Here is a 144,179-nt window from a genome sequence, read left to right as displayed (position 1 = left end):
TATGCATATTGCAGCAGCTAGGCGGGACAAAGATGGTAACTGGCGCTAGTATGCAGTGATATTGATGCATATTGGTTCTCCCATGAAGGGAGGTGATGAACCCACTGTGTGGGGGCTCATGGGGATGTGCGGGGGGATTACACCTGTGGTATTTCACGCGCTCTCCTTGGAAGGGACATTGCGGGGTCGTGATGGTCCCGTGTGGGTGTATACCCTGGCACGGTGTAGTAAGTCGGGCCGTGGAGGCTCAGTGCCCTGTCGGTGGAGTAAGGTTCGGGGGGCATCTTTGGGCGAGATCTAGTGTCATCCCACAGAGTGTTGGGTTAGCGCATTCTAAGAAGGAACTGTGAGTGAGTTGGTCACAACCTAGGTGTTAGATCCAGTACTTCTCACTGTGGACGTTTGGCATTGGAACATGTGGCAGGGCAGGGACATTCCAGGCCCAGCAAGGGCGCTGTTAGTGAGATGGCACTGGGAGAGTGTGATGTGTCAGGTATTGACAGGGGGGAGGCCTTATCTACTGAAGCTGTTCCACGGAATATTATCATTCAAACCCTCCATGTGGGTTGACAATCTGTAGATCTCGCGTTGTTCTTTGGACAGTAGGTGCTTCTCGTTGTCTGTAGGGTGGACAGGGGTCTGCTCGATGACTGTCCATCTAAGGTCATTGGTGGTATGTCCATGCCTTAAGAAGTGCTCTGTGAGTTTGCTGATAGTCTTCTTGCACCGAACCGTACTTCTGTTTTCAGTGATTCTGGTGCGTACTTTTCTCGTGGTCATCCCCACGTATCGGAGCTGGCATGGGCACTCAATCAAGTACTCTAGGTTGGTAGAATTGCAGTTCGTGTGCTTGCGTTGGTGCCATGTTTTACCCGTTTCCAGACTGAGGGTTTTGGTATGTTATGTTAAAATAGCTTATATAGCGCTCAGCTGCCCCAGCAAAGGGGCGTCCCGGTGCTTTGTAGCAGATAGATAACTGACTCCGATGAGATTCAGCAGGGCATAATTCCAGAAAAGCTTAGTTTAGGGGGAAGAGATGGGTTTTGATTGCCTTTCAGAAGTCCAACAGGCCTTCCAGTTCTCGTATGTGGGCTGGTAATGAGTTCCACAATTTTGTTGCTAAGTAGCGGAAGGAGCGTCCTCCTGCTCGGCAGCGCTTAATCCGGGGTACCCTGACCAGATGTTGACCTGCAGAGCGTAATATGCGAGTTGGAACATACGGGGTCAAAAGGTTGCAGAGCATTTTAGGAGTAGCAAGTTTTAAGATTTTGAAAGACAGGCATAGAGTCTTAAACTGAATTCGCTGAGCCATAGGGAGCCAATGAAGCCTCCAGATGGTATCAGAGATGGAGCAGAATCGGGGAAGGCCTACTAAGGCTCTAGCAGCCGCATTTTGGGTGCGCTGCATCCGAGAGATCTCTGCTCAATTGGCTCCCAGCAGCAGGGAATAGGCGTAGTCCAATCGGGAAAGAACCGTGGACTGGACTATCAGCTGCCTTGTAGATGAGTCAAAGACCTTTAAAATGGGTCTTAGACCTCGTAGAATGCCAAAGCATGTAGCAGCGACTCTTTTTTGGTCTGCAAGCAAACATTAAGGGAGGAATCCAGCCAGACCCCCAAGTTTTTGACTTCTGTTTTGGGTTCTGGGGCTTTACCCAGAGCATTGGGCCACCAGTGATCACCCCATAGGTCTAAGTTTTTTCCAACCAGTAGAATCCTCTGTCTTATTTGCATTTAGTTGCAGGCAGTTAGATGTCATCCAGTCTGCCACGGCAGTCAGGCCGCTTTTAAACCTGGAGACATTTGGGGCCGAGCCTTCCGTTAGGGCAACCACTAGCTGCGTGTCATCAGCGTATAAGACGATGGCAAGGTCCCATTGTTTGGCGACAGCAGCTAGCGGCTGAACATAAAGATTAAATAATATGGGGCTCAATGCCGAGCCTTGGGGGACACCCTGCTAAATAGGATGTGCCTGAGATAGGAAAGGAGGGGTGGATACACAAAATGACCTCTCGGTCAGAAAAGATCTGAACCAGGCAAGGGCCATATCAGTGATCCCTGCCTCCTCAAGCCGGTGGAGCAGAATCTTGGAAACAGTGTCAAAGGCGGCACTAAGATCTAACAGGATCAGTGCCGCCGTTTGACCATGGTCAAGGATAGATCACAGGGGTTCCATCCTGGCCAAGAGAGCGATCTCGGTACTATGACCAGCGCGGAAACCATGTTGTGTTTCATCTATGAATGTTATTGGAGCTCAGAACGTTGGTAAGTATAGTATTAACATGTGATTCTGCCACCTTCGCTATCCAGGGAAGAAGAGAGATAGGCCTGAAATTTTCAGGCTTCATAGGGTCTAAATTAGGTTTTTTAAGGATGGGAGAGACCCACGCCTGTTTCCATTTCACCGGAACAATGGCGGATGAGAAAGAGGCATTAATCAGCTGGTGTAGCGGGCCATACAGGACAGAGAGGATTCTCTGAACTGGGCAGCTTTGAGTGGATCAGCCGGAGAGCCGGACTTAATTTTCACAGTCAATGTGCTAAATTCTTCCCAGGAAATCTCAGGAATAGCCGTCAGATTAGAGGCTAAGTCTGGTTTAATGAAAGGAGATGGACCGGGCATAGTCATGGAAGAAAAAGATTGATAAATAGCCCGTATTTTCTCCACGAAGAAGGAGGCCAATTCTTCACATTGGGATTCTGACGTGGGAATAGGCGCTGGAGATTTTTTGGCACTGAGATCTTTGAGAATTTTGAAGATTACTTTAGCGGGGTTGGAGCTCAATTTAATCTCAGAAGCCTAGTTCTCCGCTCGAGCCCTGCATACAGCTCTATGATATGTTTTAGGTACGGCTAGAAAGTAAGCTTTTTTTTCGGGAGCATAGTCTTTCCTCCACTTGCGCTCATACCTTTTGCATGTCTTCAGGGAAGTCAAGGTGTCAATATACCAGGGGTTAGAATCCTGTGTGCGACCCTTAATCCAGGTTTCCGGTGTAAGAGTGTCAAGTGCCCGGGTGATCCAGGCACAGAATTAATCATATCCTGTCTCGACATTTATTAAAAGGGCCTAAATGGTCTGCTCCTAGGAGTGCGTGGAAATCTTCAAGTCGAAACTTGCGCCTCGGTCTTTTAAATACCGAACGTTGAGTATTGTTGTGTCAAGATGCAGGTGTGGGAATGGTCATTTCAACTAGGAGATGGTCGGACCAGGCCATAGGAGTAGGGGTAATCACAGTGGCCATCTCAATGTTTGTAAATATGGGGTCTAACAGATGACCTCCTTTATGTGTAGGGCTTTTAACTATTTGATGGAGCAGAAATGCGGCTAAATCGGCAAGCATAGTGCGAATAGTCTGATCCTGGTCCAGACCAAAGTGGAGGTTAAGATCGCCAAAAATGCAAAAATTAGCCGATTCCACGGTAAATGCTCCAACTGCCTCTAAGAGAGCATTGTAAAAACCAGAGGCAGGTCCGGGAGGCCTAAATATTAATAGACCGGAAGCACATTCACCTCGCTCCATATTAACTTTATCAAAAAGACAGGAGTAGCTAGACCTGGTGATCACAGCGATACCACCTCCCCTAGTCGGTCTATTCACCAAAGAAATCGAGTATTCAGAGGGTAGCGCCAGATTCGGTGTGGCCGTCATATCATCACTCAGCCAAGACTCAGTCAGAAAGAAAATATCAGGAGTTTCATCAATGATACCGTCATATATTTCCGCATGGTGTTTAGCTAATGACCTTACATGTAACTGTAGTATTTTAAGCCGATGTTGAGGGAGTATGGCAGGAGAAACAGATAAAGGCATAGGTTTAGAAAGTACAAAAGTGCTACACGGACAGCATAACGGGCCACACAGGGGATGAAGTGGGGAAATGCTACAATGGTGAGATGGAGGTCGCAGATTTAATAAAACCTCTCTGGAGTAAAGATAGCTACCTGGCAGATTTTGGCCAGCGTTTCTGGCGAGAGGCGACCTACTGGCACGGACGGGCGCAGACGGGCTTGCCATAGGCGCGCCACCAGCGCGCCGCCGGCGCTCCCGCGCCATATTGGATATGAATAGTTGCCAGGGGGCGTGTAGCAACTAGAGCGCCGACCAAAATGGCGTGCTCCCGGAAGTGAGTGATTCCGGTCTTTGCTCTTGTCTATGCCCTCCACATCAATCAGCCACAGGGCTGCGGTGCACCGGGGCGCAAGAGTGTATAATAAGTCAGGTTGGTGTTCAGGGTTATTCACGCTATTTTTAAAACAATGACGAAATAAAATTGATCTTCCCTCCAACAACTGAACCTGAAGCCAAAATGCAGGAAATAGCCTTAACGATGTTTCCCCGTGTCAGCAGGATCGGACAACTTCACAAACAGTATGCCCGCGCCCTCTCTAAGGTTTAAATAGGAAAATGCGACATGCAGCAACTAGAGCACCGAAAAAAATGGCGCGCTCCCGGAAGTGAGTGGTTCCGGTCTTTGCTCTTGTCTATGCCCTCCACATCAATCAGCCACAGGGCTGCGGTGGACCGGGCGCAAGAGTGTATAATAAGTCAGGTAGGTGTTCAGGGTTATTCACGCTATTTTTAAAACAATGACGAAATAAAATAGATCTTCCCTCCACCCACTGAACCTGAAGTCAAAATGCAGGAAATAGCCTTAATGATGTTTCCCCATGTCAGCAGGATCGGAGAACTGCACAAACAGTATGCCCGCGCCCTCTCTAAGCTTTAAATAGGAAAATGCGGCGTGCAGCAACTAGAGCGCCGACCAAAATGGCGCGCTCCCAGAAATGAGTGGTTCCGGTCTTTCCTCTTGTCTATGCCCTCCACATCAATCAGCCACAGGGCTGCGGTGGACCGGGGCGCAAGAGTGTATAATAAGTCAGGTTGGTGTTCAGGGTTATAAACGCTATTTTTAAAACAATGACGAAATAAAATAAATCTTCCCTCCACCCACTGAACCTGAAGCCAAAATGCAGGAAATTGCCTTAACGATGTGTCCCTGTGTCACCAGGATCGAAGAACTGTGTCGTGAGATGGCAAATGCTGCAACCGCCACAGGGGTAGTGACCTGTGACTTTGGGGAGGTTCCATACTAAATGTAGTGTAGGGTTGGTGGTGGTTTCCGTGGTTCTAGGCGTTGTAGAGATGAGTTGATCCCGTAGGCTGTTCGATTTTTTGTAGGCAAAGAGGGGCAGGTCCCAGTCTCGTTTTTCTGTGTGGACGATTCTCCAATTTTTCTTGATGATTTTAGCCACTGAATTGGAGATAGGGTTGTGCATAGTGACACAGGTCACAGGTAGCCTCCTCTTTGGAGATGTGGTTGTTGTCTGCTGCTGTGGTCACCAGGTTGGTGATTGCTAGCTTGAGTTGATTAGAAGGGTCGCCATTGAGGCGTCTATAATTGCGGTTGTCATCGAGGACTCTCTGGCACTCCGCTCAGTAAGCCTCGGTGTCTTGTATCTCAATCCCACCGCCTTTGTCGGTGGGTTTAATGGTAATGTTGTCGTTGTCTCGGAGGGTTTTCAGTGCTGCCTGTTCTTCTTTTGATAGGTTATTATAAGTCTCTGATTGATTGGTTTTCTCTACTTCATTGTAGACGGCCTGCTCGAAGGCAATGATCTCTACAGGTATACTGGAAGGTGGAGGTGATAGAGCGCGCAGTTCACCCGGGTCACTGGATTTCCTGATTCTCACACGCACTGGGCCCTGGCGTGCACATTCAAACCAATGACTCGCGTTTGGCGTGAACCGGGTGAGATTATACACGCTACTATGAGTAATTCGGGGCTGACTTCTCACCACTGCTAATCATGTACCCGACTTACCACGGGCACATTACTCCAGATAGATCAGGAGCTAGCAGGGAATAGGCGACAGGGGTCCTGAAAGAAAAATACACTTTATAACCCAAAGTACATTGTCCACATTATAATCCGCAAATGACCACAGACACCTGATGGGGTTAAGAAAGTTTATCTAATGATTCAAAAAATATATGTCAGGATAAGCAAGATACAAAATAGTACATCAAGCATTAGGATCACAACCAAAATATAACTATGAATTAAAGCAAGGACCATTGAGACTAAGGGGACATTGAAAGATATGAGTATTTAGGAAACGTGCAATTCAACATGTGCCTGAACAGAACAAGGGACCTGAAGTGTATACTTGAACTAAACTACTTATACTATTCTTTCTACATCCACTGCAAACATGCTAAAGGGGGGAAAAATCGGGGACACACTAATAAAATACGACAGTTTGTTACTTTCCTAAAGGTGGGGAGACAAGTGGAACAATTCTAATAAACAATTGCATATAATTTGTATTTCAAGGAGATAGGGCAATATCATAGGTAAAAGTGCTTTATTTAAGAAAGTGAGAGAAAGATTGGAAGACGCAAACCCACAGGTTGATAATTACCTAATTTAGAGTGAAGACTAACCCTGGCCACGGGTCAGTTGGGAAGGACGGGGACAAGGACCCTTAGAAAAGGAATGCCAGAATGCGAGCAGGTACAGCTCACGGACAGTCAGGACAGGATACCCCTCAGGATTAGGTTCAGGACTGGGCTCACCAAGGCACGACCAACACCCACAGCTTCGGAAGCAACGCCTGCGTTACTCCTTTCTGCAAGTAATCTGCCAGTAACCCCGATTGGGTTTTCGAATTTCCCAGCAAAGTGCTCCGCCAGCACTAAAGACTATTTCCACCCCTAGGAGTTTGTGGAAAGTATGGACAGAGTGCTCCGCAGCACTCAAGATTGGATCACCTATAGAGTTCGTAGGGTCAGTGACAGGTCTGCTACTCGGACAAGTCGGACAATTTTCCTAAGCTAAACTAGGGCAGTTATACTGTTTGGGGACCCTTAGACCACCCACCAATGTTGCAAGTGACAATTTCGCACGTTATGATTGGTCAGAAGAGGTGACTTGGACATTGTCGCCTCCTAGAATTCAGAGTTCACATCATACATATTTAATTTTGCTTATCCGCCCCTTGGGTTCACGTTCCCATCCATAGGAATACAGTAGAAATTGCGAGAGTACAAGGTATAGCAACAATGTCTCTGCGTTTCAAGGTGATTTTCATCGTCTTGTGCTGGGTTCTCAGGCGCATTGGGCTTCAGGAGCCAGCTGGCTTATTTCAGCTTCTGCGCAGTAGAGTTTCTCCCAGGTCACATGGCAATACTCAGAGGTGCCTCATCATGGCGCCGGTTATGTATTTTCCAACCCCCAGAGACGCGATACATGAAAAGTAAGCGAGAACAAATTAGAATCACATATAAAATGATCACACTGTATACCATGCTAAAATTAAACACACCCCTTACTTTATAACTTCTATAGTATTAAAGTTTAGTGCGAAAAGACAGATAGGCTAAAGCAGCAGTGGCAAGCGTAGAGCGTGATGAGAGACAAGCGGCCATGTTTGCAACAGTGCGCATGAGCACAGATTCCCTCCAGAATGCGAGGGCGTCACATCAAATGGGTATGACCGACGCATGCGCAGACTGAATTTCAGCGAAGCAGCCATTTCTTCTAGTGCAAGCTTTGTTAGTATGAAAAGACACACAGGCAAGCCTCTTGGGGACACCCACGTGTTGGGAGAAATGCAAAAATAAATGACGAACAGTTGGATTAATATGATTATACATTAAACGAGGTTCATGAGTGTGAGCAAGTCGCTTTACGTGCGAATCCTTGCTCCATCAATCCCCTCTTTTTTTTTTTTTTTTTAATTTTTTGAAAACCTTTATTGATACCAGACCACACAGCTATTCAGCCTGACATCCCGGAGGCAAGGCAGCAGGAATAAAGGAGAAAAATAGTGTCAAACAGTTGAGACATAATCATCAAAGGTTACTTTTATAATATAAATACAACAACAGGCGCCCGCGGGCGCGAAAGTGGCAGTGTATAAAATGTGACGCTGGGTGTCAGGGATGGGTAGGGAATAAGGCAGGAAAACACTTATTAAAAGCAAATTGCAGAATGGGAAAGAGGCGGGAGGGGGAAGGTATCAGGAGAATAAATTACATTAGAGCTCAGTTGGCGTCACAGGTCAGGGAGAAGCGGTATCATGTTGATCAATTGGCTCAGGCGGTAAACACACATCCCCCCTATATTCGTTCCATGCTCCCCAAATTTTCGTCCAAGTCCGAGGTTTCCCCCTGGCCACATAGACTGTCTTTTCCCTAAACATGCACCAGTCCATGTTGGCCTTCCACTGTACCAATAGGGGGGCTTCGGCCGCACCCCATCTCTGGGCTATGTCCCTCTTCGCCACCATGTTCCCAAGGGTGACCCACCTAGTCTGTGCAACGTTGTGGTCGGACGGCTCCCATATATTCAAGAGGCATCGACGGGCCTCCGCCTGGTAAGCCACGCCAGTAACCTCCTCCATAACGCGGTGGACCCTTCTCCAGTAGGAGGCGATCACCGGGCAGTCCCAGAGGATATGTAGGAAAGTGGCAGAAGCTCCACAGCCCCTGCGGCAGAGACCGTCAGGTGAGAAACCCATACGCATCAATCGGGGCCCTGTCACATACACCCGGTGCAAGATCTTAAACTGTACGAGGCGAAGACGGGAAGAAATGGCAACCTCCTTAGGAGAGGAAACCGCACCCTGCCAATCCTCGTCGTCCAATTCAAGGCCATCTGCTACCCACTGGTCTCTCAAGCTAAGGAGGAGGTCCGTGCGTGTATTGATCAACTTCTTATACGAGAGTGAAATTGCACTGTCTGGCATATGCCCATCCAGGATCCTATCTTCCAGTGGGGAACTTTCGGGAATGACGCCGTCCGGCGGAGAGGCCGAAAGCAGCGCATGTCGCAGCTGCGCATAGCGGAAGAACTCTGTCGCGCCCAGCTGGTACTCAGCTTGTAACTGGGGGAAGGTCTTAATCAAACCCTTGGAGAGCATGTCATCAACCCTGCTGATGCCAATGAGGTCCCACCTATCAAATCCCTTGGTGTGCCATAGTCTACCCAGGATGTCGGAATCAAAGAGGGGAGTGAACCTCGTGAGTCTGCCCTGCCATCCTTGTGCCTTAGTGACCGCTTTCCAGGTGCGGACTGCCATGCGGGTGGGGCCCGTTAACTTACGGTCAAAAGACTTGGAATATAGGGCCCGGTAGTAATTACCGTCGCCCATCAGCCACCTATCCATGGCATATCCGGGGCTCACCACTGGGCCGTAAAACCCATGGTTTAGGGCAGCTAGCTGCGAAGACCAGTAATAACGGCGCACGTCGGGGAGGGCGATGCCCCCATCGTACCAGGGGAGCGTGAGTTTGTGGAGGGCGACGCGAGGGCGACCCTCCCAGAGGAGGTTACGGAGAAGGCCTTCGAGCTCACGAAAGTAGCGGGCTGGGACAGGGTCTTGTGCGTTTTGAAGTGCGTACAGGAATCTGGGCAGGGCCATCATCTTGAAAAGAGCGGCAAGGCCAAGAAGGGAGAGTGGCAAGTGGCGCCAGCTGTCGACGTCACGTCGCAACCTCTGAAGAGGAGGGAGCAGGTTGTTGTCATACCTGAGCTTGGCATTACCAGAGATGTAAATGCCCAGGTATTTGAAACCGCGTGAAGCAATCTGAATACCGCAGCCTCTAGGGAGACGCGGAGTATCCCCCTTGAGGACATATAGAGAGGACTTGGCCCAGTTGATAACCAGGCCAGAGTACCGCCCAAAAAGTTTGATGACATCACAGGCCACGATAAGGGATCTGCCAGGTGAAGACAGGTACAGCAGTATATCGTCAGCGTACAAGGAGACCCGGTCCTCAAAACCAGGGGCCCATGTAATGCCTCTCAAGTCAGGATGTGAACGCAACAATGCTGCAAGGGGTTCGAGGGCCAAGGCAAACAATAGGGGGGACAGGGGGCAACCCTGTCTGGTACCGCGCCGTAGGGGGAATGGCGCCGAAAGGCGGCCATTGACTGTGACATTGGCCATCGGGTCCGCATACAGGAGTTTCACCCAGCCCACAAAGACAGGTCCAAACCCGAGTTTGGTCAGAACTGCCCACAGGTAAGGCCATTCGAGCGAGTCGAAGGCCATAGTGGCATCCAAGGACGCCAACACAGCCGGCTCTTCAAGAGTGTGGGCCCGGGCCATGACCCCATGGAGGCGGCACAAGTTAAGGGCAGTGTTACGGTGGGGAATGAATCCAGATTGATCGGGGTGCACAAGATCGCCAATGACTCCAATCAAACGATTAGCCAGCAGTTTGGCAAGGACCTTGGGCTCCACGTTAAGGAGGGAAATAGGACGGTAAGAACGACAAACGTCTCGTGGTTTACCCTCCTTGTGAATGACCACGATGGTGGCCAGTCGTTGGTCTAGGGGGAGAGAGCCTCTCTCAAAGGACTCCAAGAACATCCTACGGAGATGCGGGGAGACTGCGTCCGAGCGGATTTTATACAATTCCACCGGTATACCGTTAGGCCCGGAGGCCTTTCCGGTATTAAGTGAGCGGATCGCAAGGTCGACCTCGTCCGCAGTGATGTCCCTATCCAGGTCCTCTCTTTCCTCCTCGGAAAGGCTGGGCAGGTCGATATCAGAGAGGAAGGCCGACGAGTCCGCCTCCGAAAAGTCAGAGGCAGACTCATAGACCCCCCGAAAGTAGTCTGCGAAAGAATCAACAATGGCGCTAGGATCCGTAAGGATCGCACCGTCGTCACCAATAAGCTCTGGCACCACACGGCTGGCCATCTCCCTTCTGTCAAGCCAAGCCAACAACTTCCCGGCCTTATTGCCCACATCATAGATGCGACCTTGCTGTTCCTTGGCCAGGACAAGAGCGGCATTAGTGGCCAGGGCGTGGTACTCCGCTTGTTTCAGCGAGAGAGTGTGGATAACCGAGGGGTCCGGATCGGACCCCAATTGGGCCTCGAGGCGTAACACTTCCTGCTCAATAGTCAGCATGTCTGAGTCTCTGGTACGACGGGTATCAGCGATAATTGCCTGGGCCTCGCCACGGAGCACCGTCTTAAAGGCTTCCCACAGTGTAACGGCCGACTCCACCGAGCCCACATTCTCGGAGAAGTAAAGATCAATAGATTTGGCCAGGAGGGAGCGGGTCTTGAAATCACGGAAATACCATGGATTGACCGCTGCCGGGCGTTCCGACAGAGTCACTCCAATGTCAAAGGAGACCCATAGCGGGGAGTGGTCGGAAATGCCCCGCGCAAGAAAGCGGGCCTCGGAAACGGCAAGTGCGTCCGAAGCCAACGTAAGGACATAGTCAATACGCGAGAGACTCCCATGCGCGCCCGATAGGAAAGAAAATTGGCGGAGCGTGGGGTGCAAAAGCCGCCACCCGTCCACCAGCCCAGTAGACTCAAGGAAGGACGGCAGCCACATCTGTGGTCCACGTAGGTCGCGGGCGGTTGACGATCAAGCAGACCAGAGCAAACTGAATTAAAGTCACCCTCCACTATCAAACGACCAGCCGGCATAGACAAGATGGCACCACCAAGGTCCTGAAAAGTACTAGACTGGAGCCCTGGGGGGACGTACACAGACAACAACGTAAGGGAACGCCCTTCCCATCTCCCAGCCACGGCGGCGTACCGCCCCCTGTCGTCAATCAAGGTGGTCTCTATCTCTAGGGGAAGGGACGCGCGCACAAGAATTCCCACCCCCCTGGAGCCGGAAGAGAACCCCGAATGCGCCACCATTTTATAACCCTTGCGATTCAGGGCTTTACAAGCGTTGCCCACCAAGTGTGTCTCCTGAAGAAGTACAATATCTGGCATATGCCGTTTAATCAGTTGTATCACCACCCCTCTCTTGATTCGATCACCCAACCCGTTAACATTCCAACTAAGAATTTTTAACACCCTACCCCTCATCCCTCCACTGCCCGCCCCACCCATCACCCAAAGACACTCGCATCAAAAAAAGTCCAGGATCGCCATTGTCCAATTGCCACATAAGAGAAAGAAAAAGAAAAACTACACAGAACATAACTGTACCCAACAAACCCCCCACCCTGCACCCCTGCATTAGACTAAAAAGCCCCCCCAACCAGCAGTGTGCCTGTCGCCCCATTAACTACTCTACAGAAGACCCAGAGGAGTGAGGAATCCCCGTGAAATCGTCCCGCCACCCACCATGAAAATAAAGGAGAGAATAATCGCACCAAAAACACCAGTCCGGCGGTCATTCGAGGCAGGGGTAGCCCCGGCTCCCAGTTCATTCTTGCCGCTCCGCTCCGCCCGAGGCGCCTCCAACATCATCTTCATGCTCATCACGCTCTGGCGATACAGTGTCCAGCCACTCGCTAACATTCTCAGGATAGTCAAAAAAGTAGGCACGTCCCTTGAGTTCCACACGGAGCTTCGCTGGGAACTGCATAGAGTACTTGAGACCCATGTCTCTGAGGCGTCTCTTCACTCCCGCGTAGCTCAGCCGTTGACGTTGTACCAGCCTGGTGAAATCCGGGTAGAAATGCACCTCCGCATTCTGGTAGTGTAGTGGCCCGTGCGATCTGGATGCCTGGAGGATCGCATCTCGGTCTCTGAAATTGAGAAGGCGCGCCACAATCGGTCGCGGCGTCGCCCCCGTTTTAGGTGGTCCCCCTGGCACACGGTGGGCACGTTCCACTGAGAAAAAATTGCTCAGTCCAGAGGGCGCCAGATGAGTCTTGACCAATTCCTCCACAAACAGGTCCGCTGCGCCATTCTCGGACCCTTCCGGCACCCCTACTATACGGACGTTCTGCCGCCTGGCTCGCCCCTCAAAGTCCTCCAGCCGCTTTGAGAAAAGATCGGCAGTCGATCGCAGGTTACGGACCTCAGTTTGTAATTCGGAGACATCCGAGGTCAGACTGGTGGTCTTGATGTCAAGCGTTTTCACTCGCTCGTTTGTCTTGCCCAAGTCGGTCCTGATGAGGGAAATATCAATAGCCATGGAGTCCACTTTATGAGACAGAGTCTCGTGCTGCTGCTGTACATCGGCACGGAGGCTGGTGATGGCACCCATGATGTCCATGAGGGTAGGATCCGAGCCGTCCGGCGGGCTAGTCACTGGGGTCCCTTTGGAGATGGCCCCCGATGTAGGTGGCGACTTGAGGTTCACATACCGCTCCATGCGGTTGTTTTGTGTTTGCGATTTGCCCCGACCACCTTTATTCGATGCCCTGTCCGGATCGCCTCTGCCTGCCATGATGGGTTCTTGAGAACAAAGGAAAGGCGGCAGCAGGTCAGGGTCCACAGCCGAGAGGCAGACGGATCAAAAAGTCTCGATCAGGTCGACGAGGGCCAGGCAAGTGCGCAGTGTCTTCACCAAGGAGATGGCAGGCGGGCCCCGTGTAGTCCGATCAGGCGAAGTGACGAAGTGGCGAAGTCCGGATGGACAATGGCACCGTCACGGAGCGGAGTTCAGCTCGACGTAACTTTGCTCAGGAGTCACCGATTTGGAAGCCGATTGCAGTCCCCGCCTCAGTAGGCCGTCAGCATTACAGTTCCACTAACGTGGGACAGGATTTCAGGCAGGATAGTTGCGGTGGATCGGACGGTCCACGGAGCTCCGAGCTTACGCGGCCATCTTGGTCGCCCGCGAAGCTCCTCCCCTCATCAATCCCCTCTTTGATGATATTTACTATCATCACTACAAAGGAAACAGATGCCAACTCTCATTCTTCCATATCATTCATTTCAATTTCGACGAACGTATTATTTATTTTTCTTTCAGCTTCTCTATGAGAGTGGTGATTCTTCACCTTTTTGTAAATTTCATTCCTTAATTCTTCTAATTCTAATTGATCAATGTTTCTCTTCACTCCTCTCTTATTTACAGTTTTTCTTTTGCACTTTTGACATTTACAGCAGATGAAAATTATCAACACAATCACACCTATTCCAAATATTGGCATCAGTATTTTCCACAGGATGTTTCTACCTAGGTTAGAAAACCAACTACCTATGGAGGAGAGACCTCCAGTCAGTCTCGTCCAGGCACTGTCAACCTCTAATGGTTTGAGCTCTTTTTCCAAATTAGTAATGTTCTTCACATATTGTTTTAATTCGATACTTTTGTCCGGAATGTAGGTGCAACAATGTTGCGCCTTCAGCATTCTACAGACTCCGCCCTCTTTTGCCAATAAGGTGTCAAGAGCAAGGCGATTTTGCAAAACCATTGATCTGATCGCAACCATCTCAGTATTGACCAGCAGGAATCCAGCAGCAGTGTCAGTAGATAACCGATCCACCACTGTAGACAATTTGCAGATTCTATGAGTGTTCAGAACTACCCCCATTCCAGGCATCAGTGCACTAAAGATATCACCTATAATTTCACCTACACTTTCACGTTTACTACGCACTAAGCCATTAGTTTCTTCATCATTGCTTCCAGCAGCATTATTCACATGGTATATCTTCGGGAAAACAATGCCAAAGTAGCAGCTTCCATACCAGTGATCCGGCAATTTGAAATAAGCCTTGTTCCCACATATATAATATATTCCGGGAAACACAGGTTCTGACCCGTTTTTAAAACCCCAACCTCCAATTACCTTATAATTATGTTCACACTCGCTGGAACCAATGAATACATTGTTATAATATTCTGTCTTTTCCCTATGCAGACAAAGTTTTCCTTTCCGTTCAAAATCCAGCAACAAAGCAGGATTAGCTTCGCCTTGTGAGGTGTTATCCATGTGCTCAGCCCACCTAGGGACTCTATCCTTTTCATCGCTTGCTTTCTTCTGAAACTTTTCTCTTCTTCTATCTGGCATTTTTATGAACATCTTTTCCTGTTCTTGCAGAGAACAGGTCAGATTAGCTTGTCTTGCTTCGTCTAAATCTATGTTACCTATAGTCAGGAAGTATTCTCCCATATAACGAGTTACGTCACTTTTAATATGTACAAGGTTCAGGTGTCCCCTAATAGGAAGCTCAGAAAAGACTACGTCAGCATTTGAATAGTAGTACTGTAAAGTGCTTCTATAAAACAAGCTAGCTAATATACTACAAGAAATTCCATAGGTTAGGGGTAAGTGGTGATATGTCACACCTTCAGCTACAGAGGTAGGTAGCTTCATGCAGACATAACAGTCTTCTATTTCCATAGCTTCTACATAATGCACTAACAAGTTAGCAAAAACATTTAAATGCGTTCTGTTTCTCATCTTGTGAAAGTGCAGTTCACCCTCATCTGATGTTTCTAAATTCTGTCGTGCTTGTCTTTGCCTATCTAGAGTGTCATGTCGTCCTAAGCTCCGTGGAGTTTCTGCAGTCCGTGCAACGTCTGTGTCTAGTATTTCAGGTTCAGTAGGGGACAGGTTAGGATTTTTACTTATCATAAAAGGTAAAAAAACGGTTAATCCTATCCACATTACTATTAGCATTGCTATACTACACAAGCATATCTTACAGCAAGTTTTAAAACACCCACATCTGGATCTCCCAGCTACGCTTGAATCAGACATTTTAGCTTACAGGTGGCTTTTGCAACCCCTCTTCTTCTCTTTATGCTAGGCTTCGCTCTGTTTTGTCTCAAGGAGGGTCTTCGTCCGAACTCTGATCAGTGACGGACTCCTCGTCACTTTTCCCACTGTGATGGGGCTCATCAATTTCTTCCAGCACCAGGTATGTCCATTCGGGGCTCCGATACAGTTTGTTCTGTTTCTTCAATCTGTCACTTTTTCTCAGAAACTTGCCTCGGGCTGGTTTTCGTTCACTTTCAGCCCTTTCACGGTCTTTCAGGTTCTCTTCGACTGTTTTTATTCGGAGTCTTAGCCTTTTGACGTACCTGGGTGTACTTTTGTTTCTGCGACTCTTAGTAGTTGAGGACACTTGACCTTCCTCGTGCACTCTCTTATTTTTCTTCTGGTGCTTGACAGAGTCTATTTCCCTCCCTGTCTGACTAGTTCCAGGTCTTTCATCTATTTCTTCTGCCTGGTCCTCTAGCTGGTCCTGTTCAGGTTCGCTTTGTAGGTTTTCTTTGCTGTTAGGTGAACTGGAGTCTGATTCCTGAACACGTTCATCTATTTCTATCTGCTCTGGTTCATGCACTTCGTTCTCTTCACTGTCTTCCGCATGAACCTCAGCCCTTACCACTATCTGTCCCTTTCCAGACTCCGGAGTTTCAGGTGGAGAGTTGACGTCTTGATCTGTCCCTACTTGGCCTATTTCCTGATCAGGTGTGATGTGTGTCTGGTTGACCTGACCTTCTTCTTCTAGTTCTGTCTCACCTGGACTATCCCACTCACTGTCTAGGTAGGAATATTTCCTGGTTCGTATTGGATCATGAACCTGGTCATCGGCGGGGTACCACTCAACGTCTCGACTTGTGCTCGGCAGTTCGATGTCAGCGAGATCCGGACTCTCCTCGGGAGTCTCCTCAGCGGTGCTGCCTTCAGCTTCAGTCGCGTTTTCTCCGGTTACCCGCTTTGTGTGGCTGGCATGGATCCACTTCGGCACACCAGCGCACTTTACAGCAGTAGTGGTGACAAGAATCACTTGTCTCGGCTTTCCCCACTTTGGTCCAAGGCAACTCTTCCGGGTGTGTTTCTTTAACACCACCCAATCGCCTGGTCGTAGCTTATGTGCTGGAGTCTTGGGCCAGTCGTCTTCTGTCTCTCCAATCTGGTGGGAGATAGAACGCACTTGGTCACCCAGCTGTTTGCAGTATTCTAGCACCAAATCATCAGTAATGCTTAGCAGTTTGTGTCCAGGTACCCATGCTTGTCGCATCACTCTCCCCATTAGTACTTCATGGGGGCTCAGACCTGTTTTTCGATTTGGAATACTTCTCAGACTCATCAGCACAAGGGGCAAAGCGTCTGTCCATTTCATTTTGGTGGAATCACACATCTTCGCCAGCCTGGACTTTAGCGTGCCATTTATCTGTTCAACCACCCCAGATGCCTCGGGATGGTAGACACAGTGCAGTCTTTGCTTCATTTTAAAAGCCTTACAGAGCTCTTCTAGGACGTCGTTGGCAAAATGCCCACCTTGGTCCGTTTCAATCGTCTCAGGGATCCCAAACCTAGGTATCAACTCCCTGAGCAATAGCTTTGCTGTAGTTAGGGCATCATTTTTCTTCGCTGGGTAAGCCTCCACCCACCGGGAAAACAGACAAACTATGACCAGGATATATCTATACCCCTTACATTTGGGCATTGTTATGAAGTCTGCCTGCATTCTAACAAAGGGACCTACTGCCTTGCCAATGGTACTCTGCTCTACTACAGTCCTCTTTCCTGCATTGAATTGCTGACACACTAGGCACCTCTGGCAAAGCCTTTCCGCCTGGTTCCTGAACTTTGAATTATAGAACACCTTGTCAAACACACGACACATGGCATCCCTTCCCATATGTGTGGGTTCATGTATCATTCGGACCATGGGATCTATCAGACTGTCGGGTAGCACGGGCATTCCACTTTTATCTACCACCACACCGTCATTCCTCATTCTGCAGTCATTTTCGCTCCATCTAGCCTTTTCTTCCCTGCCTGTTGACTGTTGTAAGTCTCTCAATTCATCCCACGTTGGCACATTATCAAACAACATCAGTTGGCAGCTGTGTCCACCCCACAACCCAATTTGGATGGACATTTTGTGTCGGGCGCAAAATTGGGCAATTTGGTCAGCGTATCTATTTCCGGCTGTCACATCATCATTTCCTGATCTGTGAGCCGCACACTTGACCACAGCCAATTCTTTGGGCAATTGAATAGCTTCCAATAATTCTTGTACCACCTTTCCGTTTCTGATAGGGGTACCTGAGGAAGTCATGAATTCTCTTTGTAACCACAGTTGGCCGAAGTCATGAACAACCCCGTGACAGTACTGACTGTCGGTGTAAACAGTTATTCTTTTGTTCTTTCCCTTCCTACAGGCTCTGGTCAGGGCTATGAGCTCAGCTACTTGGGCTGATTTCACTTCGCATAGGTAAGATGCTTCTATGGTGTTTGTCAACGTGACAACAGCATAGGCAGCACACAGACCCCCACTCTCATGTCTCAAACATGAGCCGTCCACGAACATTGTATGATCCCCATCAAGTAATGCGACTTCTCTGATGTCAGGACGGGGCTTTGTGCTGAACTCTGTTAGATCAATGCAATTATGTTCCATTTCACTTTCGTCGTCTACTTCGAGGGGAACAGGTAACAGTGTGGCTGGGTTTAGGACATTGCACCGGGAAATGGTTACATTCTCAGCACCAATCAAAATTCTCTCATACCTAGTCAGCCGACTAGGTGTGAGATACTGGGTTTTGGTTCTTGTTAGTAGAATCACAACAGAGTGTGGAACATACACAGTGACAGGATGTCCCATTACAATATTTTCACTCTGTTCCAGGCTGACACAAGTAGCAGCTACTGCTTTCAGGCATCCGGGCAGTCCAGCAGCCACCGGATCTAAAGTGGCTGAGAAATATGCTACAGGACGCCTGACCAGCCCATGCTCCTGGGTCAGGACCGAGAGTGCACAATTTTCTCTGGTGTCACAGAATAGTTCGAACCGCTTGGAATAGTCTGGCATACCTAATGCAGGTGCGGTGCATAGACAATTTCGCAAGGTTACCCATGCGGACATGCTTTCGCTGTCCCAACCGACTGGGTCTTCCACTCCTTTCTTGGTCATCTTTATCAAAGGTTTGGCTAGATTAGCGAAGCCCACAATCCACTGTCTGCAGTACCCCACAACTCCTAGAAACATCCTCACCTCTTTCTGAGTTTGGGGTAGGTCCATTGCTTTAATTATCTTGATCCTCTCTGTGGTGACTTTTCGGATCCCTTTTTCTATCTGGTGCCCCAGATATTTCACTGAGTTTTTACAGAACTGCAATTTGTCTGGGGATACTTTATGTCCTCCCTTTCCTAGTTGATTCAGCAAGGCGATGGTGTCGGTGACACAGTCATTTTGAGTTTTGGATGCCACTAGAAGGTCATCTATGTACTGCACCAAAACGGATTCTAGGGTCTCAAGACATTTCTTTAATATCTGGTTGAAAATCGAAGGACTTTCAGTGTACCCCTGGGGGACACGATTCCAGACATAGATATGGCTGTCAAATTCAAAACTGAAAAGGAACTTGCTTTCTGGATGCAATGGGATGGAAAAGAATGCATGGCACAGGTCAATGACAGTGAACCATTCTGCATTCCAAGGAATCTGATACAAGATTACTGCAGGGTTGGGCACAATGGGACAGCAAGGTACAACAATTTGGTTTACCTTGCGCAGGTCCTGCACTACTCGGTACTTCCCACTAGGCTTTTTAATCCCAATGATGGGTGAATTGCAGGGACTGCTCATGACTTCTTCTATGATTTCTGCTTCGAGCAATCGGGTAATTTCAGTTGCGACTCCTGCCTTTACTTCTGCACTCATTTTGTACTGTCTGGTTTTGGGATATACTGCATTTGTCTTTATGGCTATTTTAACTGGGTCCACATTTGCCATTAAGCCCACATCCTTTCCGGAGAAATCCCACACTTCTGGAACTACTCTTAACTGCAGTTCTTCAGGCAAGTCTTCAATTGACAATGTTTTGATGTCAGTATCGGGTCTTACTAACATTAGTTTGTACAAACCATCTTCATCGGGGGTCTGAACCTCGACGCCCTTTGATGAGCAAAAGATGGTGCAGTTCATTTTGCACAACAAATCGCGACCTAACAGGTTCACGGGACTGGAATCACAGACCACAAATCTGTGCATTTCTTTAAAGTTTCCTATGGAGATTTCCATAGGCTCGGTTACTGGAGTACTTATTATCTGATTTGAGACACCCACTACTTGGATAGCTTCTCCCGAGAGGGTAGGTTAGGAACATCCACTGTTCTCACAGTGGACCGGGTAGCACCAGTGTCCAACAGAAAGGTGATGTCTTTTCCCTCAACCTTCCCTTCAATGTATGGTCCAGTCAGGTCTACCGGTAAGGAGGCGCCAAGCACGCACTCCTTGTCCTCCCCCCTCAGGCCCCGTCAATCTTGTTCATCACAGAGGAAAGAATCACTCAACAGGTACTGTGGAATTGCTGCATTGCTTCCATTCTCTCCCTCCCATATTTCTGCCCTTTCATTCTGCTGGCCCTGGTTCTTATAATTCTGTCTAGGAGCGCGAGGTACTGGAGGTAGCTTTACCTGTTGCTGGTTCCTTTTCGTCCCCTCTTTCTGCACCTGTGGATTTAAACCATTTTAGGGGCATTACCGGCCTGCAGGTGTGGACACTCGTCTCTCCAATGCCCTAACTGGCCACACCCGTGGCAGGGGAACTTCTTCATAGCCTCTTCCCGACTTAATTTTGCCCGGGGCTTCCCTGCTCCCCCAGCAGTGGCATTCTGAGCATTATTACTAGAATTCAATTTACTTAACTGTTTTTCTTGCTGTTCAGCCAACTTTACTTGTGCCCACATCACCTTTTCCTTGAGGGCCTTCTTTTTATTTTCGATTTCATCTTTGCAGTATTTTGCATACTTCAGGACATCATCTATGGGTTTTCCCTGCCAACTTATTTTATTGTCTCGAATCCATTGAGATATTTCAGGCCTCAATCCTAGCACGAATCTGTAACTGAAATGGGTCATGTCTTTCATGTCCACATTATCGATACCACTGTAAGTTTTGAATACTTGCAGTAACCTTTCATAAAAGGAATGGACAGTTTCATCACGTTCTTGGGTGGTTCTATCTATTCTGGTCCAATCTGTCTCCTTTGCGGGTACCTTTTTCTTGAGGTATTGTATGACTTGCTCATACTTCCTCATTACTTCAGGTGCGGGAGCTCCTGTTTTCTCGTCTCTCGCATATTCCTCACTAGGCCAATCAATTTCAATTTTGCAGTCGGTCCACAGATCTACAGGGACCACAATGTCGAAAAACCCATCTAGGTCTTTCAGAAGACATTTCTGAACTTTTATAAAGCGCTCAACCTGCCGGTACCAGTCAACAGGTTTTTCCCGTAATTTCGGAAAGTCATTTGTAAATGACACAATATCCTGTCGGGACCAAGGGACATGGACATATTTTCCTCCCGGGACCTCTCTCATAGGACACAATTTTTCTGTTGGAGTTACTTCCTTTAACACGAATTCTGACGCCTGAGACTTAGCCCTGCTGTCTTCCTTTTTCTTTGCCCACCGGGTTCTCCATTTTCCCACTTCTCCACATTTCTGCAATAGTTTCAGTAATTCCTTGAATTGGATCTGTTTTCCTACCACATTCAAGCTCTCTAAGTCTTTATCCGAAAAATCAACTCTGTAGGGTTTCTGAAGGATTTTGGAGCGACTGACATCAATTCCCATTTCTGTGGCTGTGTCCATTATCCTTTCATGGAGCAACCTAGCATTTCGGGTAAGATTTTTGCTGATAAACAGTAACTCTTCTTCACTGTATGAGTTTAGGCGCTCTAAACCTACGTTTCCAGCCATCATTTCTTCTATTTCTATCCTTAGTTTATAGATCTCTAATGGTCTGGATTGGGGAGTGGTCTCTTTCTCCAACTCTTTGGTCCATCTGTCTAATTCTTCTGGTGATACTACTGTGGCACTCCTAACCCCAGATGCACCTTCAATCAACACCTCTTTTGGCTTACTCTGACTTCTTGCCCCCGACATGCTAGTCCTAGGTTCCCCAATGGGCAAATCCATCAGAACCACTGACTCACATTCACTTTCTTGATCGTCATCTATGAATACTTCCTTTCTCGGGGTGGAATGCTGGGAGTAGGCATTATCGGGGAGATAACAGGAGGACGAGGACTAGCCAGGTTATCCCTATAAAGAGGAATAGCGGGTCCAATGGTTACTGGGATAGTCAGGGAGTCTGGATGGGGATGTATCTGGGCTATGGTCCGGACTAAATCATCTCGCTGCCTGGCCAGGGCTTCCTTTTCTTGTTCTCGTAAAACCTTTTCTGCGGAATTATCATGCAATACTTGGGGTACCAAGGAAGGGTAAATACTTGGGGCAGTTGTAGTAACCAATCGTGGTGGTCCCTCTCCAAACGGCTGATAATTCGGGAATGTGGATTTTGGTCTGCAAAACCCATTTCCTTCACTGTTTTTACTGTCTGTACCTGTTCCATCTGTCTCGCTATCCCTTCGACATCTGGGATATTTGGCAAACGGGTTTGGTGAACTCAAAGGCTCTGACTCGGCTACATAGGGAGGGGGGTTTTTCATCAATAAATCTTCTAGGTGCTCATCCTCGGAGTCCCCTACGGGCATTATGTGATGGATTTTCTCTTTACTTTTTCCTTTTGCTTGTTCTAATACCCCCATCATTGGAAATAATCCCTCTGTCATCATGCTTTGTCTCCACTGCTTCATTTTCTGCTCTTTAGTTTCTCTATGGACCCTCGGATACCATTTACTCACTCCCTTGTCCATCCGGGGTCTATCCCTCTCCAAAGCCTCAATCTCCCACTCCTCTAAGGCTTCGTACTGGGTCAATCTGGGTCTGGGATGCAATTCATTCATGCGGGTCCTTAAGTTAAGCAGGATCCTACCATTAAAGGTACCATCAATAGGAAAGGCTAGAACTCCGTCATCTGCAGTATACTTTGCCCAATTTTCTAGCCACACGCAGGTATGATATCCCTTTTTAAACATCATGAAGGAAGCAGGAGTATTCGGTGGAGGAATGATCACACCCTCTCTTGTTCTTATGGGCTTATCGGTCTTAAAGAAATTCTTTACCTTGTCGGCAAATGACATTTTTCTCTTTATTCCATACATCATGTGCGGTCTACCTCGTATAATCTGTTCCTTATAGAAGCCTGAGTTCTGTGGATTAGGTAAGAACTCAGGATACCACATATGCCTTTCCAGGCTCGCTTCTAGCTCGGCCTGATTAATTTTGTTTACTCTGGTACTCCCAATGCTAGCGCGACTCTTATTTTTGTAGCAACCAATCAACACGGTGGGTACAAAAAATCCTTATCCAATGGGTGCACGGCCTTTTGCGAGAGCAAGTCCCACGCTCCGGCACTCACCCCTCCCTTACAAATTCGGCTTTTCTACACACCCGCTGTCCTGACCAATACCAGCGCGGCACGGAGTGACGTCAGAGCAGCCTTCCGCCCGACTCCCTCCTTTACAAGGTAACGGAAACTTTTACCTTTTCCTAAAGTGCGGGTGCAAAACTTAGTTACTAACACACAACGTCTGCCACTATGTTTGAGTGTTCTAAATAGGTAGAAAAATTTTCTCTCACTGCAAGTAAACCACTTCTGTCTACTTTTCATTCACTCTGGATAGACTTCTTTGCCTGACCCTTCACACTAGTAATATAGAACCCGTTATTCTTCTGACTCATCCACCTTAGTCGGGGATATGTACTGAGCCAGGATTTCACCAGCAAACTATCTTACTTACCAGACAAGCCTCGGAGACCCTATTACTCCTCCCACATGTGACCCTTTCTAGGTGATATCACAAGGGAAGTTTTATACAAAGGACTGCGTGGCTATCAATTATACAGATACGAAAATATCCTAATTAGTGCTTCCAGGTATTTATTCACCCTACACTAATGACTCCAAACCAGTGACTTTTCCAGCTGATCGGTTTCTACTCACCGTCAGCTATATACTTCCCCGGGGATTCGGACTACACTGAACGCTTACAAACAGTTCTTGGTTAATACAACATGTAACATTTATAGCAGCAATGCAAAAATCATATACATGTACATATAAATCCTTAAAACTTTTCAAAATTTGAACCAATACAATAGAATCTAGCAGCACATTTTTATTCTCACGGTTTGTTTATTAACTATCCTGTCTACCTAATTTTAACTAGTCCTAACCATTTCCTCTGCTACCAGAAATTTACTGATAGAGCGCGCAGTTCACCCGGGTCACTGGATTTCCTGATTCTCACACGCACTGGGCCCTGGCGTGCACATTCAAACCAATGACTCGCGTTTGGCGTGAACCGGGTGAGATTATACACGCTACTATGAGTAATTCGGGGCTGACTTCTCACCACTGCTAATCATGTACCCGACTTACCACGGGCACATTACTCCAGATAGATCAGGAGCTAGCAGGGAATAGGCGACAGGGGTCCTGAAAGAAAAATACACTTTATAACCCAAAGTACATTGTCCACATTATAATCCGCAAATGACCACAGACACCTGATGGGGTTAAGAAAGTTTATCTAATGATTCAAAAAATATATGTCAGGATAAGCAAGATACAAAATAGTACATCAAGCATTAGGATCACAACCAAAATATAACTATGAATTAAAGCAAGGACCATTGAGACTAAGGGGACATTGAAAGATATGAGTATTTAGGAAACGTGCAATTCAACATGTGCCTGAACAGAACAAGGGACCTGAAGTGTATACTTGAACTAAACTACTTATACTATTCTTTCTACATCCACTGCAAACATGCTAAAGGGGGGAAAAATCGGGGACACACTAATAAAATACGACAGTTCGTTACTTTCCTAAAGGTGGGGAGACAAGTGGAACAATTCTAATAAACAATTGCATATAATTTGTATTTCAAGGAGATAGGGCAATATCATAGGTAAAAGTGCTTTATTTAAGAAAGTGAGAGAAAGATTGGAAGACGCAAACCCACAGGTTGATAATTACCTAATTTAGAGTGAAGACTAACCCTGGCCACGGGTCAGTTGGGAAGGACGGGGACAAGGACCCTAAGAAAAGGAATGCCAGAATGCGAGCAGGTACAGCTCACGGACAGTCAGGACAGGATACCCCTAAGGATTAGGTTCAGGACTGGGCTCACCAAGGCACGACCAACACCCACAGCTTCGGAAGCAACGCCTGCGTTACTCCTTTCTGCAAGTAATCTGCCAGTAACCCCGATTGGGTTTTCGAATTTCCCAGCAAAGTGCTCCGCCAGCACTAAAGACTATTTCCACCCCTAGGAGTTTGTGGAAAGTATGGACAGAGTGCTCCGCAGCACTCAAGATTGGATCACCTATAGAGTTCGTAGGGTCAGTGACAGGTCTGCTACTCGGACAAGTCGGACAATTTTCCTAAGCTAAACTAGGGCAGTTATGCTGTTTGGGGACCCTTAGACCACCCACCAATGTTGCAAGTGACAATTTCGCATGTTATGATTGGTCAGAAGAGGTGACTTGGACATTGTCGCCTCCTAGAATTCAGAGTTCACATCATACATATTTAATTTTGCTTATCCGCCCCTTGGGTTCACGTTCCCATCCATAGGAATACAGTAGAAATTGCGAGAGTACAAGGTATAGCAACAATGTCTCTGCGTTTCAAGGTGATTTTCATCGTCTTGTGCTGGGTTCTCAGGCGCATTGGGCTTCAGGAGCCAGCTGGCTTATTTCAGCTTCTGCGCAGTAGAGTTTCTCCCAGGTCACATGGCAATACTCAGAGGTGCCTCATCATGGCGCCGGTTATGTATTTTCCAACCCCCAGAGACGCGATACATGAAAAGTAAGCGAGAACAAATTAGAATCACATATAAAATGATCACACTGTATACCATGCTAAAATTAAACACACCCCTTACTTTATAACTTCTATAGTATTAAAGTTTAGTGCGAAAAGACAGATAGGCTAAAGCAGCAGTGGCAAGCGTAGAGCGTGATGAGAGACAAGCGGCCATGTTTGCAACAGTGCGCATGAGCACAGATTCCCTCCAGAATGCGAGTGCGTCACATCACATGGGTATGACCGACGCATGCGCAGACTGAATTTCAGCGAAGCAGCCATTTCTTCTAGTGCAAGCTTTGTTAGTATGAAAAGACACACAGGCAAGCCTCTTGGGGACACCCACGTGTTGGGAGAAATGCAAAAATAATTAATATGATTATACATTAAACGAGGTTCATGAGTGTGAGCAAGTCGCTTTACGTGCGAATCCTTGCTCCATCAGAGGCATGAATGTAGATTTGGGTCGTAGACCAGTCTCATTGGATTCCATTGTATCATTATTGGTGTCTTGTCTTTCAAAAAAGGCGCGGAGCTTCAACTTCCGGAAGAATTCGGCTAGTTCGGTATGCAGGAGGAATTTGTCAACTCTCTTGGTAGGGACAAATATTTTGGTACGTCAGTATGTGCGAGTGAGGAAACCAGGCCTAGTGGAAAAGGGGGCACCTCGTTGGAATGTGCAGTGAAACTTAAAGATGGGAGAGTGCGGAATTTATGCCATGTGAGTGAGTGCAAGGAGGTTAGCTCACCTCCTCCGCTGCCCTCCGCACCTTCCTCAGGTTCGCCTCTGCCCCCGCTCCTCACCGGCCCAGCTGCCCCGGTCACCTCCGTGCTTCCCGCCACCGCTGACCCGTAACTCCGCCTCCCCTCCTCTCCCATTGGTCCTCCCGCCTCCCCGCTGACCCTCCCTCCCGGCTCCTACTTATGACGCCCCCTCAGCACCCGCGCAGCGGACCTGCGCAGCGGGAGCGCCGATTGAGCGCCGAAGGTAAGCCCGTCTGCGCCCGTCCGCGCCTGGACCGCGCCCAGTGCCAGGACCCCTGGCCCCCGCCGTCACCAGCCCACCCCCGAACCTACGACGCCACCGAACTCAACGCCCTCAACGCCGGACGACTCCCGGGCTGTTACCGAGCCAACCCGAGACACACCCACGGACCCTTCTGCTGCAACGCCTGCAAGTTCACCTGCATCCGGACCTGCACCACTCCAGCAGTGCTCAAGACCTTGACGAGCAACAGCAGCAACCACCTGAAGTGCATCCTGCTCAACACCCGCTCCGTCCACAGACACGCCGTCGAGCTCTGGAACCTGCTCGACACAACGTCACCAGACGTCGCCTTCCTCATGGAAACCTGGATGAACGCCTCTTCAGAGCCCGACATAGCCATCGCCATCCCAGACGGCTACAAGATCATCCGGAGGGACCGCATCAACCACACCGGAGGAGGCATCGCCATCGTCCACAGGAACACCATCCACATCACGACCAACACCGACGACACCCTCGCAACCGCCGAGCACCTGCACTTTCAGGTCCACATCAACCCCAAGACCACCCTCAGAGGCACCCTCATCTACAGAACCCCGGGACAACGCACACAATTCAGCGAAGACATCGCCAACTTCATCAGCCCGCACGCCCTCTGCTCCGCTGACTACATCCTCCTCGGGGACCTCAACTTCCACATGGAGAACAATGACGACCGCAACACCACCACCCTGCTGGACAACCTCGCCAACCTGGGACTCAAGCAACGTGTGAACACCCCCACCCACTACGCCGGAAACACACTCGACCCCGTCTTCTCATCCAGCAAGGACATCGCCTTCAGCCACGCCACGGGACTCCACTGGACGGACCACAGCTGCGTCCACTTCAGCTTCGCAAGGACCACGATCCACCACCACCAGCAACAGGCTGCACGCAGAAGCTGGAACAAGATCACAGCCGACCAGCTCGCGTCCTCCCTGAGCAGGAACCCTCCCACCAGCACAATGAACCCTAGCCAGGCGGCCACCAACCTCACGAAGTGGATCAGCGACTGCGCAGACGAGCTCGCCCCCCTGAGGACCCCGTCCAGCAGACCCGGTAGCAAGAAAGCCCCATGGTTCACCGACGAACTCAAGAGCTCCAAGAAGAACTGCCGAGCCCTCGAGAGAACCTGGCGCAGAGACCCAACACCGGACAACATGACTGCCCTCAAGCTCGCCACCCGAAAACAACACCAACTCATCCGCGCCACCAAGAAAACTGCATTTTTAGGAACGGCTGGACAACAACGCACACAACAGCAAAGAACTCTTCAACATCGTCAAAGAGCTCTCCAACCCCAACGCCGGAAACAACGACATCACTCCTTCGCAAGACCTCTGCAACTCCCTCGCCTCCTACTTCCACAACAAGATCGCGGACATACACAACAGCTTCAGCACTCAACCGACAAACACCACGACCGAACCACCGCCCCCCATCACCACCCTCTGCGCCTGGACTCCGATCGGCACCGAAGACACCGTCCGCACGATGAACTCCATCCACTCCGGATCTCCGACCGACCCCTGCCCTCACCACGTCTTCAACAAGGCCGACGCTGTCATCGCACCCCACCTGCGGGACATCATCAACACCTCCTTCGACACCTCTACCTTCCCGGAGAGTTGGAAGCACGCCGAACTCAGCGCTCTACTCAAGAAGCCATCGGCTGACCCCACCGACCTCAAAAACTACTGCCCCATCTCGCTGCTCCCGTTTCCTGCAAAAGTCATCGAGAAGACCGTCAACAAGCCGCTGGCCGCCTTCCTCGAGACGAACAGATCCCTCGAACCCTCGCAGTCTGGCTTCCGGGCCAACCACAGCACCGAGACCGCCCTGATCGCAGTCACCGATGACATCCGAGCGCTGCTCGACAACGGAGAAACAGCGGCCCTCATCCTCCTCGACCTCTCCGCGGCCTTCGACACTGTCTGCCATCGTACCCTAGTACAACGCCTCAGCAATGTCGGAGTCCAGGAGAAGGCACTGGAGTGGATCATCTCCTTCCTCGCCGGAAGGACACAGAGAGTCCGCCTCCCTCCGTTCAGATCTGAAGCCACCGAAGTCATCTGCGGCGTCCCTCAAGGCTCCTCGCTCAGTCCAACCCTCTTCAACATTTACATGAGCCCCCTCGCAGACATCGCACGCCAGCACAACCTCAACATCATCTCCTACGCCGACGACACCCAGCTGATCCTCTCCCTTACCAACGACCCCGCCACCGCCAGAGCCAACCTTCACGAAGGGATGAAAGAGGTAGCCGAATGGATGAAGAACAGCCGCCTGAAACTGAACTCAGATAAGACGGAAGTCCTCATCCTGGGATCCTCACCCGCCACCTGGGATGACTCCTGGTGGCCCCCCGCCCTAGGCAGCGCACCCAAACCAACAGACCACGCACGCAATCTGGGCTTCATCCTGGACTCCTCCTTCTCCATGACCAGACAAGTCAACGCTGTCTCCTCGTCGTGCTTCAACATCCTGCGCATGCTACGTAAGATATTCCGGTGGATCCCCACCGAGACCAGGAAGACGGTCACCCAGGCCCTCGTCACCAGCCGTCTGGACTACGGCAACACCCTCTACACCGGAACCACCGCCAAACTCCAGAAGAGACTCCAGCGGATCCAGAACGCCTCAGCACGACTCATCCTGGACATCCCCCGTTGCAGCCACATCTCCGGACACCTGACAGACCTGCACTGGCTCCCGGTCAACAAGAGAATCACCTTCCGTCTCCTCACCCATGCACACAAAGCCCTACACAGCCAAGGCCCAGGATACCTCAACAGCCGCCTCAACTTCTACGCTCCCAAACGCCAGCTTCGATCGACCAGCCACGCCCTCGCCGCAGTCCCCCGCATCCGTAGAGCCACCACAGGGGGACGGTCCTTCTCCTACCTCGCCGCCAAGACATGGAACTCCCTCCCCACCCACCTCCGCCTGACCCAGGACCACCTCGCCTTCAGGAAGCAACTCAAGACCTGGTTGTTCGAGCAGTAGCAGATCCCCCTCCCCCAGCGCCTTGAGACCCTCTGGGTAAGTAGTGCGCTATATAAATGCGATGATTGATTGATTGATTGATTGGTCTGCTTCCTATGGTTACCCCCACTTTTTGCTGTGTTTCGCTGGTTTATCTACTTTAGTCTGGCTGTGGCCCTGCTAATCAGGACCACAGCCTAGCTGTTCCCTCCATAAATTGGTTACATGTACTTTAGGTACACTCCAGATTGGTTACTGGGTTACCCTTATGAGTCCCTAGCATATTGTACCTTAGGTGCCAAGGTCATAGGTACCCCAGAGGCCTACCAGGGGCTGAAGCATGTGTTATGCCACCCCTGGGAAGACTTCAATAATGGCACCACAGGTCAGCACGTGCTGCCTGGGTAAGGTGGTGTAAGCACCCCTTACTTAGATATAGTATACCTATATCAATATTACCTACTGGCGGTCGCCAGTAGGTAGTTATAGTTAGGATCTACTTTCCATAGAAAATCCGCAACATTCTATTGGGAATAACTTTGGCGACGGTGGATGAATCTTTGCGAATTTCTCAAAGTTCCTGGCCCGCTCCGCTCCGCTTCTTCCCTGAAAATGTGGGGGGGATTCGTCAAGCGGGGGCCAAGATAAAAGGGGGGTCCCAAAACGTGTTTTCTCCATGTTAATTTCCATAGGGCGGTCGAACTCACTTTTAGCCCGAACGGCTGAATGGATTTCCACCAAACTTGGCAAAATTGTAGGGACTGGTAGCCTGATGTGCCTTTGCTATGTCTCAAGATATGTGCTCCAGTGGATTTTGAGTAATTTAGGTTCAAAAAAATATATAGATCTATAAGCGTGCCCCGGTAGGCGCACCGGGCGTGCTACGCGACTTGCGCACGGAAAGCTGATTGGCTCTCGGTGTCTGTAAACATTCCAAACAGTCCGGAGCGGCCGCCATCTTGTGTCTCGGTAAAATTGAGACACAAGAGGTGGCAAAAACAAAGGGGGAAATGACCATAAGGGGGCTGAGTAGACCCCCCCTGACCCCCTAGGTTTGACGTGGGGGCCATAAAAGGGCCCCGCGGGGCAAAAGAATTTTTTTTTCTCGATTTGCACGGGGGGAGTGCCCGGTATGCGCACTGGGGAGCGTACCGGGGAGCGTACCATAAGGGGAAAAGAATGACAGAGTTTTCAAAAAATTTAGCATTTTTTTTATAAATTGGAGGTAGTTCTGAAAAGAACTGTTTTTTTTTTCTTTTTGTTGTTTTATATTTTTTTATTGTCTTTGGAACATTTTTTTACTTTTTTTGGCTTTTCTGAACACTTTTATATTTTTTTGTATTTTTTACGGGGAGAAACAAAAAACAGGGAATTGTAAATGGCTCAACTGGAGCAAAAAAAAATCAGGAACATTTAGGGTTTTCTTGGACACTTATGGTTATCACCAGCAACCATGATAAGTTCGATACTTTGCTCACCTTAGCATAGTGTCTTGTTACAATATTTGCACAAGATTTTGTTATCGGCAAACTTAGGTTGAATAGTAGCCAATGTGTCTCTTGCCCCCGGACCCGAAGGAGTGGGTTGTTTTGATGTTGAGCGTCTAGACGTTGATGGGGGTAGCTTACTGCAGAGGTCCCTTAACTCTGCATTAGAATAATTGTTTGGATGCAATCATTGTATGATTCCCGAAGGAATACTTTTTGTTAGGGTTCCCCCTGGACAACTCAGCATCACAAATTAAACAAGTCACCTTTGCAGCGTTGACTTTTTTAAAACCCCTTGGGATTTTGTAGAACTCCCAAATAAAGTGTTCTTTTGGTTGGTAGGGCTGTTTATTTTCAGGCAGGAATTCCCTTCTCTGTTCCTCCTCTTCATCATTCTCCTCATCCTCTTGACCACCAATGTAATCTTCTGGTGGTCTTTTAGATGGTGATGGTGGTGGTGGTGGTGGTGGGGCAGATCCTCCAGCTGCTGCTGCTAATGTAGCCATTTCAAACTAGTAAAGAGTAGAGATAGAACTACAAAAAGGTCTTCCTCATTCAAAAGACAAAGTCAGAATAAGGAAAAAAGGTGGGGGCTTTCATCATTTGGAAAACAAAACTGTTCTGGACCAATGAAAAGTGTTATTTTCAAGTCACATGACACTGGTTTTCATCATTTGGAAACCAAAACTGATCGGCACCAATGAAAAGTGTTATTTTCAGATCACAGGACCTGACGCGCTTACGCTACGTGCCCCGGGGCACGCGGCGTAAGCGCGTTGAGAAGTTGCGCGATCGTATGCGATTGCGTGCTTCCTGGTGCGCTTACGCAGTTCGTCATATGACGCATCACGCGACTGCGCGAAACGTCACAATGTTGTTTTCGTTTGCGGCAATAGCGCTAATGGGACGTTCCCCGGGGCGCGCCCTGGGGCGCGCTGCAAAATTGCGCTGACCAGGGCGCTCCCCGGTATTCTCCCCGGGAGCGCTCCGGGGCAACAAAAAAAAAGTAAAAATATAAAAAATATTATTACATAATTATACAATATAAAATTCGTTATGAAAAAGATTACTTTTCATACCTATAGAAATTTGCTATTAAAAAGCCATTGAAATTCACTGAAAAAAACATAGGTTTCACACCAGTTATAGTTAGGAATTAGCATTTAAAAAACCTATTAAATTCACTGAAAAAACCATAGGTTTCACACCAGTTATAGTTATCTGGAAATTTTACATGCATAAAACAATTGAAATTCCCACGTTATAGTTAGTTGGACTCACTATAACTTGCGCGTGCAATGCACTGCTGATGACGTCACATATTGCATCACTCATGACATGGTCAGTGACATTACTCATGACATCACTGATGACACCATCCTTGTGACAGAGTGACAGACCTCCTTTCACTGTAATGTAACTCTTGAAACACATATTCAAAAATAGAAACTTAAATTTACAAAAAAATAGACATACCGATATCAGTTACAACAACCAATTTAGTAATTCCACCATCTATATACACATCCACTCATTCACCAACAGTTCTATATAATCACTCATACGTATACTCACTCATCATATGTAGTGATACACCTATACATCCTGTTACACACCGACAGTAATCCATAAGTTACTCACACACATACTCACACATGCAACTAAACTATTTAACATCCATTTATTTGCATATAGAGCTGTACACACACTACCTCCTTACTTCTATGGAAATTTACACATATTTATTCTCTTAACCCTTTCGCTGCTGATGACGAGCTCAGCTCGTCATCACCCACGGGTGTCGTGTGCTGATGACGAGCTGAGCTCGTCATAAATGCAGCAAAATAGGAATTTGCAGCACAGCGCAAAAATCCCCGCAGCAGCCATGTGGTTAAACAATCACTTATAGAAACATATACTTATTTAAACAGGAACTCTTACAATCTCTTACTCTCACATATACTCACCTATATGCATCAATATTCACATATTCTAGATTAAAAAATATGTAGTTACTGATAAAGACACTAGTGAGACAGTCATCCACTCACTAACATACACATATACACACTATTCACCATACAGTCCTGCACATATGCAGTCTTTAAAATACATACAAACAGAGAATCAGTCACTCATGCATCAATGTTGTAAGTAATGCCCACACTAAACAATACAGACTCTCATACTGATACTAAAAAAACATCTAATAACCCATATACATACACATGTAGTTACTCACCAACCCATGCAGCCACTTATAGACAAAGTGAAACACTAATACATATATTTAAATATTTAAACATTACTCACTAATATTTATTTTTCAGAAAGACACACATTCACTGGATGGTGTCATCAGTGATGTCATCAGTGATGTCACTGACCATGTCATGAGTAATGTAATATGTGATGTCATCAGCAGTGCATTGCACGCGCAAGTTATAGTGAGTCCAACTAACTATAACGTGGAAATTTCAATGGTTTTATGCGAGTAAAATTTCCAGATAACTATAACTGGTGTCAAACCTATGGTTTTTTTAGTGAATTTAATAGGTTTTTTAAATGCTAATTCCTAACTATAACTGGTGTGAAACCTATGTTTTTTTCAGTGAATATATATATATATATATATATATATATATATATATATATATATATATATATATATATATATATATATATATATATATATATATATATATATATATATATATATATATATATATATATATTCACTGAAAAAACCATAGGTTTCACACCAGTTATAGTTAGCTGGAAATTTTACTGACATAAAACCAATGAAATTCCACGTTATAGTTAGTTGGACTCACTATAACTTGCGCGTGTAATGCACTGCTGATGACATTACATATTACATCACTCATGACATGGTCAGTGACATCACTTATGACACCATCCAGTGAATGTGTGTCTTTCTAAAAAATAAATATGTTTTATATATGTATATGTAAAGGTCGAGGGAAGAATAAATGTTTAAATTATTGTCTTAATGAATGTTTTTTTCAAAAAGAAATGATTGGATAACTGGCTTATTAAGTGTACCTTAGTGAATACATATATTAGCGAGTAATGTTTAAATATTTAAATATATGTATCAGTGTTTCACTTTGTGAATAACTGGCTGCATGGGTTGATGAGTACCTACATGTGTAGGTATTTGGGTTCTTAGATGTTTTTTTAGTATCAGTATGAGTGTTTCTATGGTTTCATGGGGGTATTACTAATCACATAGATGCATGAATGACTAACTCTCTCTTTGTATGTGTTTAGAAGACACCATATGTGCAGGACTGTATGGGTGGTTGAGTGTGTATAGTTTTATATGCAAATAAATGGATGTTCAATAGTTTATTTGCATGTGTGAGTATGTGTGTGAGTAACTTTTGGATGATTGTCGGTGTGTAACAGAATGTATAGGTGTATCACTACATATGATGAGTGAGTATATGTATGAGTGACTATATAGAACTGTTGGTTAATGAGAGAATGTGTATATAGATGGTGGATTTACTGAATTGGTTGTTGTAACTGGTATGGGTATGTCCATTTTTTGGAAAATGTTAATTTCTATTATCCAATATGTGTTTTAAGGGTTACATTACACTTAAAGGAGGTATGTCATCAGTGATGTCATAAGTGATGTCACTGACCATGTCATGAGTGATGTAATATGTAATGTCATCAGCAGTGCATTACACGCGCAAGTTATAGTGAGTCCAACTAACTATAACGTGGAATTTCATTGGTTTTATGTCAGTAAAATTTCCAGCTAACTATAACTGGTGTCAAACCTATGGTTTTTTCAGTGAATTTCATAGGTTTTTCAAATGCTACTTCCTAACTATAACGTGTGTAAAACCTATGGTTTTTTCAGTGAATTTCATAGTTTTTTTGAATGCTAGTTCCTAAGTATGTAATCACGTTCGTAACTACATAGTGTCACCGCCTACACGTCCTGAGAAGCGCATGTAAAGTCACGTGACTTGAAAACAAAACTTCCAATTGGTTATTAGTAGTTTCTGTTCTGGAATATACACGAAGCACTCCACCCACTTTCCTCACAATCTTTTCTACTCTCAAGAGACAACAACGTCGAGCATCTTCCGGAAGTCTTTGCTGAAATGGCTTCCCTACCAGATTCATCTTCCGAATCTGAAGGAAATGAGCGACCACCGTTAAGAAGAAAAAAGGAATCTTTCATTTGGTAATTTTTCACTTATCCTGAAGATCAAAAGAAAGTGAATGCGCCAAAAGTAACCTGCATGATATGCAATTCGGAGCTCTCAAGGGGAAATCCAAATAAAAAATATTCCTTTTCTGCACACACCATGCAGCGGCATGTTAAACAAAGGCATCCTGAGCATTATGCAAAAGCATCGACAAGAGCCCTGGCCACGCTATTACCATCAGAGGTGGCCAGCACATCTTCTGGTGTACGACCTGTATCTCCATTGAGTGCTGAAATGGACTTGAGACCATATCTTGCGAAGGTGCATATGAAATGCAACAAGTGTGGAGAAATTCTTTTTTATGGAGAGCAGAGCCTCGTTCTTATTAAACTCAAAATTGACAGTCACAAATGCCCCAAGAAAAGATAAATTTCTTCACTTCATTTTCAAACTATTACATACTGAAAAATGTAGTAGCAACTTTAAGAAATCGAAAGCATTATAACACTTCTTTCCCCCCCCCCAAAAAAAAAAGTTCTTTTCAGAACTAACTCTTTCCACCAAAACATGCTCGAAGAGCATATTATAAGATGTTTTTTCGCCGCTTTATTTTAGTGCGAGACCGGGTGCGCGCACCCTTCTATCGCGTACAGGACCTGACACTCCCATGTGAAGTCATGTGACTTCTAAACAACACTTCTAATTGGTTCTTGGTAGTTTCTATTCTGCAATTTACACGCAGCACTCCACCCACTACCATCACTTTCTTTTCTACTCTCAAGAGACAACAACGTCGAACATCTTCCCGAAGACTTCAATACAATGGCTACCGTTCCGCATTCATCTTCCGAATCTGATGAAAATGAGCGACCACCTTTCACAAGAAAAACGGAGGCCACGCTATTACCATCAGAAGTAATCAACACATCTTCCGGTGGACGACCTGTATCTCCATCGAGTGCTGAGATGGACTTGAGACCATATCTAGTGAACGTGCACATGAAATGCATGAACTGTGGAGAACTTCTTGTATACGGAGAGCAAAGCTTTACTCTAATTAAACAAATAATTGAGAGTCATAAATGCTCCAAGAAAAGTTAAATTTCTTCACTTTATTTGGATAGTATGACATACTGAAAAATGTCGTCGCAACTTTAAGAAATAAAAAGCATCATAACACTTGTTTCCAAAAAAAAAAAAAAGTTCTTTTCAGAACTAACTCTTTGTACCAAAACAAGCTTGAAGAGCATATTAGCTGATATTTTCTTGCCGCTTTCTTATAGTGCGCGACCGGGTGCGCGCACCCACCTATCGCGTCGAGACACGCATGTGCAGTCATGTGACTTTAAAACAACACTTCCAATTGGTTCTTACTAGTTTCTATTCTGCAATTTACACGGAACACTCCACCCACTTCCCTAGAAAACCAGTTTATCGTAAATCTTTTAAAGCCTCCTCTTATGAAATATTCGACATCAATCACATAGCAGAGTACTAAATAGCACTATATACACTCCGTCCCTTAATTATAAGAGACTTATTGCTATGTAAAATCAACTTTTGTTTTCCAAGATAATGTAAAATGCTGAGCCTATTACATAATTTTATTACACATATATGTTACTAGTCTCCTTCGAGTACTAACACCGTAGAAAATACCACCAATAGCGGTGATATTTTTTACACCGAGAACGGGCGATTTCTATCGCTTACAGCCCTTACAATTACAAAGTTTTATTTCCTAAGTCTCTGATCTCCAACTGTGCAACGTAGTGTGTCGCAATAAGGTCCATAAACAAAAACTACAGAGCCAGCATTATAAACATACACAAAACAACAAAACGACAAGAGCCACCATGCTAATATATATCCTTAATATAATAAACCTCTGAGAATAAATACATATTTCCGTGGCAGCCCATAACACAAATGTGGCGTCCTCTGACTCTGCTCCATTACCAAACACCGTAACTCCCCGCCCCCCTCACTTTTCACTAAACTCCGCACTCCACCCCAGCCAAACCCCCTATTACAAACCCCCAACCTACCCTCCCTGCCCAAACCCACCATGAACCTCAAACCGCCCCTAGAAAACTTATAAGACACAGGATTACTAAAACTCAAAGAATACGCAACAGGCACATAATGTAAATTGTACATAAAGACACATATTTTTTCCAAAATACTATTTAAAAACATGTTCTATTTTTAATAAATCTATCATGCATCTGACCCTCTACAACTGCTTTCAAAACGTGAACTATAAACCTCTACTTTTCATTTTCAAACCATACACTTTCTTCTGACCCTCTAGAACTGCTTTCAAAACATGAACTATAAACCTCTACTTTTCATTTTCAAACCATACACTTTCAATTACATTATTTTTTTTCCACAATTCATGTAATGTTACAAACCTTTTCTAAAATACACCAGTCCGTATCATTTATAAGGATTTATTTTCAGTCTTCATCAGTGACAATTTCTTCACATACAATAGAAATCACTATAACTTTTTAAATGACAATGCTAACGCGGTAAAAATAACCCTTCATTTACTTTCCTTTAAGAATGCACACTATGTACCCCACGCATGCATTTCTTAATCTTTGTATTTGGCAGCGAATACCGACCTTGAATCGGAAGACATGAACAAGAGCGCCATTGTCACATTTAAAACTGAACGTTGCATCTGCTCACACACATATCTTTCACTAAGCTAACATTCACAGAAAACAGCATTGATGTAAAAAAAATTGACCTTGCTTTACAACTCCCTCAAATCACTCCCTTATTTTTTAACGCATCCTCCAGTTAAAAAAAAACTACTTTTTTAATAACCACTAAGCAATATATAAGTGACTAGACTCCTAGAAAATTTATCAAGTCATTCTGCTCCTCACCACTGCATAGCCGGCGACCTAATTCTGTGGAGTTGCTATACAACCGGCAGTGCTGCGCCGTTTCCTGTACCATCTTGGGAAATTGAAAATGGATGTCCCTCCTGCCTTCGCAAACGAGCCGGGTCACTTAGAACTATTTCGCCAGAGGATGCTTGACTACTACGGCATCTTACCACTCTCGACTTTGAATACTTCATATCGATTATCATTTCGATATTCGCATTTCACCTGTGTGCAGCCTGTATTTCATTGCCTGAGCTGTGATTTCACGTGGGCCCTGGATTTATGCCTCTGCAATTTGGTACCTCCTGAACCGAATTACAATCACCTCATGAATCCGTTACTTGATCATGAACAGCTTTGTTACAACGGAGGGTTTATGGCCTTTGCAGCGATACAAGGAGTTCTGGGTCATTGGAATATATTCGCAGCGGCGCAAGATTTCCTAACAGAGAGCTACATCGAAAACCCACCGAGCTGCCCTATGATGGTAAAAGACACTCCAATAATGACAGATCATGAATGCTCCTTTCATCTTCTCAATTGGATGGCTGACATGTTTTCAGATGATAACAATGATTTCATGTTAGAGGCACTTTCTGCATACTTTGCCTACACAATGGACGCTTAACTCTTTCCTAACAGCGAGCTACATCGAAAACCCACCGAGCTGCCCTCTGATGGTAAAAGAGGCTCCGATTATAACAGATCATGAGTACTTCTTTACTCTTTTCCATTGGATAGCTGACATACTTTCAAATGATAAAACTGATTTCCTGTTACAAGCAGAAGCTACCTATTTTGCCTAAACAATGCTTCAATAACTCTCAAACAAGCCATTGACGTCCTCATTTCCTTTTGGTTTTCTATATTCTTCACGTTCTTTTCCATATTTTCTTTTGAAGAACAGACCTATTTGCTTTACTAACAGTGGACATTATGATTTTGTGTTGTTTGACAGCTGATTCATAAAGTAATGATGTATAACCACTTGTATTTTCATATATCGTTCCTAAACTTAAAGGCCAGAAACCTTCTTCCATTTATTAAAATATAGTATACTTCCTTATAAGAGTGTACAATGTTTTTTTCCAACTATATTCATTTTTCTTCAACTATAGCGTTTGTATTCCATGTACTACTGACAATACCAATTACTGTGTTTTTTGCAATTTCTGTACTCATATTACATAAGGATTTGCCTTTAAAACAGTACATTTCTAAATAAACATTTCAAATATTCACGGTTTCTCTTTTAATCCATAATCTCAACTGAAATGATTTCATATTGAAAAACTATTCATGGGTTCCACATAACCTTAACTGTAGTCACTGAGGACCTTATTTATGAAGACCTTCCGCAGCCAGTGCCTCATTTTTTAAAATGGGAAAAAGTAACGCACCGGTGGCGCAAGGCCTTCATAAATAAAGTCCTGAATGTTTTCTTTTCTCGACCTCACTTACTGATACTAGAACCTGCAAGCCAATTATGGCCCGTGAACTCTTTCTTAGTAGGTCGCGCACCGTAAAGACAGTTATACCACTGTTAACATTTTTTTTTACTGTTACTAAGCACCGACACAGTTCCGCTTCACTCAGAGTTAATCACTGCTCCCACGCTTCTACAGGCCAGACGCTATGTCGTATTTCTCCTTATCACCCTTTCATCTCCACAATAACAAACAGTTGTCCGCCAGCCACCAGAGAACAGACTCAGATGCAGAGGCACCAAAGAGTGAACCCATCACCAACTGCCATCTCCGGCTGTTTCCATGGTTACACCTCATTCTGCACCTTGCTGAAGGCACAGGTAAAAAGTTCATCTCTCAACGTTCTACAGCTAACTAAGAAGACTATTTTCCCTCCAGAAACACCTGCCAATCCACAACTCTGTTACATGTCTTGTTTTTTCACACCCAATAGTACTTTTCGTTTAACATAAACATTGACCTGTTCACTCTCCACTTGTTACAATCAACCAATAATTTTTATTTTTTTAACCACACCCAGCCTCTTCCTTTTTCTTTATTTAAAATTTCAACTTCTAACTACCATTCCACTTCCAGAACCGATCGGAGACGACTACAAATCCCTTGAAAATGAAGGTCTGGCTAATAGGACACAGTTATATTCACTGGAGTGAAAAATATGCAGTAAGCAGACGAATTTGCAACCTCAGCTTACCAAATGTACACATAACATGGATTTCCAAAAGAGGATTGAAATGTCACCAATTAATTCCATTGGTGAAAACTTTTATGCATCTCCCAGAACCAGACCTTATAATTGTGCACTGTGGTGGGAACGATCTAGGCACAATCACTGGGGTAGGTCTGGAAATGCTACTAAAAGACACCTTTCGACAATTGATGACACTTTTTCCTCGATCTGCCTTGGTATATTCCAATATATGCCAAAGACAGAAATGGAATTGGTCCAATCACCATTGTGCACAATTTGAGAAAGCAAGGAGACATGTAAATAAATCTGTTTCTGCGTTCCTCAGAGATTATAGCATGGGTTCTATTTACCACAACAACTTGCGATACCACATGCAAGACGTCTATAGGAGAGACGGTGTTCATTTCACGAATGAGGGAAACAGAATCTTCCTCTGCAACATCAGGCTCTGCATCGGTACTTACTTATAAATGCATATGGCTGAGATACCCGCCACCCCCTCTCAACACAATCCCCAAAGGATGGGAAACCGGAAACAGTTCTGAAGTTTTTGGATGAGGGAGGGAGTGACCCTCCCAGCCGTATTTATTAAAATATGAAACAAAATTAAAACATTAAATCAACAGTTTCATATTAATGTACAATTTCATTACCACATTGCGATGTTTGGCTAACCTTAACAGATTCTCTAATACAAAGGTTCTCCTAGCCGAACTAACATCCTACAAAACATTTACTTGAAATTTTGAAATTGTACATCCTAACGTTTAAGGGCCAACGGCAAGGTCGTAACCGGTGTCAAGATCCCTAACCCAGAAATATCGCCCTCACTTGTGAGGAGCGGCCCAGAGGCGTACCTCAAGTGCAATTACCAATTTCCCTTGACTTGACGGGGGCACCAATAAAACTCGACGCCACTTAGAGGTCGTACGAGGACTCGTGTGAGGTATCTAGAAGGTAGCGTAGACCCCCCCCCAAACCCCACACAACTTACCACATCTGCCGTCGCAGACGTCCTGGCCCCGGAAAATTCCCCAGGAGGGGGCTGTAACCCCTCCTACCCAGGAAGGGGCCTTAACCGCCTTCCTTTTCTTTCGGCGACCCCTCCTTAGAAGGGACCGCCTCCCCGTTGAGGGGCCAATGGCCACCTCCCCCGAGCGCTCCCATCCGTGTTGGGTGACGCCCACTCATAGGGATCTTCCAATTAGTGCTCACCGATCATGACCTTACCGCCCGACCAAAATAAATACGACAATGCTAACTAAATGACTAAACTACAAACACAGTGGCAACTACAACTTTAATAAAAGCATGCTTACCGATGAACACTAAAGCAGAATATCTTTATTCGCGAAACATAACACAAATCGCCATTCTTTATTACATACTCAAAATCATCACGATAATACCACAACCTGTAAACGAAAATCAGAGTTATTCATCAACTTTATGCAAAACCACTTGCTGTCCTCAGGGGCTGGTGGGTGGGTCAAAATTGGCTCTTCGTTCCGTCTCGAGCTCACGTGCAGCGAGGAGGTGCAGCTTTAGAGCACAGGAAGAAGAGGATGCCTTCTGGTCTTGCTTCTCCTTTTATCCGTCTTCAGGGCGGGCGTAAACCCGCCCCTGCCTGCCCCAAGGGCGTGGCCAGCCGCGTCAGTGTCTAGGCCAGCCCACTCTAGGGCGGGAAAAAGCGCGCCCCGGCTACGCCGCTTCGGGCATACCAGCCGAGACTCGCTTCCCGCCCAAGATGGCTTCCCGGGGGGATCGTGGTACTCCGCCATACGTTCGGGGGGACCGAGTGGTCGCCCCTTTCCATATGGCTGAGATACCCGCCACCCCCTCTCAACACAATCCCCAAAGGATGGGAAACCGGAAACAGTTCTGAAGTTTTTGGATGAGGGAGGGAGTGACCCTCCCGGCCGTATTTATTAAAATATGAAACAAAATTAAAACATTAAATCAACAGTTTCATATTAATGTACAATTTCATTACCACATTGCGATGTTTGGCTAACCTTAACAGATTCTCTAATACAAAGGTTCTCCTAGCCGAACTAACATCCTACAAAACATTTACTTGAAATTTTGAAATTGTACATCCTAACGTTTAAGGGCCAACGGCAAGGTCGTAACCGGTGTCAAGATCCCTAACCCAGAAATATCGCCCTCACTTGTGAGGAGCGGCCCAGAGGCGTACCTCAAGTGCAATTACCAATTTCCCTTGACTTGACGGGGGCCCCAATAAAACTCGACGCCACTTAGAGGTCGTACGAGGACTCGTGTGAGGTATCTAGAAGGTAGCGTAGACCCCCCCCCAAACCCCACACAACTTACCACATCTGCCGTCGCAGACGTCCTGGCCCCGGGAAATTCCCCAGGAGGGGGCTGTAACCCCTCCTACCCAGGAAGGGGCCTTAACCGCCTTCCTTTTCTTTCGGCGACCCCTCCTTAGAAGGGACCGCCTCCCCGTTGAGGGGCCAATGGCCACCTCCCCCGAGCGCTCCCATCCGTGTTGGGTGACGCCCACTCATAGGGATCTTCCAATTAGTGCTCACCGATCATGACCTTACCGCCACAGGCCGGATAGTTGACCGGCTATCCGGACCCCCCACAAAACTCCTACCTAAAGGTCATGTTATAACATCTTCAGCCATGCTAAGAAGTCTCCTATGAGTAACTCATTCCCCACCCGAGACAAATGCACACCATCCCCCAAATACATACTGTCATCATTAATACACCCATGCGAAATATAATGCAGTGTCTTGGAACGGAACAACCTACTCACTTTGTTATTAAGCTTTCTAACAGAATGATTCAAAGCAGGAACAGAAATAGCCCCCCGCCATACCTTTCGTGGGATCATATGGGACCACGCAATTGTGCACCCTGGAACTCTCCTCGCTAACCAACTTACAGTGGAAAGCATCGCCTCAAGGAGAAGTCGTCTACCAGTGGTGACCAAATCATTGCCCCCAAGATGTACTATGACTACAGACGGCGGTGACCTCGTCCGCCCTAACAAACCCTCGAAAAATGATTGAAACTGGTCAATACAGAGACCGCCTCTTCCGTAGAAGGACACACTGTACCCGTATTCCCCAGCCACGTGAATCATGTCACCTGCCTTGAATACGTCCGCGGCACGCCTCACGTATGAGTGGCCCACGACCCACACCTCCTTTTTCACAGCCGGTGATGTCTGACCGCTGACCCGGTGTTGGGCCGACTGCATAGTCCGCCCCGCCTCGTAGGCTTGCGCAACTGAAAACCAAACAAAAACAAGAAGCGTGAGTACATCGTTACAGCTTCACAACATGTGCAACCGCACATACCTTTTATAACAATTGGAGGACCAACGCCCCACCCGTTTAACTTGTTCCACATTCAGACCCCTGGCTGTAGCCTCTGTAGCAGCCCCTATCCGAAAGGAATGGGTCCCAAACTCGCCCGGGTTCGAGCCCGCAGCGGCAATCGACATCGCAAGCACCCGCTGAAACTGAAACTTTGTCAGTGGGGTGGCGTCAGCGTGTCTCAACAAGGTCCCCCCCCATGATGCCACCCTTCGTGCTAAGTAATCTTCTAAACACTTTACCGGGCACATGGAGGACCCGGGAATCCTGCGTATGATTATGCAGTCACCCATCCCACATTGATCGGTCTTGGACCTGACAAATGAGACAGTCATTGTCTCCCCTCTGATCTGAACGTGCTCCTGGCACAAACCTCCTGTCACATCCTGCTTGTTCCTCGCCACTAATTCGCTTACCCGCATCGCCCCATGAAATGCCAGCGTAAAAGCGGCTCGGAATAACACTGTCTCAAACTGAGATGAACATGTAGCAGGGAGTGTGGTTAACAACTGGGCCAACCTATCCAAAACTATCGGGCGCCTCTCATCTACTCTGCGACCCTCCAGGCGTTGCCACCCACGTAGCGCTTTCTGTACGACGAAAGACGCTGTCGGGTCCTGGATCCCATGAGCCCTAGCAACAAAGGAAATGGCAGCCCGATGCCTCTGAGCCGTGGCCACCGATTTCCCAGCCAGATGTAAAGACATCAGAAAATTCACCACCCATTCCTCCTGGCCCCAGAGCCCCTCTCTATCAGTCCCCAAAAAGGCTAAATAGGACCGGAACGCCCCTTCATATGCCTTCCTCGTCCTGGGTGCTAAACTCTCTCCCACGAGGTTACGAAGTTCGGGGCACCGAGAGACCAGAGAGCTTCGGGAAAGGGTGCCGGCTCCGGGTCCGCTGTGGGAAGAAAACCCCAGAAAGCCTGCATACGAAAACGAGACAGTGCATCAGCCGCCTGGTTCATTACCCCCGGGACATGTCTTGCTTTGAATAGCACATTCAATTGCATACACAGTAACACAATTTCCTTGAGCAGTCTCAAAATCAATTTGCATCGTGCTGCTTGGCTATTGATACACTCGACCACGGTCATATTGTCAGACCAAAATACCACAGAGTGATCTTTGAACCCTTCGGGCCAAGTTCTCAGGGCCACCAAAATGGGGAAAAGCTCCAGGAAAGCGATGTTACTTGTCAGTCCATTGTCATGCCACCATGCCGGCCACTTTTGTGCAGGCCATCTTGTGCCGAAGATGGCACCAAAACCTATGCTCCCTGCCGAATCTGTCCACAGCCCCAGCTCCTCAGAGGACATGGCCGGTTTGTTCCAGACGACTCGACCATTGAAATCCGCCAGAAATGCGAACCAAATGCGCATGTCCTGGCGGACCTCAGCCGAGAGCCTTGTGCGATGATGGCCGTCTTTCAGGCCGACCATGGCTTGAGCGATCGAACGGGAAAAGGGGCGGGCCATTGGTATAACCCTCAGGGCAAAATTCAACTGACCAACTAACTGCTGTAATTGATACAGCTTAACCTTAGATCCACATATACACATTTGCAGGGATGCCCTGAACTTTGCCACTTTGTCAGCTGGTAAACGAAAACAACCTTCTCCGGAGTCTAACTCGATCCCCAGAAACTCGAGGCAAGTAGAAGGACCCACAGTCTTACCTGGTGCCAATGGCACGCCAAACTGATTCATTAAGACACAAAATTCGGCCAAGGCCTGACCACATTCCGGATCCCCGGCTGCCCCCAGGAACAAAAAATCATCGAGGTAATGCATCACATGTTGGAAACCCGTCTTCTTTGTGAAGACCCATTGTAGAAAACTACTGAATTTTTCGAAATAGGCACAAGATATAGAGCACCCCATCGGCATACACCTATCCATGTAATAATGACCCTGAAACATGAAACCCAGGAGACGCTGATCGTCTGGATGTACCGGGAGCAACCGGAACGCTGACTCGATATCCGATTTTGCCATCAGCGCCCCGGGCCCCAGGCGATTCAAAATGGCTACGGCCTCATCGAAGGATGCGTACCGCACCGAACACACTTCCGGGTCTATCGCTTCGTTTACGGAAAGACCACGTGGGGCTGATAAATTATGTATCAGCCGGAACTCACCCGGGTCCTTCTTGGGGACCACTCCTAAAGGAGAACAAACAAAGTTATGAACCGGGGGCACACTAAACGGGCCGGCGACTCGACCTCGAGTAACCTCCTTCCGGATCTTATCCTGTACCACGGTCGTATGCTGCAGGACCGAAAGCTGATTTTTACATTTCTCCACACCCTGAAAGTCCCCCACTGGGATGCGGAAACCATAAGAAAACCCGTTCCGCAACACCCCAGCAGAAGTACGATCCGGGTATTCACTGAGCCAGGGAATCATAGCCAAGGTATCAATCGGGGTAGGTAAAGGCGCCCCTCGGACTATGTTAGACCTGTTTGGCGCCTCCTCTACCCCCGTTATCACCCGTTTTGGCTCTGCACGTGGACTCAGGATGGGATGATTGCCCACACCCACTACATTCGTGTCTAAATTTGCACGATCCCTGGGGCCTAGTACATTTACCCCTGTTGAAGTTCCAACAAACCCCCCTTTTTCCTGTATTGCCGGCAGGCCTCGAGTAATTGTCGGTACCCGCACCTGATCGAAAGGGCGCCCCCGCATACTGGCGGGAGGATTCGCCAACGTTACTCCCTACTAGTGGCACTTTCAACATACCAGTATCCTTCATTTTTGACCATGACACAGAATCATAACAATCCCAAGTTAAGTTTTTATCATGTTCTTTAGCCTTTCTAAAAAGATTATCATAGCAGAACCAATGATTACCCTCGTGTGATATCGAGTACCCCATGATTCGTGACTGATAAGTCGGCAATTCGGGTAGCAGATCGGGCCTCCGTTCCCCCAAGATCGACGTAAAAACCCCCCACGCTTTGCCCCAATTGCCAATGTTTTCATTTACCTTAAAGGCGGCCATTTTTGCGCGCCACACACTCGGATGCATGAGGTCCTTCTGGCCCTTAACATGCTCCATCTCATAGTGATCAGTAAGCAACGAGAAGATGTTTACATACTCCCCTGCCCATATCTTCTCTTTAATAGCCAAAGGAACATGCTGACCCAACTTCTCCCTACGAGAGGGTGCTGACTCGTCCCTCGCAATCGGCAATGGCCGCTTACCTGAACCGGACGCTGCCTCTGCGGTCGAACTCGTCCCCTGTGGCTTGTCTACTGCTGCAGCCGGCGTGGACGCCTTCGCTGCTTCCCGTTTCTCACGCAGTTGCTTCATCAGCACCTGCGCGTCGACAGCCGTGGCGCCCTCGCTACCTTCACCCAACCACGCTGCTAGTTGTGCTGCCAGCTCGGGCGGCATATCTTCCCTGGACACGGGGGTGACCACAACGGGAATCGGATTCCCTTCCTCCGGCACGGGAGTGGGTGCCTCGAGCGGGGCACTGGGACCCGGGATGTCTCCCCCAGCTGCTCCCCTCCTGGGCCTCTTGTTTTTCCCTCCCGGGGCTGCTCCCGCCAAAGGACGTTTTGGCCCCCCTTCCTCGTCTTTATCCATTCGCCTCTTTAGGTCGGTCACCTCCTTCATGAGAACGCGCAGCATCTGGTCAGTAGTCATGCGCTTTCCCGCCTTCTTCGGCATTCTCCAACAGAGTATCTGAAAAACAAACAAGAACGATTACAACGCTCAAAATTGGCTCTTCGTTCCGTCTCGAGCTCACGTGCAGCGAGGAGGTGCAGCTTTAGAGCACAGGAAGAAGAGGATGCCTTCTGGTCTTGCTTCTCCTTTTATCCGTCTTCAGGGCGGGCGTAAACCCGCCCCTGCCTGCCCCAAGGGCGTGGCCAGCCGCGTCAGTGTCTAGGCCAGCCCACTCTAGGGCGGGAAAAAGCGCGCCCCGGCTACGCCGCTTCGGGCATACCAGCCGAGACTCGCTTCCCGCTTAAGATGGCTTCCCGGGGGGATCGTGGTACTCCGCCATACGTTCGGGGGGACCGAGTGGTCGCCCCTTTCCAGAAAACACTCAATTAACACAAGGGCTCTTTTCAGAGCCACCTTATATCTAAGCACTCAAACTTCTGATTTACCTCCACTTTCACACTCTTGTAAATAGGTGTGCGCGACCGGGTGCGCGCACCCCGTATTTTTTTTCGGGGGAAAATTATATCTTTTCGCGTTTAAGGGCCTTACTGCACACCCTGAGAAAACCTACGCAGGAAGACAATCTCTACCTTCTCCCCTTTCCATGTTTCAACGCTTTGAAATGAACAATATATTTACTCGCAGTGACAAAATGGCGGACAAAACTTCCTGATTTCCTTCGATTCGAACGTTAACAGACGTCACGCAGCCAAAAAAAATTCCGCTCACGCGCAGCCGCTTGGGTGCACGCACGTGTGCACGCCTATAGATATATAATTGACTTTAACTTTAATTTTCTCAACAACTACTGAACGGATTTACACCATTCCAAAAAAAGCGTAATCTGCGAACAAGACTCTACAGTTTTGGCAAATTTCTGATAAATTCATTCACCCGTTCGAACTGTAGCCGAGTCTAAAGGTCCTATGGAAAATAACATTGAGAAAACACGTTTTGGGACCCCCCTTATATCTCAGCCCCCACTTGACCAATCCCCCCCCAAACTTTCAGGGAAGGAGTGCAGCGAACCTAGCCATCTTCTTTGAGAAATTCGCAAAGACTCATCCACCAGGGCCAAAGTTATTCCAAATAGAATGTTGAGGATTTCCTATGGAAAACAATACTAACTATAACTACCTACTGGCGACCGCCAGTAGGTAATATATATATATATATTCACTGAAAAAAACATAGGTTTCAGGCCTTATATAGTTAGGAAATAGCATATAAAAAACCTTTGAAATTCACTGAAAAAACCATAGGTTTCAGGCCTTATATAGTTAGGAATTAGCATTTAAAAAACCATTGAAATTGCTCCTATATAGTTAGTTGATCTAACTATATTTTGCGCACCCGCAATCCACTGCTGATGATGTCACATATTACATCATTCATGACATGGTCAGTGACATCACTGATGACATAATTCATGTGACAATATGATGTACCTCCTTACACTCTAATATAACCTTTGATACACCCAGTGTTATACATATATATATATATATCCTGTACTCCGTATACCCACAAGCTCGCGCAGCTCACACAGCCAGCAAGTAGACTCCGGACACGGACCTCGAGGTACTTCACAGTTTTTATTTGGCAGAAAGAGTCACAGACGTTTCGGCTCAGCAGAGCCTTGATCACATGATATATATACACACATTTTAACCTATAAGTCACTCCTATGGCAGGCCTCGAAAATCCTGAAGGCAGAGTGCTTGGTTTTATGTGAGAGGGTGCCCCAGCATGAGCTGAGCCCCTCTGCAGCTTTCGGAAACCCTTCCTTATAGCTGTTCTATGATACAGCCATGGACGGCAGTCAGAGATGTGCATTCTATGGGACAGTCATTGACGCCAATTATTTGTAATATAACTAGTGAGGCCTGGGTGAATCATTTTACAACTATTTACTGTGCCCCACCGGAATCTGAATTGACTCCTATCTCTGGCGACCCTAAACCACTAGATATTGACATTGCAGAGGTAACGGAGGCTATAGACCAAAGTCTTGGCAATAAAGCGCCTGGTCCCGACGGGCTGCCGATAGACTTGATTAAGTGGATCCCGGCATTCTGGCCCACCTTACTTTTGAACATTTTTAATAACCTGATTTAGTAAGGATTCCTGATACATGGGCCAGAAGCATAATTGTACCAATTTCGAAAAAAGGCGACAGATCACTACCGTGTAATTATTGCCCAATCTCCCTAATAGACAACACCCTTAAAATATTAGGTCGAGTTCTTTAGTAGAATTCCACCCTTCTATAGGGAGAAGACATGTACACACTGGTATACCCGGTAAATGTTTAAAAGAGCCTAGGCATCACAAAATGGATCCTGCTGCCACAGACATGAGTCTGACCTCCTGCTGCTGGACGAAACTCCGGCAGGGTAGGCCTGGACAATAGGTTTCCTGTCCAGGGAGGTGCCTGCACCTCCCCAGGCAGGCTTTAGTGTATTGGGGCAGGGTGGGTTGCATTCAGTGAATGCTTTTCAGACACTGCCTGGGGCACACAAAGTGGCCCATGCATTTCCCAGTTCGAACCGGTTGCTGGGGCAGCCAGCTCTGGTGTGAAACTGGACAAAGGGAGATGGGTATAGCCACCCCTCCCCAGGTCCTCCCATAGGTGGGACCCTAGAGCTAGTCCAACCCCAAAACTTAGTATAAGTATCGGAACCCAGTCACTGAGACTTTAGATTACCCTGGACGAAACTCTGCAACATATATCTTGGACCTTTGACATTCCATATCGACAGGAAGATGGAAGAAATCTCCCTTAGGGTCAAGGAGTGACTCCCCTGTTCAAACAGTCACCAAAGAAGCATCTTGCCAGTCTGCATTTTCAAGGCTCCTCACCGATCCCGAAGAATCTGCGACACAGGACACAGACTTCCAGACATTTCCTGAAGTTGTGCATTGGGCTACTTGTAGTCCAAGCCCTGAGCACCTTTTGCTTTGAAGATTGTGGGCCTACACTCCACGAGTGTTCCGTGGGCCCGCTTTCAGCATTTCCGCTCAAGGTGCATTTGTGATCCCTAGTCCGTTGTCTAGTGGGTCCCCCTGAAGGAATCTACTTTGTTTCTACGGCTTCCCTGGTTGCCCCAGATGTGCCCTGACTCCCCTCCAAAGGGTGAGTTCCTCAGACTTTGCTGGTCTGCACCGAAGCCAATCTTGTCATCTTGTCATCTTGTCATCTTGCGTGGGTTGCTGTTGCCAAGGCTTGTTAGGTCCAATCCAGATTTGTTGTTTGTTTCTTTACTCCTGGGTGGAGTAAACCGGAGCAATGAAATTCTGACATTTCAATTTCACTTATAATTGGTGATCATAACTAGCTCACTCTCAATAACTCACTCGCTAACTCTCTCACTCTCACTAACTAAATTTCACTCTCTCTCTCACTAACTCAATAACTCTCTCTCACTAACTAACTCACTCGCTAACTCCTTCACTAACTCTCTCACTCTCTCTCACTAACTCAAAAACTCTTTCTCACTAAGTCACTTGCTAACTCTCTCACTCTCACTAACTAAATCTCACTCTCTCTCACTCAATAACTCTCTCTCACTAACTAACTCACTCACTAACTCTCTCACTCTCACTAACTCTCTCACTAATTTTATCACTCTTAGTAACTCTCTTAATTTGACACTATCTCTCACTAATTAACTCACTAAATCTATCACTCTCACTAATTAACTAACTTTCCTCTCCTGTTATTTATACCCACCCCTATAACAATAAACACCATAAAAAGCAACGATTAGAACAGGCAGATACAAGTTGCCAGCATTCAAACATAAAAAAAACCTCAAATCATTACTTCTAATTAATCGTTTTTTATTATATTCATTTTGTATCATAACTAAACTAACAAAAATGCTTCTCACACTTCTTTATTATAACATTTCAGCATACTGCAGACTTCTGCACAACACAGCTTAAAAACAAACACAAACTCAATAGCTCTGCCTTTACACTTATTAGTTCCCAAAGGCAAGACCTATTGGCTATGCCAATGCTTGTTTTGTTTATTTCAGCAGCATTACTTCTAGTGTGTCTTCTAGTGTCACTTTTTGTCACTATTAAATTAGCTTCACACATTCCCTTTATTGCTGTATTTTGAGACTCTTCACAGCCTGGATCCAGAGCACAAGAAACCATGGGGCTGCTGCAGGAGCCTTGCTGGCACTGGAGGGGGCGTGGCCAGCCACAAACATTTGCATACCCAGAAGCCTCTGCGGCAAACTCCCGATTCATTACTACAGGCGACACAGGCGTCTGTTTAATAGGAGAAGGAGCGCGGGTAGCTGTGCACACAGAGGCATTCATGAGAGCGACTGACACGTCACCGGTGTAAAGTCACCCTACTAGTAGTAAGTTAAATTTTTTATCTTGATTGCGCGAACAAATTTCTGGTGCATGTTTTAAATGAACTCCTTCACGCTGTTCACGCGCACTACGAGGGGCCATGAGAAGCGGAGCTTTTCATCAATTTTTTGAGGATTTCTCAATGAGAATGAAAAATTGTCTAGCATTCGCAACAAAGAATTTTCAATTCTATTAAGGACATGGAGGCGAGGATTATGCTTCTCTTATCTTTACTGACCAAACAGCAGCCAATAAACAAATTTAAACTTGCATAACCCCGGAAGGACAACCCCCTCCATAAGTCTGCACCAATCACAGTCCAGTCCAGTACAATAACAGTCTATGTAAAACCGGAACCTTCCTCTTTCTTTGCGATGTCTTCCGCAGTCCAACCAAGACTGGAGCCCAACGTGGCAACTATCCCATCCTCTTGTCCGAAGGGGAAAATCGCTCCGCAGCTGAGACCCAGTTCAGTCCGCAGGAGTCGTACTCAGGTCTGTTTGTTCTGATCACCTGAAACAAGAAAATATGTCATAACGGCTATTCCAACTTCAAGGAATACAACAAGCCATAACATTATTCGGGTGGGCAAAATACATTACATCTGCAAATCGATATACCAAGTACATTACTGGCAACTCGGGTGGGATAATCCTCGCCTCCGTGTCCTTAATAGAATTGAAAATTCTTTGTCGCGAATGCTAGACAATTTTTCATTCTATGTCAGTCCACGGAGGCTCTGATTATGCTAGTTTAAAGTCTCTCCACCACCACCGAGGCTACATCAACAATAGGTTTATGATAAAACGTTTTAAAAGTAGATTCAGATGACCAATCAGCCGCAGTCATGATGTCTTGAAGCTGAGACCCGGCACCAAAGGATTTTGAGGCCATAGCCCCTCTAACAGAATGAGCTCCAAATTTGGAGGAATCAATGCCCGCCAGGCTCAACAACCAGGAGGCCCACCTGGCCAGAGTAGCATTGGTGACTGGGTGGAAAGGTCTCTGTAGAGAAATCAATAACTGACCAAAATCATTCCTAAATTCTCTAGTACAGTCCTCATATACCTTCAGACATTTTACTACACACAATTTACTGTGGTGAGGAAAAGCAGGATAAGAAATACATTTTGAATGTGTTTTAGTACGTTTTGAAATCGTGAAGGAAACTCCCGTAGGGGTAAATACTCTACCTGCTAAATCCAGTGCTCGAATGTCCGAGAATCTTCTGCAGGAGATCAAGCATAGCAAAATCGTAAGCTTCGCTGAGAGCTGTTTCCTAGACAGACCCTCGTTCGCCGGCCACGCCGATAAAAAACGTAGGACAACAGAAACGTCCCAAAGCTCTGTATACTTAGGCTGAGGAGGTTTCACCATCCGGATCCCCCTGACTACCTTACACACCAGTGGATGTTCCCCGACAGGTCTGCCATCCACATGCGGATGCCCCGCCGAAATGGCCGATCGGAAAGTGTTCACCGACCTGTACGCCAAGCCTGACCGAGTCAAATCAGACAAAAAATTCGCAATCACAGAGACATGCGATCCCACCGGATCTCCCTGTCGCTCGTTACACCAACCAACCCATCGTCTCCAAGCCGACTCATAACGCTTGTGGGTGGAAGGCGCCCATGCCTGTGACAAGAAGAAGAGAGTGTCCTGAGAAACTCCTGGCACTTGCCAGCGTCTCCTGAAAGTCTCCACGCCATGAGAGACAACTGATCCAGAAGGACCAGCGGATGTTGAAGGCCCACAGGGTCTGTCAGCAGGTCTGGGAACGATGAGATTCGCACCGGAGGTGCGCATGCAAGGCTCATCGTGACCGGAAACCACGCTTGGGTTTTCCAACATGGAGAGATCAAGATCACCTCTGCCTTCTGTCTCCGAATCTGAGCCAGAACCCTCGGGATCATGATGAACGGGGGGAAGGCATACAGAATGCCCGTCGTCCATGATTGAAGAAAGGCGTCCGAGCTGATCGCCAACGGATCCGGACGCCAACTGAAAAACTGGGGCAACTGTCGGTTGAGTCGCGAGGCAAACAGATCTATTAAACACGGACCCCACAAGCGGTCCAAGGCCCTGAAAATCTTGGGGTGCAGCCTCCAATCGCTGGCATCCCTCAAATAACGCGAGTTCCAATCCGCTGTCACATTGACAGACCCCGGAATGTACTCCGCCGTTACTGATATCTGATGGGCCAGGCAATAGTGCCAAAATTCCTTGGCAATCTCCGCTAGGAGACGAGATCTGGTGCCCCCGAGGCGATTTATGTACCGTACCGCGGACACATTGTCCATGCGTAGTAGAATACAACACGAGACCTTCTGAGGGGATAGAGTCCGCACCGCAAAAGAACCCACCAGCCGCTCCAGACAATTGATGTGGAGATTCAATTCTTCGTGGGACCATTGGCCCCCGGTCTCCACCGAGCCGCAACGGGCTCCCCAGCCCCATCGGCTCGCATCCGACTCTATCACAACCTCTGAGGTGGCCGCAAAAATGGCTCTGCCGTTCCAGGCTTCCAAATGTTCCAACCACCAGTTCATCTCCGTACGCGCGTCCGTCGATAACACTACCTGTTGGGCGTAAGTCACGCCCTTGCGAAGGTGTAAAGCCTTCAAGCGTTGCATCGTTCTGTAGTGCAAGGGACCCGGGAAGATCGCTTGGATGGAGGAGGCCAAAAGCCCCACCAGGCGAGCCAAGGTCCTCAAGGAAATTGTCAGAGAGACAAGTGCTTTCCTCAACTCCTTCTTGTTTGCCACCCTCTTCTTGAGTGGTAGGAGCAACTGGGCTTTCACAGAGTCGACCTGGAATCCCAGAAATTCCATAATCTGTGCAGGTACCAGAATGGACTTCTGCAAGTTCAAAAGGAAACCCAGGTCCTGAAGGAGGTGAACCATCCACGACAAGTGGAGCGAAACAATCTCCGGAGAGCATCCCAAAATCAGGATGTCGTCGAGGTAGATGATCAACCTTACGCCTCTCTCCCTCAGACACTGAACTATCGGTTTCATCAGTTTGGTGAAACACCAGGGAGCGGACGAGAGGCCAAAGGGCATGGCGGCAAACTCGAACCATGTGTTGCGCCACTGAAATTGAAGAAACCGCCGATGCGGTGGAAAAATGGGCACCGTTAGGTAAGCGTCCTTCAAATCCAGACGTACCATCCAATCTTGTTCTAACAGGATGTCTCGCAGTAGGTGTATGCCCTCCATTTTGAAGTGTCGATACACCACCCATGCGTTGAAATCCCTGAGGTTTAAAACTAACCGAAAGCCCTGGTCCTTCTTTGGGACTACGAAGATTGTGCTTGCAAAGCCGTGCTCGTGCGGCAAAGTTTCCACAATAGCCCCTTTCCTGAGCAAAGCCCGCACTTCTGCGTCTATGAAATTCTGTTCTTGAAGGGAAAAATGTAGTGGCGCGGGCGCTTGTCGCTGCGCGGGGGATGCATAAAACTCTATGTGATACCCTTGGACGGATTGTAACACCCAGGGATCTGTTGTCAGATCTTGCCACCTGTGGATAAACAAGGCCAACCTGCCCCACACCATGTGTTCCGTCGCACAAAGAATGCGTACCTGAGTAGGAGTTGTCTCCCGAGTTATTATGCTGTCCTCTGTAGCTTCCTTTCTGTCCTCTGCCACGACCTCCTCGATTACGGGAGGGGTAGAAGTTGGGGCGTTGGTAGCCTCTGCCTCTCTGCTCACCTCCGCGTGAGGTCTGATTGAAACCTCGGCCGGACCCTCGACCTCGCTGGCGTCCGGCCCTGTCAAAAACACCAGTGTGAAGCACCCTCTTAATCGTGGTTTGCGCCTTGTCCAGCGCGGAAAAGGTGGCAACGTACTTGCCCATTTCTTTAACAAACTTGTCTCCGAAGAGCATGCCGTTAGCCAGAGAACCAGGTTCGTTGGAGGCCATCTCCGCCAATTGGGAGTCTATACGCATAAGAAAAGAGCGTCTCCGCTCCGTAGACGGCGCCACATTAGCGTTTCCCAGAAAGCACATCGCGCGTTGGGCCCATTCCATGACGTCAGACGTGTCCAGAGGCACGCCCTGTTCCTTAGCCTTGACAGCAGCCTCCAGAATCTTAGTGAGGGGTCCAGATACGTCCAGTAACTTGTCCTGGCACCCCCGCCAAGCCCTATCCAGTCCTTTTTTGGGGTCTTTAGCAAACTTCCTCATGAATGCTGTCATGGTAGGGTCAAGGTCCGGGGCATCCGCCACCATCCCCGTCACCGACGGTCTTGGACATTCCGACCTCAGAGTGGCTCGAACCCCACTATCGAAGCCTTGGCGCAAGTTGTTGGTAACATAATGCGCAACCTCGGCACAAGGCACCCACTCCGTGGACCTAGGGTGAATTATATTATTGGGGTCAAATAGCAGGTTCCTAGGGACCTGACTATCATCGGCCTTGAAAGCCGTGTGTTTAGTTTTCTGAGACTTCTTCTTAGAAACAAAAGACTCCGCCTCCGAGTCTGAAGTATCTGGCGGTGTCGAGGAGGAATCCCCCGAGGTCTGATAAGCCATAGAGCCATGGTCCCTCATCACTGACCTGGCCATCTGCGCTATCTTATGCTCTTGGGACTGGTCAGAAGTACCCCCTTTACGTGAGGATTTAAACTTCCTCTTGCCCGCTGGATGATGGGACTTGGTAAAAGGTTTTAACGCCTTAATCAGGGCTTTACTAACAGAGCTCTGGTCGTGGGTAGCCAGAGCCTCACCCAAATTCTCCTCCAGCTGTTCTTCCTCAGGCTCATACTGTTCATACTCATTAAATTCGACCCACTGGTCGCCCTCCTCGGCGTAATACGCCATATGCAAGAGAAAAAGGAGGTGAGGAGGAGATTAATAGGGGGGGAGTAGCCCAGGGGTGTCGCCTCTACACACACACAATGCAACCCCAGTTGCCAATACACACCAGAGGCAGGTCGATATAAGGTGGAAGGAGACCCCTTGTATAATCTAAAGAACTCCCCTCGAGCAAAGCTCTGCTCCGGACACGCTCCGGTCAGCGTTACAATGAGACCAGGGATTTATGCAGCCAACAACGCGCCAAACGCGAGGAGCCGGTAACTCAAAACGAAACTCGGCTCCTCGCGCATGCGCGGTACAACTGGGGCACACACTCGACTGCTCCCTGTGCGCGGCGAAGCCGCGTCTGTCTCCTCCTGCTCCACCGCCCCCTAACGCGCTCAGGCACTCAGCGCACGCCGCAGGACGGCGGACCGGGACTGAAAAACCCGACGCCGAGAATAAAAAACGCTCGCAAGGCGCAAGACAGAAAGCGCAATCGCGCTACAAGCAGTCGAGCACTCGCTCATACACGTTCACCATAAACACGAAAAACCACACCATAAACCCTCATTCATAAGCAAAATAAGGGAAAGGCACTTAACTCGCTGCTGCAGCAGCAAAGAAAGAGGAAGGTTCCGGTTTTACATAGACTGTTATTGTACTGGACTGGACTGTGATTGGTGCAGACTTATGGAGGAGGTTGTCCTTCCGGGGTTATGCAAGTTTAAAGTTGTTTATTGGCTGCTGTTTGGTCAGTAAAGATAAGAGAAGCATAATCAGAGCCTCCGTGGACTGACATAGAATCTCCGTGCTTTGGTAAAATGTGAGTTTGCTGGGACGATTGGGCCTCCTCGGCCGCTGGAGAGAGGTGGATCCCGCAGGCGCCATCGGAAGGCGTCACATGGTCACGTGACGCAGTACGAGGCGCCTCCGCGAAGAAGTGGGAGGTGCAACGCTCCCTCCTGTCGCTAGAGGTCAAGCTGCTCAAGAGAAAGAATCAGCGCATCATTCCTAATCTGCATACCCACAATTCTGTGCGCGCCTCATAATGCTGCTTTACTTTCATATAAATGCAGGGCTCTTTATGGCATTGAAAACGATAAAGAGCGGACATTTAAGAACGAAGAGGCCAGAGTATCAGCCCTCTAGTGGGAAGGCAGGAACCGTAGTTAGGCACACTACTTTACCAAGGGAAGTTAATGGGTAATTTGCTTCATTTCAATAAAGTTAGTTAGTGGTATGATGCGTTAGTTCCGTGCAGTGGGGTAGACCGGCTGCCTGCTCGGGATGCCTGGAAAGGATGTGGACCGGCCAGCACCTGAGGAGCCCTGTAACCCGGTCCATGTACATGAATACGATGATCCACAGCGAAGCCACCCACTGGAAAGGGGACCAGGAGTGGTATGTTTGTGATACAGGAAAATTATGGGAATCTCTACAACCAGTCTTGCAGCCTAATTCATGAAGCTGAATTCGGCTCGCAAAAGGGCCAGATTCTGAGAATCTGGCCCTTTGCGAGTGAGATTTTTGCATTTGGGATTTATCCTCCCAAATGCAAAAATCGGTAATAGCGTTTTCGCAATTTTGTGATGGATTACATTTAAGGAATCTCTATTTGAGATTCCTTAAATGCAATTCATCATCCATTTAAAAATTGAGAAATCGCAAATTCGGGCCGCTACTTACCGCGAGGTCAAACATCGTGGTAAATAGCGATAACTCAGAAAAATGCTTTTAAAAGCATTTTTCTGAGTTGCATGTTGCACACACACATGTCCTTTGGACATGTGTGTGCGCAACCCCAGTTCATATTGGCATTTAAGGGGTGCTACAGGGTGTCCTTTGGACACCCCTGGCACCCTTTTAATCGCTATCCTATTTGCAATTAGCTAATTGCTAATCGCAAATAAGGAATACTCCCCATTCATTCCTACGGGCCTTTTGGCCCATAGGAATGAATCGGGAGTTATTCCTTATTTGCGATTAGCAATTTGCTAATCGCAAATAAGGAATTAGTAGGAATCGCATTTTTTTTGCATATTCCTACACGAATCCCGTTTTGCGAGTCCTTAATAGCGATTCGCTATGAATCGCTATTAGGGGCTCGCAAAACGGGAGTATGATGAATCAGGCTGTTGGTCCAGAGTTTCCTCGATCACGGAACACAGATCTTTCTAAACAGGAGCATCGAAAAATCCCGCTAGCTGTCCATACAACTATATCACTCTTTCATGCCATCTGTTTTTAGCATGTTTCTTTCTAGGACTTCAATCAATGGGTTGCTTGGAAGAGGCTCCATGTTTGTGTTTTCGCCAGAACAGTTTCAAAGACTTCTTAAAATAAACCCAGACTGGAAATCTTACAGGCTTCTTGATTTAGGAGATGAAGAAGTTACGAAAGTCATGAGCCCTCATTTCGAAGAAATCTACGTAACAGAGATGTCGCAAACTATGATATGGCAACTTCAGGAAAAAAAAGTACAGGGTACTTGAAATAGACGAATGGCAGAACACAGGATTCCAATATGAATCTTCTCGATCGCTGCGATCGACCTGTGACTTTATTGAAAGAAATCCCAAATGTACTGGAGCCAACTAGGGGCCGAGGCATTCTTGCACTGGCTCTTCCCTTTCACCCATATGTGGAAAATGATCTACCGCAAGCTGGAGACAGAACACCACCCACATGTGAGGCACCTGAAACAGCAGAGGATGAAGATGCGGATGAAGCAGTGCTCTCATTCACTTGCACGTGGGTCATCTCCAAATTCAAGTGGAAAGTGGGAGGGGAGCAAACATGTCACCATTTCAAAGGCCAAAATAAAGATGTGTTTCCTCTTAGTGTGGCTGAAGGACATTGTTTTATACGGAATATTCAAACCCAAGAATCATCATTTTTATCAGCTCGCACCCCGACAGTGCAGACTGCGCTCCCGACAAGAGTGGACATATTTTTTATACTTAACCGCACTATAGATCGTAACCAAACAGAATCAATACAGTTGATACAGTGTGACCGATTGCTTTTTCTTTCTTTTTTTTATTTATTATGAAAAACAAGTGAAGACTGGCACTTACTTCAAAGCATTGTTGAATATATAGCGTTTTGGCAAATGTTCTTCCATGTTACAAAGTAGTATTTCTGATCTTCATTCTCAAGCACATGTTTTTAATTATGCCAAAAAATGTTTTGGAGACAAGAAAAAATATTGTATCCATTTAGGAATGTTTGGGAGCGGCCGCCTCGCAATTCACTGGACAATAAAAACAACAACAGAAAAGTGGGTAAAAGGGATGGAAATCAATTGACCCGCTCCAAGTCTGCTGGAAAGCGTATTTCAGAGATCAGGGGACAGATTTACAATAACTGCTCGATCCCTTTACATTCGCAGGGGTGCGCCAGTTATTGTGCGCCACGGCTTCGCCACCATGAATGCGCCGCCACGGGGCAAAAACGGCACAGATGCGTCTGTGCCGTAAACGCGGCTCATTGCTGGAGTTGCGTCGCAAGCGTGACGCAGCGCCAGCAATGCTCTGGGGGCCCTGTCTGTCCAATGCTGCGTCAATCCTTGCACCTGCTTCAAGCAGGCGCAGGGTTTAGATGCAGCATGGACGTAAAAGTGACTCAGTATTTCACTCAGCCACTTTTAGGAGGCGTTCCTGCACCACAACGCCCCCCCCCTGCCCCGGAACGCCTCCTTCTGGCGCAGGGCTTTACAATGTGACGCATCTCCCAGATGCGTCACGTTGTAAATACCCAGCACCATGGTGCATCTTTTGCGCCGCCGCCGTGTCACAAAAGTGACGCAGCGGCGGCGTAAAAGAGGAGCAAGGGGCTTGTAAATTTGCCCCTTACTCTACAAGGTGGAAATTTAACTTTTTTTGTATAAATGAGGAGGCATATAATCAAGGGCTTATCGCCAAGCTAGCAGCCAAAGTAGCGTGCTAACATCCGATATCACCAATTTCCCTGCAATAGCAATCGCAAAAAGCATCGCCACAGATGAAAACCGTCAAATTGCTAATGAGATGCAGAGTAGGCGTTCCCGTGCAAAAAGACGTGACAACACCACTTCTTAACATTCTCAACGACCAGCCATATCCGCCATAAGAACGCAAAACATGTGATAAGGCGCGATAGCAGCAGGAATTTAACATCTGCTCTGACCTGGTGTAATGTCAGACGACAACCTGAACAAGACAGGGAGCGAGAAAGAGAGAGAAAGAGGGAGAGAGAGAAAGAGAGGGAGAGGGAGGGAGAGAGAGAGAGAGAGAAAGAGAAAGAGGGAGAGAGGGAGAAAGAAAGAGAGGGAGAGAGAGAAAGAGAGGGAGAGGGAGAGAGAGAGAGAGAGAAAAAGAAAGAGCGAGAGAGGGAGAGAAAGAGGGAGAGAGAGAAAGAAAAAGAGGGAGAGAGGAAGAGAGGGAGAGAGAGAAAGAGAGGGAGAGGGAGAGAGAGAGAATGAGAAAGAGGGAGAGAGAAATAGAGGAAGAGAGAGAAAGAGGGAGAGAGAGAAAGAGAGGGAGAGAGAGAAAGAGAGGGAGAGGGAGAGAGAGAGAGAGAGAAAGAGGGAGAGAGAAAGAGAGGAAGAGAGAGAAAGAGGGAGAGAGAGAAAGAGAGGGAGAGAGAGCCAACACTGAGGACCCAGGCGTCACTGCTCACCTGCTACCACCGGTGCGTGTCCAACCACGTGCCGGTTTAGACTGCAGTCCACCAGGTCCCTTATCTGAAGCAGAGTCCACAGTCATGAATGGCAGAGTCCATACAGTTGTACACGCCATCATCGATTGCCCGCCCCTGCGCACACTGGCTGCTGCACCCCAGCCCCTCCCACCGCCCAGCGATAATTGCACGCCCTTGCGCATCTAGGCCTCACTGCTCACCTTCCGACACCGGCGGGTGTCCAAGAGGGCCCACCACGCGCCGGTGCAAGCTTCAAGCCTGAGGCCCGTGCCCATGCCAGCCTCAGCATCATGCACACCGCACCACAGGCCACCAGGTCACACACTTGAGTCTGGGTCTTGATTTCGCAATGGCAGAGATCATATCAGTGCACACGGCATCATCGCAGGCTGCACAGCTGCTCAGCCCTTTAGGTCCCACTACCTCTGTTTGCCCTAGAGGCCTTGCCACATGGCAGTAGACCCGCACTGCCTGCTGACTCAGGCCTACACTGCAGTCCAGCAGGGCTCACCAAATCCTTACCAGTCCAGACCGCCAGGATGGGGTATCATCGCAGGATGCACACCCGCTTAGCTCTTTAGGTGCCCCTACCTCAGTGCACTGAAAGTCACCATCTTGAAGCGGTGTGCCTGTGCCAGCTGCAGTGTATCCAGTGCCACCAAGTCTGTGCCCCACAAGTCATGGACCCTTTATGATTGAGCCTCGTAGTGCGGACACCATCATGTCACCTCCGGCACTAGGGAATGTGATGTGGTAGGGCCCTAGTCCCTCATGCATAAATAATAACCACACGGATACGCCCAGATAGAGAGTGGAAATGGTGTCCAGCACGTGTGCCCTGCCCTTTGAATTGGCAGGGCCACATGTCCTGTGAAGCATGTCCCGGATGGGTGTTGGGTGGGTGTATACCAGCCATGAGGGAGTGGCTGTGACATGCTGACAACTAGACCTGTGATCAGCAGATCACTACAGGGAAGACCTGGGACATGAAGCGTTGTTGCCACGCCTGTGAGCGTAAGAGGAGTGGGCTGGCCTGGCGTATGCCAGTCCAACGCAAGAGTGTGGACAATGACCCCGGGGCTCTGGAAGTGCTTACATCCAGGGCTGAACAAGGAAGTAATAAATGCGTGTATCTCTGTTTTAGTGTCGCGCCACCCGGACCGCAATTGGCAATGTATCTCCCTGTGACCCAAGTCCCACAACATGAGCAACATGGACGTAAGGGGGAACCAATGACCCTACATCATCCGTACTTCCACACGTGAAAGATCATAGACAGGACACATCTGTGTGAATATGAATGTTTAATGCACATTCAGTGGAGTGTTGCTGCTGAAGCAGTACAGGGCGATGCAAACCCCACTTTACATTTTTGGCCCGTGGAGGGCCAGCCAGAGTCATTTAGGGAATGTCAAGTTCATCAGAAGAGAAAGAGTACAGTCCGCAGTCTGAATGCTGTGTCATTGGTGATCAAACAGAAAATGGCAGTCCATGTCAAAGGTCCACGTTGAGTGTTGCAGAGTGTATCGGGGGACAGTGGAAGGTGATGATGACGAGGGCAGAACCAAGCACAATCCAGCCATATGGCGGAGATGAATGCTACTGCGTCCTGCTTACCACGAAGGCAGATTCATCCGCATCTTCATCCTCTGCTGTTTCAGGTGCCTCACATGTGGGTGGTGTTCTGTCTCCAGCACTGGGTGGCAGTGATACCTCAGGGGCTGGAGGTGGAATGTCTGCCACGCTGTGTGGCACAGACACTTCAGGGGGCGGAGATGTGGATGTAGTCGTAGCAGCAGCATATATCATCGCAAGGCCTTGTGGCAGCAATGTCATGAGGAGGGTATTTAGCGCAATGAGGATCCCAGATACCTCTCGCTGGTGTGCAGCCATGGCAGCCGCTCTTTCCCCCTGCATCCGCTTCAGGGTCTCCATTATGCTCCGCATGTGTGCCAACTCCCGGTTGACATCGCTAGACCCACTCTGACTAGACAGTTGTTCTTGTCTCTGAGTGAGGACTCCAGCGATGTCAGCCATGGATCATTGGAGGACATGGAGCGGACTGGGGGTGTCCCTTAGGGACTGTGAGTGGTCCCTGATGGGACTTAGATACCCACGTATGGTATCTAGTTTGGCTGTCATGCGGTCGAACCCCGCCTGCACCTGTTTAGCCAGTTTCTCCTGGTACCCCAATACACGGCGTTGGAAGGCCAGGTGTTCTTCGTGGGGGTCCTGGGAGGCAGCTGTGGTAGTGCCTGTTGTGTGGTCTGTGCAGGGGGTGGGGTCTCATAGATGCAGCTGGGCTGCCCTGCTCCTGGAGGTGTGGTGTGGAGGCTGTCAATGAACTCTTGGATGGCGTCTGTGTCGAAGGGTTGGTGGTCCTCTTCATCATCAGAGAAGAGAGGTTCTGCCTGCTCTGCAGAGGTGTTGGTTTGCCCTCTGCAATGTGAAGGGGAGATGTAGTTTAACATTGTGTTCACATGTATGTTGATGCATGGTGATGTGCTCTGCATGTTATGTGTTTGTGCTGCATTTTGGGATAGTCACCCCTGCAGCTCTGATTTTGCTGCCCCTTATACTTTTCATGCGGTGTGCCTTTCACTTCTCTGCTTATACAGTGCTGATATGTTGCACACTTGGGTACATTGGTCTCTTGTTGGGAGTTGGGGTCTGGGGCATGGTTTGTCTGCAGATGTGCTATACTTAGTTGTGCATTTGTGCCATTGTGCCCATCTCTAACGTCCCCCCAGTCTCTGGTTGTTACTCATCCTGGTGCTGTTGTGTCAGGTCATGTTGAGCGGTGTCCGGTCCCCCAACTCCTGCCACCGTCTCCCCACTGATGACGGTGGACACCATTTCCTCCATCTCGTCCAGCTCCTCCTGTGGCGTTGGACTCCCAACTCCAGTCTGCATTGCTGCCTTCTGGTTGTTAGCGAGTTTCTGCTGGGTTTTGCGCTTCACATTCTTCCAGCGCCTCTTAACCTCTTCCATTGTCCTCTTCAGCACTCCGACTGCATTCACCTTGTCCACGATGGACTGCCATATTACATTTTTTGTTGCCAATGACGCAGTGGAGGTGACAAACAGTTGTTGATGGTGTTCTACCACCTCCGTTATCAGGATCCTGTTTGCCTGCGGACTGAACTGCGTCTTCCTCTTCTTCTTGTCCTTGGCCTTCCCTGACCTCAAGGTCCCAGGCTGGTCCTCCGGGGGGCTTGTGGGGTTCTGGTTTTCCTCTGTATTTGCTCCGGCTACCTCCATTGTGCTTCGCTGATGTTTTGCTTTTGTTTGTATGTTTTTTTCTACTTTTATAGTGATTTTTCCCACCTGCCGTGTGTGACTTGCAGGCCCGGTGAAGATTATTGCTGATTTATTTAGCAAGGAGGGCGCAATGAAAAGGGACGCATCGCTGTTTTCACGCAGTGATGCGTCACTTTCCAAAAATGAGGCCCCCTGTACATTTGAAGGAACAGTTTGCACAAAATGTATCTTATTGTGGTAGGCGGGTGGATTGGTAGGGCAAATGATCTTGACAGTAGGGGAGATGTGGCCGCCACTATGGCTCAGCAATCCTTGCTGCTGACTCAGGGAGCTGTAATCCATCCGTGTAACTTTTTCATTAGTAGATTCACACACTGAGCTCTGGAGATTCAGGAGTGATCCACCGACTGCCAGTGGCTAGGATTTTCTGGATTAAAATGAACAAAAACTAATGTCAGATATTACACCTTTAGATAACAGAAGCGCTTCCGACGCCATTATTAAATGCTGTTCAGGGCTTAGTATGTCAATTAGGGATGGACTGAACTGGGACGCCAATGGCACAGAACTGGATGGTGTCTTGGGCCCCAACTGTGCCACATATCACTTTGAAAAATGCATTTTTGTGCATTTTCAATACATGTGCAAATTACCATCAACTTGAAGTTGAAGGTAATCAGCGTTTTCTAAATGCACAGTTCGCATTTACGCTACGTGCATCGGCATCAGGGAATGACCAATTGCAAAGTCCAGAATGCATTCGCCATATAGGTAATTTAAGAAAAATTGCAATTACCTAATTTGCAAATACAAAGCCTTTCATGCTTCAGAAAAGTCCTTTTTGCCTCCGCGAGGGCAAAGATGCTTGATGCATGTGGCTCTTGATCTTCTAAAGCTATAACTCTGGGGTTTGACATGTGTGATTTCCGACAGGCCCTTTGAGAGTGTTTTAAGTAGCATCAAAGGTAATTATCCACAACATGATGTTCGGAAAAGCAGTAAACTGAATGTTTTCATATGTGCTTGAAGTGAAATTCCCAAAACACACAGAAAATAACAAGAGACAAAAAGGGGTTCCAAATCCCCAAATAGCAAAGAAGCTTTGGGGATTTGTGGCTAGGTTAACAATAAAACACTTTAAAATATAAGCTCTTCGTAAGGAAGAAAGAAAGGAAAGAGGATAAAGGCATTCAAGCAGCATGCTCGGGGCTGCTCGATCCAGAGGCAATACTCCATGGGAGTTAACTTGACCCTACCAGGTAGGTCGCTCCCCCTCCGCACAGCACTGCCTGTGTGTCCCTGCCCCAGCCGCCACTGCTGATGAAGGTTGAGGCCCTCCTCAACCCGCAGGCTACCACCTGTGCCTCATTCCTGGTGGCCAGTGGTAGGCCATAGGTTTGTTCATCTCTGCTATTTTTCCGCTATTTATTGTATTGTATTTACTGTATTGCCTTTATTATCATTTTTTTGTGTGCCTGTGACTGCTGTTCTCTTCCTTCCCCTGCTGCCGGTACTTGATCTGCACTTCTCCTTCAAAAACCAAATCAATGATGATAATGATTCTGAGTAAGATGTCAATACTGGCTTAAGATCTAAATCCACCTTTCTCCCACCCACACATGCGGTACCCCCACAGGTAGCCACATTTGAGCAGGCGGTGAAAGATGACATCGAAAAGATCTGGACTTCTCCGAAGAGTGGTTATAGCAACCTTTCAGGAGTAGAAAAACAAGCATTAAGAGCCCTCACACAAGATCCCTCGATAGTCATAAAACCCGCTGACAAGGGTGGTTCCATCGTGATACAGGCTGTAGATACCTATAGGACGGAATGCTTAGGACAACTGAGCAACACTAGATCTTATCGACCACTGGCGACTGATCCTACCACCAGATTGTCGAACGAGATCAAGACTCTGGTGGAAGAGGATTTGGCAGAAGGCTGGATAACTCCCTTAGAATCACAATTTCTACAGACACAACAGCCCACCATGCCTTATTTTTACACCTTGCCGAAGGTGCATAAGCCCCAAAGGCCACCGCCTGGGAGGCCGATCATTTCTGGCCAGGGATCACTACTTGAGCCACTCTCTGCTTTTGTAGATCATTTCTTAAGACCCATAGTACACACTATGCCCACGTACCTGAAAGATACCACGGACGTATTGAGAGCAATTCCAACTATAGAATACCATCAGGAGACAGACTATCTGGTCTCTATGGATGTCGAATCCTTATACACCTCAATCCCCCAGGATGAGACCTTGGATACCATCAGGTCCATCCTGGAAGGGCGAGATTTCGACTCTATCACTCCGGTCCCCTTTATAATGGCCCTAGCAACCATTGCCATGAAAGACAATTACTTCAGGTTTGAAGACACAATCTACCTCCAAACCTCGGGCACTAGCATGGGGAGCATTTTTGCTCCTTCCCTGGCTAACCTGTACGTTCACAAGTTCGAACAGTCATCTGTGTTAACAACATCTAACCCCTTTTTCATATCTATAGTAGGTGGAAGCGCTACATAGATGATGTGCTGGTGGTATGGAGAGGTGACCTGGACTTAGTCCTACGCTTCCATGAGTGGTTGAACTCTCAGAACAGATTCCTGCGGTTCACCATTGAGATAAGCCAAGAGAGGATTTAATTCCTGGATCTCTCCATTCATGTCACCCCAACTGGCCTGGAAAGTGAACTCTTCCGCAAACCCATGGCAAGGAACTCGCTTCTATTGTACGAGAGCCAGCACCCTAAATCTCTGTGTGACAACTTATCGTTTGGTCAGTTTCTCCGCCTAAGGCGAAACTGCTCCACCCTGGAGACCTTCTCACACCACGCAGCTAATTTGTCAGACCAACTGGTAGAGAGACACAACCCCAAGAAACTTATCAAGCGCTCTCTCAAGCATGCTACGAATAATAACCGGGAGGCACTTTTAGAGCCCTGGATTGCAAAGCCCCCCTTGGACCGTCTGACATTTGTAAGCACATTTAACAGCAGGTCCAATTGTGTCCAGAATACCATCAGACGACATTGGCATATCTTGAACTGTACCAATGAGAAAATCGAATATCCTCTATTCGCTTTTAAACGTTCAAGCAACCTACGTGACCAACTAGTACATACGCGCCCCAAAGAGTCACCTAAAAGAGAGATTGGGATACTATGGACCTTCCAGCAGTTACCGGACATCACCCATGTGGGGCTTGCTCGGTCTGTCCTCAGACACGTAAGACAACCAGTATCGATATTGGTGCCACCCGGCCATGGGAGCTAAGACACTTCACTAATTGTAAGAGTACCAACCTTATCTATCAACTGACTTGCCCATGCAATGAAAGGTACATCGGAATGACCACAAGAAAGGTCCGCGCTCGGATGCTGGAACACAAAAGCACCTTTCGGTGTAAGAAAAGTCTCTCCAAATTAACTAAACATTTCATACATACTGTTCTTGAAAAACCTTTCATTCCCACCCACGTAAGTGATATATCAAGATTTTTGTTCATTAAGGAACAAAAATGGGTTTACAAACTACATACAGACACTCGAGGGCTGAATGATGAGATTCCTTGGTTTAGCCTTCAGTAGTTCCATCTCTATAAGGAAACCATTGCTGTTGACTTCTGTCTGAACTAAATTTACAATGCACAGAGGTATCTGGTCAACCTGCAGCAGATATAAGTTGGATCTTGTACATAGCTTTGGGCCCCTACATAAAAACGGGTTACATATATACCTATCACCGTTTGACTGCCCACTTTTGTAGCTGGATACACAACCAGCAGTGTCTCCTTTTTCTGTATGGATGATTTACCCGACAGATGATCAAATTGTGCTGCTACTTTCTTGACTAGGTACTACTGGCGACTTTACTACATTTACCTTATTATACTTCGTTGTATCTGGTAGCTGGGGGACCATGCATCTGTTGGGCGTGACCACTCGCGCTCACCTCAGTTGCCTTCTGTTCCTTATGTGATTTGTGGTTGACAGTTTGTCTGCTGTACTTTTAGAACTACTTTTTTCATTGAAGTGATGTCACTTTGTAGTTCTTCAAATTTCTATACAAGAGCCATGATTTTTAATATTATAATGTCAAGAATTGTTGGGGTACACTTGTTGTATTCATTGAGTTTTGTGTAACTTTCAAAAAGAATCCTAGCCTTGAGACCCGCGCTACGTTGTGCCCCCTCGTTCTGCGCCCCGCGACCTACGGAACTACAGACGTCAATGTTATGACGTCATTTTGTAGTCCCGCTAGTATCGCGAGAGGACGCGTCTCTCTGCTAGCCCGAGCTACCGGCTCGGTTTAGTTGTTCCCTTTTCTTTTGCGCTAAGGAATTGCAACTCGGAATGCATGGGCAATATCTATGGCGTCTCCAGGTAGGGTTGCTCAGCCTAATATACTGTTCGTTTTACAACTATAAAACGAGGCGTTTTCTTCGATGAGTAACCTATACTGATTGGCTACATATGGATGCTTTGGACCAGTCTTAAAGGCTGTACCTGTCCTGTTCGTTGCCTCCCCCTGACTCAGTGCCGGCCGGAGGCAACGACGGACAGGTAAGCCACTTGTATGGTCAGTCCCTTTGTTTTCTAATAAGTGGTTTTTAAAACATTTTGCAAGCAGGTTAACCTCTCAAGGGTGTATTTAAAGGGGTTCCACTGCTGGACATTCATTATAAAGGGCTATTTTACCTCAAATCTAACTATGGCCTGTTGAACTCAGCACCACATCATAGCTGCTATATTGGAGGTGAAGTGGTCTGTGCCTTGGAGTATTGATCCTTGGGTACTGGACTATGATAGGTAGTGAGGTCTGGGAGTAAGCTGCATGATAAACCTGTGCCATGTATATATAAGGCAGAGCAGGATAGACTTATATATTCTCTCTGCTGTATTTAAGATCAGGTTGTTTTACTTCTGCAGAGCGGGGTCTCACATGTCCTGAGCCAGGTCCAGGAGAGGTGAGGTCTGTTCCCCGGGCAATCTGGGTGAGTAGATAATGTCCTTACAGTGTAATATTTTGGACATGCGATCTCTTACAATTAATCCTTACAGCGGGGTCACTGTGTGTTTTTTCTACTGTAGATGTAACTTATACACCAGGTGTCACTGAGGAGAGTTAACAGACGTCGAAAATATATCCTTTGCTGTTATAGAATGATACTCCCGATTGTTTTTTGACATTTTTGCTTTGGCACATTATTTGCATTATATGCAGTAGCATTACTTTTGAGAACAGAGGCCCTGAAGAAAGCCTTTGTCCCTTTTTTCCCATTAGGCTGAAACATGTTGGCCCCTTTGCGGATATTTGGTTAAATTGCTATGATATTGCGCTGTTCTTGTTTTTAACAGGAAGAGACCTTCCCTATTAAAAATTTCCTCTCTAGGCTCTCTATCCTATTTTAATTCACCACTCTTTATTTCACCGTTCTGAAAAGCACTTTTCTATTCAAATAGCTAGGGTAGATCTTACTTGTTACAAGGTGTCATCTCAGCGATAAACCTACTGGGCTCCCCTACGAGACCGGCGATCGCTTTCTCACGCCGGGAGAAGTGGATGTTATATTTCCCGGTGTTCGTCTTGTTTCCTGGTGAGAAACTAGACCGCGAATGTGATTCGAAGATGGCCACTCGTATTGGAATACGACGGCGGCCATCTTTGAATTTTCGGGCTGAATATCCGATCATAATAAATATGAGGAGATTGATCCTTTATACACATAGGGGTTATAAAGCTAATTTACCTATGTAGGTACACTTCCTGATATTTTTACATAGTTTGGGTGGCAAAAACGGATAGTATCGTTATTGCCAGCTTAGGTAACCATTAACTTAAATTCAAGCATCACTAACCTTAGTGTATTAGATGGATATATTTATGGTAATTATTAGACTTATTGTGCTTTTGTTATGCAATAAGCGCTACTCATTACTAGGGATAAGGTAGTTCTAATTTTAGGGGTTATGTTGATTATCAACCAAGTTGATATTATACTGACAGGTTATTTATAAATCAGTATAGGGGGTTCAAAGATCAGGTTGAAAAAGGACTGAAAGAGACCTATCACTAAATATTCTTTTACCAAGGGATGGATCATTATAAATAAAAGGAACTTACGGAACGATCGGAAGCTCTGTGTTTTTAACACATGAAGGTCTTAATCTCTCTTCCATGGGTATTTTTACAGGATGGATACTATTAATAGTGAACATAGTTTTTAGGTTTGTACCCTTATCTTGCCAGTAGGCCCCATGGGATGCTATCATTTAGGCCTTGGGTATCTGTTTTCAGCTTGTACACCCAGCGTTGTTCTTTGTTCAGGAGGCGCTGTTCCAAGTTGTCCTGTCCGTACAGTCTTTCAAGAATTACCCATTTCATATCGTTGGGCGTATGGTTACATTCAATGAAGTGGGATGTCATTTTTGTTGTAATTCTCTTCCGTCTGATATTGCTTCTGTGTTCAACTATCCTAGTACTTGCCTTTCTTGTTGTCATTCCTATGTAATGCAGTTGACAGTTGCAGGTAATCATATATACTACTCCAGAAGTATTACAGTTAGTAAAGTCCTTCAGTTCCCAAGTCATATTGTTATTGAATGTTATTCTTTTTGTGGCTTTTGTCAAATGACAGACACTACAATCCCCATATGGGTAATGTCCTGTGGGTACTGTACTGATTGTTCTTTGTTTAGGATTTTTGTTTACTTCTTGTGGACGGGTGTGGACTAGATGGTCTTTCAGATTTTTCGTTCTTTTATGGCTGAACATTGGTTTTGGTGTGTCCAGACTTCCACAGTTCAGAGTGCGCCAGTGTTTTCTGACAATATTTGTTACCATGTTGGAGGCAATGTTGTAAGTAGTAATACAAATAGGTCTCTTTTCACAGTTCTCCTTCGTGATCTTTGGCTCCAATAGTGCTTCCCTATTGTTATTAGCAGCTCGTTTTTTTGCTTTCTTCACCAAATGTGCTGGATAATGTCTATCCAGTAGTTTTTTCGTCAGGTCACTCGCTTGTTGGTTGAAATCCTCTTTGGAACTACAATTTCGTCTCAGTCTCAAATACTGGCCAAAGGGTAAGTTCTCTTTTAAATGTCTCGGATGAAAACTATCGAACACTAACAGGCAATTTCTTGCAGTTGGTTTAAAGTGCATCGTAGTGCTGAGAGACAATCCGTTGACCATGATGTTTAAATCCAGAAACACTAATTCTGACCTACTCATGGTGTGAGTAAATTTAAGAAAAGGGTCTTGTTGGTTTAGCCAAACCAAGAATACTTGTGCCTCTATCTCCGTACCTTCCCAGATGAGAAGGACATCATCGATATACCTTTTCCAAAGGCTCACATGGTGTTTGTGAGGATTTGAGGCGTTGAGAATTTTCCATTTTTCCAGGTGGTGAACGTATAACCCCGCTACGCTCGGCGCAAAGGTACTTCCCATGCTCGTACCATGGGACTGTCGGAATAGGGTGTCTTCGAAACGAAAAAAGTTTTCCGTTAAGGCCAGGCGGCAACATTCTAAAACGACATGGCGTGGTGTCTGATACTCCCACTCTGCTTCAAATAGAACATCTTCCAGTATCTGTAAGGTGTCGGCATGGGGTAAGCTAGTATAAAGACTTTCCACGTCTAAACCAATCAGAATATTCTTTTTCGGGTCAAATGGTAAGTCTCTCAAAACTGTCAGGACCGATTTTGTGTCCTGTAGATAGGTCTCAGTGGCTTGAATCAGTGGTCTTAAGAAAGCATCGGCATACTTGGATAGGGGTTCTAATATTGATCCTATGCCCGATACTATCGGTCTGCCAGGTGGATGTGTTATGGATTTATGGATTTTAGGTGTCGTGTAAAAATAAGGGGTTATTGGGTTTTTGGTTTCCCAAAAATCTGCCTCTTTTTTCGTTAGCCAGTTATTGGCGGTAGCTTCTTCTGTTAGATAGGCTATCTCCCTTCTGAGACGATTGGTAGGGTCTTCTGTAATTTTTACATAGTTCCTTTGATCCGCTAGTAGGTCAAGACAGACTTGCCGATAGGTGGATGTATTCTGCAGCACTATCGCTCCACCCTTATCAGCAGGCTTTATTGTAATTTCCTTTTGGGATGACAGTTTCTTCAGAGCTTCGTGTTCTACTTTGCTCAAGTTATGGAAAACTTTGATGGTTTTGGGGTCAATTTCTGAAATTTCCTTCATCACAGCCTTTTCGAATGTTAAGACTTCCACTGGGAGGTTGGCACTTGGAGGGGTAAACGTAGACTTTTTATGTAGACCAGTGTCAGTGCTGGGCAGATTGGTTGAGAGTTTGTTGTCAAAGAAAACTTGTAGTTTAATCTTTCTTATGAATTCATTCATCTCTTGGGCTAAGAGGAACTTATCCATAGTAGGGGTGGGGACAAAACCTAGCCCCTTTTCCAAAACCTTTTTCTCAATATCTGTAATCTCGATATCTGATAGATTGACTACTAAGCTGGTGGTTTGCTCGTTGTCGGTTGGTCTACTGGTCCCATGCTCCTGGTATGGCTTCTGGACGTTTCTATTGGTTGGGCCCATTGGACCTGTTGGGTTCTTCTTGTCTTTCCTCTTTGTTGGCCCCTGCCTCTTGCTAAAAAAGGCTGCTGTTGTTGTTGGTCTTGTCTTTGTGGATTGCCCCAAAAATTCTGAGCTTGATGAGGATATTGAGGGGGGAAATTTTGTGGTCCATAAAAGAATTGGTGAGGTGGTGGTGGGCCATAAGGAGGCGGGCCAAAATACCCTTGCCAGTTCGGATTGTATCCGCCTCTGTTTCTAAAGTATCCTCCTCTTGAGCGTCTAGTTTTGTTACGACCATAATTTTCACTATTGTTGGAGTTATCTGATCCTGTATCAGAATTGTCTGAATCCGTGTTGTATCCTGGATTTCTATTCGGAGGGATATAGTCATCTTTTGTATAAGGATACATTTTCTCCCGTGAGAAATTCTTCAAATCTTTTTTGAATTTAATGGTTTTTGTATCTTTCAGACTTATCTCAAAGTCAGCCATTTGTTTATTTAGTTCATCCAATCGTTTTTTTAGGTCGGTAACATCCTGGAAGGTTTTTAATTGTACTTCAATTTTTATGGCTTCCACTTTCATCTCCTCTCCTAATCTTGCTGCAGTTTTTATTATTAGGACCAGCCAGTCTCTGGTGCAGTGCCAGGAGATTAGTGACCAATCAATCGTGTTTGACCTCAAATATTGTGCCATCATTACACCGTGTATCAGAGTTTTTACTTGATTCCTCTTAAGTTCAGTTAGTTCATCCCAGACTTGATTAAAGCTGTCTGAATCCCTATGTATATTGTCTGGGAAAGATTTCCCAGACAATATACATAGGGTGTAATGATGGCACAATATTTGAGGTCAAACACGGCACCAAGGGGCCTAATAGTAAGGAATGAGCCCTTTATTTTCCAACAGGACAAACAATTTAAAATTGGGCATTTTTGTTTCTTGTTTTGGAGTGGCACTCACAGGGCTGGACCCTGCTGTAGTCCTGAAGAAGAGCTGTGGGGTACAGCTCGAAACTAGTTGACACGCTTACTAGACACTGTGTTCCATAATAGAGCCAGTTTCCCTAGTAAATCACCCCATTTTTAATATATCCACTAGGGGCCGGAATAAAGGTAGTTTAACCCACTAGTAGGATATTTTTAATTCCTTCACTCCACTTCATTTTCCCCTGTCTCTCACATTACACGACACATAGTCTTCAGATAAAAGTGCTCCTTCGCAATCGCGATTGTCGCAGCACGCCTCAACCCGCAGCTGGGTTGAGAAGCCCCAATGATGAAGCATGTCACCGTGAGGAAACTCCGGTGAGTGAGGGGACTATAAAGAAAAAGTTTTCTTTCCTTTCCTGTTTCTGAAACAGACCTTAAGGTGTCGTGTTCCAGAAGTTAGCCAGGTTCTTTGGATCTGAATTTTTCAGATCTTTTTTTGAATAGAGTAAACCGGAGCAATGAAATTCTGACATTTCAATTTCACTTATAATTGGTGATCATAACTAGCTCACTCTCAATAACTCACTCGCTAACTCTCTCACTCTCACTAACTAAATCTCACTCTGTCTCTCACTAACTCAATAACTCTCTCTCACTAACTCAATAACTCTCTCTCACTAACTAACTCACTCGCTAACTCTCTCACTCTCACTAACTCTCTCACTCTCTCTCACTAACTCAAAAACTCTTTCTCACTAAGTCACTGGCTAACTCTCTCACTCTCACTAACTAAATCTCACTCTCTCTCACTAACTCAATAACTCTCTTTCACTAACTAACTCACTCGCTAACTCTCTCACTCTCTCTCTCACTAACTCAATAACTCTTTCTCACTAAGTCACTCGCTAACTCTCTCACTCTCACTAACTAAATCTCACTCTCTCTCACTAACTCAATAACTCTCTCTCATTAAGTCACTCGCTAACTCTCTCACTCTCACTAACTCTCTCACTAATTGTATCACTCTTACTAACTCTCTCAATTTCTCACTATCTCTCACTAATTAACTCACTAAATCTATCACTCTCACTAACTAAATCTCACTCTGTCTCTCACTAACTCAATAACTCTCTCTCACTAACTCAATAACTCTCTCTCACTAACTAACTCACTCGCTAACTCTCTCACTCTCACTAACTCTCTCACTCTCTCTCACTAACTCAAAAACTCTTTCTCACTAAGTCACTGGCTAACTCTCTCACTCTCACTAACTAAATCTCACTCTCTCTCACTAACTCAATAACTCTCTTTCACTAACTAACTCACTCGCTAACTCTCTCACTCTCTCTCTCACTAACTCAATAACTCTTTCTCACTAAGTCACTCGCTAACTCTCTCACTCTCACTAACTAAATCTCACTCTCTCTCACTAACTCAATAACTCTCTCTCATTAAGTCACTCGCTAACTCTCTCACTCTCACTAACTCTCTCACTAATTGTATCACTCTTACTAACTCTCTCAATTTCTCACTATCTCTCACTAATTAACTCACTAAATCTATCACTCTCACTAACTAAGTAACCTTCACTCTCCTGTTATTTATACCCACCCCTTTCACAATAAACACCATAAAAAGCAACGATTAGAACAGGCAGATACAAGTTGCCAGCATTCAAACATATGATAAACCTCAAATCATTACTTCTAATTATTAGTTTTTTATCATCTTCATTTTGTATCATAACTAAACTAACAAAAATGCTTCTCACACTTCTTTATTATAACATTTCAGCATACTGCAGACTTCTGCACAACACAGCTTAAAAACAAACACAAACTCAATATCTCTGCCTTAACACTTATTAGTTCCCAAAGGCAAGACCCATTGGCTATGCCAATGCTTGTTTTGTTTATTTCAGCAGCATTACTTCTAGTGGGTCTTCTAGTGTCACTTTTTGTCACTAATAAATTAGCTTCACACATTCCCTTTATTGCTGGATTTTGAGACTCTTCTCAGCCTGCATCAAAAGCACAAGTCACCAAGGGGTTGCTGCAGGAACCTTGCTGGCACTGGAGGGGGCGTGCCTAAGCACCATCATTTGCATACCCAGAAGCCTCTGTGGCAAACTCCCGATTCATTACTACAGGCGACAAAGGCGTCTGTTTAATAGGAGAAGGAGCTCCTGTACCTGTGCACACAGAGGCATTCATGGGAGCGACTGACACGTCACCGGTGTAAAGTCACCCTACTAGTAGTAAGTTATATTTTTTATCGTGATTGCGCGAACATTTATCTACTGCATATTGTATTCAAATTGCGTTTTCGCTGTTCACGTGCACTTCGAGGGGCCGTGAGAGGCGAAGCTTTCATCAATTTTTTGAGGGTTTCTTAACAAGAAACTCGGTGCTTTGTTAAAATGTGAGTTACCTGGGACGATTGGTTCTCCTCGGCCGCTGAGGAGAGGTGGATCCCGCAGGCACCACCGGAAGGCGTCACATGGTCACGTGACGCAGTACGAGGATCCTGCGCGAGGAAGTGGGGAGGTGCAACGCTCCCTCCTGTCGCTAGAGGTCAGGAGGCTCGAAGGAAAGAGGCAGAGCATCATTCCTAATCTGCATAACCACAATCCTGTGCGCGCCTCATAATGCTGCTTTACTTTCATATAAAAGCAGGGCTCTTTGTGGCATTTGAAACGATAAAGAGCAGAGATTTAAGAACGAAGAGGCCAGAGTATCAGCCCTCTAGTGGGAAGGCAGGAACCGTAGTTAGGCACACTACTTTTCTAAGGGAAGTTAATAGGTAATTTGCTTCTTGAGTGAGCATTAAAGGCATGATGTGTACGTTCCGTGCAATGGTGTAGACGGCTGCCTGCTCGGGATGCCGCCCTGCTCCTGCCCTTCATTGTACAGATGAATTTGTTCCTGTGCTGGCTGCTGCTGGCCCTGATTGGATGTGGACCGGCCAGCATCTGAGGAGCCCTGTAACCCGGTCCATGTGCATGAATATGATGAACCGCAGCGAAGCCACCTACTGGAAGGAGAACCAGGAGTGGTATGTTTGTGATACAGGAAAATGATGTGAATCTCTACGACCAGTCTATGTCCAGAGTTTCCTCGAGCATCGAAAAACCCCGCTGGCTGTCCATACAACTATATCACTCTTTCATGTCATCTGTTTATAGCATGTTTCTTTCTAGGACTTCAATCAATGGGTTGCTTGGAAGAGGCTCAATGTTTGTGTTTCAAAGACTTCTTCAAATAAACCCAGACTGGAAATCTTACAGGCTTCTTGATTTAGGAGCCGGAGATGGAGAAGTTACGAAAGTCATGAGCCCTCATTTCGAAGAAATCTACGTAACAGAGATGTCGCAAACTATCATACTATGATGATAGGGTACTTGAAATGGCAGAACACAGGATTCCAATGTGATGCAATCAGCTGCTTGAATCTTCTCGATCGCTGCGATCGACCTGTGACTTTATTGAAAGAAATCCGAAATGTACTGGAGCCAACTAGGGGCCGGGTCATTCTTGCACTGGCTCTTCCCTTTCACCCACATGTGGAAAATGATCTACCGCAAGCTGGAGACAGAACACCACCCACATGTGAGGCACCTGAAACAGCAGAGGATGAAGATGCGGATGAAGCAGTGCTCTCATTCACTTGCACGTGGGTCATCTCCAAATTCAAGTGGAAAGTGGGAGGGGAGCAAACATGTCACCATTTCAAAGGCCAAAATAAAGATGTGTTTCCTCTTAGTGTGGCTGAAGGACATTGTTTTATACGGAATATTCAAACCCAAGAATCATCATTTTTATCAGCTCGCACCCCGACAGTGCAGACTGCGCTCCCGACAAGAGTGGACATCTTTTTTATACTTAACCGCACTATAGATCGTAACCAAACAGAATCAATACAGTTGATACAGTGTGACCGATTGCTTTTTCTTTCTTTTTTTTATTTATTATGAAAAACAAGTGAAGACTGGCACTTACTTCAAAGCATTGTTGAATATATAGCGTTTTGGCAAATGTTCTTCCATGTTACAAAGTAGTATTTCTGATCTTCATTCTCAAGCACATGTTTTTAATTATGCCAAAAAATGTTTTGGAGACAAGAAAAAATATTGTATCCATTTAGGAATGTTTGGGAGCGGCCGCCTCGCAATTCACTGGACAATAAAAACAACAACAGAAAAGTGGGGAAGAAGGGATGGAAATCGATTGACCCGCTCCAAGTCTGCTGGAAAGCGTATTTCAGAGATCTGGGGGCCCATTTACAATAACTGCTCCATCCCTTTACATTCGCAGGGGTGCGCCAGTTATTGTGCGCCACGGCTTCGCCACCATGAATGCGCCGCCACGGGGCAAAAACGGCAAGATGCGTGACGCATCTGTGACGCGTCTGTGCCGTAAACGCGGCTCATTGCTGGAGTTGCGTCGCAAGCGTGACGCAGCTCGAGCAATGCTCTGGGGGCCCTGTCTGTCCAATGCTGCGTCAATCCTTACGCCTGCTTCAGGCAGGTGCAGGCTTTTGACGCAGCATGGACGTAAAAGTGACTCAGTATTTCACTCAGCCACTTTTAGGAGGCGTTCCTGCACCAGAACGCCCCCACCTGCGCCGGAACAGCTCCTTCTGGAGCAGGGCTTTACAATGTGACGCATCTCCCAGATGCGTCACGTTGTAAATACCCCGCACCATGGTGCATCTTTTGCGCTGCCGCTGTGTCACAAAAGTGACGCAACTGCGGCGTAAAAGAGGCGCAAGGGGCTTGTAAATCTGCCCCTTACTCTACAAGGTGGAAATGTAACTTTTTTGTATAAATGAGGAGGCATATAATCAAGGGCTTATCGCCAAGTTAGCAGCCAAAGTAGCGTGCTAACATCGGATATCACCAATTTCCCTGCAATAGCAATCGCAAAAAGCTTCGCCACAGATGAAAACCGTCAAATTGCTAATGAGATGCAGAGTAGGCGTTCCCGTGCAAAAAGATGTGACAAAACCACTTCTTAACATTCTCAACGACCAGCCATATCCGCCATAAGAACACAAAACATGTGATAAGGTGCGATAGCAGCAGGAATTTAACATCTGCTCTTACCTGGTGTAATGTCAGACGACAACCTGAACAAGACAGGGAGCGAGAGAGAGAGAGAAAGAGGGAGAGAGGGAGAGAGAAAGAGGGAGAGAGGAAGAGAGAAAGAGAGGGAGAGAGAGAAAGAGAGGGAGAGGGAGAGAGAAAGAGAGAAAGAGGGAGAGAGAAAGAGAAAGAGAGAGAGGCAGGGAGAGAAAGAGAGTGAGAGGGAGAGAGAGAGAGAGAAAGAGGGAGAGAGAAAGAGAGGAAGAGAGAAAGAGGGAGAGAGGGAGAGAAAGAGGGAGAGAGAGGAAGAAAGAAAGAGGGAGAGAGAGAAAGAGAGGGAGAGGGAGAGAAAGAGGGAGAGAGAGAAAGAGAAAGAGGGACAGAGGGAGAGAGAAAGAGAGGGAGAGAGAGAGGGAAAGAGAGAAAGAGAGGGAGAGAGAGAAAGAGAGGGAGAGAGAAAGAGAGGGAGAGAGAGAGAGAGAGAGAGAGAGAAAGAGGGAGAGAGGGAGAGAAAGAGGGAGAGAGAGAAAGAGAAAGAGGGAGAGAGGGAGGGAGAAAGAGAGGGAGAGAGAGAAAGAGAGGGAGAGGGAGAGAGAGAGAGAGAAAGAGGGAGAGAGAAAGAGAGGAAGAGAGAGAAAGAGAGGGAGAGAGAGAAAGAGAGGGAGAGAGAGCCAACACTGAGGACCCAGGCCTCACTGCTCACCTGCTACCACCGGTGCGTGTCCAACCACGTGCCGGTTTAGACTGCAGTCCACCAGGTCCTTTATCTGAAACAGAGTCCTCAGTCATGAATGGCAGAGTCCATACAGTTGCACACGCCATCATCGCTTGCACGCCCCTGCGCACACTGGCTGCTGCACCCCAGCCCCTCCCGCCGCCCAGCGACAATTGCACGCCCTTGCGCATCAAGGCCTCACAGCTCACCTTCCGACACCGGCGGGTGTCCAAGAGGGCCCACCACACGCCGGTGCAAGCTTCAAGCCTGGGGCCCATGCCCATGGCAGCCTCAGCATCATGCAGCCCCACACCACAGGCCACCAGGTCACACACTTGAGTCTGGGTCTTGATTTCGCAATGGCAGAGATCATATCAGTGCACACGGCATCATCGCAGGCTGCACACCTGCTCAGCCCTTTAGGTGCCACTACCTCTGTTTGCCCGAGAGGCAATGCCACGTGGCAGTAGGCCCGCACTGCCCGCTGGCTCAGGCCTACACTGCAGTCCAGCAGGCTCACCAAATCCTTACCAGTCCAGACCGCCAGGATGGGGTATCATCACAGGATGCACACCCGCTTAGCTCTTTAGGTGCCCCTACCTCAGTGCACTGAAAGTCACCATCCTGAAGCGGTGTGCCTGTGCCAGCCGCAGTGTATCCAGTGCCACCAAGTCTGTGCCCCACAAGTCATGGACCCTTTATGATTGAGTCTCGTGGTGCGGACACCATCATGTCACCTCCGGCACTAGGGAATGTGATGTGGTAGGGCCCTAGTCCCTCATGCATAAATAATAACCACACGGATACGCCCAGACAGAGAGTGGAAATGGTGTCCAGCATGTGTGCCCTGCCCTTTTAATTGGCAGGGCCACATGTCCTGTGAAGCATGTCCCGGATGGGTGTGGGGTGGGTGTACACCAGCCATGAGGGAGTGGCTGTGACATGCTGACAACTAGACCTGTGATCAGCAGATCACTTCAGGGAAGACCTGGGACATGAAGCGTTGTTGCCACGCCTGTGAGCGTAAGAGGAGTGGGCTGGCCTGGCGTATGCCAGTCCAACGCAAGGGTGTGAACAATGACCCCGGGGCTCTGGGCGTGGTTCCATCCAGGGCTGAACAAGGAAGTAATTAATGCGTGTATCTCTGTTTTAGTGTCGCGCCACCCGGACCGCAATTGGCAATGTATCTCCCTGTGACCCAAGTCCCACAACATGAGCAACATGGACGTAAGGGGGAACCACTGACCCTACATCATCCGTACTTCCACACGTGAAAGATCATAGACATGACACATCTGTGTGAATATGAATGTTTAATGCACATTCAGTGGAGTGTTGCTGCTGAAGCAGTACAGGGTGATGCAAACCCCACTTTACATTGTTGGCCCGTGGAGGGCCAGCCAGAGTCATTTAGGGAATGTCAGGTTCATCAGAAGAGAAAGAGTACAGTCCGAAGTCTGAATGCAGTGTCATTGGTAATCAAACAGAAAATGGCAGTCCATGTCAAAGGTCCAAGGTGAGTGTTGCAGAGTGTATCGGGGGACAGTGGAAGGTGATGATGACGAGGGCAGAACCAAGCACAAACCAGCCATATGGCGGAGATGAATGCTACTGCGTCCTGCTTACCACGAAGGCAGATTCATCCGCATCTTCATCCTCTGCTGTTTCATGTGCCTCACATGTGGGTGGTGTTCTGTCTCCAGCACTGTGTGGCAGTGATACCTCAGGGGCTGGAGGTGGAATGTCTGCCACACTGTGTGTCACGGACACTTCAGGGGGCGGAGATGTGGATGTAGTCGTAGCAGCAGCATATATCATCGCAAGGCCTTGTGGCAGTAATGTCATGAGGAGGGTGTTTAGGGCAATGAGGATCCCAGATACCTCTCGCTGGTGTGCAGCCGTGGCAGCCGCTCTTTCCACCTGCGTCCGCTTCATGGTCTCCATTATCCTCCGCATGTGTGCCAACTCCCGGTTGACATCGCTAGATCCATTCTGACTAGACAGTTGTTCTTGTCTCAGAGTCAGGACTCCAGCGATGTCAGCCATGGATCATTGGAGGACTTGGAGCAGACTGGGGGTGTCCGTTAGGGACTGTGAGTGGTCCCTGATGGGACTTAGATACCCAAGTATGGCATCTAGTTTGGCTGTCATGCGGTCGAACCCCGCCCACACCTGGTCAGCCAGTTTCTCCTGCCATCCCAATACACGGCGTTGGAAGGCCAGGTGTTCTTCGTGGGGGTCCTGGGAGGCAGCTGTGGTGGTGCCTGCTGTGTGGTCTGTGCAGGGGGTGGGGTCACATAGATGCAGCTTGGCTGCCCTGCTCCTGGAGGTGTGGTGCGGAGGCTGTCAATGAACTCTTGGATGGCGTCTGTGTCGAAGGGTTGGTGGTCCTCTTCATCATCAGAGAAGAGAGGTTCTGCCTGCTCTGCGGAGGTGTTGGTTCGCCCTCTGCAATGTGAAGGGGAGATGTACTTTAACATTGTGTTCACATGTATGTTGATGCATGGTGATGTGCTCTGCATGTTATGTGTTTGTGCTGCATTTTGGGATAGTCACCCCTGCAGCTCTGATTTTGCTGCCCCTTATCCTTTTCATGCGGTGTGCCTTTCACTTCTCTGCTTATACAGTGCTGAGATGTTGCAGACTTGGGTACATTGGTCTCTTGTTGGGAGTTAGGTGTCTGGGACATGGTTTGTCTACAGATGTTCTATACTTAGTTGTGCATTTGTGCCATTGTGCCCATCTCTACCGTCCCCCCAGTCCCTGGTTGTTACTCATCCTGGTGCTGTTGTGTCAGGTCATGTTGAGCGGTGTCCGGTCCCCCAACTCCTGCCACCGTCTCCCCACTGATGACGGTGGACACCATTTCCTCCATCTCGTCCAGCTCCTCCTGTGGCGCTAGACTCCCAACTCCAGTCTGCATTGCTGCCTTCTGGTTGTAAGCGAGTTTCTGCTGGGTTTTGCGCTTCACATTCTTCCAGCGCCTCTTAACCTCTTCCATTGTCCTCTTCAACACTCCGACTGCATTCACCTTGTCCACGATGGACTGCCATATTCCATTTTTTGTTGCCAATGACGCAGTGGAGGTGACAAACTGTTGTTGATGGTGTTCTACCACCTCCGTTATCAGGATCCTGTTTGGCTGCGGACTGAACTGCGTCTTCCTCTTCTTCTTGTCCTTGGCCTTTCCTGACCTCAAGGTCCCCGGCTGGTCCTCCGGGGGGCTTGTGGGGCTCTGGTTTCCTCTGTACTTGCTCCGGCTACCTCGATTGTGCTTCGCTGATGTTTTGCTTTTGTTTGTATGTTTTTTTCTACTTTTATAGTGATTTTTCCCACCTGCCGTGTGTGACTTGCAGGCCCGGTGAAGATTATTGCTGATTTATTTATCGCGGTTGAACCCATTGCAACTTCATTTGCATTGGGGTTTACATTTTTATCGCCGTCCTGGTGACTTTATCGCGGACATTTGACGCGTTATCGGGAGCATATCGAATGTAATCGCCGTGTTGGAAATAGAACGTTAACACAGAGTTATTTTCCCATGAAGGACGGCGATATGAACCATTGCGATAACCGATTTCGCCGATGATTATCACACGTTTTTGAGAAGATCCCCCTGAGATGCGAAGAGATAAGCCCTATACCAAGAAAATGGACGAGGACATGAAGTGGGCTGGACAAATGGAAGACCTACCTAACCCAACTGATAGAGTACCAAAGCGAGTGACTATCATGAACGCAGCCAACGTGGATGCAGAGGACAGAGGCAGGAGGGACCTACCTCTGGCTCTAATGAAGATAATGAATGAATACAGTAAACAAATGCACAGCTCGAACTGGGTTCCCCAGCTGCACCTCAGTTAGACAACATAAAGTATGCACTCTTCACACTCTTACAACTCTCAGAGTTACAAGATTTATTGCCAGTCACTTAAGGAAAGAACATTTTACTTTAACATTTGATCTACGCCCGGCCTTTAAAGTGTAAGAGGTTAAAGTGTGCAAAACATGTTGGCAGAAGTCAGTGGATGTCCTTAGCAGACTAACACCAGCTGGACAGGGCATGGAAAGGAACAATGTGCAGGCACAGAAAGACCTGAAATGTGTGTTGCTGCCCCACTGACATCCCTGAGTGCACGCTCAAATAGCTAAAAAGACTGGGCTTCATTTCTGAGGCTGTGCGTCACTTTTACGCCACCGGTGGGTCACTTATTGTGACGCACCAGTGGCGTAAAAAATGCACCTTGTTGCGCCATATTTACAAAGTGACGCATCTAAGTAGATGCGTCACTTTGTAAACCCCTGCGCCACATTATACCTGCACCAGGTATAATGTATGCAAGGGGTCGTATTGACGCAAGAAAGGGTCGTAGAAGTGACGCAGTGAAATCTATGAGATTTCACTGCGCCACTTCTAGGACACAAATGCGTCAATTTCTTAAGCCTGCCTCACAGCAGGCGTAAGACTGACGCAGGCCCTTTCACATGGGGCTTGCCCCATGTGAAAGGACACATTGCTGGAGTTGCGTCACTTTTGTGACACACCCCATCAATGCGTCACTTTTGCGCCCTACAGAAATGTCAGAAACACTGACGCATCTGTAACTCCTTGCGACATGATGCGTCATATTATAAATATGAAGCGTCCAGCATGTCGCAAGTAGGATGCAATGAAAAGTGACGCATCGCTGTTTTCACGCAGTGATGCGTCACTTTCATAAATGAGGCCCACTGTACATTTGAAGGAGCAGTTTGCACAAAATGTATCTTATTGTGGTAGGCGGGTGGATTGGTAGGGCAAATGATCTTGACAGTAGGGGAGATGTGGCCACCACTATGGCTCAGCAATCCTTGGTGCTGACTCAGGGAGCTGTAATCCGTCCGTGTAACTTTTTCATTAGTAGATTCACACACCCTGAGCTTTGGAGATTCAGGAGTGATCCACCGACTGCCAGTGACTAGGATTTTCTGGATTCAAATGGATAAAAACTAATGTTAGATATTACACCTTTAGATAACAGAAGCGTTTCCGAAGACATTAATTAAATGCTGTTCAGGGCTTAGTATGTCAAGTAGGGATGGACTGAACTGGGACGCCAATGGCACAGAACTGGATGGTGCCTCGGGCCCCAACTGTGCCGCATATCACTTTGAAAAATGCATTTTTGTGCATTTTCAAAGCATGTGCAAATTACCATCAACTTGAAGTTGAAGGAAATCAGCGTTTTCTAAATGCACAGTTCGCATTTAGGCTACGTGCATCGGCATTAGGGAATGACAAATTGCAAAGTCCTGAATGCATTCGCCATATAGGTAATTTCAAAAAATTGCAATTACCTAATTTGCAAATACAAAGCCTTTCATGCTTCAGAAAAGTCCTTTTTGCCCTCGCGAGGGCAAAGATGCTTGATGCAAGTGGCTCTTGATCTTCTAAAGCTATAACTCTGGGGTTTGACCTGTGTGATTTCCGACATGTCCATTGAGAGTGTTTTAAGTAGCATCAAAGGTAAATATTCACAACATGATGTTCAGAAAAGCAGTAAACTGAATGTTTTCATATGTGCTTGATGTGAACTTCCCAAAACTTGCGCACAGAAAATAACAAGAGACAAAAAAGGGGTTCCTAATCCCCAAATAGCAAAGAAAGCTTTGGGGATTTGTGGCTAGGTTAACAATAAAACACTTTAAAATATAAGCTCTTCGTAAGGAAGAAAGAAAGGAAAGAGGATAAAGGCATTCAAGCAGCATGCACGGGGCTGCTCGATCCAGAGGCAATACTCCATGGGAATTAACTTGACCCTACCAGGTAGGTTGCTCCCCCTCCGCACAGCACCGCCTGTGTGTCCCTGCCCCAGCCGCCACTGCTGAAGGTTGAGGCCCTCCTCAACCCGCAGGCTACCACCTGTGCCTCATTTCTGGTGGCCAGTGGTAGGTCATAGGTTTGTTCATCTCTGCTATTTTTCCGCTATTTATTGTATTGTATTTTTTGTATTGCCTTTATTATCATTTTTTTGTGTGCCTGTGACTGCTGTTCTCTTTCTTCCCCTGCTGCCGGTACTTGATCTGTGACATTTTTTCCTTCTGTTCGCCTCGATGTCCCAGTGTCTCTCTGCCCGGTTTTACCTTCTGTACCCCTCGCTGTCTCTGTTCTCTCTGCGCCCGTCTTTGTCTTTTGTTCCTTAAGCTGCCCCAGTAACCCTCTGCCCTTTTTTGCCTTCTGTTCCACTCGTTGCCCCTCTATTTTTATTTATTTATTTATTTATATAGCGCGTTATTACCAATAGGTCTCTAAGCGCTTGTACTTGGAAAGACCGAACATTACAAGAAGCAGGCAGTCAGATTATAGCATGCCCCATGCATCCTGAAAAAGCACTGTTTTTAACATCCGCCTAAATGGCAGTAGATTGGACCCCTTCCGAAGGCCGAATGGCAGTTTGTTCCAAACTGCCGGAAGGATAGTTGAAAAAGCTCATCCACCTTGGGTGGACAGGCGGTAGCGAGGGATAACCAAAAGAGTATCCTCAGACGAGCGCAAAGATCTCCTAGGGGTGTACTGCAACAATCTGGCTTTGATGTAACTAGGCACATTGCCATAAACTGCCTTATGTGCTATGCATAGACCTTTGAATATTATCCTCTGCCTGATGGGGAGCCAATGCAGTTGGCACAGGAGAGGAGAGGCATGCGTACTCCTGGGTTTTTTAAAAATCAGTCCATCGGCATCATTTATGACTATTTGCAGTCTTGAGAGTTGTTGCTGGGGAAGCCCTACATAGAGGGCATTCCCATAATCCAAACATCCTAGGATCATTGCAGACACCACGCTCCTTAAGGTAGAAAAGGACAACAGTTGGGAAATTTTTCGCAATTGCCTAAGGAGGCGGACGCATGTGCCCACCACAGAAGACACTTGCTTCTTCATAGACAGGTTACCATCAATGTGGATGCCCAGACTATTTTGTGCCCTTATACCTTCTGTTCCACTCGTTGCCCCTCTATTTTGTGCCCTTTGCCTTCCGTTCCCTTAGTCGCCCCTCATCGCTCCCGCCGCTGCGTCCCATGCAGCCCGCCCCTGACAGACCCCGCATCCTGCCTCCCAGCTTCTCCTCCCTCCCACCTCGCCATATATGCTAGCCGCTGCCCGGTGAGGAGAACGACCCTTGACCCTACCAGATAGGTCAACCAAGAACACCATCAACATCTCGACCAGCACCTATGACACTCTCAGCACTGCCAAACACATGCATTTCCAGAACCACACAGACCCCAACTCCACCCTCAGAGGCCCCCTGTTAGACGGGACCTGGAGGGTCGGCCAAGGACAAGGGGAGAGGTCTCCGGGGAGAGCCGTCTCCAGCGATCGTACAGACAAGTAACTTCCCCCCCACAGAATAGGCACCACACAAGGATAAGATTTAACGTTCTTTATAAGTAATCTTGAAGTACGGTAGAATGGTACAAGGAGGTCTGGACTCAGGGGTCCCCTCGATTCTAGTCTCTTGGATGGGAAAGGGGTAGCGGGACAGTCTTATTACCAATCGAGTAGTTACGATGAGATGATGGGTAGCTCACAATCCTCGAGCTCGGCGTTCTTGAAGGACGGGTTGCGGCAGCGCCAGCAGATCCCGGAGTGGTCGAAGGTGGCAACGGTCCGCGGCAGCGCCAGCAGGTCCCGACGAAGATGGTAGTTACAACGGGTCGCGGCAGCGCCAGCAGGTCCCAACGAAGATGGTAGTTACAACGGGTCGCGGCAGCGCCAGCAGGTCCCAACGAAGATGGTAGATTGCAGAGGGCCGCGGCAGCGCCAGCGGCAGGACGACAGTTCACAAGGCAGGGCTGCGGCAGCGCCAGCAATCCGTCAAGGATGAGTTCTTCTCGGTGTCTCTCGACTCCAGGATACAACTGCCTTCCTGCTCTGGAGCAGCCCCAGTTATAGGTCTGGCGCCCTTTGATGTCCGGACCCTCGCACTTGGAGGTCGGGAGGTCCGGGATGAGGGAGTCCAGACACCCAGCAAGGGGGTGGAGCCAGCGCCCGGGGAGGCTGGGGGCGATCGGCACCTGGCGGGGGAGAGCCATCGACACTTCTTTCTCCCATTGACCTGCCAAGTGGTCCGTTCACCTCCTGGGTGGATGGTGGTGCTGGGCTGTCGGGGCCTGGCCAGGCCCAGGGTTGGGGTCGAGCTGAGGCCACGCGGCCTCGTGGTGCAGTGTCTAAGATGGCGGCCGGGTCGGGCAATGGTGCTGGTGGTGGCCCGGGCCGGTAATACAGAGATGTCCGGGAGCAGGGGTCCCGTAGGGGACGGTTTGCGAGTCGCTTCTATGGGTAGCACCTGGAGAGCCGGTGCCCGGGCCCTGTCGTGCGGGGAGGGAGCCAGCCCTTCATGTGGCCTGTCCAACATGCGTCCCCCCCAGCTGAAGGCGGGGAGAGTCACCCATCTTCTTGGGGACTTTCCTCGTCGAGGCGGAAAAAGCGTGACAGGCCATCCGCGTTGGCGTGATCCTGGCCAGGGCGGTGCTCCACAGTGAAGTCCATCCCCTGCAGGGAGATGGACCATCGCACAGCTTGGGATTCTCCCCCCGCATCTGCATTAACCATTGCAGGGGGCGATGGTCTGTTTGCACCCGAAAGTGGGTACCGAAGAGGTAGGGCCGGAGCTTCTTGAGGGCCCACACTACTGCGAAGGCCTCCCTCTCGATGGTGCTCCAGCGCTGTTCCCGGTCCAGTAGGCGTCTGCTGATGAAGGCCACTGGTTGGTCGACTCCCTCGGGATTCAGTTGGGAGAGGACGGCCCCAATGCCATGGTCGGAGGCATCAGTCTGGACGAGGAACTCTCGGCTGTAGTCGGGAGCCTGGAGCACAGGGGCGGTGCACATGGCGGCCTTCAGCTTCTCGAAGGCCGCTTGACAGTCAGGAGTCCAGTTGACTCTTTTTGGCTGGTTCTTGGAGGTAAGTGCCCTGAGGGGCCCCACAATGCTGCCATAGTCCTTCGCAAACTGCTGGTAGTATCCGGTGAGCCCCAAGAAGGCTCGGACCTCGGTTTGGGTGATGGGTGGTTGCCAGGACTGGATGGCAGCGATCTTGAGCTGGAGGGGGGCCACCAGACCGCCCCCACTTGGTGTCCGAGGTAGGTCACGGACCCCTGGCCAATCTGGCATTTGCTGGCCTTGATTGTGAGGCCGGCCTGTTGGAGGGCCTGCAGGACCTCTCGGAGGTGGTTGAGGTGGTCTGACCAGTGGCGGCTGTACACTGCGATATCGTCCAGGTAGGCGGCGCTGAAGTCTTCGAGGCCCGCCAATACCTGGTTCACCAGTCGCTGGAAAGTGGCTGGAGCATTTTTCATGCCGAATGGCATCACTTTGAATTGGTAGTGGCCATCCGGGGTGGAAAAAGCGGATCGTTCTTGGGCCCTGGGGGTGAGGCCGATCTGCCAGTACCCTGCTGTCAGGTCGAAGATGCTGAGGTAGCGGGTGGCCCCCATGCGGTCGATCAGCTCATCTGCTCGGGGAATGGGGTGAGCGTCGGTTTGGGTGACAGCGTTCAGACCCCGATAGTCAACACAGAATCGGAGCTCAGGGGTGGTGCCGGGGGTAGCAGCTTTGGGGACCAGTACGACTGGGCTGGCCCAAGGGCTGTCCGAGGGTTCGATGACTCCGAGGGTGAGCATCTTGGAGACTTCAGCTTGGATGCAGGCACGTACCCGATCTGGCATGTGGTACGCCCGATGTCTGATGGGGGGACTGTCCCCCGTGTCCACGTCGTGTAGGCACCAGGGGGTGACCCCTGGGGTGAGGGAAAAGAGAGCTGCGAACTGCAGCAGGAGCGCCCGACAGTCTTGGCGTTGCTCTGAGGTCAGGGCATCTGACAGCCGGACCCCGTCGACCGAACCATCCTTTTCACGTGTCCTCAGTAGGTCAGGGAGGGGCTCGGAGTCTTCTTCTGTCCCACTGTCGGTAGTCCTCAATAGGCTGAACTCCGAGCGCACAAAGTGAGGCTTGAGTCTGTTAGCGTGGAGGACCCGGAGGGGGTTCCGGGAAGATTCCATGTCGATGAGATAGGTGACGGGGCTCTTGCGCTCGACCACCTTGAAGGGCCCCGCCCACTTATCTTGCAGGGCACAAGGTTCGGTGGGGGACATCACCCATACTTGCTGGCCAGGTACGAACTCTATGGAGGAGGCGTTCTGATCGTACCATTTCTTCATGTCCTCCTGACTGGCTTCAAGATTGGCTTTGGCGATTTCTCGGAACCGCCTGGTCTGATTGCGGAGGGTCAGGAGGTACTTGTAGATGTCTGGAGGGGTTTTCAGGGGGGCCATCTCCCAACCTTCCTTGACTAGGCTGAGGGGCCCTCGAACAGGGTGCCCGTACAAGAGTTCGAAGGGGCTGAAGCCGAGGGACTTCTGAGGGACTTCTCGGTAGGCGAAGAGGAGGCACGGGAGAAGCACATCCCACTGGCGGCGGAGGGGCTCTTCTAACCCCATAATCATTCCCTTGAGTGTGCGGTTGAACCGCTCAACCAGTCCGTTCCCCTGTGGGTGATAGGGGGTTGTGAATCGGTAGGTGACCCCGCACTGCTGCTAGAGGGATTTCATGTATTTCGAAATGAAGTTCGTGCCTCTGTCGCTGACGACTTCCCGGGGGAAGCCCACTCGAGAGAAGATCCCCATTAAGGCTCGGCCGACCACCGGTGCGGTTACAGTTCGAAGGGGGATGGCCTCGGGATAGCGGGTGGCATGGTGCACCAGTACCAGGATAAAACGATGTCCTTGCGCTGTTCGGGGGTCCAGGGGCCCCACAATGTCTATTCCCACTTTTTCGAACGGGGTGGTAACCACAGGAAAGGGCTGCAGGGGTGCCTTGAGTTTGCGGCCGTTCTTCCCGCTGGCCTGACAAGTGGGACAAGACCGGCAGTGGTTGAGCACGTCATTTCTCATTTTGGGCCAGTAAAAGTGGGTCACCAGGCGGTTGTAGGTTTTGTCCTGACCCAAGTGTCCGGCCAGGGGGACATCGTGGGCCAAGTTCAGCAGGAAGTCTCTAAAACGGAGGGGCACCACTAACACTCGACTGGCCCCCAACTCGGCGATTCTCTGTTCACTGTACAGTAGATCATTGTCCCAATAGATCCAGTGGGCCCCGGCGGTATCTCCCGCGCTCTGGGCGAGGGCTTGTTGTCGTAGTCCCTCGAGGGAGGGACATGTCTTCTGTTCTTGACGGAATTGCTCCTGTGTGGGTCCCCCTTCTTGACGCCACTGAGCCAGGTCTGGGAGACCCTGGGGCTGAACGAGTTCTTCTGGGGTTTGTTCTGGGGGGTCGACAGGGTTGGCGTCCCCCACTGGAGCGATCGGGGGAGGAGGTGCTGGCCATTCGGGTTCTTCTGGTCGGGGGATGGTGCGGGCCGCCATGGACCGGGTGGTTACGCATGCCCAGTCCGGAAGGCCCAACATCCCCAGGTGTTCTCTTCTTTCTACGGCAGCCCATGGGGAACTCTCGAGATCGTTCCCCAGGAGACAGTCCACGGGGGCATCATCGTGGACCGTCACCTTCAGCATGCCGGATACTCCTCCCCACTCGAAGGGGACGCAGGCCATCCGACACATGCTCTCTGAATTGTCGGCTGACCGGACGGGGCAGAGAATGTTCGGTATTATTTGCTCGGGGGTCACCAGGTGACAGCGGACGGCCGTCACACTGGCCCCTGTGTCACCTAGGGCTTCGGCCTTGCGCCCATTGATGCTCACCCACTGACTATACTTTCTGGTGTTGGCGGGTAGGGGAGCCCGCGGGACCAGGTCTCTCCCCCCAGGCACGGCTCCCACTCTTGTTGCTCGTGTTCGTACTCTTCCTGGTCCTCGGAGACTTGCTCTTCTCCGAGGGCTGCGGCTGCTACCTGGCGGGGCCTCGGGGTCTGGTTCTGTGGGCAGTTCGGGTCATTGGCTTAGTGCCCGACTCGCTGGCATCGGTGACACGTGACATTGGCTCTGAACCCCGGGCGCATCGGGGGGTTGCCCCTGTTGGCCGGGGGCGGGGTGCTGGTGGCGGGAGCGGCCGGGCCGGTGTCTTTCCCCCGGCCCTGGCCTCCTCCTCCTCCTCGGGGTCGGTGATGGCCTTGGTTGTTCCTGTTCTGCTCGTTCGGGCCACCCCGGCCCACTCGGGTGCTCTCCCATCGGTCAGCCTCGGCGGCGAGCTGCCATGGATCAGTCATTTTACTGTCGAGGAGGTGCTGCCTGAGCTCGACAAAGCAGTTATTGGAGAGGTGCTCCCACACAACAAGGTTAAAAAGCTGCTCGTAGGTCGTTACGTTGCTCCCCTTCATCCACCCCTCGAGGGCTCGGCTGAAATAGTTCACATATTCCACCCAAGTTGTACCCGGGATTCGGGTGCAGTCGGGGAACCTCTGGCGGTACATTTCGGGTGTCAGCCCATATCGAGTGAGGAGGGCGGCCTTCATGTGATCATAGGACGTCATTTGGTGATCCGGGAGCTGTAACAGGGCATCACGGCCTTCGTTGACGAACCTCCCCCATAGACCGGCTCCCCAGTCACTTCGATCGATCCGGTGGGAGGACATGGCTATCTCATAGGCCTTGAACCACTGCTGTATGTCGTCGTTTCGGTAGAACTCTCGGACGACATCTTTGGGAATGTGGACCTTTGATTCTGAAGTTCCTGGGGTGCGTGGTTGCTCGGGCACCCCCAGGTCCTTGCCTTGCTTACGTAGTTCTATTTCGGCTAGTTTGCGCTCGTGTTCATATGCCAGTCTTTTTTCTTCAAGCTCTCTTTGTCTTTGTTTTTCCTCCCGCTCTTCTCGGAGCCGTAAGTGTTCTAAGTTCAATTTTTGTTCCACTAGTTTTAGTTCTCCATCCATTTTGAGCCGTGCCAACTCTAATTCATGCAGTCTGGTTTTCTCTCGCTCTTGGATCTCTTCCCGGGAGAGACCTGCTCTCCTTTCCTCGGAAGGAGCGGGGTTAGTTTCCGGGGCTTCGCTGTGTTGGTCCCGGGGACCAGCGGTGTTTACCTCTGCCCATGACTCTAGGGCATGTTTAAAGTCATCTTTTGTGCTCAGACCGGTGGTAGCAATGCCCAGTTCTATACAAAATTGTTTTAATTCTCGATGGTTGTACTCCTCCAGCATGTCCATTTGGAATTTCTCTGTAAACCCGCTCTCTTGGGACGGCATTGTGGTTTAGTCGTGGGGTGAGTTGCTTTCTGTACGATTACGCGTTGGTTCGGATCCCGCCGCTGGCCACCAATGTTAGACGGGACCTGGAGGGTCGGCCGAGGACAAGGGGAGAGGTCTCCGGGGAGAGCCGTCTCCAGCGATCGTACAGACAAGTAACTTCCCCCCCACAGAATAGGCACCACACAAGGATAAGATTTAACGTTCTTTATAAGTAATCTTGAAGTACGGTAGAATGGTACAAGGAGGTCTGGACTCAGGGGTCCCCTCGATTCTAGTCTCTTGGATGGGAAAGGGGTAGCGGGACAGTCTTATTACCAATCTGGTAGTTACGATGAGATGATGGGTAGCTCACAATCCTCGAGCTCGGCGTTCTTGAAGGACGGGTTGCGGCAGCGCCAGCAGATCCCGGAGTGGTCGAAGGTGGCAACGGTCCGCGGCAGCGCCAGCAGGTCCCGACGAAGATGGTAGTTACAACGGGTCGCGGCAGCGCCAGCAGGTCCCAACGAAGATGGTAGTTACAACGGGTCGCGGCAGTGCCAGCAGGTCCCAACGAAGATGGTAGATTGCAGAGGGCCACGGCAGCGCCAGCGGCAGGACGACAGTTCACAAGGCAGGGCTGCGGCAGCGCCAGCTGTCCGTCAAGGATGAGTTCTTCTCGGTGTCTCTCGACTCCAGGATACAACTGCCTTCCTGCTCTGGAGCTGCCCCAGTTATAGGTCTGGCGCCCTTTGATGTCCGGACCCTCGCACTTGTAGGTCGGGAGGTCCGGGATGAGGGAGTCCAGACACCCAGCAGGGGGGTGGAGCCAGCGCCCGGGGATGCTGGGGGCGATCGGCACCTGGCGGGGGAGAGCCATCGACACTTCTTTCTCCCATTGACCTGCCAAGTGGTCCGTTCACCTCCTGGGTGGATGGTGGTGCCGGGCTGTCGGGGCCTGGCCAGGCCCAGGGTTGGGGTCGAGCTGAGGCCACGTGGCCTCGTGGTGCAGTGTCTAAGATGGCGGCCGGGCCGGGCAAAGGTGCTGGTGGTGGCCCGGGCCGGTAATGCAGAGATGTCCGGGAGCAGGGGTCCCGTAGGGGACGGTTTGCGAGTCGCTTCTGTGGGTAGCACCTGGAGAGCTGGTGCCCGGGCCCTGTCGTGCAGGGAGGGAGCGAGCCCTTCATGTGGCCTGTCCAACACCCCCTCGTCTACTGACCCCCACGACTCCGCCCCCAGTTCAGCGACTCCATCGCCGACTTTATCAGCATGTACACCCTGACCTCCTCTGACTACATCCTCCTCGGAGACCTGAACTTATGCTTGAGAACAACAAAGACAGCAACTCCACAACCCTGATCGATAACCTCACCAACCTCGGGCTGAGACAACTCGTCACAACGCCCACCCACTATGCCGGCCACACGTTTGATCCCGTCTTCTCCTCTAGCCTACAAGTCTCCTTCAACCACACCATCAAACTCCTCTGCACTGATCACCGCTGCATCCACTTCACCTTCCAGAAACCACCACTCACCACCGCATTCAAGAGATCTCCCACCGCTGCCGGAGCAATATCACCGAAGACCAACTACATGCAAACCTCGCTCTCAGCCCACTCACTGTACCCTCCAACACGACGACGCTGCCCACAGCCTCAGATGCTGGATCGAGGACTGCGCCAACACCTTTGTCCCGCTGAAGAAACCCCCCCACAGAGACACCAACAAGAGGGCCAGCTGGTTCACCCCAGAACTCCTAGCCTCCAAGCGAGCTTGCCGGAAACTAGAGAAGAAATGGCACAGTGAACAGACACGGACAGCCACGCAGCACACAAGCACGGCATCCGCAACCACCACCATCTCATCATGGCTGCCAAGTGGACCACCTTCAAAGACTGACTCGACAACACTACACATGATAGCAAAGAGCTCTTCAACATTGTGAAGGAACTCTTTAACCCCAGCTCCAACACCAATGACATACCACCGTTGCAAGCCCTGTGCGACTCCCTTGCCACTTTCTTCCACCGCAAGATAGTAGACATCCACGACAGCTTCAACACCCAGACAGCCCCAACAGACAGCAACACAACAGACTCTCAGCACATCATCGACCATGACCCCATGCTAGCCTGGGCCAGCGTGAGCACAGATGTCACCATCAAGACCATGAGCACAATCCACTCGGCTCTCCGTTAGACCCACTCCCGCACCACGTCTTCAACAAAGCATGCAGCTCCATCACACCCCACCTGCGCAACGTCATCAGCCTCTCCCTCAAGACCGTGACCTTCCCAGAGAGCTGGAAATATGCCAAGATCAACGCCCTACTCAAAAAAACCAAGGCAGACCCAACAGACCTCAAGAACTTCCAGCCCATCTCTCTGCTCCCATTCCAGGCCAAGGTCATCGGGAAGATCGCCAACAGACAGCTAACTCAATACCTCGAAGATAACAGAATCCTGGACCCTTCCCAGTCAGGGTTCCGCAGCAACCACAGCACCAAGGCCACCCTCATCGCTGCCACCGATGACATCAGGACAATGCTGGACAACGGTGAGACTGCAGCACTCATCCTCTTAGACCTTTCCCTGCCATCGACACCGCCTGCCACCGCAGGCCTCCACGCCGCAGGGATCCAAGACAAGGCTCTGTAATAGACCACCTCCTTCCTCTCCAGCAGAACCCAGAGCGTCTGCCTTCCCCATTCTGATCCGCAACCTCTGAGATTATCTGTGGCATACCCCAAGGATCCTCCCTCAGACCGACACTGTTCAACATTAACATGGCCCAGCTCGCAGACGTCATCCGACAGCATGACCTCAACATGATCTCCTACACCAACGACACTCAGCTGATCCTCTCCCTCACCAAGGACCCCATCACCACCAATGCCAACTTCCACAAAGGAATGAAGGCCGTCCCCGACTGGATGAAGATCAGCCACCTGATGCTGAACTCAGACAAAACGGAGTCCTCATCCTCGGCTTCAACCCTTCAGCCTGGGATGACTCCGGGTGGCCGACGGCACTGGGGGCAGCCCCGACACCCACCGACAACGCACGCAACTTGGGAATCATCCTCGACTCAACGCTCCCAATGATCAAGCAAGTCAACGCCGTCTCCACCTCCTGCTTCAACACCCTCTGCAAGCTCTACAAGATCTCCAGATGGATCCCAACAGATACAAGAAAGACAATCACCCAGGCTCTCGTCAGCAGCAGACTCGACTACGGACACACCCTCTATGCAGGAGCCCCCACCAAGTTCATCAAACGACTACAACGCATCCAAAACGCCTTGGCACGACTGATTCTCGACGTACCACACCACGGCCACATAACCCCCACCTGAGAGACCTGCACTGGCTCCCCATCAACAGGAGGATATCCTTCAAACTCCTCATCCATGCACACAGTGCACTCCACAAAACCGGTCCAGCCTACCTCAACAGACGACTTTCCTTCTTTACTCCCAACCGCCAGCTACGCTCTGCCGACCTCTCACTCGCTACCGTCCCCGCGTCCGAAGAGCAACCACCGGCAGAAGATCCTTCTCCCACCTCGCCGCCAAGACATGGAACACCCTCCCACTGAGCCTACGTCAGACCCAAGACCTGCTGACCTTCAGGAGGGCACTGCCTGTTCGATCAGTAGCGGCCCTCCCAGCGCCTTGAGACCCTCGCGGGTATGTAGTGTGCTTAACTAATTACTGATTGATTGATTGATTGAACTTGCAAGAAAAGGTTGGGCATGTGCCAACCATTAACCAATTGTAGGCTATGATTTTGGAATGACACAGACATAAACCAATCCGAACCAGTGGGATGTGTCAGACCCCACAAAGTACATACAGCAGATCACCTGGCAGCTGCGCTGCCTAGGCTCGACCTAAGAAAAGAAGGAGGGATGGCAATAACTCACAGCCGAGACAAAATAGTAATCTTCACAAGAAGCACCGCCGCCTAGGGAGACAAGCATTTACCATGCAATAGGTCAATCGTTTGCAAGAGTTTGAGCTATAGGCATTGTAAATGACAATACTTTTTATTTATGTGTTGGTTTTTAAAACATAAATTAAAGGCATTGTCGTTTATAATGCCAGTAGCTCAAACTCTCGCAAATGCAAGACCTATTGCATTGCAAATGCTTGTTTTTAGTATTGGAGTCCACCAGTGCCGGTATCAGTGGGTTATTGATTATCAGGCGATGGGCATGGGAGCAATGCCTGACGTCTTAGGCCGTCCCATACCCATCGCACACAATCAGTCGTGGTAACATCTGTCCTTCTGTAAGCGTGATATAGTGCCGTGGATAGGGGGGTGCGATGTACCAGGTCTCCCTCCACCGCCACGTGTGGTTGAAATTTGATGGGATAGAGCCTGTGCACATAGTGCATATAACAATAATAATAATAAAGTCATTTGTAAAGTGCATGGCTACACCGACTGGTGTGTCCCTGCACTATAGAAATGGTTATAAGCAGTGTCTGTTCCTCCGAGCGCGCAGTGCTTCATGTGGAGTGCGCACCCACAGTACGTCCCAGGAGATCATTCGTGCCGCCGTTTTTAGAACGTAAGCAGTGCAAAAAATGATAATTTCCTGGTTGTGGTGGCTCCTGCACTTGCTGTATTTCCTCCTTCATGAAGTGCGGCTGGGGGCTGTTGGTGGGCCATTGTGAAAATATTTGTTATTTGTAGCACCGTAATGCACTGCAATTAACATCAATATTTTCACAATGGCCCACAATCAGCCCGCAGCCGTGCTCCTTTAAGAGAAGAAATGCAGCCAAAAGCACGACTTGTGATGCCTTTCTTCTCTTAAAGGAGCACGGCTGCGGGATGATTGCGGGCCATAGTGAAAATATTGATGTTAATTGCGGTGCATTACGGTGCTGCAATTAATAAATATTTTCACAATGGCCCGCAATCAGCCCACTAATAAGGTACTTGGAAAGCTTTTAACCTTGAATGGAAAGTTTTACTGTCACACATCATTACGTGATGCAAGCTTTGGTGGGCGGTATTTGCCTTTCGCAAAATGTCGCGAAACGGTAAAAAATGTCCACGAACACGTGGAATTTCACGTGCTCCCAGAGATTTCGGGGGCGGGGCTTTTTTGCGAGTTCACATGCCTCTCTTGTGTGTATAAAAGGTCAGAGACCGATCAGAGCAGCAGATGAGGAGAAAGAAGCTCCTGGTCACAGGAACTGCACGGGGATTGTGCTCATGAAAGTCAAGGATGCAAAGGCCTCCATCAAGCATCCCTGCTAATTTTTGAGGGTAGATATGGCGAGAAAGCACACTTGCCCAGCCTCAACAAAGCTCATAATTTTTTTGGGCTGATTAATGAGTTACTGAATTTGAGCTTAAATTCGGGCACCTGCTTCATTTATATCTGTAAGTGCTTCCTGTTGAGCTTTAATTTTTGTGACAGGAGCACTCTGCCAGAAAGAATCTTGCCATTCATATTATCAATGAAGATGCTTCAGTTCCGCCGCGAATCGCGGAAGTTTTGAAATTTTCGTGTTCCGCGCGTGGAACGGAATTTGCCGCCCACCCCTACTTTGTTGTACTGATGTGTACGTCTACTCCGTTGCTTCTCATCGGTATTCTAATGGATCACCTGTGACTGCTTGGCTTCCAGGAGAATATTGAGTTTGCAGTTTTTCCAAAGAAAAGCGGAAAAATACGAGCGCTATAGACAGAATACTATTGGTTTTTTGAGAGTAAGCAAACTGGGGTGAATATTTTAGACTAATGTCTTAAGGAAGAGTCTTGTTACTGTAACAAATACTGCTTTTTGCCATCTTTACACATTGTTTTCATTTAGCCCCATAAAAGGTGTCCAAATAAAGATGGTTCGATTCTTAGGGTGAACCAACTTTCTTTGCACACTTTAAACATGCACAGTTTTGGTTGCTAGCTTTCAGCATCACACTGGTAGGCAGCCCAAAAATATGCATTGTTCCATATCCTATTAGGTTATCACCGTATTCACCTGAGGCTGTATACAGTCCTTATAAGAATCAATCTCAGTGCTGTAGAGGCACTTTTTCTCATCGATTGATTCTGCGCAGTGAAGTACGGGCATTAAAATTTGACCAGGTGCATGCCACGTTGTAGTTTGAGAGAGATAAAGCAATGCCTTTCGACTTCCGAACAGGGTTTCTGGAGAGTGGAACACTTGATTGGGCCACAATGAACGGTCTATGCTCAGATCGTTTCACCAGCCTTTAGCTCTTGTATTCGCTGGGAGGTAGCTGATATGACAAGCAGCTGAGGTAAAATGCGGTGATTCATGGTGGTTATCACTCCACATACCAGAAATGTCCTTATCAGTGCAGCGCTACACAGGGCCGGTCTGGCATATTAAGGCAATGTTTTAATTCACACCCAGAAAGCACACGCCCCACCCCCTGCCCCCTCCTTTAGGCTGCTGCTGCTGTGCACTCTTGATAGTTTAAGATTGGAGATGCCTTACAAAATCAGTGAACCTTTACACTTCACCCCCGCCTGCACTGGAAAAATAAAAGCGTGTGTATTTTCCACTTTAGAGAAGTGCGCACAGCATGTACAGTGCTGAGTCTTGTATAAGTTTACAAAAAACATTAGAGTTGCCAACCTTCACTTCTGTTCTTACATATGATAGGTCTGAGAGCGGAAGCGTATCTGGTGTATTTCGGAATAATGACAAACAGGATTGGGACCTTATAGGGAAATTTTGAGGATGAATGCTGGAGAGCAATGGAATGGGACGTGGAAGGAGGACAAAAGAGACCCAAGGGAAGTGTATGAGACGTCACATGACTGACACACACCTAAACCAGCCAAGACTTCTGGTTGATTTAAGATAAATTATTAATAGCAATTATTTTGTTCTCAATAATTAATATTGGAAATATTTCAATCCTGAAATTGTGAGATTGAATAAAACATTACTGAGGGCTGTGGAAGTGGTAGTGGTCTTCAGAGTGACTTGGTCTCTTCTGTTCTGTTCACTGTGTGTTGGAGGTCTATGCCCTTTTTCCACCACAGCTCCGTCATCTGCATATCTTACTCCCCATCTGTTTCCTCTTCATCACCCTCTTTTCACTCTTAACTAAAGGCACTTCCTCGCATCTTCTTCACTTCACCACCCCAAACACAACGCACCCACTCACCTGGAAACACTGCAATTTCTTTTACTTTCACCATATGCAATATTTTAACAACTGTATACTTCCATCACACCCATTTGGAATGAATCACAATTACAACTAAAATATGTGACCATTGTCTGTGTGCCCTGCAGAGGGGCCAAGGATTGGATGACCACGCATTCTGAACACCTGTTTAACCCACTGACGAGCACCGTCAAAACAAGCACTGCATTCAGCCTCCAATCCAGACTTATGAGCACACGGAGAACTCTGTTTAAAGTAGGAACTATAGAAGAGTAATCTGCTACACTGAAAAAATACAAAAAAAAAACACCCGGGAATTAGATAGCACTCTTACGGAATGCAAGATTAAGTAAAATACATAAAGTAAAAGAAGCATTGGCATAGCCAAAAGGTCTCGCCTTTTGAACCTTATAAGTATTTAGTTATGCAGTAGAATATCCTTGGTGCAATAACAACAACTGTTGCATGGCTAAACAATTATAAGGTCCCAAAGGCGAGAACTATTGGCTATGCCAATGCTTGTTCTCTAGGGCAGCTGTGCCCCCTCGGTGGGCATTTCTTTTCACCCCCCAGTGGTTTCTGGGAGCTGTAGTTCTAGGTCAGCTCATTGGAACTCGCTTCTGATGACTTAATTGGTGATGCTTTGGATGTAGAAACATAGAATAGAGGGGACAGTAGAGAAACTCGTAAGAGGCATGACCGTAAAGGGACACGTTAACATGTTATGTCTGGGGAGCTGGACAATGGGCATTGGAGGGGAATGAGCTCAGTGGTATGTAGGGAAAGACCTAAGGTAGCTCGGAGAGGAAGAAAAGTGTACTGTGGGGAGGGAGCAAGAAGGGTGGCATGGGTGGCCCTTAAAGGAAGCACTGAAAGAGTATAGCAGGCGGGTAATGGAATGAAGACGGGGGGCGCAAAGTGGAGGATAAATAAATGAGTGATAAGGGGAGAGGTAGACTTACCCAGGGGCATTAAAGACGGTATAGGTTTTGGAGAGTGGAGAGAGAGTTCCAAAGCGGAATAGGTAAGGAAGTGAGGTGAGGGTGTATGGAGGAGGTCTGGTGGACAGAAGAAGTGAAGAGGATGGTGGATAACCACAGCGAGAGTTACTAGGCTTCCACAAAAATGAGCATTTACGATATTGTAAGAATCCTTCCTTATAAAGCCAAACTCAAAGTTAAGGGGGAGGGGGTTTTCTGACGTGTCACTTGACGAGGGTGCATAATGCTGCCCCCATAGACCAAGGATGGCAGGATGTTCCTCCCAGTACGTACTATCAAGGGAGCAAGCATCGATTACTAGAGAGACCTTAGTCTAAGTTATGTTATTGATCTCTGGGTCTGGCGCTTCCTTCCAGTCTCTTGCTGTGGAGCTTCAACATGGGGGCTGTTGGCAAAAGGATAGGAGAGAGGCTCGTAATAGCATTCACGCGTTTAGGGCCTCAATGTGAGCGCTCCACTATTTTTTTTTTTTTTTTTTTTTTGATTTAGAGATTTTATTGAAAAATAAAAGTGGCATATACATTGGCAGTTGTACACAGTGCATTTGTGTTATCTCTTTTTCTTGGCCTGTTGCAGAGGGGAAGAGAAAAGAGAGAAAAAGAAGAAAAAAAGGGGGGGTCAGTATGGCTTCTTTAAATGTTCATCGAGTGGTTCCCACATGAGCTCTTTGGGAGTGTGCTCTTTCGAGAAGTTGCCTGTAATGTTATCTGCTCCTCTTAGGAAGGTGACCCAGTTGATCCATGTTTTGAAGTTTGCTTTCGCCGTGTTCTTCCATTTCGTTAAGATTATCTTTAGGGCCGCTGTGAGAAGCAGGTCTAGCAGATCTCTTTCTTCCCTACTGTTCAGGTTCGTCGTTACATGCCCTGTGGCCAAGGTCACATAGTTGATTATTAAGTCTGTTTTGAGCATGTCGTTTATGAATGCGTTTATCTGGGCCCAGAACTTCCTGACTTTGACGCATCCAAAGATGAGGTGTTCGAGCGTGCCTTCCTCCTTCTGGCAGTTCCAGCAGTCGCTTGATTCTGCTATGCCGCTTTTATGGAGCCTGGATGGGGTCCAGTAGGCTCTGTGGAGTAGCCAGTATTTTGTTTGCGCCAGTTGTGGGGTGATTTTGTTTTTTGTAGCTGAACTCCACATTTGTGCCTGTTCCTTTTCGTTTAGCTGTCTGCCTAGGAGTGTTACCCATGAGTTTGTTGTCTTCTTGTTTAGAGACAAGGTGGTCGGGGCGAGTAGTTTGTAGATCTTCGCAGTCTGGTGGCCTGCCGAGTTTAGGATTTGCACATACCTCTCCTGTAGCGTGTATATGTCCCCTTTGAGTTTTGCCAGGTGTTCTAGTATTTTCCTGCGTTTGATTGGATGGTTTAGGCCCTTGACGTTCATGGAGACAACCTTTAGGTTCGTGGACAGGTTCGCCGGTGTCTGGTCTGTCATGGGGGTTTATTGTTGCCGCTGGTGGTTCTGTCATGCTCCTTACCGGATTTTGAGATGCCTGCCTTTGTTCTTCCCAGGTACTTGGGTCCCCCCCCCCGGGGTACGAGTGAGCAGGGTGAGGATCGGGGTGAGTCAGGGGTGTAGAAATGGGTGTAGAAAACAGTATAGAAAAGAAAGAAAAAGTAGTTATACGTTGCACAAATGTCCGTTATCTCGCTAGCCTTCATGCCCGCCTGTCCCTCCCGCCTCATCTGACCTCCCCCCACCCCTCTCTCCCCCCTCCCTCCGCCTGTAGAAAAACGGGTGTGTGACAGCAAGGTTCCTCACACTTCCCTCCCCCCCAAGTCTGACATTGTCTCTGCGGGATAGAGCAAAGGATATGTTCGTCATTTGGTCTTCTTTGTCTCTCTTATCATTGGCGACGGTGAGGTAGATACGTCGGTCAGTGTGTGCATTATCGAGGTAGCCACATCTGGCAAACACTGGTGGTAGGAAGCCATGGGTTTCTCAGTTAAAGCCCTGCAAGATGTACCATGAAATATTTCTTTTTGTGTCTGCTGTTTGCCAAGACCATTTGTCTGTATATAATGCACAACAAGAGAGATAATGTATTTAGTTGTAGGGGCATCATTAATCCGGCCCTCTTCATCCATTCAAATTCCATATTACACTATATTAATTCACCACTAATCCTTTATGGGTTCCAGAGTAGCGTGCCACTCACCAATAAAGTGCATCAACGCCCCAACAGGGTTACAAGCGCTATATAAATGCAAACCTTTTTGCCTTTCAACCCCTCCCCAACCATCTCAATCCAAATAACTGACTAACATATCCACCACTCTAACTACTTTCATATTTCACTATACTAATTCAACGCTAATCCTCATGGGTTCCCAAGTAGCGCGCTAACTGCCAAAAAAAGCGCTTCAAAACCCCATCAGGGGTATCAGGCGCTATATAAATGCAAACCTCTTTCCCTCTTCGATCCCACCGCCTACCCTTCTGTAGCCAAATAACTGAATAACATATCCACCACCCAAATTACTGGCACTGTGGAAGGAGGCCGGTGGCCCCAGTTTCCTTCATATATGAGCGTAGCTTTGCTGCGGTTGCGGATGCCTGCCCTGCACTTTCTCATTTTGAACATGACACAACCCCCCCTCCCCAGCTGGACTGGCCTCAGCAGGCATCGGGCGTTTGCCTGGTCGGCTAGAAGGGTGGGGTCCGTTTTGGAGCAGTGGGGGCCAGTTTTGTTACTGGGGGCAGTTTTGCAGGAGTGAATGAACTGTCTATATGTATAAACATCACTGAGGACTTCGATGCGCGTTTCCAAATCACTAAGAGTGTTCAATATGCATAGTGTTGACGAGCAAACAAAATGAATTTTTTACAGATGAATGCGATGTTTACACACTAATCAATGTATAGTTACACATCTATGGGTGGGCGGGGTACTCCAACGAGGTGTTGAAGGTAGTCTGAGTGCGCTGGGTGGGTTTACATTTTCCTTTGATGCCATTTATGTGCCTGGAGCAGTGCACCCTGGGATTTGTAGGAACGTGGGGTATGGAAAGGGAGGTAATTGGTCGACCGAATAGAGGCGGAGACAGGAGATGTGAGTTGAAAAAGGAGAGGTCAGTGAGTGGAAATGAAAGGGGAGTTGGTGGAAAAGAGACGGTTTTGAGGATTGAAGGGGGTACGTTGGAAGGTTGAAGTAGTAGGGACTGGATCATTGCAAGAGCATGTGATAATGGTGAATGGTTACCAGGGGTTTGACCAGGGAGAGGAGGGAGAAGAGGGTGGGGTACGCTGCTCGAGAGAGGGTAGTTTTGGCATTGTCGACAGCGCATGGGAGCACGGCCAGAGGGAAAACATTGATTACGAGTTAATGATTAGAACTTAGTGCGAATTTGTGAATAAAATGTTGAACAGTTCTGTGGTAGTCTTTAAGGATAGATCACACAGTCTAAATGTTATTGTTTTTAATAATTACAGTAAACCCCTGACGAAGAGCTAAAAAAAGCTCGAAATGCATTGGGAACATGATTCACTAATACTGAGGATGTTTCATGCAAACTTCGTGCCTCAGAAAAAGGCTCAGAATAGCATATCTGACGCATCAGAAACTTTCCTTGTATAAACAATGTCTCCCTTGTGACAGGAGAAGGATTTTGTAATCTAATGAAATTATGGAATATGAACGATAAACACACTCTTGAACATTAGGCATTTTTGTGGTATATTGGAGAGCGTCATCGTGATCCAGCTGTGCGTCCGGTTAGAGTGATACTCTGCTCTAAGTTCACTATTCTTATAACTGGTAAAGCCTGGTTTTTAGGCCTCTGCGGAAGATGTTCTCAGATTTTTATGCACGCAGCAAAGGTAGCAGAGTGTTCCAATCCAAATAAACTTTATTCGGCTACACAAAGGCAGCCATGAAAGTAAAAATTTTACAATACATAGAAAGATTCAGACATATTAAAAAACAGCATAAAAAACGAGCCCACTCCAAAATACTACTCGATATAAAGTGCGAGATGCCAAAAATATCAGAATATACAAAGCTACTAATTCATAAAGAGCAGACGCCCCATAAAACATCATAAAAGTTTTTTAAAAAGTTAAAAATGGGCCTGCTTTCCCTTTACACCTTAAAGAAAGCAAGGGTAACATACTGTGAAAAGCCCGTGGACCAACGGCCCACACATTATACATCCATACAAGCCCTTGATTTCATTGCAGATTTTAGAAACCCCACAACAAAGAACAAACAGTCATCATTCAACAGTTGTAGGTACAAGAGGGCAGGGTGAACTTGTCTAAAATTCAACTTTTTCAAGAGAGGTACCAGGAAATGTTTCCGTGGAACAGAGTAAAATTTGCAGAAGAACATAAAGTGCAGCAAATCCTGTGGAGACAAGCCGTCGCAGCCACAGGACGCTAACACTTGACCTCTGTGACAGCCCTTGGGTCTAGCCAGCAAAAAATGAAACAAATTCATCCTGAACCTGGTTGGAAGAAACTTCTCGTGAGTGGACAGGGACCCCAGGAGGTCGGGCTCCGTAAGTGGGGTTGTTTTGAGCATGATAAACCTGCGGACACTTACTTTCCTAAGTTCCTGCTCGTCCGTATCTAGTTTTTTTAAAGACAAATAGACTAACTTTACTGACTCCACATCCCTTTGAGTGAGCTGTATGGTGATTCACTAGGCTGGTGGTCTTTCCTCTTTTTGGTTGCCACTACGATTATTGCACATTCTTGGTGTTGGTGACATATTATTGATTAGTTATTAGTTGGGACTTACACAAGTTGTTTACACTGAGGTTGTTCTTATTGATTTATTTTCTTATTTGTTTTCTTTTTGTGTTGAGCAGACATTTTCTTCTTAGTCACAGGGATGATATGTATTGTTCTCTATTGCATTAGATGTATATGTGCAACCCTTCCGCCCTGAAGATTGTCTCAAGGATCTGGTAGACCAACAGGCTACCTTTGCTTGCTGGCTTAACTGGATAATTAACCTCAGGGGAGCGGATAACATAGCTCTCCAACAATCACCATGGCGCCCCCCTATGAGAAAGATGTGGTCTACCCTTGACAGTTATTTTACCACCCATAAACCACCTTAGACACTATCTTCCCCCCCCCCTCCGTTCCACTTGACACCATCACAATCCAACAGTGTGGAGCTAATCTGTTACTTCAGTTCACCCTGAATTCCTGAGCCCCACCTACATACCTTTGGTGCTCTAATTTACATGAAACTGCCCGGACACACCGCCTATGGAAGTATGTATTATCGTGTAACCTATTGTGTATTGCTTTTTACCCCTTTCGCTCTATTGTAATGTACTGTTCATCTGTATTAATGTATGTTTTTAAGTCTGTATTTTTTGTATTTATTTAATACTAAAACACCCAATAAAAACCTATTTGAATTTTTAAAAAAACAAAACAGTAGAATAATGAAACGCCCTACCTCCGCCTCCCCCCTCCCCCTCAACTTCCCCATCCAATCCCTGAACTTAGTTGAATAATCCATCCCCACCCCCTCCCCGGTCTCAATAGAAGAGCGTGGAACTCATTCCTGGGGGCAAAGAGGAGCCTTCCGTACACCCAGCCTTCCTCCAGCTTCGTGGGTGGCACAGTGGCTCATGCCTTGTGGATGGCTCCATTGGCGGTAGATCACATAAACTGTGTTAAGGAACCCTGAAGTGGGCTCTGCACAGGTCTTCCCCGCCATTTACAGTGCTGCTTTGTACTGTGGTGATTGTTTGAAGTGGATCAGAGAGGTTTGAGTTTAAAGTTCAGTCATTTTCGTCCAGATTCTCATGATCTTTATCCCTTGGAGAGTTCTGGACAACTTTGCAATCAGTAAATCAGGAAATCTGAGCGCTGCTTTGGCATCAGTAAATTGAGGAGCTCTACCACCATGTGCTATGCATCGTTTGTCCGGGTAATTAGGAGCAGATTTTATCACAGCTTTTTGGAGTAATTTTTTAGTTGGTAAAAATTCCTTAGGTCAGTCTGAACTATAATCGTGAAGTCCGGGTAAAAGGAGATCGTATTTCCTTGGTATTGTAGGTTGTCGCGTTCACTTGAAAATCGCAGCACTGTGTATCAATCTTTGACGTTTAGGATTCACGTTATAATGGAGCGGGGAGGTGCGGCTGGGGGCGGTCCGGGGTCCAGCATTGTGTGACCCCGCTCTATTATTAATCAGGAGAGAGCACTTCTCCGAACAGTTCCTTGATCATGTTTGTTACGTATTTTTCCATATTGTCAATGGCCGTGGACTCCTGGACTCCAATAATTCTCAGGTTATTTCATCTAGATTGTGCCTCTAGGTCTTTGTTTTTGGCTCTTATTATTTCAAGTATTTTCTCCATCTTGAGTTGTTGTTCATTCCACTATGTTTGGTCATTCTCTACGTCAGAAACTCTAGTTTCAAGGTACTCTAGTCTACTATTGCATTTATCCGCCTGTTCCTTCATTCTGTTGAGGTGACTGGCCATGAGCTCTAGTTTGGCATCTATGTTGCAGAGACTGGACTTAACTTCCCCCAATTTCTTTGATGTCGACATTTTGGGCGTCTTCCTCCTAGGGGTTGTCTAGGCTGGTCGCGGGTTGTGGTGTGTCCACTTGGCCTGTCTTTTTTCCCTATTGAAAGTAAGTTTGGTCTGTCTAGTGTCAGGTTTGCCCATGCTGTTGAAGAGTCTAGTTATTGCTTTCACTTTCCAGCCGCAGCAGGTATCGCCTCTTCTGTATGAAGATCAACAGGGGGCTCCCACTTACACTCACAGTGCAAGTTTCGCAGGTTGAGTTTTGTGTGCTAGCGCCATTGTTCTGAGCGACCCCTGTCTCATCCGGGGGCCATCTGGTGTCCCACAGAACCTGCGCTCCCAGGGAGGGGGGCCACAGGAAAGCGTACACACTCTGCCCCAGGTTCTGGGTGCAATGGTGGGTCAGCTTTTCCTCAAGTGCAGCCCCATCAGGGTGAGCTGCCGGACCGCCATTCCCTCCAACAGATGTTGTGTCGTAGGAGTTATAAGGGGCCTTGCTCATCCCGCCTCGGCTTCTGCTTCGGCCGGTCTCTGGTCTTTGCGAGACCCAACCTCATCAGGCCTGTTGCTCATCATCAGCTTCAAAGCCCCCTCTTGTGCATTTTTTGTGGTGGGCCAGCTTGTTAGTATAGCAGGCCGTCTTCCTGGCATCAGTGTCGGGGGTATTCAGTGGGTTCTCAATAGAATGGGGTGGGCAGCCGCAGCATCTATTTGCAACACTGAGGGGCATATTCTCAAGGAGCTATTGTGGAGTTAACGGCACTTTATCGCAGCCAAAGTAGTGATAAATGTATCTCCCCATTCACAAGCAGGTGTTAACAGCCCACAGCGAAAAGTCAAAGAACTATCCCTGGAGAAGATAATTTTACGGGAAGTTTATCTCACTCACTCACACTGAATACTACAGATGATATTTAAGTCACTGGTCACAAACTAGTTTATACCGTTCACAGTCTTTTTATTAAAAAACAAATAGATAAAAAGTTCATTCCAAATTCCATAATACATGTAAAGTAAAAACATTTCATATTGTACATTAAATTAAAAAGAATGTTAAAACATATTCAATTTTTTTACAGTGTATCAAGCAGAGAAAGAGAGTACAAATTTTAAATTGTCAACATAATCCTATCATTAATTGTAGAGAACATATAAAGAGAACAAAAAATGACAATTTCTTTCTAAAATGAAATGAAAACGAAACCCCTACTCTAAAGTAACACCTCTTATTGTAACGGATTGTAAGATTCACCAGCCTACACCATACTTGAACAGGTTTCCCGTATTTGCAATGTGCAAAATATCAAGAATCTCTTAGGCTTGAATTCTACGAGAAAAAAGCGTTGACGCGTTTCGGTGTCTCGGCCCTTGGATATGGTCACACCTTCATCAGGACAGTTCAGAATCGTTTGAGGTTATAACACGTATCCTTCCTGTGTATTAGAAAAGGATCGATGAATATATAGTAACTTTTGTGGTTCAATGTCATTTACTTATTTAAGCTAATTTCAATCCTAAGCAAAAGATTGCAAACATGCGTTAAGGACATATCAGCATTCAGGAAAGCATAGTATTCATAATGTTGCACGATTTAATCCTGTCATGTCCCCTCATGATTTGGACTTCGGCTAGATTACTGAACCCTCCGTTATAACATAGTTGATGACCAGATCTGTTTACTCAGTCATACCACTCACTCCGGGTTACTGACCTTGCGATAGGGATCTGAGTCTCTTATAATGACGTTCTCACTGTTTCCTCACTCGGCTAGACCATGGTCTCAGTCTGTCGGTGGATATTGTGCACGGTCTGGTGATAAAGTATACAGAGATGTGTATTACTGAATCACAGACTTCATATTTCTTAGTTTTCATACATAAGTATCTATTCAAAATTATAACGAAATTTTATTACCAGTTAGGATGTTCACTTGCACTTAAGTATCGGAAAATGCCCTCTGGATATGGGACTTCTGGATGTGTCTTCGATCAGTTACATTAGTGGAACCCCTATAGGGAATGATATGGATAGACATCTTTAAAGGGATATTCAGTGTTTGGGGTTTCCATGTGCCCTAACTGTGGGGTCAATCATTTACCTACCTTCAGATACATAGGGTATTTCCTTCCCCGTGGTTATCCTTCTTTTGCTTAAATTCCACTTGCCTCTTGATAACGGGTGGTGAGTTGTAGATACTAGGATAGATCTGTGGGGGAAGTAAATTACATATTTGTTGCCCTTTCCGTGTGTTAGTTTTGCCCTACGTTAGATTCATATAGTCAGCTATTTATTTTGCCTCGCTTTACAGGATTCTAAATCATCATATTAAATAGTTCAACCTTATTCTGAGTGTCTATCCTCAGGGACCTATGTACTTATTTCAGGTTATAAAATGTCCCAACCTTTTTCTTTCCCTATCTTCTATTTATTCAACTATTAATATCGGAAAAAAGCTCTCTGGGTGTAGGGCTGCTTTTACCTTTTCTAAATATTGGCCAAGTTTCACCTTTGCTCACCTCACTCGTGGTGTGTAATTCTAAATATCGACCTCTTGTGTGCATATTGATTTAATCGCTTTTTCTATCTCCTCAGTCAATATATTATGTCCCGCATCTAGCTCTTGCCCCTCCTTAATCTATTTAGGCCTATGGCCCACTCATACATACTCTCATTCCTGCAGGGTTAGAATGCTCAGGCACCTATTGCCCCCCTCTCCTAGTATCTATATTGGAATGTTTGTTCTAAAGTCAATGTACAATATTGAACCTCAGCTCGGCTAGGTATAGCATTAAAATGGACCCTAGCTCAAACGGGGCTTCTAATCCTTTCCGCTTATCTTTTCTATCTTGAAACCACGGGCAGCCACGGGTACGTCCAATCTTATGTTCTCTCTGCTAATTAGGACGCGGTTTGCTTTCCGTATATATACGCGATTCCCCATACAGTTTATTGTTCACAGTTGCGATTATTTACTTGCACTAAACGCGCATGCTTAGTAGCGGAATCCTACTACCGTTAATGTGGTCGCCATTATTAAGTGGTGTATTTTGCATTAGGCGAGTTCTAATATTCGGCACTAATGGTAGCAGGAGATAGTTCAAAGTCTATTGTTTGAAGATATATCGTTCTTTTAAGTGCCTCCCTTTCTTTTGATTAATTAAAACTTTGACATTCCATACTGATATGAGTCTTCGTGTTTTAATCTGTGGATGCCGTGACAGGTATCAACCGCGCATGCGTGGAGATTGCGGGTACCGATGACGGGCATTAGCCGCGCATGCGTGTACGTGTTCCTATCTCCTTCATTGGTCATTTTTATAAGGGCTGATACCGTAGGAAGATAATTATAACATTTTACAATATTTCTCTTTAAACCCACCCAATCATATCTCGCCATACACGTTATTGTTTCCACATGTTGAAGTGAAGTATTATCGTTAGTAAGTATGGTAGGCATAAATTAGGCGTTCATTTGTCCAAATATCTTACCAGGGTTTATATCCCTATGGATTGGATTACAGGTTGGATCCTAGGTGTTGTTGTAATCTTATTTCGTACCATAAAAAATGTTTTTTATTTTAACAGCCCACAGCACCAGTTCAACTGCGATAGCAGCTGCAAAAAACATCGCCACAGATGACTCCCGCAACTATTGCTAATGAGATGCAGAGTAGGCGTTCCCGTGCCAAAAGCTGCAACAACATCACTCCACAACATTTACAACGACCAGACAGAACTGCCATAAGAAAACAAAACAGGTGATAAGGCACATTAGCACCAGGAAAATAACACCTTCTCTGACCCCGTGCAAATTCGGACCACAGCCTGCACCAAAAAAGGGAGCACAGCCCACTGCCACATTGAAGGGCAACAGATGGCATGGAGCCACTGGTCATGCGGCCTAGACACCCAAGAGGGCCACAACATGAACCGCCACCACCCCAGGACCCTAACCCCCCCCACCCAGAACACCCCCGCTCCCTGGAACACCACAGAGGCAGCACAAAGACAGCGGACCCCCATGAACCGCACCAGCCTCACAGAACCAACACCTGACAATGTCATTGCCCACTACAGGCCCAAAAGGACAACCATCCTATGCATCTTGACCAACAAGGCCAAACAGGCTGGCTGAACTACCATAGCAGACAACCAACATCACACCCCACACAAAGCTGCTGGCTGTGTTGCACCTATTGGCCCCTGGTACCCCCAACCAAAACTCGCCAGAGTCAGAGGAGTCATACATCCAGCCACATCCAAGTCCATCACACCTGTCCTGGACATCACCACAGCCTGGTACCCCAGTCCCTATATGTCCAACAGAATACCCAGGATCTGATGGCCACCAAGCAGGGACCAAACGCTATAGCTGGATGCACGCACGTCTTGGGGGCAATCCACAGCACAGATGTCATACCAGAAAGCACACGTCTCACATCAATGTGCAGGCAACAACAGAACACAGTGGAACCTCAACCAATGTCACCTCCAAATACCCAGCCAGTGTGCCTGATTACTCCATCCTCCGACAGTCCATCAGCAACCAGCGATCCCAGGATGGCACCAAGGGAAATGCACAATCCCTTGGCAATTTCCAAATGAACACTCCACTCACCTCAACTCCAAAACCATGCAACTCACAACCCTGGCAAAACACCCGTCACAAATTCACAACCAACATGCAAAACAACATGTCCACCCACCAGACACGACAGAACAACTCACAAAGATTACCTGGGCAAGCCCTGCACATGAGCCATCAACGGCATGGCACCTCAGCCACACACTAGCTAAATGTGGGGAGAGGTGGCAACCAGGCATGTGTGAAGGAGACAAGAGAACTATGATTGGGAGAGTGCACAATGCCAAGTATGGCGGGGATGTGCTGGACAGACCGCAGTATGCAGAACATACCCACATCCATGGCAACATACACCTCTGGTGTATGTAGTGTAGTGGACACAACCATGTCTCTCCGGCCAATGGGGGACTTCACGGAAATGTTGCCTGTTATGTCCTCCCCGTAAGCGTGCGCAGAGTGGGATGGCCCGAGTACGCCAGGCCAGTGTAAGGGTGTGAATAAAAAGCACGTAGCCCTGGGTGTGGTCCTCTTCCGGAAAGCCCAACGTCTCTGCCAGGGTGGCGCCGCTCACCACTCCACAAGGCCGTCCACAGTTGCCTGCGATCCTGTGCACCTGCTGTACCCTGGCCCTCTGGACCCCGAACCCATAAGGCCCGCCCCTGCACAGCCAGGCTACACTGATTACCTCCCGACACCAGCGTGTGTCACGTAGGGCCCACCACGTGCAGGCACAAGCTCCAAGCCCAAGGCCCACAACCCTGGCAGCCTCTCAGACCATCGCTGGCCCCCCGATGCTGGCCCACATTACTCCATCCACATTCACATACTACACCGGCATCATCTTAGCCCAGTAGGTACCATATGTGAAACTGTGTCCTGAGGCCTGAATGGCACTGACCCCAGAGCCGGGGCAGCGGCCACAGCTCCAGACCCCAGATCAGTAGGGCATAGTTCCATATGGGCATCTTGTGACATGCGGTGCCACTAACCCTGTTCAACGCCAGCCGGCAACATGTGGTGCCACTCACCCTGTTCAGTACAATCCGGCAACACATGGAAGAGGGACCAGGACTACCCTGCAGACCAGTAGTTCCCGCATCCAGCACCTAGTTGTGAATCGCGAATGGCAGAGTCCACACCAGTGGTCCAACTGAGAGGAGTAATAGGAAGACGAAAGCCTGGTTACAGTCACGAGGTGACCAAACACTATCAACAACTGACCTGGTGCCATCAACCCTATTCATCACAAGTCCACGTCCTGTGGTGCCACAGAACCTGTACTACGCAGGCCGTCGGGTCATCCAACCTATGCCAGCGGCACTCGGAGAATTGTCCATGCTGACCGCTGCCACAGGCCTACAATGCGGTCCATTAGGTTACACATGTACCACTGTGTCTTGGGTAAGATGTGGAGGACTCCACACCATTGGACACATCGCAGGAGGCATCCCTTAACAGCATAGGTGCCACTAACTCTGTGCGCAATGAGTCATGGGCACCATCTGGTTGGTCCTTGGTGGCGTCAGAGCCCATGACCTGGTGGTTTTCTGCATCTTCTTCTGTCTGGAATGCACTTGGTGTCCAACATGTGTCTGTTTCATTTATCTCCACAATGGTGACTGAATCAGCGTGGGCCTGCCCTCTGCATCCTGTCCTGGGGGTACACCTTCCACTGTACATCAAGACACTCCGTGACAAGGCCCCTAATCATCACATGAACCTGCTCTGCACCTGTGACCTTGCCCCAGTGCACCGCAAGTCAGCGGCCCGTGGCGGCAGGCCCATGCAGGACACAGTTCATTCGTGGCTACTAACTCTGTGCAGCACAAATCATCCCTTTGTTAAAAAAGGCTGGTCTAGACCCAGCAATGCCATCGAGCTATCGGCCCATATCACTGTTGCCAGCTCTGACAAAGGTGTGCGAGAAGGTGGCTTTCAAACAGTTGGATGGCTTCATTGAGTCCTCCCACGCACTACATCCTGCCCAGTCAGGGTTCAGAGCGGCCTATAGTACCGAGACTGCTCTAGTTGAGGTCTCAGAGGCAGTTCGAGAGTGCTTGGACGGGGGTGGTAGAGCGGTCCTGATTTTATTGGACCTCTCTGCCGCCTTCGATACGGTGCCTCATGCCTTACTTATTGCTAGACTGCGAGCCGTCGGCATCTCAGGGCTGGCCCTGGACTGGCTGTCATCGTTTTTGAGCGATAGAACTCAGCAGGTCTGGATGCCCCCCTACTCTTCGGCCCCGAAGAGACTGTCAACTGGAGTTCCGCAGGGTTCTACGTTAAGCCCTTTATTGTTTAACGTTTATATGACCCCTTTACTATATCTGGCGGAACAGCTGGGAGCCAAGATAACAGCTTACGCAGACGACACACAGCTGTTATTCACCTGGCCTAAGGATGTGTCTGATCCATCAGAAGTCCAACATTGTCTGTCGGAAGTATTCAGGTGGCTTGCACAAGTACAACTTAAGTGCAACGAAGACAAGTCCGAGATTTTATTCTTCGGCTCTTTTCCTGACAACTTCAAGGATCAGAACAATATCCTCTGAGCACACCCACAGTTCACACATGTAGTTCCAACGTATATATGGCAAGCAACTCCAATCCTCAGGAGTCGGATCAATCAATATAGTCTCCAAGGCCAATGCACAAAAGAGTCCACTTTCTGTATTTGGAGTCCTTTTAATGAATTTCAAAAGTTGATTACACCAGCCAACACGTGTTTCGTCGTGCATAAATTATACCTCGACTTCTTCAGGGCTGTAATCAAACAGAACATTTCCTACAATCAGTAAAAATATTTTCATCGTATCTTAAGAAAGATGTGGAATAGTACCAACCACCATCTAGTCAGATAAAGGTCTGCCAAGTGAAGAGTTGGAAGTAGGAAAATAAATCATCAAGAAACCAATCCAGTACAAATAGCCACCCGGTGTGTAATAGAAAAAGACCCCAACCACCAAGATAAATAAGCACGGTGGGGTAGGCATGAGCGAATTTTGCGGATCTCGCGTTCGCGAATTTTGCGGATTTGCGGATTCGCAATCCGCAAAATCCGCGAATTCCCGCGAATTTGCGGATTTTTTTTTTTTTGTGTTCGCCCGTGTTTCTGCCAGTTTGCGAGGGTTTTGTACACTTTCGCAAATTGCGAACTTACCTGTCGGGTCGCAAGTTTCGCGAACTTGTTGTTTCTACGTGTCCAGCCTGTTTGGGACACTCTTCTTCATCACTGCCACTCTCTGTCACCACTGCCACTCTCTGACTACTCATGCCACCCTCTGGCCCACCCATGCCACCCTCTGTTTCATCACCACACCCTCTGGTTGTCCAGTGTACATTATTTTCGGCAAAGCAAAGCACACCTTCCCTGCCTCAAGTGACCTGAATTAATTTGGGGCTGATTAATGTGTCACAGAATATTTTTTTAGCTGGCACCTGCTTCCTTAGTGCGCCCTGATTAGTGATCTTTTGCACTTGCTAAGTGCTTTCATTGTTGCAAAATTAGTTACAACACCTGCCCTGCCCCAACTGACAATAATGAATTAGGGGCTGATTAATGGATTTTAACTTCCAGCCTGGCTCCTGCTTGTCTCCCTTAGCTGTAATTCAGGACCTTTGTGGCATATGTGTAACTATTCTGAGGTTCAGAGCAGGGTCACATAATAGTTTCAACTGGCAACTGAACTCTGGAGGGGCCCCTCAGGAAGCACTACAGGAAATGGCTACTAATGATGAGCCTGAACTTTTGAACCTGGTAAGTAGTTACTTTCAGTTTTGCTAAGATCGTATTTCTGCAATTTTGCACTTATTCGCGGGGCGCGAACTCACGCGAACAGTGCGAGCAGTGCGAGCAAAATCCGCTGCTCGCGGATTTGCGGATTTTGCGGGAGATTCGCAAATCTCGCGGATTGCGGATTTCCCGAAAATCCGCAAAATCCGCGAGCGGAACGGATTTTCCGCCCACCCCTACGGTGGGGGTAAATTATCACCTCTGTATCTTTCCGTAATCTCTCATCTTTATATGATCCTCATAGTGTAAACAAATCTATCAGTCTGAAAAAACAGTGGCATTTCAAAATAATAAATACCCTAAGTACTATCACTGATATCACAAGTGCAACTGAATATTTCACTGGTGAGCCCAAACAGAATTAATTTGCCAAATTAAAATCCAACGATCACCCCCTATGTTGTTATTAAATTAGGTTTACCTTTAGAATCTCCTCCTAATTCATCCAGCAATTAGTCAACCACCTCTATTTCCTTGTTCATCTATAATGTCAACCGAAGTCAAAAATAAATATATTACAATCCAAGTTATTTTTGCTGGGTAGAATTGATACAAACGTATATCCTACAACACTCACCCAGTAATTATCGTCTGGTGTGTTCTATACGTAATCATTAAGGCTTCACTTTATGATTATTGTCACTAGTTATAACTTAGTACCCTAAAGTTAAGGTAGTGCGCCCATAATAGGTTGGTATCCCCCACTAAATAGAGTTTTTTGCAACTTGGAGCTGCCGCCTGGAGGGTACGTTAGTCCTGCCTTTATAATGAATAGAGACCAGGAAGCACAGGAGTTATTCAACAATCTCAAGACAGGGAATAAGCAAGGCAAGACAGTCAATGCACCCATACCTGCTAAGACGGAGGGTCTGAAGGAGAAATTTAAAAGATTGGAGAATTTGAAAAGACAAGAGCTTAACAAGTGGTGGGACGCAGCTACACTGAAGCAGTACCTCTTGCTCAATAGAATACCTAGGGGCTTGAGATCCCAAATCATGCCCACATACGAAGATCTGGAACCAGACCTGTTAGCAAACTGGGAACAAGAGCTTACGAATTCCTCTAGAAATCTTATTAACATTCTTATTGAGAATGCAGAGAGGAAGATTAAAAAATTGCTTGAAGAGATCCATAAATTAGAAGAGGAGATTAAAGAACTTAATCAACCAGAAGTGATCATGAAAAATTACACTATTTTGGATAACTTTCTAGCAGACCTCCAGGCGGACATAAAGCGTAGGAAGGCAAGGAAGCTGCAAAGAGATGAAAATGATTATAAAGCGGGTCGCGTTTTCACCTTTGCTAAGCGCTTTGATTATTTGGTTAGACAACCCCGTAGTTCCAAACAGAAGACAACTGCCACGCCTAGCGTTGCAGCTAGTGAAACTGATGCCTCATCTATTGTTAGTAGTGAGAGTGAAGAAGTGAGTGGAGGGGCGGTGGCCGAGCCAGGCACACAAGAGAATGCTTTTTTAGAAGAGGTGAAGCGTCACAGAATTGGGAATCGGGACTCCACGATTAGGGGCAGAGGTGGCGGAAATACAAGACAAGGAGAGGATCTAGGGGCAGGAGGTCAACAGGGAGCAAGAAGGGGAATGAGGCTGAGGTCTTGGAAGGATTGAATAATATGCAGGTTGATACCGTGAATGAAATTGAGATCATCAATATTTCTGAATTTGAACTGACAGATGATATGATTAAACTGTTGAAAAAGGGTCTAGGATTTTGTCCTAATGTTATCTCAGACTGGTACATGACCAAGATTGATATTTATAAATTTGTGAGACTTCTGAAAATTAAAAAATTTTATGTTCATGCACCACTGAAAGATAAAAGCGCTACTTTACATAACCAACTTAGTGACTTGACTATAGAAGGGGCTAATGCTACAAAATTGTTACTTTCCTTGACAGAGAATGAAGAAGATCCTATCACAATGTCTAGAGTCCTGGAGGACTTAGAGATTAACAGATATCTCAGTCAAAGCAGCGGTCTAAGATTAAAATCTAGATGGACACCTCAATTGGGAACAGGCAATACCATAGATGCTTTCCACAAGTCTGTGGAATTTGAAATTGACAAACTCATTGATAAACGGACAAAGGGTGGCCTCTACAAAAAATCAGACAATCTCACACAGGGAGAAAGGAAGGCACTCAGACTACTCAAATCCAATAATGACATCACAATTCGAATGGCTGATAAGGGTGGCAATGTGGTTGTAATGGATACCGTTAAATATAATACAGAAATCATGTCACAGCTAGAGGATCGTAAATACTATGAGCCCTTATTCAACAATCCACTGCCATCCCTAATTACAGTAATCAATGAGAGACTTAAAAATTGGTATGATCTGTCACTGTTGGATTTGGATGAGTATAACTATTTGACAATCTCAACACCTAAAGCCCCCTGTCTATACACCTTACCCAAGGTACATAAGAATAGAGAGAACCCACCCGGACGGCCAATTATCTCTGGTATTGGGGGTCCGACTGAAAAGATATCGGAGTATATTGATATTTTTATGAGACCGTTTGTCTAGAACTTACCCTCCTATATTCGGGACACTAAGCATGTCTTGAACATGATGTCAGATGTGACCTGGCAAAGTGATATGTTTCTTGTAACACTAGATGTGGTCTCATTATATTCAAATATAGACCACACATTGGGAATTCATGCAGTAGAGACCTTTTTCAACAGGAGACCTGCTGAGTACTTTGAGCACACAAAGATGATACTAGACATGACACAGATAGTACTCAGTAACAATGTATTTGTGTTCAATCGTAATTGGTATAGACAGCGCCTTGGGACCGCGATGGGCTCCAGGTTTGCTCCGTCTTTCGCCAACCTCTTCATGGGATGGTTCGAGGCGGAGTGGATCTGGGGTCGTCGTGGGGTCAGGTGGATTGAATATATTCAATATTGGGGTCGTTTCATAGACGACTGTCTCATGATCTGGACCGGCAGCCTGGAGGACCTTCTGTGTTTTTTCGAATATCTAAACAGTAATGATGTTAATTTGAAGTTCACAACACAGTATGACAAGGAGAAGATTTATTTTCTTGATGTTGAGCTATATATAAAGGGGAATAAGTTGTGTTCTAAGATGTACAGGAAGGAGACTAGTTGTAACTCACTATTACATGCAAAGAGTTGCCACCCCAATTCTCAGATAAAATCCATCCCGTATGGAGAGATGGTCCGAGCTAGGAGAAATTGTTCGGAGGACGATGAATTCAAGGATACAGTACAGGATATGTCTTCCAGATTTCAAGCTAGGGGTTACCAACGGACAGTTATTGAGAAGGCGAAAAGACGTGTACATAAACTAGACCGATCTTTTACATTAAAAGATAAAGAGACCACAGAGAAAAAAGAACGAGAGGTCCGTCTAGTGACTAATTACAATACAGAATCCAACAAATTGTACTCTATTTTAAATCGACACTGGCACTTGTTGTCAGCTGATAAGGATTTAACGGAACATATTGGACAGAGACCGGCTGTGACCTTCAGGAAAGGGAGAACCTTGGCGAGTGACTTGAGCCCAAGCTATCCAATCAGAAATAGAGAAATTTGGCCCAGGAGCTTAACTAAGGGATTCTACAAATGTGGGTGTTGTAACTGCTGTAGATGGGCTTGTAAAAAGATTGTGAGTTTCAGCTACAACAATTCAATAATGTATGAAATAGATTCTTTCATGAACTGTGAAACCTCCTTTGTGGTGTATATTATAGCCTGCACATGTGGACAGATTTACGTGGGCAGCACGATAAGAAGACTAAGAGACAGGATGATGGAGCATATTAGGGCCTGGAAGAGTGGGGACACCAGACACCCAATAGCTGCTCATTTTGTTCAGAACATTGATAACCAGGGAGATCACCAATTTTGTTATCATGCAATAGAGCATGTACCTCAGGATCCCAGGGGAGGTAATAGAACTCTGAAACTCAGACGTAGGGAAGTACTGTGGATAATGAAACTTAAATCGGTCCAACAGGGGCTTAACATTGATAATGAGTACCAGTACTTCTTGGGCAATGAGTAAGAATTGGGCTGATCTTTGACCTGTATGAAGTTCACTTTTGCATTTTGACTGTGAATACATTATATTTTATATGTCTGTTGTTGACAACTAGCAGATTTCTGGCACTAGACTGTACAGGGACACTTTGTCCCTAGGATTTGCTTCCCTTCTAAATATTATCTGTTTGATGATGGAATGGAGTTGTATAGCTAAGATAACTGTGCACCCTCGGTTGCCTCACGTTTGGCTAACTGGCTAACACTCACCCTTCATGAACTCTACGCACCTATCCCTATGGTACAATATGGATATACATCTTGGTTTTATTTTCTGATTCTTTTAGTATCGATATGTACTAACAGAGTAGTACATTTTCCCAGGATTTGAGGTTGTGCGCAGAGTCAAATATGGAAACAAGAATTATTTTGGCAATTGGATCAAAATCGGCTAATTGAACATATCAAGGATGCTTGCTATTGTATTATGGATAAGAGTTTGGCCCATACATACATTTAGAGTAACGTGCTTCTACTCTTAGAAACAGGTACGAACATATTATAAGATGGCGCTTATATAGTAGCGCATTTTAGGCTATTCCAAGATGGCGCCTATGCTAGACGCCGATATTTTGAATATGAGCTTATTGATCGGTTTGAATATTATATTCTTCTAACACGAAGGAGCCTGATATGAAGATACGAGTATTTTGTTTGCCCGTTTACATGGGCAACAGCGTGCTTAGATTGTTGTAAACAATACGTACACATTACAAGATGGCGCGCGTTTACCGGTATATTTAAGGATACTTCAAGATGGCGCCCATGCTTGACGCCAATGCTTGGATGAGGCCGGATGATTTGACAAGCTAATAAGCTGAACACAGGTAATTTGTCTAGCAAAGTTAGCTAGGGCTATACTTAGATAATAATTTTGGGACGGTACGAGATATTTAATGCCGTCTCCTTGTATATATATTTCAGGGAGTCGAGATATTATAAGAAACCGACGATTGGTGAGTGTGGGCTAAACTTTATTTACCTGAAGTAAATGTAGTTCTTACATGGGCTATCTTACTAATGTCGCTACCTTGACACAGATAGCCGTATACTGACCGAAAGAAGACGACGACCCTGTGCACACTATATTTTATACTTACCGTTGGTGAGTACAAGTAATTTCATAATACCTAATGCGGGAGTAGGTTTTAGATTAGCGCTTTTTATTCTACTGAGTTACCGGTAATAGACTGCTCTCGCTTATGATGGAGGTGAATTCTATACTAGTAATGTAGAAGATAAGGAAATCTCGTGTACAGAATGATTATGTTAATAACTCTGTTTTATTTTGTAATTAGTTTAGGAGTATGCATTGAGTTATAGGTTTTTACTCACAAGATGGTCTAATAATATATGCATGGTACATGGACCTGAAATCAGGGAGTGATATGTGTCTACTCTATTGTTTAGAATACAGTGGACAAGTGAAGCCTTAATGATTACGTATAGAACACACCAGACGATAATTACTGGGTGAGTGTTGTAGGATATACGTTTGTATCAATTCTACCCAGCAAAAATAACTTGGATTGTAATATATTTATTTTTGACTTCGGTTGACATTATAGATGAACAAGGAAATAGAGGTGGTTGACTAATTGCTGGATGAATTAGGAGGAGATTCTAAAGGTAAACCTAATTTAATAACAACATAGGGGGTGATCGTTGGATTTTAATTTGGCAAATTAATTCTGTTTGGGCTCACCAGTGAAATATTCAGTTGCACTTGTGATATCAGTGTTAGTACTTAGGGTATTTATTATTTTGAAATGCCTCTGTTTTTTCAGACTGATAGATTTGTTTACACTATGAGGATCATATAAAGATGAGAGATTACGGAAAGATACAGAGGTGATAATTTACCCCCACCGTGCTTATTTATCTTGGTGGTTGGGGTCTTTTTCTATTACACACCGGGTGGCTATTTGTACTGGATTGGTTTCTTGATGATTTATTTTCCTACTTCCAACTCTTCACTTGGCAGACCTTTATCTGACTAGATGGTGGTTGGTACTATTCCACATCTTTCTTAAGATACGATGAAAATATTTTTACTGATTGTAGGAAATGTTCTGTTTGATTACAGCCCTGAAGAAGTCGAGGTATAATTTATGCACGACGAAACACGTGTTGGCTGGTGTAATCAACTTTTGAAATTCATTAAAAGGACTCCAAATACAGAAAGTGGACTCTTTTGTGCATTGGCCTTGGAGACTATATTGATTGATCCGACTCCTGAGGATTGGAGTTGCTTGCCATATATACGCTGGAACTACATGTGTGAACTGTGGGTGTGCTCAGAGGATATTGTTCTTATTGTTGCTTCACATGAAGCTGTTTGATGTAGGATACGCATCATTCCTCTAGAAGCACCTTATGATTATTGTCACTAGTTATAACTTAGTACCCTAAAGTTAAGGTAGTGCACCCATAATAGGTTGGTATCCCCCACTAAATAGACTTCAAGGATCAGATTTGGCCCCCGGACCTGCCCTGTCCCAGTGCGACGGGAGGCCCAGCTAAGAACTTGGGGGTCTGGTTCGGTCAGGATCTGAAGTTCGCGGATCACATAAAAAAACTGACCGGTACCTGCTTTGGCACCCTGCGAGCCTTGAGGAAATTTTTCCCTCTTTTGCCTAGGGTAGCCAAGGAGTCTGTTCTTCGAGCCCTGATTTTATCTCGGCTCGATTACGCTAATGCCTTATTCTGTGGCCTACCCGCGTATATGGTTCATCGGTTACAGGTGATTCAAAACGCTGCAGTACGCTTGCTCTTCTCTCTCCCCAGGAGGTCGAGTGTGCGGAGTCACCTACGAAGTTTGCACTGGCTACCTGTACCGCATCGAATCTTGTTTAAAATTCTTGTGTTGGCATTTAGAGCAGTCCATGGCGATGGACCGTCGTATTTGCAGAAACGGTTCTCCTTTTATACTCCCAACCGTGCCCTACGATCGGCCAATCAATGCCTACTGGCCACTCCCAAATTCAAATATGCTCGTTTGGGAGGCCAATCTATCTCAGTTAAGGCAGCTTCTGCTTGGAATGCTCTCCACCTGTTCCTTAGGGCTGCGCCGACCATCACTGTTTTTAAGAAGGAACTCAAGACTCATCTGTTCAATGCCCCCCTCTAACAGCTCGTTTAGGCTCTGATCCAGCACTCTTGTTGTCCAAACACTCACCGCGCCAGGATACCCCGTGGTAATAGAGCGCGCTATAAAAGTTTTAATAAACATAAAAAAGTTTTAATAAACAAATCATGTGGCCTTTATGGTTGAATGGTTGTGTCCTTTATGATGTACACTGTTGTCGGTTTCTGACTGTACCAGGTAGACCTTGCCGGCTGGTGTGCACACATCCCACACACATCCAACACAGGTTTCACTCTGGAAGTGTGCCTAATAATAAATGTGGCCGTACGCACATGCCCGTAGCCATTTTCTCCATCTGAGAAAGTGTGCTTGTGTGTTCATTGTGTCAGCATGATGGGTATGGGCCCTGCAACATCACAGTGTGCTCTCTTCTGCGGACGTTGCAATGTCACCTCACCGTTGGCAGTGACCCTTGGCATGTAGCCCCACACCTGCCCCCCTGCATGCACAGGCTGCGTGTGCTGGTTCGGCAGAGGGGGCAGGGTGTGGTCCGGACATGTGCCGGTGCATGAAGTATGGTAAGTGTGTCTTTTTCTGGGGGTATTGTCACCACCAGGGCCACAGTACATGATTTTGCAATGTGGCATGTACCAGGAGGGCGTGCCCGCAGGGACGGGGACATGTAGGAGGGCGAGGACACTTGGTTTCTTGAATGAATGAATGGTTATTTATAATGCGCGGACTTAGCCCAAGGGTATCAAGGCGCAGACACGACATAAAATATGACTAGACAATTACAGATACAGAAAAAACAGCAGATAAGATTCAGTCATAGGCCTGGGAGAGAAGCCAAGTCTTCAAGAGCTTCCGAAAAATGATCAGAGAAGGTTGGTTGGACAGCTCGGGGGGGAGGTTGTTCTACAATTTAGAAGCCAGAGTGGAAAAAGCTCTTCCTCCCCATTTCGCTTTTTTGAATCTGAGGACCGCCAGTAGATTTCTTGAAGATGATCGGAGGGTTCTCTTGAGGGAGTAGGGGCTGACTAGAGCCTTTATGCCATCGGAGCCAGAGCCGAACACGGCTCTGTGCGCCAGACATAACATTTTGAAGGAAATCCTGTGATGAATGGGCAGCCAGTGGAAGTCCTTTCTGGCCTGGGTAGCAGATGTTAGCTTTGGGAGGTTTAGGACCATCCTAGCAGCAGAATTTTGGATCATCTGAAGCCGGTGGAGGGGTTTCTTGTTTATGCCCCCATACAATGCGATGCAGTAATCGAGCCTGGAAGATACCAGGGCAAAGGTTGCCTGCTTGCGCGCGTCAGGTGACAGATAAGGGGCGATCTTTTTAAGCATGCAGATGGTGTTACAGCAGGTGGAGACAGTTCTGTTTACCTGGAGTTCAAAGGAGATGGCCGAGTCAAAGAGAACACCGAGGTTCCTGGCTGAATTGGTGGGTTGGGGACAATCTCCTAGAGAGGGAGGCCACCAGTCCTTGGACCAGATGTCAGGGTTCCCTCCGAAGACTAAGACCTCCGTCTTCTCACCGTTGAGCTTCAGGTTATTACGTACCATCCACTTAGAGACCGCTTCCATACAAGTTCGAAATTTGAAGGCGGCCTCAGTGGTCGGTGAGGTGGCGGAGATGATAATTTGGGTATCGTCAGCATAGGATAGTATTTGATACCCAAAGGATCTTATTACCTCGGCAAGTGGGGTTACGTAGATGTTGAGTAGCAGGGGACTCAGGGCCGAACCCTGAGGAACCCCACATTGCACCTCTTGGAGGGAGGATAGAAAGCTACCAAGCTGAACCCTTTGCTGTCTCTGCGAGAGGAAGGAAGACAGAAGGTTAAGGGCACTTCGCCTCACCCCTATCCCCCTTCAACCGGTCGACCAGGATAGGGGGGGATTGGGTATCAAAAGCTGCTGTGAGATCGAGGAGCACCAGCATAGTTGACCGGCCTTTATCCACCTTGGTGCGGATGTTGTTAGCCACGACCGTAAGGGCTGACTCGGTGCTGTGAGCAGCACGGAACCCGTGCTGGGAGATGTCAAGCAGACTCGAATTTTCGAGATATGAGGTCAGATGCAGGTTGAGGTGGGCCTCAAGCATCTTTGCAGGAGCAGGAAGCAAAGATATTGGTCGGAAGTTTTATAAGAGAGGAGGGAGGACAGACTCTTTACAGGCCTTCAAGATTTTTAGGGGACAGGGATCAAGAGGGGAGCAAGATTTTGTATCCTCGAGAAGGTGGTTAAGTTCCTCAAGTGATATGTGAGGGAAGCTGGAGAAATTAGGCAGGGAATCAGAAGAATCAGTGGTCTCCGAATGTACGGGAGAGGAGGGGAGAGGGGGGAATGTAGTGTTGACGTCTAATGCAGAATTGCAGTTTTTGAAGGAGCTATAGATGTCCTCAATTTTAGAGTGGAAAAATCCTGCAATATCGTCGCAGAGTTTTTGGGAATCATTCACTGATTCTGTTGTTTTGGGGGTGGCTAAAGTATCAATAATTTTAAAGAGTTCCCTGGAAGATTTCAAAGAGGTGGTGATTTTGTTGAAGTAACTCTTTTTTCCTTCGTCAATAGCTTTTTTATATTCTTTAAGAGCGGACTTATGTAGGTTTTTCCTGGTGGGCATACCACGCTCTTTCTTTCTGTCTGCATTTCTGCCACAGAGATCTGAGTTGTTCCGAGAACCAAGGTGATGAGGGGCTCTTTCTAGCTGAGTAGTGTTTTTTAAGGGGTGCTAACGAGTCCAGGGCATGAGTGAGCGTGGCAGCCAGAGCCACCGCAGCCTCGTTGGTATCGGTCCGAGCGAGGGGATGAAAATCAGTCTGGAGGGGAGCAAGCGTAGCGTTAGTTACATTGTTGTAGTTCCGCCTAGTCTTCCATCCTTTGGTGTTGGTTAGATAGAAACCGGAAAAGGAAGTGGTAAGATGGAAGGGAATGGCCGAGTGGTCGGACCAGGACAGGAGAATAGGGGTGTGATCCCCAGTCTGGTGTCGTTAGAAAAAATGCCGTCTAGAGTATTTTAAGGCGGCATGGGTAGGACCCTCAGCTAATTGTTTAAGTCCAACAGCGGTTAAAGCCTTTGTTAATACTTTGGTATGGTTATCCTCAGGTAATTCAAGATGGAAATTAAAGTCACCTAGGAGGGTGAACTTGGTTTTGCTAATGAAAGGTTCTAGCAGGGTAGGGAAGTTGTGGCAGAAATCAGTTTTTAGGCCAGGGGGCCTATAACAGAGGATACCAGTAAAGGAGGCGGAGGGAGCGAATTGAATTGTGAAATGTAGAGCCTCATATTTCTCCTTGGGGGATGAGAGGGGGTCGATCCGGCAGGTAAACTGGTCTTTACACAGTATCCCCAAGCCTCCACCCCTGCGATCAGTACGGTCCATTCTGGTCAGGGCATAGCCATCAGGAATAGCCTCCACAAGGTCAGGGCCGGCCGAGGTGGATTCCCAGGTCTCTGTAATAAAGACACAGGAAGGTTTCCTTTGTACAACAAAGTCATTGAAAGCGATTTTATTTTTAATCAGAGATCTGGCATTGATGAGAAAGCCAGTTAGATTGTTCAGGTGTTCCAACGATTTAGCCTTGGCCTGACGTTTTCTGGGAGGTTTAAGGCGGGCGCGTGGGGAGGAGTAGCAGCAACAAGTGATAAGAGAGGTTACCTCTGGAGGTAGAGTGTGGTGACAAGCACAGGTGGCGGTCTTAGTGAAAGCAAAGTGGTAAGCAAGCCTAAGTTTTGAACGGCAGTGGAGGGGGAGAGAGCGTCCAGCCCATCCTGCAGCACGTCCTCAGCGCGGACGGGCGCAGACGGGCAGGACTCTGGCAAAACTCGGCGCGAGTCCGGCACGTTCGCTGATCGCGTCCTCTGCGCGGAGGCATGGACGTCCCCTTTTATGCGCAACTAGAGCGCGAGAAATCACAGCCACACACAATATGGCCGCCGTTAGTCTGTACCGGGGACCAACTCCACAGCGTCAATACTCGGCTGAGAGTGGCCCAGGGCAGCGGGGAGGTGGGGGAAGGAGTCAGCAATAAAGAGCTTATTAAATCAAGCAATTTAAGGCAATATTGCAAATGAGTTTTAAAAGCGCTGTTTTACGCAGTTTTCCGATTTACAAGTAAGTTTAAAAACAGAGCAACACAACCTCCCGGCTTCCGCCTCAGGAGGGACACAGACACTCAATCAAACGAGCCCAGGGTTGAGAGAAGCCCCTTTTATGCGCAACTAGAGCGCGAGAAATCACAGCCACACACAATGTGGCCGCCGTTAGTCTGTACCCGGGACCAACTCCACAGCGTCAATACTCGGCTGAGAGTGGCCCAGGGCAGCGGGGAGGAGGGGGAAGGAGTCAGCAATAAAGAGCTTATTAAATCAAGCAATTTAAGGCAATATTGCAAATGAGCTTTAAAAGCGCCGTTTTACGCAGTTTTCTGATTTACAAGTAAGTTTAAAAACAGAGCAACACAACCTCCCGGCTTCCACCTCAGGAGGGACACAGACACTCAATCAAACGAGCGCAGGGTCGAGAGAAGCCCCTTTTATGCGCAACTAGAGCGCGAGAAATCACAGCCACACACAATATGGCCGCCGATAGTCTGTACCCGAGACCAACTCCACAGCGTCAATACTCGGCTGAGAGTGGCCCAGGGCAGCGGGGAGGAGGGGGAAGGAGTCCGCAATAAAGAGCTTATTAAATTAAGCAATTTAAGGCAATGTTGCAGAGGAGCTTTAAAAGCGCCGTTTTACGCAGTTTTGGCACCTGCATGCCAGGTTTCATGTGTATCAGTCATGCGGATGCATTAGTCTTTTGCTTGGCCTCATTCGCAGCACAATCCCAGTCAGTCATGGGCTGAACACCTGTGTCCGCCCTGTCCGGACCATTGGCCTACACCCAAGTGGGCGCACACCTTCGAAGGCCAGTGTTATTGTTGGCATGGCCCTGGACATGCGCGGACAGACAATAGAATGGTGTCCCATAGGAGTGCACGTGATGCAACCGTGCAGCGCACACAAGTGTGGGTGCCCGTGGCAGGGAGGAGCAGCTGTGTGGCAATGTGACACACAGTGAGTCCGCTCATGCGCATTGTGCTGGGCATGTCATCCATGAATCCCAGGGTCGCAGACGTCCGACCACACCCACGACCGGCCTCTGTACATCTCCTGTATGCATGCAGCTGTTGAAGTTACTGTAGAGTCGAAAGGTCCTTTCTCTGTACTATCAAGTGGTAGCACATCTGCAGCTCCGAGCAGAAACTTGCATGTGCCCAGCACCCCCTGACAAAGGAACTTGCATGTGCCCAACACCCCCTGACAGATACAATAGCATTTGTTTGCGACTCACACACTATGCACTGCCCGACGTGAGACCAACATGTACACATCCCACACACAGTAGTCCTTGGTCGTAGTTGGAGTGTGTGAAATGGCATTCACACGTACTCCCACTCCAACCAAGGACTGTACCCATTGCACACAGACACTGCTCATTGCACCGAACTGTGCCATTTCATCCACCGGACTGTCTTAGGGCAAGCCAGCACCACTTCATGCAGAGCCACTGACGCAATGGCAGACCATTCCAGACATATGCTCGACTCCAGTCACGTGGAGCTGTATCGTGCACGTCTGCTGCATGTACTGGGGGCACTGCTGTTGGCAGGGCTGCTGATCAGTTACCGGCTGAAGTTCCGCTTTGCACACGTCACCTGCGTGCAGCCTCTGTTGCATTGTCACTCGTGCATATTCGAGTGGCCCATGGATGTCTGCCTCTCCAAAGTAACGGTAGCTGACCTGGATTATTAGGTGTGTATGCACCCCCTGTTGGCCCACGACCAGGAGTATCACCAGGATGACCGCTTATGGCATGCATGGATGTTTGGCATGTAGGCTGAAAACTGGACCTGGGAGATTGCACGAGTTGTAGTGTGCAGGGAGCACATTAAGCCACTACCCGATTGGGCTTTGGTGCACATTGGGTTCAGTGGTTGGAGTCAGCACATCTGTCCGGGTCGGCTAATGGATTACATCGGCAACATGTCAGATGTGGTGGACAACGATCGCTCATTGGAGATGTTGGCCTATGCAGCTGCAGTCGCGTTCATGGACGACTGACAAGGTACCTGCAGCCACAACTGGATGTGAGCCATTGCATGTGTCCCGACACATGGTTGCATGTTGTGGGTATGGTCACCTGTCCCAAGATGACAGTGGACATGGCTGCATTGGCCAGGACTCATGTTCCAGGTGCGGACAACCAACGCGGGTTGGCACTGACTTGTGTTGACGAGGTTCTCCTTCCTCTTTCAGACATTCTGCTGCTGTTGTCTACATATCGTGGCACTTCTCTTGGCCGTACTGACTTGCACTTGTTGATAAAGTTTCTGCACTTTCACTTGTCTCCAACGGTGTCGTTTCTTGATTTGTATGCCAATGTGTGTGTCACAGACTCTCTGGCTCCCTGCCATACGTGCATTGCTACACCATCAGGACTGTGTGTTTGTACTTGGGCATTATCATGTCCCTATTTTGTGCTTTGCCAGTTGTGTATGGCCGTTTACTGGCCACAGGCCGGTGCACTTGTATCCTGTGTTTGTTTGTGCTCAAGTTGGTGTTTGTATCACATTGTGTTCGATGTTGGGGTGCTCTGCTTCCTATGTGTGTGTGCTGCATTGTGTGTGAGATGTTCCTTCCGCTCTGATTTGGCTCACCCTTCTCCCTATCAGGCAATGTTGTCTTCACCTCTGTGCTTGTCCAGTGGTGGGACATTACCGTGTTGTGTGACTTGTGCTCCTGGTTGGTGTTGTTACTCTTGGGCATGGTTTGTCTGCAGTTGTGCCGTGCTTAGGTGTGCATGTGTGCTATTGTGTCAATCTACCCCCTTTCCTCAGTCCCTGCTGGTTCCTCTCCCTGTTGCTGTTGTGTCTGTTGTTTGGTGCAGTTTCCGCTCCCCGTGTCCTGCCACCGTCTCCAGTCTGATGTGGTGCACATCATTTCCTCCATGTCATCCAGCTTTTGGTGTGGCGCTGGACTCCCACCTCCAGTGTGCATTGCTACCTTCTTGTTATTGTCATGTTTCTGCTTGTTTGTGCCTTTCGCATCATTTCTGCAGTTTTTGTTTTCTGCCATTCTCCTCCTCCGCTTTTAGGCTGCATTCATCTTGTCCAAGATGGCCTCCAATGTACAATGTTTTGTTGCCAATGGGTTTGGTGGGGTTGTCTGCTGGCTCAGGTTGCCTCCATTGTGTTTGGCAGTTGTTTTCTATTTGGTCTGTCTTACTTTTTCAGGCTTTTGTTGTGCTTATTCCTGCCTGCCGTGAGTTTCGCGGTCCTGGTGGCGCTTATCCCTGCTTTCCTCAACGCGAATGGGCTCATCTCACGTTTTCTGGTGTTGTGGTTTGTGTTTTTATCTCCTTCGGGGTGGTTGTATCGCTGACATTGGCCGCGTTTTCGGTGGACTATCGCATGCTCCCGTCGTGTTGTGAATTCCACATTAACACAGGGTTATTTTCCTGCGATGTGTAAAGTTGCGTTAGTTGTGAATATACCCCTGAATTTTAGTCCTAGGCGCAGTGCATTCTCTGCATAGCCCTTTGCATGGTTTGTTTCTGCTCAGAATTGTCCCATGTGCATCGGAGAGAAGGGGTCCCAAGCGGGAAGTCCGCGCAGCCCATGGCCCCCACCACAGCCATATGTTGGGCGCACCTCAGCAAGCCCCTCAGTGGATCGTCGCTTATTGAGTGCTCTCGGTTCATCGCCCACCGTGGACGTTTGCTGTGCTCTATCACTATGTGGCCAGTGTTTGTCATTGCAGGTCGATGTCCCCACCGATATTTCGAGTCTCCCTTTTTTCCTAGTGCTGTGTTTGTTTTTTACTAGTCTGACTGGGATCCTGGTAATCAGGACCCCAGTCTATCTGTTTTCTGCTTAAAACTGTTACGCCAACGCAAACGACATCCCGCCCTCACAAGAACTGTGCAACTCGCTGGCCATCTTCTTCCACCGCAAGATCGCAGACATCCATGACAGCTTCAACACCACAACTGCCCCGACTAAGCCAGACTCCACCTCCCTTGCGAACACCACCAGCGCCATCCATCTGACCTCCTGGTCCAACATCAACACGCAAGGTCATGAACTCCATCCTCTCAGGATCTCCCTCAGACCCGTGCCCACACCACGTATTCAACAAAGCAGACTCAGCCATCGCACGCCAACTACGGAAGGTCATCAACATCTCCTTCGAAACAACGACATTCCCGGAAAGCTGGAAGCACACCGAAATCAACGCCCTTCTCAAGAAGCCCAAGGCGGACCCTAGGGCTCATCCCTCAGCCCGACACTGTTCAACATCTACATGGTCCCCCTCGCACAAGTGGCCCGCCAGCACAACCTCAACATCATTTCCTACGCCAACGAGACAAAACTCATCCTCTCCCTCACCAAGGACCCACACACCGCCAAAACCAACCTACACGAGGGAATGAAGGCCGTCGCCGACTGGCTGAGGAGCAACCATCTGAAACTGAACTCGGACAAGATGGAGGTACTCATTCTCGAACCCACCCCCTCAGCCTGGGACGACTCCTGGTGGCCAACCACACTGGGAACAGCACTAACACCCAGTGACCATGCACACAACCTAGGATTTGTCCTCAACTCCTCCCTCTCCATGGCTACGCAGGTCAACGCCGTCTCCTCCTCCTGCTACAACACCCTCCACATGCTCTGCAGGATCTACAAGTGGATCCCGACCGAAACAAGAAGAACGGTGACACAGGCCCTCGTCAGCAGCAGACTGGACTGCAGCAACGCACTCTACACAGGAATCCCAGCCAAACACCTACAACGACTACACCGCATCCAAAACCCCTCCACCCGACTAATCGTCAACGTCCCACTCCGCATCCACATTACCCCCTACGTGAGAGACCTACACTGGCTCCCCATCGACAGGAGGATCACCTTCCAGCTCCTCACCCACGCACACAAAGCACTCCACAACACCGGACCAGCCTACCTTAACAGCAGATTCAGCTTCTACGCATCCAACGAACAACCTCCGGCGGCAGATCCTTCTTCTACCTCGCTGCCAAGACCTGGAACACCCTCCATACCCACATACGGCAGACCCAAGACCTACTTGCCTTCAGAAGACTCCTCAAGACGTGGCTGTTTGAGCAGTAGCAGCACCCCGTCCTCTCAGTGCCTGGAGACCCTCATGAGTAAGTAGCGTGCTCTACAAGAACTCTGATTGATTGATTGATTGATATGTACTAGGTACACCCCAGATTGGATACTGGGGTACCCTTGTCAGTCCCTAGTATACAGTACACCAGGGCATAGGCACCCCAGAGGCCTCTCAAGGGCTGAAGCATGTATTATGCCAGCCATGAGAGGCCATGCAAAATGGAACTACATGTCTGCCATCGCAGTCTGTGTAAAATTTTACGAAAGATATAGGTTTACTATATCTATTGTTCAGTCACCCCATAGCAGACCTTGACAATCCTGAAGGCAGGGTGCTGGGTTTTACATAAGAAGGTACCCCTGAATGAGAAGAGCACCCATGCAGCTTACGGAGACCCTTCTTCTGGGCTGTTTGGTATGCCGCAAAACATATAGGTAGAGGTGCGTTATATGCTTGCGTAAAATGCGATCTCATAAACGGCTGCAACAAACCATGTCGTGTTTGGTATCAAACACTTTGGAATCATACCTCCACCCCAGTAACCGGTGAGGGAGGTATGATTCCACCCTTCTGATGTGAGCTTTGTGGGGTCCCTTGTCATACCAGTACCAGCCTTCTCGAGCCAGACCGCATTCAAAATGGTTGCTGCCAACCAGAGAAACATTTCTGCCCTCCTGCTGCTGAACCAAGCTTGAGCAGGGGATGGCAGAACAATAGGCATCCTGTCACAGGGAGGTGTGACCACCTCTCAGACAGGATTTGGTATTGGGGTTTGGTGGGTGCACTTCCAAAGTGTCTGAAAGTCTGCACGAGGGGCACACTTGGTGTCCCTGTGCATAGTCCAGCTAAAACCAGTTCTAGGAGCCGATGGCTCCCACTGTGGCACGAAACTGGACAAAGGACAGAGGAGTATCCTCCCCTCTGTCCAGACCTTCCCTGGGAGGATCCCCAGAATCTGTCCAGCCCTCTCTTGTGGGTACAAAGGGGCGTACCTGGCTGTTGGACCCTAGATTCGACTTGGACAAGATTCTGAACCAGAAACCACTGAACTTTGACCGTCTCGACACTTGGACTTCGCTGGACTTTGTTTGGGCCCGACTTCATCTCCCACTCAGTCTGCTGCATCGTCTGTGCCCGTGCACCACACAGGATCTGTGCAGGACCTGTGGAGCATCAAGGACAACTGAAGACATCTCCCTTGGAAGGAAGGAGTCACTCCCCTGCATCCACAGGTACCACATCCCAAAGTACCAGTCTGCTGTTCCTGAGCTCCTATGGACTCCAAAGATCCCAGCAACACAGGAGGCAGGTCCCTACATCTCTCAAGGACCAAGGTGCCCTTTCACCACGTTTCAGGTCAGAATCCCTTGAGGAAGCTGCGAAACCTGAACCCTGTGCACTGCATACTTTTGCAAGTGCATATGTTTGTTGGCTGTTGCCAGACAAGTGCATTGGGCTACTGTTAGCCCCAATCTCTGGGCACATTTCTTACCAAGATATTTCTCCTCCTCATACTGAGTGCTCCATGGACTGTCATCTTTTGAATCCACCTGATGTCCTCTCACGACTCCTGTGCCTCTGGCCTGTGAGTCCACTTGAGAGTCACCTTTGTTTTCCATTGGCTTCGCTAGTTGCTCCAGGCTTTCCCTGACTTCCCTTCCTGTTGTGAATCTCCTAGACTTTGCTGGTCCACACCGTTACTCTTCTTGACCTTCTGCGTGGGTTGCCATTTCCAAGGCTTGTTGCTGCCACGCCGGACACCGACCCCCAAGCATTTGACATCCTTTATGGGACAGCTCTCATCCGGCTCCTGGTTGTCTTCGACATCTATGGGTCCCCGTGGCTGCAGAGTCAAAAACACAGTCAACGCACCTGAAGCACTCGACATCGGTGGGCATTTGTCTACCGTGCCCCTGGTCACTCCCAGTTACCCAGACTCTGTCCCCTCTGCTTTCAGATACTCTTCATCCTAAATACACATTTGGATTCCACCGGACGTTCTTCATCCTTCCAGCAGTGACTCTTCTTTGAAGTCTCCCACTGAGATCGACAGCAGTTTCCGAGGTCACTTCAGACCTGTGCACCGGCTTCCCTGGGATAGGTAACTCTGGTACTACGGTATCCATGAATGGGGTGACTCTCCAACCTCCTAACTTCCAGGGGGTTTCTTCGAATCACACTTTAATTCACTCTGTCTGGTGCACAGAGCGGTACACGGTCTGGGCCCAGTCCCATTACAGGAAAAGTTTACTTAGTACCTCCCTAAGAGGCAGTTTAGCTCCTCCAGCGCAAGTCTGCTGGTAATTCCTAGATTCAAGCGTTCTAGGATGGGGTATTGGGGGAAGGGCTTTCAGTGTGGCTGCTGCTCACCATTGGAATGAGCTACCTCAGAGTATTAGGCAAATCAACTCTCTAATTGAGTTCAGAAAGAGCCTGAAAACTTGGCTCTTCCCCAAGGCATGATCCCTCCGTCTTCAGTTTCTCTGGACCCTCCGCTTGACGGTTACTTCTTCTAGTCTGAGCGCCAGGATACCCATAGGGTGGCAGTTGCGCTATATAAGAACTTTCTACATTACATTACGTTACACACTGGGAAGGGTCCTTAAACTTTAGAACTTCAACCTCAACTTCCCCATAGGATTTACGGAGCACGCAGTCGTGTTCCGACACTGCACCTGTCCTCCGTGGAGGTTCCCACTTACTCACCTTGGGTGGTTCCTTGGGGTCCCAGCGATTCTACTTACTCTAGACCTTGTCTTGACTCGAGTTGTGGTTCTTATACCACTATTTTAGTACATGGTTACATGGTTTGGTCCCTCTCTGGGCTCACTGTCTTTTAATGCTACTTACTATCGTTTCTGTGCTACAGTATTGTTTGCTTTGTGAATATCTTCGTGTAGAAGATATTGTGTCGTACGAGAGAGTATTATATAAATAAATAAATACATATTTTTATAACTACTGTGTGGTTCTCCTTTCATTTATTTAGTACAATAAGATTGCATTCTGGTAAAACAAGCTGCTTAACATTCCTTCAAGACTAAGCCTGAAGGCTGCTCTCCACAGCTACCTCTTGGATAGCTTTCTAAGGTGATCTCTGACCTCTTAAATCAGCCTAAGGGCTGTTTGGACTGGTGCGAGGTGCCGTCTTTAATTAGCGGACAGCATGTACCAGGTCAACTACTCACAGGGAGGCTACTGTATTCACTACAATTGACTTGGCCAGCGCATACCATCAAATCCTACAGGGTCCCGACTCTAGGCATTGCACAGCTTTTATAACAACTGAAAGCAGGATCCAGTATAGAAGAATGCCTTTACGGCAGGCAGGTGCACCTGCTGATTTTCAGAGAGAGATGTCCAGAGTATTATCAGGCATGACAGGTGGGAAGGTGTTTAGGATTACATTTTGATATTTGGAAAGGACAAAAAATAACATGATGGGACATTGAAGGAGGGTTTACATGCTCTAATGAAAAATGTTCTGAGTGTGAAGGAAGAGAAATGTGATTTTGGAAAACGGCAGGTGGAATACTTGGGGCACATTATATCTAAGGAAGCCGTACGTCCAACAATCAGTCATATTGAAGCTATGGTGAATGCTCCTAAGCTCAAGCCCAAAAAACTATTAATGTCTTTTTTGGGGCTCACAGAGTTTTATTCCCATTTTGTGAAAAATTACGTCTCGAAGGTGGAAAATTTATGAGCGTCATTAAAGAAAAATGCAACATTTGGTTGTTGGCAAGGAGGAGTTTGTAGCAATCAAGAATGAGGTTGTAAATGCGCCATGGGATTGGATTTACTATATCTGTGGATGTCAGTGGTTACGGAGTAGGAGCTGTTCTATCACAAAAGAAGGATGAGTGGGTGGTTGCATATGCATCTCGCACCCTGACACAAGTCGACAGAAATTTTTCAGTGATAAAGAATTACTCGCTCCAACTTGGGCTGTAGAGTGTTTCAGGGTGTCTGTTCGGGGCAGGAAATTGGGAATTTGTGCAAACCATAACACTTTAGTGAATATTTCAAAACCAGGAAGTGGGAAAAGTATAACACCACAGTTAGCACGATTGGTTTCAAAGTTGCAAATGTATTATTATGATATTGTATGTGTTCCAGACAAAAATACTTGTGTTGCTGATGGGTTGTCACATTTACCAGTGGAATCGTGCAACGCACAGGAAATGGAGGAGAGTGGACGTGATGTGGCGTACATGTATGAAGATGTGATGTGTTGTAGGAACAGAGATGTGGCGAATGGGTTGGAGTTGTCTGAGGTGAAATGGATAGAGGAAATGGAAAAAATGTGGTGCTGTTGGATGTAAAAAAATTAATTGTAAATGGGTGGCCATTGGACTGGCAATTGCAAGCTGAATTTAGCAATTTTTGGAAGGTAAAGGAGGAATTATCCTTTTGTAATGGTATTGTCCTAAGAGGAGATAGGTTTGTACCGCCTATTGGGACGAGCAAGAACATCATCAAGTTAGGACATGAAGGCCATTGGAGGATGTCAAGCATGAGGTGGAAAGTTTAAGAAGAAATTTGGAGGTCAGGTTTGGTGGTATGGTGGATCGTTGGGTGAAGGAATCTAATGCATGCAAGTCAAGTGACAAAGTGATTAACCCAGTGGCGGTACCTTTGCAAACAGTAGATTTATGTGATGGGCCATGGTGGAAAGTAGCAATTGATATTATGGGGCTATTTACCAAATTACCTTCCAAGGAGGCATATGCCATTGTTCTCATTGGGCATTACTTTAAGTGGGCGGAAGTTCATATGGATGCCAGTGTGACCACAGAGGTGGTTATTTATTGATTTTTTGGAGGATGTTTTTTCCATAGAAGGTGTACCAGAGTTTCAAGATGGCAGGTTTATTAGCGAACCACACAGTAGGGTTTGTTCTCCAAATAAGCTACAACTATTGTGCAGCTGGGATGAATTTAGATCTAATCCGAGCGGGACGAGGTGGTGGTGGGAGGGCAGCACGGTCGAGATTAAGAGAATTGCAACAGGCACAAAAGCTTAACATGCACCCTCAGTGTAACTCGAGCATGTAAAGGATTAGGAACACAAAACGAATGTAAAGAACAGCAGACTTGAAGTGTGCAGTGTGCTGAGCATGAGGCACACAAAAAAAATAAGCGAGGCAGCCGTGAAGTGAGCTCCATGATGAGCCAGGAGAAAAAAAGGCAAAACAGAAGACTTATAAGAAGTGCTTCTGGCAGTCAGAGTAGAGAGCACGCACCCACGGTTAAACATGAGCAGGCACGAAATAAAAAAGGAGTCACCAAAGGAACACATAAACACCAAAAGCATAAGGATACAGTACTTGGCCGGTGCTCCGTGGGAGGAAACAAAAAAAGCCAAGATATACAGGATGCTACATTAACAGATTGCCTTTTGGATGAAAGCAGATTAAGTCAGCAGAGGATCACTGAAATTATCTCTTTCTTGGCAAACCACAATCTAAATCAAACAACATCCAAGTTAGTGTGGCACCTGGTGAACTGGATCATGTCTAAAGGATCATAAACACGGAATGTAATCATGAAACATTCATTCAGTTTAACATTTCCAGTATTGGCCATGTGTTGCACTGATTGCATTTTTATAAACAAATTAGCCCAATGATGCAAGTCACCGAACAGGGTCAGGCAAAAGCCAGTCTTTCCTCACATGCAAAAGCTGTGTCAAACAATCCAAACCATTAGCTCTACAACAGTAACAGCTGAAGGAAATGCAATGGCTGATAGACCATCATTCAGCTAGGAAAGGTGTAAAAAGATACTGTCCCACTACAGCTGGGCACTCAGAGACATGGCTGCCTCGTGGAGAACCAATACAAATCTGGTTACGGCTGTCCTTTTTCTCAATGCTGGTTGGTCTCACACTCCAAGTATGGCCCAATGACAGTCATGTGTTAATGTTTTTATTTTTTGTTATCATAGTCCTTTTAGCTCATGGAAAAGGTGGCATAATGGGATGGGGTTAATGAGATTTTCTTTTAATACTTCTTAGTTCCCATGATGCCTCAATCTAGATTTCCACTGATTGCCTTGGAGACGGACTAGATGAGGCTTTTTAGCTAAACCTGTTATATGTAGAGCACGTTGAGAAGAATCCGCAGTAAAAATGCCTTCTCTCCCCAACTGGACCAAGAGACAGGATTTCAGAAATACTGGGGCATATTATCAAGGGGGTTTATCTCCGCTTTTTTGGCTTTAAAAGCCAAGAAAGCGGAGATAAAATTATCTCCCTATTACCGAGCTGCCGCTAACACCAGTTAGTGACAGCTAGTAGGAGATAGCGACCATCTTGGGCCCCACTTTGCATGTCAGTGATATTTATCACTAATGAGATGCAAAGTGGGCGTGCCAAGATGTTAGAGACTGAAAACAGTCGCTAACATCGCTATCTCCTATTACCAACTTTTGGAGATATTCGCGCTAAGCGGGAATATCTCCAAAAGCTAACACCTGCCCTGAGCAGTTCTTAGCCATGTTATCCAATGGGAGGTGGATAACATGGCTAAGAGCATTAGCTCGCTAAAGCATGAATATCGCTGACTTTTCAGCGATATTCATGCTTTGCGGCGATTTTTACCGCATTTGCGTTAAACCTTGGTAATACCAAGGTTTATTTGCGGTAAACATCGCCGCAGCGCTGCGGTAAATTATTGTCTCTAACCAAGCAATAGCGATAATTATCGCTATTGCTTGGTAATATGCCCCACAGTGCTTTGCATGGACTCATTTAGACTCCTCGAAATGTCCAGTGCTAGCTGTAGGCAAGCAGTTCTTATTGCAGAAGTTAGCGGGAACGTTGCAATGAACTACAGTGTGCGCAGTTTATCACAAGCAAAACGGGCAACGTCCACTATGCAAATAATATGCGTTTCATTTTTGGTTGAAGTGACAGAGTTCATATAGTGGTCAGTAAGGGAAATCATTTACAATTTTTGACCCCCAATCACATTTAAGAAAGTACAAAACGGAAAAAAAACGTATTAATGCTTGCAACTGTACTGAAGTAGCGGTCGAGCTTCAAGGAGCCTTCAGGGGGGATGTATGTCATTACGACGCGGTGTTTACACCATGCTACCATTATAACGCAGTTATCACAATGCAAGTCGTTACAACGACTTGCGTTGGAGGGCGCTGGATTGTGGATTATTTTAATTTTCTATTCCAACTCCAGCCGACGTAACAGTAAGGAAGGTGTTGGAATCTAGTAACGACTTGCGTTGTGATGGCTGCGTCGTAAAGGCCCCGCGGTGTAAACACTGCGTTGTAAAGGATGTTTCCCTTCAGCGGTCACTCAGGTGCCAATGTTTGTTGGCAAAGCACCGGGGCCTTGGGTCTTCAGTGCCATCATTGTTACTGTTTCACACATGGTGAATAGTAAATGGGAAAAGACGACTACAGAAGAAATAAAACAGCACCTGGGATAGACGCTCTAGAACACCAACGGGACTTCTGCACATCGAAGTTGATAGCGGTTTAAAGCCCGCCGAGAAAATCCTCTTCGGTCGAGGGAGCCACTTCTCTGGTCTCTCCCACACGTATCCCTACCGCCTATGACGCTTTTGCCCGCTGTTCCTAACGCGACTGTGACTTTGTTTCCTGTGACAACTCTCCTAGTCACGTTCTATGCAATGAATTAAGGGATTTAGCTTCATGCAAAAATGCCTTTCAATAACAATGGGAAAGATATAGTTGCTTAGATCAACTTAAGAGTTACTTCAAACATCTCGGGCAGATTTACAAGCCCCTTGCACCAATTTTTAAAGTGTAAAAGTGACGCAAAAGTGGTGCAAAGGGCTTGTAAATCTGCCCTGTCATCTCCTATCCATCAGACCTTTGAGAAAGTTAAAACTTTCAGTACAATTGCTTAAAAAAGCTTAAAATTGCTTAGGTGTTGAAAGGTGCAGTGAAACTTGAAGATGGGAGAGTGCGGATTTTATGGCATGTGAGTGAGTGCAAGAGAGTTAGCGGACATAATGGTCAGGAGTGTGGTATGCATGACCCTAAGTGGATACTTGATGGGTGATAAGGTGTGTTCAAAGGTTGAAGCAAACTCTAGGGTGAGTGAGATGTGTGGGAGTTGTGGGGTAGCCAATGGTGGAGGTCAGAGGGATCCAGATGTGAGAGTACTTCGAAGTGCGAGAGACAGTAAATTGCCTGGTCATATTGAAGAGTTTGTGATGGAATAATATTATATTTTAGTTATTTACAGTGTGCATATTTATTTCTTGGTAGTTGGTGTTCTAAGAGGGAAATGAGCAAGTGTCATTTATCTATTGTTGTTTTGTTGTGTTTGTTATTTGTATTGAGGGGAAGGTGTGTGGGACATTGGAGTGTTGTGAGTGGATGGTTGGTGAGGGACATGATCGGTATTAGAATAGGAACATTGGGGGCAGTTGGCCAGGAGTAGCTGTTGTGCTGGTCTTGCTGGCATGGCTCTCTATGTATGAGGAACCAGGAACCCATGAATAAACACTTTGAAGTTAATATTACCTATCGGAGGTGGAGTCATTCTTAACCTGTGGTACTGAAAATCTGGACCCTGCTATAATGTGGTACCGAAGCCCAACACTCGTGTCAGAAGATATCATCATACTATGACGAATTTGGTATCGGCAGACCGGTAATGATTAAGGCATTGTGCCTGTGCATTTGCGTCACGATCGAGTGATGCAATCACCTTAAAATCGTACTTTCTGTCTTTGAACCCTCGGGTTCCATTTTGTGAGCGGCATCCATCTTGTGGTTGCCCTTACATAGTCAATCGAGCTGAAAGGACACGTAGACCTTTCCTGACTCCTCTCTGACCTGGGCGAGCTGCCTTCACTGCCTCCAGCCAAACCTGTTCGGGCAGTCCCCAACCCAATGGCCAAGCGAGATTAACATCAAGGCGCAACATGTCATAAACCATTCACTGCATACAAACCACGCTTTATCATACACACACCTGTCTCTGTTTCTTCTTTATGGCTAGTTTTACAAGGAGGAGGTGCCCGATTTTATTGGGGTTCCAACGATATCTGATGGAAGTTCTGGGCCTTGCTGGGTAATCCATCACAAACTGGACGAACGAAAATATGGGCTGGCCGACATGACTTTGCTTTTCCTTTGTTGTGAAAATATGTATATGACTAAACTGTAAACCTAGGAATTCTTGCCTGAAGTGTAATATTGTGTATAAGAAGAGAAGGCTGGCTCTGTAAAAACGAACAGTCTCCTGAGAATATACACACAGTGCTGTTGTACTTCTAGGACGCTTGTTACTTGGTTGCAGCCAATAAACTCGATCCTTGACATCACCTAGAAGACTCCGTGTTTCTGTGGTTCAAAACAGGAAGAACCAAGAGGTCTCTGGGTGTTGTTCCCCTGGCACCACCGGGTTCCTAAAAACCCGGCACCTCAGTTGGCGCCCAACTCGGGGCGGTATCAAGCGGTGTCGGTCCAAGCCAGATGTTCGTGAGGAGCTTCGTGTGAAAATTCCAGAGGACGGCCAGCCACTTCAGCGACCCCTGTATGTTGACGTGGTTCTGAAGGTCTTTGCTGCGAGGTTCACCGCGTCCCGACGGCTACGAAGGACTGCTGCCCTGACTATCGCCCTGTTTTGGACCCATTGATGTTTGGTAGAGCGAAACGATAGACGAGTCTTCTAGTGACGTCATCGATCTTCAATACTTCAGTTAAGTATAAGTGGAGCGTCTCCCAGTCCTTAGTTTGATTCTTAGTTTTTGGTATCCTTGAGATACGTTTTGTTTGGAACTTGCAAGCGCCAAAACCAAGGGACTCGTGTATTCACGAGAATATCGTAATCGATAATCCTTTGAAGTTTGAAGCTAGACTAGAGAGCGAAGATGCCTGGTCTTAGCAGACTTGGAAACTTGTTTTGTCTTGGTTATAGTAAGGACTCCCGATTAGAGGATTCGTGTCCGGTTCCTCCAATTGGAACTCCAACATATGAGCTCTATGTGAAGCACGGCGTAGGCCCTATCACGTACAATGAAGTGTGGATAAAATACACCAGAAATGATGGTGTTTTAAAATGGCCTAAATATGGTAGCTTTGATACAGAAATCCTAGATAATATAGAGGTGAAACTTTTTAAGAAGAAAGCCCGGCCGACGATGTTTGACTCTTTTCGCCTATGGCGCAAGGAAGCCAAACAGAAAGAAATGAAATTAGCAAAGAAAAATAAAAGAGGTATGTCAATGGTACAAGCTGCCGTTGCATACAGGGATAATGAGGAAGAGCAAGAGAATGAACAAATGCTTAGAGGTAGGAAGCTAGCAGTAGATAAATGCTACCCAGTTCTGCCACAAAAAGGACAAGGATCAACTGAGAAACTTGATAGCGATCCCTTAATGTCCCATCTACTAAGTTCACCACCCCCCTATGCACAAGATGCTACTGCACCCCCGCGACGCATTGTTATACCACGCCCCGCCGCACGAACTCCAGTCCCTGTTCAAGCACCAGCCCCTCTTCAGCTGGTTTCTACTTCTCCGGCGCAGCCCTCTCAATGGCCGCCGCCTTTGCTACATACCCCATCTACCTCTTCTATGACTTCGCCTACTGCTCCAATCGCTTATCCTAATACTGTTTCTGCTACTGCCTCGACTTCTGCTTTACATCAGCCTGTCTTTTCTGACGTTTCTGCCGTTCCACCAGTTTCTCCTTCCGTTCGACAGAGAGTAGCAAACACTGTCACTGGTCTTTTCTCACCTTTCTTTGGGCCGCCTAAGACGACCCCTAATACAGAACGTAGACAGTTGCGGAGTCGACTGCCTGACTAACACGAGAGAGAAGTGCTGAATGAGTTAGCACGTAAATGGGTTACTGATACTGTAAAATATGACGTTCAGTCTGTTATGGAAGTTTTCCATCAGTGGGAAGCCTCTACACAGAGATATGTATTTGAACAGATGTGTGTATATCTCCGTGAAGATTTGAGGGGAAATGATCCAGAATATGATATGATATGAATGAATTATTCTGTGTACGATTTAAGTTCGCAGAAGGCATGATTGTGGGTGCTGATGTTGAACCAGCAATAGAGATGTTGTTGTCTTATAGGAGTAAAGGAAGCAATTCTAGATCACTGTCCGATCATGACATGCCAGGTAGGAAAAAGGCGCGACAGTATCCCATGAGAGAGGTTCCTCCAGTTTGGAGGGAAGGCGATGCGAATGCGAATCCAGCAATTCCGCCGCATTTTCAGCGTGTATGGGTACACGTTCCCTGGAAAAGATCTGAAGTTTTAGCTCTAAAACAGACATTGCCTGATCCCCGTAGGAATCCTGAAGGTTAAAATAAGGAGTTATCACAAACTGCCAGCTCCTGTATCATGAATTTAGCCGACGTAGACATGTTGTTTGGAAATGTTGTTCCACAGCCTTTATGGGGAAAGATTCATCATGCAGATCATGATCAAGAGTTAGGTGACACATGGGCAAATATCGCCGCTACTGATGCTAGACAAGTTGGTGGCGCTAAACCTGAGCCTTTAGTAGCGGAACTCCCTGGTAGAATTATCACGTATATGAAGACGTTGATGCCCGAATTGCGCGTAAATTGGGACAAGTTGTCTGCATGCAAACAGAAGAAAGACGAGAATGTGTCTGACTTTTTCACGAGGTTTGAAGAGACTTTCACCGATCATAGTGGTCAGGATATGGCTACAGAAGGTGGCCAGAGATTGTTTGTAGACAAATTTGTACATAACTTACTTCCTGAACTGTGTAATAAATTGAAAGATTCAGAGAGTGCCTGGGCTGTTTCCACGTCCGCACAGATTTTAGCCACAGCCCAGTACTACGAAAATAGACGCAAAGACGAGCTAGAGAAGGCAGATAAAAAGACTAAAGAATTGAAAACTAAAGTCCTTCTCCAGCAAGCTTTTCCGCCTCGTACTGCTAGTCAGCACGACTATCAGCAACCTCAGCAGTATTCAAGAAGCTCGCAAAGAAACGAGTCTTCT

At 47.5% G+C, this 144,179-nt stretch overlaps 1 protein-coding gene and 1 pseudogene across 1 annotated transcript; one reads left to right on the top strand and one right to left on the bottom strand.

Moving 5' to 3' along the window:
* Positions 1–52,090: 52,090 nt before the first annotated feature.
* Positions 52,091–56,421, bottom strand: LOC147737782 (uncharacterized). The gene is made up of 2 exons (XM_086935332.1): positions 55,182–56,421; positions 52,091–52,113 (listed from the first exon to the last, which is right to left on the bottom strand). Exons 1-2 carry the CDS (start codon positions 56,419–56,421, stop codon positions 52,091–52,093), a joined length of 1,263 nt encoding a protein of 420 aa, XP_086791458.1.
* A 20,301-nt stretch (positions 56,422–76,722) lies between these two features.
* Positions 76,723–116,458, top strand: LOC147737781 (protein-L-histidine N-pros-methyltransferase pseudogene; annotated as a pseudogene).
* Positions 116,459–144,179: the final 27,721 nt, after the last annotated feature.

The sequence above is a fragment of the Lissotriton vulgaris genome, chromosome 1_1 (genome assembly GCF_964263255.1).
Source record: "Lissotriton vulgaris chromosome 1_1, aLisVul1.2, whole genome shotgun sequence".
Taxonomy (NCBI): domain Eukaryota; kingdom Metazoa; phylum Chordata; class Amphibia; order Caudata; family Salamandridae; genus Lissotriton; species Lissotriton vulgaris.
This window is presented reverse-complemented; position numbering and strand designations above follow the sequence as displayed.

Coding starts and splice junctions, on each gene's coding strand:
- LOC147737782 (XM_086935332.1), bottom strand. CDS start 56,421: ATGGCGTATTACGCCGAGGAGGGCGACCAGTGGGTCGAATTTAATGAG. Junction 52,114..55,181: donor GGGAGACAACTCCTACTCAG/GTACGCATTCTT, acceptor TTCTTGTTTCAG/GTGATCAGAACAAACAGACC.